The sequence below is a fragment of the Neomonachus schauinslandi genome, chromosome 2 (genome assembly GCF_002201575.2).
Source record: "Neomonachus schauinslandi chromosome 2, ASM220157v2, whole genome shotgun sequence".
Taxonomy (NCBI): Eukaryota; Metazoa; Chordata; class Mammalia; order Carnivora; family Phocidae; genus Neomonachus; species Neomonachus schauinslandi.
The window spans coordinates 124,863,913-125,008,091 of NC_058404.1; positions in this window are offsets into that span (position 1 = coordinate 124,863,913).

The window sequence follows — 144,179 nt, forward strand, 5'->3', positions numbered from 1 at the left end:
ATTTCCAAAAGCTAGTGAAACAAAAGCAAAAATGAGCTTTTGGGACTTCATCAAGATAAAAAGCTTCTGCACAGCAAAGGAAATAGTCAATGAAATAAAAAGGCAACCCACAGAATGGGAGAAGATATTTGCAAATGACACTACAGATAAAGGGCTGGTATCCAAGATCTATAAAGAACTTCTCAAACTCAACAACCAAAAAACAATCAAGTCAAAAAATGGGCAGAAGATATGAACAGACACTTCTCCAAAGAAGACATACAAATGGCTAACAGACACTTGAAAAAATGTTCATCATCATTAGCCATCAGGGAAATTCAAATCAAAACCACATTGAGATACCACCTTACACCAGTTAGAATGGCAAAAATTGACAAGGCAAGAAACAACAAATGTTGGATAGGTTGTGGAGAAAGGGGAACCCTCTTACACTGTTGGTGGGAATGCAAGTTGGTACAGCCACTTTGGAAAACAGTGTGGAGGTGCCTCAAAAAAATTAAAAATAGAACTACCCTATGACCCAGCAATTGCACTCCTGGGTATTTACCCCAAAGACACAGATGTAGTGAAAGAAGGGCCATATGCACCCCAATGTTCATAGCAGCAATGTCTGCAATAGCCAAACTGGAAAGAGCTGAGATGCCCTTCAACAGATGAATGGATAAAGAAGATGTGGTCCATATATACAATGGAATATTACTCAGCCATCAGAAAGGATGAATACCCAACTTTTGCATCAACATGGATGGGACTGGAGGAGATTATGCTAAGTGAAATAAGTCAAGCAAAGAAAGTCAATTATCATATGGTTTCACTTATTTGTGGAACATAAGGAATAACATGGAGGACATTAGGAGAAGGAAGGGAAAAATGAAGGGGGGGAATGAGAGGGAGAGAAGCAACATGAGACTATGGACTTTGAGAAACAAACTGAGGATTTTAGAGGGGGGGGATGGGTTAGCCCAGTGATGGGTATTAAGGAGGGCACGTACTGCGTGGAGCACTGCGTGTTATATGACAACAATGAATCATGGAACACTACATCAAAAACTAATTATGTATTGTATGGTGACTAACATAACATAATTTAAAAAAAAAAGATATAGAGTGAATTGCGTTGTACACCTGAAACAAATATAGTACATGTTAATTATATCGCAATAAAAATGAGTCATGTGATGTGTAAACCAAATATTTCTATCATTATGCTGTTTAATAAGATTTTTGTCTTAGAACAATTTTAGATTTACAGACTCACTGTGAAGTAGTCCAGACAGTTCCCATATACCCTACATCTAGTTTGCTCTTATTATTAACATCTTATTTAATATGGTGCATTTGTACAGTTAATGATCAATTATTGATCTTTTATTTTTAACTGAAGTTTTAATTATATTCAGACATTGTTAGTTTTCACCTAATGTCCTTTTTCTGTTCCAGTATCCCATCCAGGATACCATGTATCCCAGTCATGTCCTCCTTAGGCTCCTCTTGGTGTGACAGTTTCTCACATATTACTTGCTTTTGATGACCTTGAAAATTTTGAAGAGTTACTAGTGAGGTTTTTGTAGAACATACTTATTTTGGGATCTGTGTGATGTTTTTCTTTTGATTAGATTGAGGTTACAAAGGAAGACCTCATAGATCACATGCCATTTTCATGATATTACATCAAGGTTAATACTATCAACATAATTTGTCACTGTTGAGGCTGACTTTGATCACTTGACTGAGGGGGTATGTGTCAGGTTTATCCACTCTCCAGTTCTTTTTCTCCCATTCCCCATTATATTCTTTGGAAGGAAGTTAGTATGAAATCCACACTTGAGAAGTAGGGAGTTACACTTCACTTAATTGAGGGTAGAGTATCTATATAAATTATTTGGAATTCTTCCACATAAGAAGTTTGTCTAGTCTCTTGTATTTTATTTATTTATTTATTTATTTATTTATTTATTTATTTATATCAGCATGAACTCATGAATATTAATTTTATACATTGAGTTATAATCCAATATTCATTTATTTTGTTACATTTTTCCAGCTTTGACCATTGGGAACTCTTTCAGTTGGCACCTGTATGTCTTTTATACACCCCCATTATTCTGTCTTTTTCTTCTCAGCACTTCCTTCCTTTCTGGCACTGCAAGATGTTGTAGGTTCATCTTGTGTATTTTCTGTCCTAGTCCTGGAATCAGCCATTTTTCAAGGAGCTCTGATTTCTTTAGAGGAGAATGTCATTAGAAACTGATGTCCAGGGGTGCCCGAGTGGCTTAGTGGGTTAAGCATCTGCATTCGGCTCAGGTCATGATTCCAGGGTCTTGGAATTGAACCTCAAGTCCTGTGTCCAGTTCACTGCTCAGTGGGGAGTCTGCTTCTCCCTTTACTCCTCCCCTCCCCCAGCTCATGCTCTCTCTCAGGCTCTCTCTCTCTCTCAAATAAATAAATAAAATCTTTAATAAAAGAAATGGATGTCCAGCCGCTGCTGGGATGTCATTGTTCTTAGGGCCACTTAGCCACAGAGCAAGGAAATATATATACATATACTAATCAGTGTGTATACATATGTATATAAATATTTTTATATGTAATCATCTTTATATTAAACTAAACATGAGTTTATATTTGTATGCCTACCTCTAAGCCATTACCACATGGATAATTCTATCCTCCTACCCTTGAATATCTGTAACCTCCCACTCCAACAATGAGAAACCTGTTTTATTTATCCACAATTCATTTATTTAATTTTTCAATTCCAGTATATATGAGTAGCAGTATCAGCCCTTACTCTGTGGGAAACAACTTTACCAACTAGAATACAATGCTTACATACAGTTTCTTTTGCCTTTAGTCTTAGAGACACCAATCATTCCCAAAATTATATAGGTCAGCACTTTCCTCCCTCCATTCATTTCAGTGAGGTTGGATCAAACATTTATAATATAGTTAGATTGTTTTGTCACATTTTATATTGCATCCTAGGATCTAGTGACCTCCTAAAGCATTTTATTTTAAAATTGCGTATATAAATGTGTACTCATTGTACTGCAAATTTCTATGGGCTTTGACAAATGCATAGTGTCCTGTATCTACCATTACAATAGCATAAGGTTTCATGCCCTAAAATGTCCTTTGTGCTTCACCTATTCAACCTCTCCCCACTCTACCCCCAAGCCCCTGACAACTACTGCTCTGTTTACTATCTCTATAGTTATGGCTTTGACAGAATTTGATATAATTGTTATCAGATTATGTAGTCTTTTTATATTGGCTTTTTTTTTTTTCACTTAGAAGTTTGTATTTAAGACTCATCCATGCCTTTTTATGGCTTGGGATTCATTGCTTTTTATCACTGAATAATATTGCATTGTGGATACACAGATTATTTATCCATTCACCTTTTGAAGGACACTTTGGTGGCTTCCAGTTTTTGGAGATTATGAATGAAGCTTCTCTGAACATCCACACGTAGAACAGAGTATTTCCTTTCAGCTGGGTAAATATATACAAGTAAGACTGATGGTAAAGATAGAGGAACAAGTGAGAAGGAGCAAGATGGTGTGGTAAGGAAGTGTTTACCTTTGCAGGACACTGTCAAATTGTCTCCAAAGTGGCCGCCTATTTTTTACATTCTCAAAAGCAAAGATTAGAGAATTCCTGTTGCTCTGCATCCTTGCCAGCAATTCGCATTGTTAGATTTTTGGAGTTTAGCCATTCTAATAGCTGTGAAGTGTTATTTCATTTTTGTTTGGGTTTGTAATTCCCTAATGAGATATGACAGTAAGCATCTTTTTATATGGTCGCCATTTGCATATCTTTCTTGGTGAGTTGTCTATTTAGACTTTTTGCCCATTATTTAATTATGTTGTAACTTTTCTTATTGTTGATTTTAAGAATTCTTTGTATATTCTGGGTACAAATTCTTTATCATGTATGTGTTTTTTTTTTCAAATATTTGATCCAGTTTGTTACAGTACCTTTCTTAGAGAAGATTTTAAAATTTTTAATGAAGTCTGGATGCCTGGGTGGCTCAGTCGGTTGTGCATCTACTTTTGGCTCAGGTCATGATCCCAGGGTCTTGGGATGGAGTCCCACATTGGAATCCCTGCTCAGCAGGGAGTCTGCTTCTCCCTCTGCCCCTACCCTAAGCCCCTCTGCCAGCTCATGCTTGCTCTCTCTCTCCCTCTCTCTCACAAAAATAAATAAATAAAATCTTTAAAAAAATAAAAATAAAAATTTTAATGAAATCCAACTTAATTTTTTTTATGGATTGTGCTTTTGGTATTGTATCTAAAAACTCATTGCTAGACAAAAAAAAATCACATTAGTTTTCTTCTGTTTTCTCCTAGAAGTTTCATAGTTTTGCACATTACCTTTAAGTCTATGATCCATTTGGAGTTAATTTTTGCAAAAGACATAACATCTGTGTCTAGGTTCTTCTAATTCCGACGTCTGGGTCATATCTAAGTCTGATTCCAATGATTGCTTTGTCTCTTCAGACTGTTTTACCTTGTCTTTCAAAATGCCTTGTAACTTTTTTTTGTTGTTGAAAGCTGGATGTGTATTAGCTAATAGGTAATGAGACAAATAGGGCTTTATTGTGAGGATTTATGTTAATCTGGGTAGGAGTTGGGCTGTGATTAATGTTTACTGTAACTGCAGGTGCCAGAGACTTTGTATTCCTCTAGTGAGTTTGTTTGTTTGTTTGCTTGCTTGCTTGTTTGTGTGTTTGTTGTCTCCCCGCTTGACTTTGGGCTTCTCTAAGTACTACTTCTCCTGGAGAGTCTTTTTTTTCACAGTTCTTTCAGCTATAATCCACTGCTATTTTGCTGGAGCTCTGTTGTTATAGTAGTGATGTGTTGACGATAGAAAGCATTCTAATATCTTAAGGTTATGTCTCAGTCTTTAAGTAGTGAGCCTATGTCTCTGGTCTGTGATTTCCACCAGTTTTTCTCTAGTGGTATAGCTTTTTTTCCCCCCACCCTTGAGGTGATTTGGGAAAGAGTCTGGAGTGGGGAGAATGTCTTTAGTTCATCTAGCAGAAGGATCTGGCACAGCCTGTTCTCCTGGAGAATAGACGTTTATTATAGAGAACTCTGTGGGTATATTTCCACAATGAGTACTCTTCACTACCTGCCGCCAGAAACACAAGGGGATCTTTCCTGAGGATTCATCCTGAAGACCTGGCGGACTTTCTGGAGGTAAAACCTGTGGTAGTTTTGAGGTTCTATGAGATTGCAGCCCCCAGGAATACTACACTCTCTTACTAGTCTGCATTCCACAAATTCAAGGCAACAGCCTAATAGAATAAGTATATGTATTGATAATGTTCACTTTCTTCTACTTATCAAATTTTTTTTGTTTTCTTTTCTTGTTTTAGATTTATAAATAAAAATCAAAACTTGGATAAAGATACAAATATATTTAGACTCGATTCTCATATAGAATTAAAGCATATAGGATATTCTGCTTTGCTTTTTTAAACTGTGTATAATCACACATACTATCTCAATGAATTTTTTGATGGAAAGAAAATGAATGTTATTAATTAATCACTAATCCCTAATTGGTTAGTAATTTTAACTCTTTTTCAGGGAGACAAAGACATCAGAACTTACATATTTATATTTACACTTGTCTTTATTCATTTATCTTTATTCATATCACAGTGCTTAGGAATCATATTGATTCTCCTTTCTATGGGGAAAAGTGGATTTTCATAAGTCACAAGATTTACTCAAAGGGTGTTTTTTCACTAAATAATTTAAACAAAGACCTACTAAGTGCCAAGAGATACTGTATCTCTATAAAGTCTCTATTGTTAAAATGGTAAAAAGAGATAGCTCAGATTCTGTTTTTTTGCTCAATGCATTGAGGCTAAATAGTGGTGATACAAATATTTTAAATGTTATTTCCTGGCCTTTTGAAATAAAAACAATGACATTTAGAATGCAGCCAAATAGCATTAATCTGACTTCTCTGCCTGCAAGTTATATTAGCAATTTATCTCTAGCAAGGTTTCATAGTTAAGGTGACATCACACAAAATGCCACTCTGGAGAGAGAGCCAATGACCCTGTTCTGATAGGATAAAAACCCAAACAATGTAACTGGCTACATTTCAAATTACACCATGATATATCCTAAAAGACTCTGCAAATCCAAAGTGAAGGATTCAAGCATCAAGGATTCTAGGTTAATTTAAAGTTAGCATCATCACTGATTTCATATTTTTTCAACAAATAGCTATTGAGCATCTACTATATTCCATGCACTGGTTTAGATAATTAACAGTGAAATTCAGTGTTTTCATGGAGTTTGGGATCTATTAAGAATGGCAGGGAATAAGGTAAATGAGTCAATTATTAGTAGGTATAAAAGTATTAGTAGGTATAAAAGGCATATTAGTATATTTATATTAGTAGGTATAAAAGAGTAAACAAAAAAAGAGGGCGAATGACAGAGTTAAAGATGGTTTAAAATTTTTCAATAGAGGATCAGGGAAGGCCTCATTAAGAAGATGACATTTTTATTGTTTACAAAAAACACTTTTATAACACTACCTTACAAGCTAAGTATTTTTCAAATATTAACTCATTTAATCTCCATGATAATTCTATGAAGTAGGTACTATTATTAACCCCAACTCATAGAAAATGAAACCAAAGGAAAGGTTAATAACTTGCCCAAGATCCACAAAGCTGGAAAGTAGCAGAGCCATCTCCTAAGTGCAGGTGGCTTGCCTCTCAGCTCCATGCCCTTCACCATTATGGCTCTTAACCTCTCTTCTTTGAACAAAGACACAAGGAAGATAAGGAAAGGGAGGGAAGCCATGTAGGTACATGGAGGAGATGCATTCTAGACATAGAGAAGAGACAAGGGCCTAAAATCTAAAAAACAGTCTGGAGTTCAGGGTGGCTGGTGTAGCTTGTAGAAAAGGATGGGTCATGGGGCCAAGGTCTGAGAGGTAGTGGAGTCTTAGATCACATAAACATTTTACTTTAATTCTGAGGGACATAGGGTACTAGAAGAGAGATCTGAGCAGAAATGACATGCTATGTATGTCTTATTTTAAGAGGATCACTGTGGCTGCTAGGTCAAGAATAGACTGTAGAGGGTAGAAAAGCAAGACTAGTAGTAGGGAATACAGTCTCAAGTTTTTACAATAATAGTAGTGAAAGATAATTATTGTTCCTTGAATCAGGTGAAAATGTTACAGGTCATATATAATAACCAAATTCTGAAATATTTTGAGTCTGATCCATAGAATTTCTTGGAGATTAGATACAGGGGTTTAAAAAACAAAGCAAAACAAAACAAAAAACAAAGAGAAAACCAGGATGACATCAAGGATATTGACATGAATAACCAGAGGATGAATTTGCCATTAATTGAGAAGGCAAGCCTAGGAGAAGGGGAATATGGATGGAGATAGTTTAGGACATGGTAAGTTTGACATCTATTTGACATCTAAATGGAGATGTCAATTTGGTGATTGGATTTATGAGTTTGGAGTTCAGAAAAGAAATCCACACTACAGATATAAGTATGAGGTCATCACTGTACCATTAGTATCTAAAGGTATGAGAGTAGATGAAATGACCAAAGTAGTAACTGTGGAGAAAGGAAAGGAAGGATTCTAGTTGATAGCTGAGCATTTTTTCATTTGCTAGAGAATAAAGGTAATGTGTCACACGTGAAAAGTAGGAAAATCAATGAAGAAACAGAAGCTAAACTGTTCTCTTTTTATAATCCTTTGACATTTACAAATGTAGAAAATGCCGATATATATATACACATATGTTTTATGTATATGTATATATGCAGTTATGTACATATATGTGTATATATGTACACACATGTACATAAGATGTACTTGTATGTGTATATGTACATATATGTATGTGTGCAGTTATGTACATATATGTATATACATGTACATAAGATGTACTTGTATATGTACATATATTTATGTATGTATATATGCATATACACATCTATATGCATGATATATGTATATATACATATATAACATACATGTATATATATCTTACATAGCACAGAAGACTTCATGAGTTTAAAAAGAATTTCATCTGAGTACAGGTTTATATTCTCAGAATTCTAGATTCTCAAAATTAATAACATTGAAATCTTTTCCATGTAACATCAATAAATGGTCCTCTCTGAAGTTTCCTTGGATTGAGTTTGACAAAAGCTGCCTGATGTTGATACAACTAACTTATAAATGTGCTAATAAAGATGCTTGTATTATCCTTAAGAGAAAAGAAGGCAAGGGAGAAGAAAGGACAGCAAAATGGCTAGATGAAAGCAACCACAGTTGCCTGGTATGGATTCAGAACTCGAATGGCTAAATTGACAAGGAGCAGCTGAATTCCTTAATCACCCATCCCCCAAGCATATGAATAGTAATCACAGTGAAAACATACTTTCAGAGCTTCTGATACTGGGAAATAGCTAACAGTCTCTGTTATTTAATTGAATCATGGAATTAAAGCTTTGTAAGAGCTGATTTTACAAAGAAATTTGGATTCTGAAGCCCATGAAAGGCAGATGGATTCTGGGAAGGAATTAAGTGTCTGCTAGTAGGGGGGTGATGGGTTGTTTCATTAATAAAATGTGAACAGCAGGAGGATGTTAATGAATAGACACCCCAGAACTTGCATACCAAATTTACTCCATAAAAAGAAGAATTTGAATATGTTAACAAGCAGAGGTATGTTATAAGAGAAAATGCCAGAACAGGAAACAAATTCATTACTTGGAACTCCATGGTTTTCAAAAAATCAGTTTAAGCTACTTTCGATATAGCATTGCATTTTTTCCAACTTGTGGTCTAAAGATAAATGAAAAATGTAACTAATTAATATTAGTTAATATGACATATTCCATAGTGAGAATATTTATCCCAACTCTAGGGAAGTTATGACACTAGTTATTTCATTTACATAACGTGCTTTCTTTTCATTTTTTTTGGATGACAAAGAGTAAATCTTCAAAAATTTAAACTAATTTTGCTTATGTTACAAAAGTAACTCATACATATTTTTAAAAAGTTAAAACTATAGAGAAACCAAGAAAGAACTTTAAAAACTATCATAATCCCACCATCCAGAGATTATCACTATTAACTCACTCTCTTCCCAGAAACTTTCTTTTGAATAAAATCCTGATTCACATGCATCGCCTGAATTTAATTTCAGAAGAGTACTTCGAATATTAGGAGACACCAAAGTATGTCAAACAAAACAGGATTAACGATTAGTAGAGTGTCACCAGTGCAACATCTTTTTGCCTTTCAAAGTCCTATTTTTTTTTGCAGTCCATTGAGCCTAAGGCATGTCAAAGCAGCAAGGATACTGTAAAAATAGCTCTTCTGGCATGTCTCAACATTTAGCTTTATAATTTTGCATTTACAGTTAGTGAGGTAGAGTATCAGAAGTTTTTTAGCACGTTCTACAGTCCTCTGGGGTCTCCAGTTGGTCAGCTGCTCTGCTCCTCCCTGCAAGAGAATCAGCCCTGCAGAGCCACTCCTGTAATGTATAGTGAGTGCAGGGCCATATGTGGCCATCCAGCTCTTGATTGCCATGCATCCCCTGACGTCCTAATGCAGGAAGTAGGAGCTTCCCTGGATGAGTGACATTCAATTATCCAAGAAAGAAATTCTTAAAGGACCACATGATACAAAGATAAATCACCCTAGCTGACAGCTTCATTACAAAACTGACATATGGAGAAGAGATGTAGCCCACTGGGCTAAAGGTATCCTGTCAGCCGTTCCCGAAGCAACCCGTGCTATCTGGGAAGGGAAGAGCCTTAGCCAGATGATTTGGGCCAGGCCCAGGAGTCACATCATAAAAGGATTAGATCTTCCCCACAATATCAAGGACTGTGTTTTTGACATCAATTATTTGCTAAATAACCCCAAGAAGTTCCTAACAAGTAAAAGTAATAATAATTATTGTGCTACAGTCTCTGGCTAGGCTGGTCCACAGCTACTTCCTCCTGGTGCCCAACTCCCCATCATTTATGTAGAGGAAATCTCAGTCTCTCGTTTACTTTTTACACTTCAGCTGGCACAATCTACGTCTGTCTTATTCTTTGTTATCTCCATCAATTAGCACAATGCCCGGTGCTTGGAAGACATTGATTAAATATTGGTGAATGAATGAGTACACAAATGAGTAAAAGTGCAAACGACTGAAAGACTTACCGGCTGAACACAGACTGCCTGCCCCATGCACTTACCCACAAGATAAAATGGTATAACTTGCTTCTCCTCTACATTGATGCCATAGGAAAAAGTCAGTCCTTTGACTTGTACTATGCACCCCCGCCCCCAACCCGGACTATTTCTACACTGACATTACCAAGAAATAGGGAAAGTAAGGCTTTTGCTTTTGTCAGAAGAGATACTAAGAGCATTCAAATCATTTTGAGATTTAAGTTAGAGAATGCAAGTAAAACACTAAATGCTGTGTTTGGCACATAATAAGAGTTCTGTAAACAGTCACTATTTGGCTGTTGGCCACAATGGTAGAGGCTCATGGCCATGACAATGAGCCTCTCCTAACATCTGAGCGAGAAATATCATTTGGCCCGTGGTCGAAAAGGCAGAACATTTTAGGAGCTCCTTGCTTTACCCCCATTCTGTGAGTTGGGCATCCACTCCGTAAGGACAAGTGGAAGAGGAAAACTGAAAATGCTGCCTGCTACTTGTGTAGCCACTGGTCAATTATAAGATATTAAAATTAAAAAGGGCCTTAATGATACTAAGTCTAGCCTCCCATTTCATGTTTGAATCCTCTCAACAACATCCTCAGCAAAGGGTGCTCAGTTCCCACAGACACTGGTGAGAAGCTTATTCCCGAATATATTCAGGAGACAGGTCCACAGGGAAGAAGAATGCAAAGTTGCCTGTATTATATCCTGTTTTTTAAAAAAAGCACAGTATATTCGACAATATGAAATTCTACACTCATGTCACAATGCATAAACTGCCATGGAGGGCTTCTGTTAGACTTCTGAAATAATCTAATTCTCATTTTGATTCTAGTAATAGGAGATGTAATGAAAATGTCAAAAGAGGTTACTAAACGATTTAGGCACATTTTCAATTCCTGTGTTGCATTTTTAATAGTTACATTAAAAAGTGAATACTGTAGGGACTCTCTCTCTCGGGGAAAATGAGGTGTACTGGAGAGATAGCTTTGATATAAGTAAAGGCTTTAAAGAGACAGCTATTTAATTATGCATTAATATAAATGCTGAATAGGAGATGTTCCAGAATGAAGGGAGTCCCTATTACAGATTATATCCTACCTATCCTATTAATGTTTAGTTCCTATTACTGGTTGTAAGGCTCTCCAAGATTGGACAGACCAGGAAAATCTAATTAAATCAGCTGGCTTCTTGGGAGATGGAGGTAAGAAAGAAATTGATGCCTGCATAGGAAAAAACAGTCATTGAGGTAAAATGAACCAGAGGTTTGTAGCGAAGGATTGTGTTGTTTTATCATTTGATGTGTCAAAAACACTGGAGTTAGAACTAACACCCTTACCCACAAATACTACCACTAGGTACAAAAGAGGTTTGAAAATGCTAGTAACATGGTACTAGTTAGTCTAATTAAAAGAAAGATACAAATCCCTGAGACCTCAAAGGACTCTCGCCAGAAGTGCATGCTAACTTCTCTATAAATTGCAAAACCTAAAACAGATTCCACACAGGGCTGTTTTATGCATTGTAGTCTAGAAGGCCACAGTGCCCATTGTACTGTGTTCTTCTTTCCTACCACCATCATATTTATACAGATAAAATTTAGATTAAATATCTAAGTAGCCTTGAAAACACGAAGAAGCAGAGGAGTGGAATTTACATTGTTCATGATGGAGGCAAAAACTTTGGACATGGTCTCCACAGGTGTTTCCTTTTCTTCCTAGTTCAGGAAGGTGTGCCCTTGACTCAGAGATTATATGGTAAATGGAAATCAGAAGTTGTTAAAGACAATAGGTTTTTCCTTTCATTCTTAGATTCTAAAGTCTTTGAAGAAAGAGCCTAAGTATCTGTAAAGGGATACACCTTTAAAGTACACAGTCAAGAGGAGTTATAGACTTTCAGGAAAGCTAAAAGGTAGTGAAGAGACAATGTTCCCTGAGATTAAAAAGCAGTAGGTCAGGAACTGGGAGGAAGCCGTGATTTAGAAGCCATTTTGTTGAGAGATGAACAAAATGGCCTTGTGATTAGAGACACTTCATCTATTTTCTAAACACCGCTGGACTCCTGAATTTAGTGTGAAAACAGAAAAGAGAATAATTAAAATTTTTCAAGATTAAAATTTTTTACTAATTTGGTGAGATCATAGGAAGAGTCAATTTTACCTCTGATTTAGATAAAGAAAGGTAGGAAGAGTTGTACTCCTAAGTTGGCAGGCTAAGATTCACATCAGCTACAACCCTGAGATCAGGACCTCAGCTAAAACCAAGAGAGACTCTTGTCTCTCTCTGTCAATAAATAAATAATTTAAAAAAAGATTTTATTTATTTATTTGACAGAGGGAGACAGGGAGAGAGGGAACACAAGCAGGGGGAGTGTGAGAGGGAGAAACAGGCTCCCGGCCGAGCAGGGAGCCTGATGTGGGGTTCCATTCCAGGACCCTGGGATCACGAACTGGACCGAAGGCAGACACTTAACGACTGAGCCACCCAGGTGTCCCGAGCTCAGTAATTCTTATACCTTTCATTTCTGAACAGAAGCTGAAGTTCTTTGGAATATCCTTATATCTAAGTCTCTCCATAGTCTCTCATCATTGAGATGTACTTGAGATCCATTCCCTCCTAAATTCATTCTTTAAAGAGTATAGATAGATAATTTGATAAAATCTTTCTGAAGCATTATTTGTACTCAATATTTGGATTTCAACAAGATGCTTCAATGCCATAATTTAATGGAAGAATTCAGCAAGGTAATCTCAAACTCTATAAAAGGAATTCATGAGACATGGCAGGGGGCAGACAGGTAGGGATGTGTGTGATCACATGGATAAATCCCAGGACTGGGGGTTGAGGTGTCTGGGTTCTAGTGTTATTGTTTTTTCTGGGTCACAATTGCCTCATCTAAAGAAAAAAAAAGTGAAGGCAATACTTTCTACTTTTCTAATATCTATTATTCAGTAATTCTATTTTGCTGCCCATACCTAAGGTGTCTATTTGATGTCTATCTTCCTTTTACACACACACACACACACACACACACACACTTTCTCTTTCTCAATTTATCTGCCATCAGTATTTTTATTTCCAATTAAATAAGGACAAATATATCCATGTACTGAAATACATGAATATTCAAATAAAATAAAATAAATAAAGTTTCAGTACTCATTAAGGACTGTCTTTCTATGCTTAGATGTCAAGAGATCAAAATACTGGGGCGCCTGGGTGGCTCAGTTGGTTAAGCGACTGCCTTCAGCTCAGGTCATGATCCCAGGGTCCTGGGATCGAGTCCCGCATCGGGCTCCCTGCTCTGCGGGGAGCCTGCTTCTCCCTCTCCCACTCCCCCTGCTTGTGTTCCCTCTCTTGCTGTGTCTCTCTCTGTCAAATAAATAAATAAAATCTTTAAAAAAAAAAAAGAGATCAAAATACTGAACTAGTAACTATATAGTTGTCAAAATTATGATTTATTTCCGAAATTTTTGTATTAAGAACACTATTTTCACAATTTTTTCAAATCAATTAAATAAATCTACCACAGTCCTAAGGAATGGTTTTGCAAATAGACATAACCTTATAGGCAAAGTAGAGTAGAGTGCAAATGTGCTTAATAAGAAAAAACAACCCCTTGGCACAGACTGTGATTAACAGGTCATTAGCCAAAGTGGTGAGAACACTTATTTTATTTTGTATTTATTTATTTTATTTATCTTTTTATTTATTTTTATTTTGTATTTTTATTGATGAATCCATGAATCCAATGAATCCATGATTCATTGTTTGCGTATAACACCCAGTGCTCCATGCAGAACGTGCCCTCTTTAATACCCATCACCAGGCTAACCCGTCCTCCCACCCCCCTCCCCTCTAGAACCCTCAGTTTGTTTTTCAGAGTCCATCGTCTTTCATGGTTCGTCTCCCCCTCTGATTTCCCCCCCTTCATATTTATCTTTTTAAAAGTTTATCTATGTATTTGGTGGAGGAGGGGCAGAGGGAGAGAAAGAGAAAGTCTCAAGCAGACACTGTGCTGAGTATAGAGCCCGAAATGGGGCTTGAACCCATAACCCTGAGATCAGGACCTGAGCTGAAACCAAGAGTCCATTGTCAACTGACTGTGCCACCCATGTGCACCAAAAATACTTATTTTAAAATAACACAGTGAAAGGTGTCATTAGGCAAAAGTGTAAAGTTGGTAAAATCTGTCCTTGGTGTCCTCTTTCTTATTCACCTTTCAGCCCAGCTAATTTATCATCTTGGTCTAGATTGCCCTCACACTTACTGCACATGATACATCTTTTGGGCAACTCTTACTTGCCTGTCATCATGCCGCCTAGGAGATGGTTAGCATGGTGACACTTCTGACTTGGGAGAGGGAACTGAACATGGGCATCTCAGTCCCATTCCGTCCATCTTTAAGAGAAGCATCATTGCACAGGTAGGTGTCTACTGCTGTGTCTGTTTCTACTTGAGAAACACACTTTGGTCAGGCAGCCTAAGTTCTAATGGCTGGAGATATTTTTCACTAGGCCCCTCCTATCAGACTTCAAAGACAAGATAGAATGATGACGCTTATCACTCTTTAGGTAGTGTTTGCCTACTTTATGGACCCAAACATTCCCTCAGGTGAATCACACCAATGTCTAGACTAGAGGAGTGAGGTGCAGGTAATAACTGGGAACCAATTTGGCTCTAGATTTTAGTCATGTTCTCCATTCCAGCACTTCCAGAAATACAGTTGATATTTAGAAGTACACTATTCTGTTTATTTTTCAACTAGTTCTCAACTGTAGGGGATGGAGGCAGGGCAGGAGAGAGGGTATTTGATTAAATATCAACCTTAAACACTAACATGGTCAACAATCCATTATCAGCTCACAAATATTTTAGCTGATAACAATTTTAAGTGTGTTTTCTAAATGATAACCATTTCAAGTCCATAGTGGCGGTGATATATTTTTATTATGACTTAATATAAGAAATTTCATGTATTGACTTCTACATATAATAATTCTAATTTTTAAAACAACCTTATAAGATGGGAATTATTGTCTCTACAGAAAAGCAGAATCAGATAACTATAATTAGGTAATAATTAATTGAGGCAGAATTTTAAACAAAATACATATTTCAGAAGTTCACTCTTTCCTGAACATCACATTGCTATTAGGAGAGATAAACTATATATACAAACAATAATTTAATCTAGAAATTTAAATTCACATTTAAAAGAAAGGCAAATGCTATACTAACTTGACTTCTGATATAAATCAGGAATACCACAATTTATGATTAAATATTCCTATGGTTATTTAATATCCATTTCTTCAAATGAACTGTGTGTTCAGTATAGACAAGAATCATTTCTGTTTTCCTCACATTGTACCCTTAGCCCTCAATTCAGGGCCTGGCTCATATTATATAATCAATGTTTGTTGAAACTTAAAAAACAACAACAACAACAAAAAACAGATAGTTAGCCCCATTCCCCTTTTTAGCTACTGCATTCTTTTCCATTGAGAAAGATCCTGTGAATGGACCAATCAAAATTTATCTTTCCAGAATCTGTTTTGGATCTAGGGAGAAAGAGCAATTTACTTGGACTTGAGACTCTGAGCAGAAAGACAGAAATGGAGAAAAAAATTTAGAATTAACTTGAATGTGCTCCTCCCTTTTTGTTGTTATTAATTTTTTTCTCCACACCATTCCCTAATGCCTTTGCATGACCCATGTCCCAGTATTCCCAGACTGCTATGTATTTTCAGAATATGGCCACATGAGCAGACGTTGGTAGCTACTTAATTTGTCTTATGCTTGGAATGTTTACCTCATCATTCTCAACTGTCAAAATACGGTCTTTCCTCAAAGTGTAGCAATTATATGAAGAATTCAGCTGCTCTTCCCAGTCAGAGATAATTCTTCCTCTGACCACCCATCAAACATCTTTAAATCTATATTATGGTATTTGTCACAAACTATAGCATTAGAGTTCGCTTTATAAACCCCTCTGCCTAACAGAACTCAAGGCTGCTTTTTCCCAGGAGCTGTATTCCCTCAGTTCTTGGCACTGTGCCTTGGGCAAAGAACGTAGTCAATTAATGCTTATTAAACTGAGCTCTACATCTTTATTTATAGTGTGGAGATAATGACTAACTTATAAATAGTGGGATGCTTTCATAATGCCAGAATCACAAAGCACTGTCAATAGTTGAAATGACAACTTGCTCAATCATTAGCTTGTTTGTTTTGTCAGTTGTTTTTAAAAATATGTGTTCTAGCAGTTATTGTGGAAAAGAAATAACAATGTAGAATGCTTCAAGAATAGGTTGCCATCAAGGATGCAGATCAGATGACTACTTATAAAATTGTACCTAATCTTCTATGTTAAGTATTCGGAACAGAATTTTAAATTATCGGAATTTTGACTCAAGAGGTAACATACATCTTGTAAGCATCATAATACATTCACCCTCTACTATTTTAGCAAGCATCTTTCCAATAAATTTATTTAAGACTAAATAAAACAGGGTATGTTTCTGTTGTTTGCAAACCAAAGTGGCCTAACAAGCCATAATCACTGAGACTCCTCAGTGGCACAGTCAGTTAAGCATCTGCCATCCACTCAGGTCATGATCGCAGGGTCCTGGGATTGAGTCCAGCATTGGGCTCCCTGCTCAGCGGGGAGCCTGCTTCTCCCTCTGCCTGCCGCTCCCCCTGTTTGTGGGCTCTCTCGCTCTCTCTCAAATAAATAAATAAATCTTAAAAAAAGTACATAGTTCCTTTTCTTTGGGTCTTTATTTCCTTATGAAGGTTCCCATGTCGAGTAATCTATAAATCTGCAATTTTCTATTAATCTGTTTTTGTCTTTGGCAGTTTGATTTCAGACCCAGCCAGAAACCCTAAGAGGGTTGAGGAAAACTTTTTTCTTCCCTACAAACTCATCACATCTCCTTTGCCCCGACCCCTCCCAAACTCACTCCCTCTCCTGCATTTTTGATCTCAGCAGCACCACCACCCACCCAACTGCCAAAGCCAGAAGTGAGGGAATCATCCTTGACATGGCCCTCTCCCAAACCCTCACAGCCAATCACCCAAATCTTGACAAGTTTAACTTCTGAAGGTCTCTCAAAGCTGTTCACTTCTCCTGCTCAAAGCTATCATGTTCTGCCCAGATCACAGCAACAGCTTCTAACCTGTCTTCCCAAGAAGGTCTTATGACTGTTCTTAGTACATTCTCTACATCTCTGCTCATCAATTATCTTTCATGCTGTATGATGAAGGGGAAAGTACATATAAAGCACTTCTGCATACCAAAGTACATTGGTTTTCTCAAGGAAAAGCACACATGCAATTGCTGGAGTTGCAAACTAATGTAGCCACCTTTCAGGGATAACATTTTTATTTGAAAGAACTGATTAATTATGGCTACTCAAACCTGGATATTTAACAGACATATTTTTTTGAAAATGAACGCATCACTCTATGGAGAACAATTGATGGTACTTTTTTCGTCAGTGACATTTTTTCAAAATTTTGCCAAAATTTGAAATTTGGCATAAAAATTATAATTTTGGAGCACTTGTATCAAGGAATGTGAATTTGACAGCTTTCTGATACTAAAGCTATTTCTGATGAGATTGGTGTGATAGTAACAAATGTTTTTTTGTTGTTGTTGTTATCATATAATACAATGTGTCAACATTTGCAAGATATGCAATCTTCCTCAAATGACCAATGCATGATAGTCCAAGATCTGTTCAAAATTTAAATGAAACAATAGATTTAATAACACAAAGTATGACAAATTATTTCTTTCATATGTTTTCAGATTTCAAACTGCAACTTAAATTTAAGAAACTACCACATGTTGAGCTTAGTATAGCAATAGACTACCTACATTTGATCTATAAAAGCTAGAAACATATTTTTCCTTTTTAAACTATATATTATGAAAGGCTGGATTTCTTCACATTTTTCAACCAAAATTTCACAACAGACTGAATGCAGAAGCAGTTATGAGAATCCAGATGTTTTCTATTAAGTTAGGTGTTAAAGATTTTAGATAATTGTAAAGCAAAGATGCTCTTAATGTTAATTATTTTTTGTTTTGGAAAATAGAATTTTTACATTTAGAAAATGTTATATATATTAACATACATCGCAATTGTTAATTTTATTTTGAAACGAGTTAATATGTAAATAATTTAAAGCCTCTCAGTTTTCATTTTTAATATGATAAATATTGGTGGATATTGTCCACATTAAAAACAGTACTTTGGTGCTCTCAATTACTTTTGAGAACATAAAGAAAGCCTAAGAAAACCAGAAATTTCAAAACTATTTTCTTATGCATAACATACAATGCAGTGCTGAGCAAAAACTTTTTATTAATTCATTAATTGATTGTGATAATAACAGTTTAATTTTTTTCTGAGATTGAAGTCCAAATAATGATTTAGTTATATGGAAATGAGTTTTTCTAAATTTTATTTTCCAGTTTTAAAGATAAAATAGTGTTTATGGAAACTTTTTCTACATTTTATTTTCTGATATCAAAGATATGCACCTTTATTTTTTTAGATATTTACTTATTTATTTTACAGAGAGAGAGAGAGAGCAAATGGAGAGAGGGGCAGAGGGAGAAGGAGAGAGAGAATATCAAGCAGACTCCCTGCTGAGCATGGGGCTCCATTAACGGCTCCATCCCAAGACCCTGAGATCATGACCTGAGCCGAAACCAAGAGTCTGATACTCAAAGGACTGAGCCATCCACACACCCCCAAAGGTATACCCCTTTAATCCACAAATTCTACCTCTAGGAATTTGTCTTAAAGAATAATAGAACAAATGTATAAAAGATGTATAATAGAAAGTCTTCACTTCAGTGTTTTATAGTGACTAAATGTGGAAAGAAATAAATATCAATGAATAATGAATTATTTAAATAAAATATGGTACCTCCATATGAAGGTCGATTAGAGAGTCACCCAAAGAATAATATAATTGTAGGTGTATTGAAATGTGTGTATTTATGACATATAAACTGAAAACCAGTATCAAAATCATGTAAAATCAAGATAGTTTGTAAATATATGATTTTCCTGCTCTTTCACCTCCCACTCCAAGGCTTAGCAATAATAGAAAAATTGTAAAAATAGAAATTTAAAAAGATATCACTGAACTCAAAGAGAATAAAAATATTTTCATATACCAAAACATAAATCTCAAGTAGTGAGCAAGCCTGAAGCTCTGGGTTTACTGGGTCCTAGTTCATGTTGAGGTAAAGGAAATGAGAGTGTCCCATGCTAGATAAGAGGACCAAAGCAAGGCTTACTGCTTGAAACCAGGATCTGTGTGGGTTCTTCCACCAAAAAAAAAAAAAAAAAAGAGAGAGAAAGAGAGAGAGAAACATCTTCCTGAAGCTGCCTAGAGTTTCAAGTTAAATGAAGCTGCATGTCTGGAGGGGCAGAAGAACAGAAATGATAAAGTTGAGAAAATTGAACTAATCCTGATGCTAGGTGACTGGGCTCTCTGATGTCATCCCTGAGAAGATATATAAAAACTGGTTTTTGGATGACAATCCTGGAAGGTGTAAACTGTAGAACTGCCATGTAGGGCTGAATCCAGAGAGAAAGGGAGAGTAGAGAAAATGCAGAGCGGGGGGCAGAAGGAGGGTGGTGGGAAAGGAAGATGAGAGGGGAGGAGAAGGCAGAGACGGAGATAGAAGAGAGAGATAAAGAATATGTCCCAATCAGAATGAGTCACTAAATGAAAGTAAATAAATGCAAAATTAATAAAACTTATGTTGAGAAAGTCAATAATAACTGAAAGATAAAGTCATAGCAGATGAATAAAAATTATTTAAGAATCAGAAATAGAAGAAATAATTATGTTTAGAAGAATAGAAGGAATCAGAAATACAAAATGCATACATTTGAGATTCTACAAGAAATAAGTATTAAGAAAATAGTAGTTTTATAATCTTACTTTGGTTATGTAAATATATAGAATAACCTGGTTCTTAATTTTGTATTATCTAATAAATTGGCATAGTCTATCTTCCATAATTGTTCCTCTTGGTATATACCCAATGTATTCAAGAGAAAATTTCGCACATACATACCATATACAGAATGATCTATAGTATTATTTTTTAAACTCACATACTCCAAACAACAACAATAACAAGACAGATAAAAGAAACTATCCAAGGAGAACAGTTAAATGGTAGCATACTTATACAATGGAACACAGTTAAAGTTAAATTAAATGTAATAGATATTACATGCACTACAAGAAATAAAATTTCAAAACAAAATGGTAAAAGACAAAAAAGAAGTTGCATAATGATGCTTATAATATGAAAGTACTGGTGTAGAACATAAAAAATATCCAATTGTCACTACATACCATTTAGAGATATGTAGTAAACATAAACAAGACAGACACCGTCTTTAGAATAATGATTAATACTGGGAAGGAAAGGAGAGACGAAAAACAGGAATGGTAATAAACAGAAGCTTCAGTTATATCTGTTTGATTTCATTGTTCAAAAAAATTCGAAGGGCAAAATGCTATCATTTTTGCTTTGCATGTCTTTCTGTGTATGTCAAATATTTCACCATAAGATTTTAAAAATGATGTTTAATGTAATTCCATTTTAGGATAGTTCAGAGTTAAATATTGTTTATCTTTATTTGCCATTATTTCTATAAGGGACATATATTAATTGACTAATAAAAGCAATAAAAAAAGGAAATGTAATTGTTTAAAGATATTATAGTCAGAGGCATATTGAAGTTGCCAGCAACCTGACATGTATGGTGAAATAATAAAGATAAATAACCTTTACATTCATTGCAATGATTATTTCTTGGATGAAAGTATGTTAGTAGAATTGTACTAATTTTTCCCAACTAATCAATATTTGTCAGGAATGTTTTTAAGCTTGTAAAGGAAATTTTTTAAAATTAATACATAAACTCTGAACAAATATCTTGAATACTAGTAATTGAAAAATATATGTAATATCTTTAAAGTGTCAAAATTATATTCTTTAAAAAATTTTCCCTCAAAGTGAATGGTAGGAACAGCATAATTTCTGTTGTGACATGAATACATTATTCATTTTATACAAATTTTCTTTATGCCACATTTTGCTAAAACACGCAAAGTCCATTTAGGAGGAATAATTTTACTCATCAATTGTAAACATTAACTAATGGCTAAGTTGTCACTTTAAAGATTGCTTTAGGATTAGAAATATAAACAGAAGTGTAATTTCTTAAATTTATAATCAGTTTTCCTGCCTCAAAGATTAATATAATGCTATGACATATACATTTTATTAACAGAAGAATTTTATGTGTGTTCAGAAAATCATCTTCCCTTCGATTTTATAAAAAAAATTTATAGCAACCACTCTCCATCTTCCCGTATTCAGTAGCCAGTCATAGTCTGGCTTTAAAGGGCTAGCCAAAACAAAATGGTCAAAATGATTTCTAGTATCTGCTTACATCCTATATAAATCCTGAAAAATTGCTTTGAAAAGATTGATAGATTGATAGGAAGTATGGGTAACACCTTGGTTAAGCTCATTTATTAGGTCCACAGTACTATTTGGCTATGCAGTGAAACAACATGCTAAACTCAAAAAAAATAATACCATTCACCATCTGAGTTAACTCATCAGTATTGTATTTACACTTGTCATTGACTAGGAAAGGCTCTTCGCATCTTAAGAATATATAAATACATAACATAAAAAAACATAAGCAAAAGAAACTGATTGAGATGGTGACTTAGGTTGGGCTTCCTGGCAACAGACTTTGAGATGGGGTCTTGTGTTTCAGTTTATCTAGCAGTACTGGGGAGATTTCCCTATGTGAAGTTCACGGGACAGGATAGAGCAGATGGAAAGGCCGATTCGCAATGGGATTGCAAGTGAGAACTCATTTGACTGCACATGGAGCTCTGAAGCAAAAATGGTCCATCATTTGCTCCCAGTTGAAATACATTGTAGAGCCTTTTATATCCTTGCAGCAGCCTGGGAGGGACCATGAGCCCTCCTCTAGGAAGGACCAAGCTTGAAGTCAGGTAATGTCCTGATATTGAGGGCAAACATCAAGGAGGGCCAGCCCTGTGAACTGGCAGCAGTCACAGGATTATGACCCTAGCAGCCTAGACAAGAAAATAGAAATGGAGCACCATGTACCTGTTACAATGGTACCCATTACAGGTATCCACGAAGCAAAGTCTATCTGGAATTATTAATTTATAATACACATATGCCTTCTTCTATGTATGTTGGAGATATCTGAAATAAAACTCACATTTTTCACATAATACCTGGAAAAAAAGGTCATAATAAATAGAGACAAGGGGCACTTGGGTGGCTCAGTCGGTCAAGTGGCTGCCTTTGGCTCAGATCATGATCCCAGGGTCCTGGGATCAAGTCCCACATTGGGCTCCCTGCTCAGTGGGGAGCCTGCTTATCCCTCTCCCACTCCCCCTGCTTGTGTTCCCTCTCTCTCTCTCCCTCTGCCCCTCACCCTGCTCATGCTCTCTCTCTCAAATAAATAAAATCTTTATATATATATATATATATATATATATATATATATATATATATATATACACACACACACACACACATATATATGTATAATGTATATATAGATAAGTAGCCAGCAGGACAGGTGAGAGCTAAATCACAAAATATGAAGGAGATTTTCTCTGAAACTTAAAATTAAATTTAAGTTTGAAATTTGTGGCTGCCAGGGCAAGAGGCAAGCTGAAATAACATGTCTTCTTGTCATCTAAAAGGAAAAGAATTAGCTTTCACTGGAAAAAAAATACATTTTCTAGTTTTTAGCCTTAGAAATAATTTATCATACACAAAAAAACCTAAATAACAAGGTATTTAATACCTGCAGAAAATGTGGGAAGGGTCATCATTCAGCTATTACCTATATTGGTAAAATTAGAAATCTGTTGAGAAAATGAATGGCAACAAATCAATGCTAAGGAGAAGCAGAGCCAAGTGCATTGTTTCCTAGTGCTGTAACTTGAACCCACCTGAAGAAATGAATTGGTACTATGTCTTTTAGATCCATATTGATGAGAAGCATTTGCCTCAACCGTGTTCTGCCTGGAGCTAAGTAATAGCCAGTGCAAGATTGAGCTCTGGGGCTAATACCTGGCACATGCACATCTATGTTGATGATTGAAAAGATACCAGATGGTCTGGCAGCAAGTTTACATTCTGTTATGGAAATTAAGGGGTTGAATTTTATTCTTGCCCACTTGATCATCTTTTGTCCACATGGAGGTGAACAGTAGGGGACCTACAGATAGAATCAATTTTTCAAAAACACTTTTAGGGGCACCTGGGTGGCTCAGTCGTTAAGTGTCTGCCTTCGGCTCAGGTCATGATCCTACGGTCCTGGGATCGAGCCCCACATCGGGCTCCCTGCTCTGCAGGAAGCCTGCTTCTCCCTCTCCCACTCCCCCTGCTTGTGTTCTCTCTCTCTGTCAAATAGCTGCTGAGCCACCCAGGTGCCCCCCATCAGATTACTTTTAAAAAGACACTCAGGTAGGGGTGCCTGGGTGGCTCAGTCGGTTAAGCAACTGCCTTCAGCTCAGGTCATGATCCCAGAGTCCTGGGATCGAATCCCACATCGGGCTCCTTGATCCGCGGGAAGCCTGCTTTTCCCTCTCCCACTCCCCCTGCTTGTGTTCCCTCTCCCTCTCGCTGTGTCTCTCTCTGTCAAATAAATAAATAAAATCTTAAAAAAAAAAAAAGACATTCAGGTATATGTGCCTACGTACTAGGAGAATTATGTATATTCTCATTTCATCCCATTTATTGTTAAGCATTTCATTTTCTTGGTGAGAACTTTTCTAAATACCCCCTGCTGCATTTAAAATAGTAACTCCCCATTGCTACCACTCTGGCTTCCATATTCAGTTCCCTACTTAATTTTTCCAAATAGCGCCAATCACCATTTTTAATACACCATATAATTTACACATATATTTTGTGTGGTGGTTTTTCTCTCCCCGTGATAATGTATGCTCCATAATGGCAGGGATTTCAGCCTGTTATGTTCCGTGGTACATAATACAGTAGGGAGACAAATAAATGTTTGCTGACTAAATTATTGAGTATGCCCAACAGTGGATGGTGACTGCCCATTCTGAGTTTATAATTATATTGATCTATATTGACTTAAGAATCAAAAAGATTTGAATTCATGTGGGAATCACATGGTTTGACCAGTACATAGTTCCTATCAATGTGGAATGTGAGGAGGCTAGTATGGCACAGAAACTGTGTTTTATTTTTATTTTTTTTCTCCTTCTGGCCCTCCCTCCCCCATGCTTGCTCTCTCTCTCTCTCTCTCTCTCTCAAATAAATAAATAAAATCTTAAAAAAAAAAAATAAAACAGAACCTGTTTTAACCACTATAAACCACATGGTCTCACAAACTGGCAGTCTTTGTTAAAATAGAAGATTGAGGTCCTTGCAGTGATGTACATTGCCATTCCTATCATCATGTTTCTAGCTCTACAAATAAATTGATTGATTGATGTGATATTTGCTAAAGTGGCTCAGAGTCCACCTACCTCAGAATTGCCTGAGGATTAGGGGTTCCCAAGGTCCATCCTACATCTACCAAATCAAAACACATGTGGGTGGGGGCACCTGGGTGGCTCAGTTGGTTAAGTGTTGGCCTTCAGCTCAGATCATGATCCCAGCATCCTGAGATGGAGCCCCATATCAGGCTCCCTGCTTAGCAGGGAGTGCCTCTCCCTCTGCCTATCCCCCTGGGTTCATTCTCTCTCTCTCTCTTTCTCTCTTTCTCAAATAAATAAATAAAATCTTAAAAAAAAAACACATGTGGGTGCTTTGATATAAAGGTCAAACCCAAAAAATCTAAGTAATAATGGATATATGCACCTTTATTCCTTTATTCAGTAAATATTAATTGAGTGCCTACTATGTGCATTCATATTAGGTAAACATAAAGAAAAGCTGTGGGATGATGAATACAGAGCTCCAGATGTTACATCTGTTGGGAATGCCATATGGTGGACCACAAAGTGGCTTCAAAGTAATGAACTGTATCTCAAGCAGGGTATAGATAAATAGGTATTTGTTTGATTTTTGTAAAATCATTTATAGTTAAATGTAAAATATATATATACACATATAGATGAATAAATAAATTTCCAGGTAATTTTTATGCAGACTTCTGTTCTGGTCAATGCAGAGAATTTTCTCTTAGAGGAAAAACGTGTTTGGCTTGCCCTTAAATAGGAAGTTAAGAAAAAAATTCTTACATTTTATCTCTGTTTCAATAATTAGCATACTCACTTGGCAAATACACACATTTATGTAGGCAATTTCAATCTAAAAACATATTATCTTTCCCTTAAAATGGATAGCCCTGGATAATATCTATGAAAGTTTATTCATTCATTAAGCAATATTAATAAACTGCTACTATATTCCAGACACTGTTAAGGCAATAAAAGCAGTATTAATAAGACAGACAAGTCTTTGAGATAACTTTTAAGTCATATTTATAGACAATGCTTGGAGGCAAATGAATTATTTATTAAAAAAACGCACAGAGGATCATGTCTCAATGAATGTATAGGTTGCATATATTACTGTGCAGGCATTATTCTATAGAATAAAAGTAGCTTATTTCCTGAAATCATATTTCTTATGTAATTTTATTTGCACAGCCCTATTTCTCCCATGATATCTTATAAGTTGTATTTTTAGAAGCCACTTGAATACTCTTTTTTTTTTAAAGATTTTATTTATCTCTTTGACAGAGAGAGACAACGAGAGAGGGGACACAAGCAGGAGGAGTGGGAGAGGGGGAAGCAGGCTTCCCGCCTAGCAGGGAGTCCGATGTGAGGCTCAATCCCAGGACACTGGGATCACGACCTGAGCCAAAGGCAGACGCTTAACCAACCAAGCCACCCAGATGCCCCAAACTTCAATCCTCTTTAAAGTGAGACTGTACCTCAAGTGAAATACAGTTTCTTTTTCAGAGAATCATCATAGCATAAGACAAGAAACCAAGGAGATCTTTATTTCAAATAAACACATACTATATTCATTGAAATGGATGATGTGCTCCGCGGAACATCCTTTTATGGCAACATTTGTCTTGTTGCTGCTAAATGCAAACGACCAGGAGAAACAGCAATGATATACAAGGCCTATAGCAAGTAGATTTGGAACTTCTTATGTCAATGCATTTAAAGTCTTAACTAGACTTGGTATTAAAAATGTCTAAGCATTATCTTTAGAAAGAATCAATACCTCTGTAAAATATGTGGCAATGCATCTAAATAAATAAAGGGAAAAGAAAGGAGAGAAGGATAAAGTATGTAAAAATTCATTAAAATAATTTTACTTAAGTATAAACTTTTATGGAATTGGATAGGAAACATGTCCATCCTCAAACCTGTCACAATCAAGACCACATACTATGAATCATTTGTGAGGTGTTTGGGTTGTAGCGTTATTTATCATGGGATTTGTATGCTTTCTGTGTTCTCTGGCATTGAATTCTGCATGCTTTCATGTGTAGATAAACAATGAAGTTTGCATTTTCCACATTCGATGTAGAATTCTGACGAGGCGTTTACTTACGCCCTGATTGCAAACACAATTGCTCACAACATTCAATAGTTACTAAAATCAATACACAGCATCCTTAAAATCTTTTTGGGGGTGGAGTCATTCACAGCAAAAACCAGATGAAGATGTTTAAATAACTTTTAAAAAGCTTTTTTTGGGGGAAATAAATGCATGTCTATGTCAGGTATATGTTAATGTATCTTTATTCATTAATTCTTTCAAAAAGTTCTAAGGCAGTTAAAAAAAGGAAAAAAATGCTAACATTTTTACTGATGCTTGGAATTTTAACTAATTTTAAATGAGTAACTAGAGTTGATTTGTAAAAAAATTTAGGAATTTTACATCATTTTAAAAGAAATATGGGGTACCTGGGTTGCTCAGTCGGTTAAGCGTCTGTCTTCAGCTCAGGTCATGATCCCAGGGTCCTGGGATCGAGCCCCACATCGGGCTCCCTGCTCAGTGTGGAGCCTGCTTCTCCCTCTCCCACTCCCCTGCTTGTGCTCTCTCTCTCTCTGTCAAATAAATAAAATCTTAAAAAAAAAGGAAATACTACTGATTATATTACTGATTTAAAAGAAACATACTGATTATATATGTATATATATGATATCCTAATCACTTTCACATACAGCTTCTCATCTGTCATCACAATAATTCTGTGTCATATTCTTCCTATATTCATTTTATATATGAAGAAACTAAAGCCAGTAACAGAAAGGTTACACAATTAGCTAATAAACTTTCATATTTAAACACAAAACTCTGTTCCCTAAAAGTAGTTAGATCTAGAAGGAAGATATTAAGAAAAGTCTAATATACAAATTATTGAAGGAAATTAATTTTCCCATAAAATGATTTAATTACTATAACTGATATCAAATTTCCAAATTCACCATTTGACATTTCCTAGAAGAGCAATATTATACAGCTTGTGGTTTTATATAATATCTGGCAAAATATGCCAGAGAGATCTCCACTTTAACGTTTTGTTCCTAGTAGTTACCTAGCACTCTAGAATGAGACTACAATCTTGTCAGATCAAAGGCAGAATAAAAAGAGAAAGCAATACTCTCTTCGGAGATATACGACATAAGTCAAAATCCCTAAAACTAGAGTGGGATCATATTGAGGACAACAAACCAATGTTAAGATAAATCATTCAAAAAAGCACCTCATTTTAAAATCATCTTTCCAAAGAGAGTCATTGGTCAAATCAGTCCAGGAAAATCTCAAACCTATTTGCAAAACATAAACCTTTAAGAGTCATCTACCCAGGTATTACCATTATTCTCCTGATTAGATGATACGCCTTAATAATCCTCTCACAATAAAAAATTTCAGCTTTTTATATATTATAAACATATTCCGTAGTAGATGAAAATTATTATAGCTATTAAGCCCTTCAAAAGCATTATGCTGCGTTGGTGGTATAGTGGTGAGCATAGCTGCCTTCCAAAAGCATTATGCAAATTCTTCTTCAACTATAATAGTATTTCACACAGCCAGAAGCAATGAAAGATGGGATCGTTTTATTTTAAGGAAAGAACACAACATTATTGTTATTCCTTTTTTACAAATAGATAAAAGCAAGATGTGAATGCCATTCTGTTTTGTAGTCAAGGCTAACAGGGTGATAGTCAGTGAGCACTCCATAGGGCTGTTCACTTGGCCTTATCACAAACCAGAAGTATGCCTAAGTGTCCACTAATACTAATTCATTATCTAAGTTACTCTCACACTGTAAAAGCTCAGTCAGTGGAGCATATAATTCTTGATCTCGGGGTTTTGAGGTTGAGCCCAACACTGGGTGTAGAGATTACTTACAAATAAAATCTTTGAAAAAAATAAAATAAAAATAAAAAGGCAAGCATGTCCTTCTGTTCATTTAGGGCAATGCACTGAGGACAAGCATGTTCCAAAACAGAAGCCAATAAACCAGGGTTTGATTGGCAGTGTTTGTTTCATAGAGTAATGGAATGATATACATTTATATATGCTAGCACTGCTTAATTTCCTAAAACATTCTGGTGTTTTTATGGGAATAAATCTTTTATAATTTGAAAAGAAAAAAAAGCACACAAGTGAACTTTTTGTTCTCAACCACTACTTCCCTCTGACTTTTAATGTAATAATATACACTGCAAACACTTTTGATTTTTCATCTGAAATGACCAGATGTTCAGATGAATGTTTTACTATTTTTAGGACTATGAAATGTGTTTCTCTTCCATCTGAAATGTCATTACGATATTACTCTTTCTTAATATTTAGCTATAGGACCACTTATCTAAAAATGGATTTGTGATCTGTGAATAACAATTCAGAGTACACATTATTTCTATTAAAATATAAAATGGTTTCTGTACAGAAACACCCACTTACACATTTTTTCTTTTTTTATACTCTCCTGTCTTCCTTCTTTATTCCAGATAACTTTATATCCTAGAATATGCTTGCTTGTCCTGGAGTATGTCATTCTGTTTCTATTTTCTTTTAATCTAGTCCCAACAGAGTTGTCTATCTGTTCCTGGAGTCCCCATTTCACAGAAGATTCTCTGAACACAGTAGGTCTACTCTGATAATAAAGCCTAATCAAAATATTGACTACACTTTGCAATTAAAAAGTTTCTTCCAGGGGCGCCTGGGTGGCTCAGTCGTTAAGCGTCTGCCTTCGGCTTAGGACATGATCCCAGGGTCCTGGGATCAAGCCCCGCATTGGGCTCCCTGCTCAGCCAGGAGCCTGCTTCTCCCTCTCCCACTCCCTCTGCTTGTATTCCCTCTCTACCTGTCTCTCTCTCTCTGTGTCAAGTAAATAAATAAAATCTTAAAAAAAAAAGTTTCTTCCAGGAAATGGGAATCTTGAGGTCCTCCACTAAATCTTTCAAAAACTAGAAAAAAAAATACAAGTATTCTTTTGTTTTAAAAAGGAGTAAACTCAACATTATTCAGGAATATTTACATAATTATTAATAAACAGAAATATTAAATATTTTTCTATTATGTCTGTTGGGGCAGTGCAGAATGCTAACTGCGTTCTCTGTTGAATGTCTTTAGACTGAGACCCATCCTGTGTTTGGGGGTCTTGTTTTGACAAGAAGAGATCATTTTAGAGTCCTTCACAGATCCTATCAAAATGCATATCTATTATTCCCTGTGGTCTGAAATAGGTTCAAAGAAGGTGTTTCATTAGTTTACAATTAGCAGACAATTATGTCCCAACTGATGTAGGCAATAAGGAATGTTTTATTTCATAATATGCCAGAGACTTTCACTTTTCAATTTACTCCTCCGACTTAGTTGGCCTTGAGTTTTCAGTGTAGGGATGGGCACCATCAGAGGGCTCAGAGATGTTTTCAAGGACACAATTCCCTCTATATCTGTACCTTATGGCCCTCAGTTTTAGCCTCTTCCTGAGCCTTTTTCCTTTTTTGATGGCAAGATGGCTATAGCAGTTAGAGTTCTAGACTCTGTGAACAAAGAAAGGCTGCCTCTTTCTTGAGTCCCTTTATCAGTGAATAGAATCCTGCCAAGGCCTACTCTGGAAAGTAAATTAATCCCCGAGAAGAGGAATGAGACCACCATGACTTGTTCCAAGCCATTAAGTTACCTGATGCACAAAATCAGAACTCTGATTTTGACACTGAACAATTTTAGACGTTGAAAGAAAATCAGGGCTTTCCCAGGATGGAAAGTGGGGAACACTGTCAAGTAGGCAACCAACTGATGCTCCTGGCCAGTATGCCTATCCAAAAGATATTCACACTCTTCTAGACACACGCGCACACACACACACACACACACACATCTAAAAATTGGTCTAGATGAGGACAAAGCAAAGAGCACCAAGGAAAGGAAAGACCCATAAGGCCCAGCAAGATGGCAATCTAGAAAGAAGGCACAGACCTTCCCAAGACATTTTCAAAAACTGCAGCCTATAGTTCGGCATACCCTGGGAAAAGATTAATTGGCAATTTGATTCATTTTTGTACCATAGAAGAAATAATTTACCATTAACTCCCTGGTGCTCTGAAGGAGTTAATTTTCATCACATGGATGAGCATTTTATTCCCAGAGAGTATCTTACTCACTCTGCCTGATCATGGGAAGAGACTCAATTCAAGGAAATATTGAACAATTTGGAAAGAACATTAAACTGAATTCAACACTCTCTGTGCTCACCCATCTGATGCAAATTAGTTCATTGTATTCTTCCAGTCTGTTTCCAAGAAGTGCAAGAAATAGCAATACGTACTACCAATTTAATTACATAGTTAACCAGCAATATTTATTAAGCACCTACTATTTGCAGAGAACTAGCCTTGGAATGGTGATAGTCACAAAGGAAACAGATGATATTCATGCAGAGACAAGTCAATAAAAACCTATTAAACTCTGGCTTTCTTAGTCTGTAAAATTAAAACCAAAACCTTTGATAGGGTTCAGGGCAGACTTCCCCAAAATATGCCACTCTGCCATGTTATTTTTGAATTAAAGTTATTTTAGAAACAGCCAGCACAAGAAGGATACTCTGATGGTCCTTTGTCCCCCTGAAAGCCGGAAATAAATTCCCCATACAAAGGATACTTTCCCTGCACCTTGTGGCTAGAGATAGGGAATTTAGGGCCAAGAAGGTTGTATAAACAAAGTTTGTTACTTCTTCATTAATTTGCTATCCCAGGCCAAACCTCTTTGTCAGTTCTTCACAAATAATTGTTTCTTTGTTTAAGAGGTATAAAAGTTGACTGCTTTGGCCCCTTGGGGTGTCTCATATTTCTATAAGCTTCTGAATGTGTGAAATTAAAATTTGTTTTTCTTCTGTTCATGTGTCTTATGTCAATTTAATTATTAGGCTAGCCTAGAAAGGGAGAAGAGAAAAATATTTCCTTCCTATACCTTACATGTATTTATTTCACAGAAGAACTGGTAGATACGGCAGGCAGTAAACAAAGAAGCAAATAGCCACTTTGCCATCACTTGTAAACCTTACCCAGTAGATTTTTTAAAGTTCTTTTTTTTTTTTTTTTAACACTTTTAGCATCCTGCTTCACCCCAGCCTAGTTCACTCCTTTGAAAGCTGGATACTATGCATTTTTAAACTTACAATAAAGATGATAATTATCATTTGCATATATAATATAACATGCTTATTCTGTTTTTTTCATATAGTAACATCTTAAATGTTAAGATTTTTTAATAATATTTTGTTTTCAATTTTGTAAAAAAAGGAGTAAGTAAATGAAGTGTAAAAAATATTGATATGGCAAAACCTGTACACATTAAAGACATACTTTCTATATAGATAAATGCATCAGACGCAGTATTGTAGGAAAACATTCAATATTTTAGGTGGAATACTATCGATTTCACTCACAATTTTATAAAAAATAATCAAATATCAATTTATGACCTATACGGAAAAAATATAATTTCCTTTGGTCAAGTATCTTTGATTCAAATATTGCCACTGTTCGTCAACGAGAGGTGATAAATTCAGTGTGAAATGAAAATTTTGTTTACTTTTCAGGTTAGATCAACATAACAAAGCTAGTTTCCTTTGGCACCCTCCCATGCTGTAGGGTTGTTGACTGCTCTACAATAAGCCATTGCCTGATGCCATTAGACATTCCTGGGAATTGGCACAGACCCATTTGCATTCTACAGGGTAAAGCACTGAGGAAGAATTTATGGAGATTGAAATGTGAGCTAAATTGAGAGCATAATTCCAAGCAGATGATTTCAGTTAATTAAAACTAGTAGTACAGGTTCCATATAAATGGGTGCTGGTAATTTCCAGAATATATGAGGACATCTCCTGAACTATACATTTTATCACAGCCTAATAAGCTGTGATAAAAAGCTTTAACTACTATGAGGATTTATGGAACCAACTGTGTTTATCAGACTGATGTTCGTTCCGTCAACTTTGACAGGCTAAGAGAGCCCAGTTTGGTTTACCCACACTCTTACTTTATCTTCCTTTCTACCTACCCCAAAGCTCATTATATCTGCCATCAGAGGAATAACAAGGAGTCACTCAATTGCCTTCATTTTTTTTGGTAAAATTTGCCTTGGGTGAGTGGGAACCTAACAAACATTACATCTAAAACTAAGCTGAAGAGTATGTCCATGTTTCATTCTTGGACATACAACAAGAAACTAATCATTAATGTCCAAAACTCAATGGATAATGAGACAACAATCAACTACTTAGTTTTTGACTGGATTCTTGCTTTAATATCCATCTTATCTAGTTAGCCATATCAAGAGACATCACTAAGATTAGCCATTTTTTTTTTTAAAGATTTTATTTGACAGAGAGAGAGACACAGCGAGAGAGGGAACACAAGCAGGGGGAGTGGGAGAGGGAGAAGCAGGCTTCCCGTGGAGCAGGGAGCCCGATGCGGGGCTCGATCCCAGGACCCTGGGATCATGACCTGAGCTGAAGGCAGACGCTTAACGACTGAGCCACCCAGGAGCCCCAAAGATTAGCCATTTTGTATGTTGCAACATCTCCAAGAATAAGTTTTTCCAGATTGAAATAATTTCCTTTGTTTCCTAGTATGAAGCCTTTTAGAACATTAACTAGTAAATATGAATATAATGCCATTGGTGATAGTATCCTCTTCATCTATTCCTGTCATTAAATGGGATCATAAAGCATCCCCATTGATGTTTAATAAAACCCCTACTAGTTGGTGCCAAATTACACCCAGGACTAAAGAATTTGGATTACCCAGTTGATCTCTGAAACTTCCAATGCTCCACTAATAGACAATATGAGACCTCAAATTTTATTCGATTACTGATTTTTAAGGAAAAATTGGCTGTCCTGAAGGCCTCTCTTATGCCCCATCTCTATGCTGAAATCCAATAATGAACATTTGCTTTGCATATCAATCTTAATGAGGTGCCAAACTTTCCACAAATATACATAACACACATAGAGTCTTTATTTTCTAAGATCTTCCAAGGAAATGCCTCTTTGCATGGATTGTATATAATTTGCCCATAAAGCAAGCATTTAATAAAATTTTGCTATGATATGGTAATTATAATAATAATTAGTAACTAAACCATATTATTATAATAATAAATATAATTTATCAAGCTAAGACTATGTACATGAGGCATATAAAAGTTTATTTAATTATCATAATAGTACTACAAAGCTAATGTTAATAAACAGTATATATTAAACTCTTACTCTCTGCCAGGATGCCAGAATGCCAGGACCAGGACTTTTTAAAAAAAATATTAACTTATCTAATTTTTAATACGCTTACACTTAATATGAAGTAAATATTCTTCACACTTCCTCTTTGTAAATGAGGAAACTGAAGCTTATGAGGTTATGTGCATTGCACTGTTAGTTGATCTAGAGTCTGAAACATTTTCACTCAGTGTTGACAATCCGAGGTAGCACATATGATAGCCATACTCTTGAATGAGCTATCTATTTACTGCAAACCTCTTTCCCCTAACTTCAGTGATCAAAGTAGTAACATCAATAGCCCATATTCATTGGTACCTCGTTCTTAGTCTCAAAGCAGGATATTCCCAGTGTCCAGACTTTTTGGCAAAGATGAATGTGACTATAGCTGGACACAAGGTTAAGGAATACTGATGGAGCATCAGCTGACAACAGACAGTTCCCTTGCACTAGTAACTTAGTGGGGGAATCCAAGAGGGCTTATCAGTCTCCATCTGAATAAGCAGAATTTTCATAACAATGATACCAGTCTGTGTTCAGGCTGACTCTTCACTGTACCTCATTTCTTTTATCTTAAGTGTGGGTCTATTCTTAACTGAATCATCTTCCCTAAAATTGATATATTCAAATGTGTGAGGGATGGAGATAGCACTTCTCAGCATTAATGACAGGCTAGATTTCACTGATGATATAAAGCTCAATAGCATTAGAAATGGAAAAAATGGAATATTTGCTTAATGAATTCTAGTTTTAGAGCAAACCTAAATAGTTAACTATCCTCCAAGACTTCCTTCCACTTTTGCAAATTTTAAAAAATAAATTATTTACATAAGAAATTTGTTGTGGTAGGATGGTCATAAATGTGGATTCCTCACTCAAAAGAATTATTTAAGGATCCTGATTACATTGTTTATTAATTATATGATTTGGGGCAGTTCCTTAACTTATTCCTGTGCCAGTTTTTTCATCTATAACATAGAGGAAAGAATATTACTTCATGTCATAGGATTTCTGTGATGATTAAATAAGTTAAAACATAAAAAAAAATTAGAGCTGTTCTTGCACATATAAAAAGCTTCATAAATATTAGGTAAATAATAGTAATGTTATTATTAATACAGATTGGCTTTCTCATCAGATACTACTGATTAGACAACGTTACAAGGTGTGCTAGGAAGGAACTCAAGCCTTCAGTCCCACAGCTTCAAGGAACTGAATTCTGCCAAAAACCTGTGTAAGCTTCAAATGGATCTTCTCCACATTGAGCCTCAAATGAGACAGCAGGCCCTGGCTGACGCCTTCATAACCACATCATAAGACCCCCTAAAAGGGGCCCAGGTTTGCCATACCCAGACTCCTGACTCACAGAAAATGTGAAATAATAAATGTGCCAACTTTTAGATAACTAAGCTTGTTACATAACAATAAAAAGCTAAGTCCAGGCAGTGGAGAAGTGCAGATAATTACGAGATTTCTAGTTTGAGAGTCCACATTTTTAACTATGTTAAAGTTGAGATATTATCTGGGAACTAAACAAGGACCATTTGACTTAGCAGTAGTGGTGATCTTTCACAGAGCAGGCCTTGAACCAGATTCAAGTGGTCAAAGTGAACCAGAGTTTAAGAACTGGTGACAGAAAATATAGTTAGATGGTTATTCTAAAAAAAAAAAAATATATATATATATATATATATATATATATATACTGAAGGGGAAAAATAGGTAGGTAGCCTTCAGAAGAGGTAGAGTTGAAGGCACGTTGCTTCATGGTGAAGTAAGAAAGGGAAGTAGATAACTTTGGTAAAGTAAGAAAAGAGGAAAGGACTTGTCTATGTTTAATGGAGAGGAATAAATCTACATAGAGGCACAGATTCGGGACAAGGCAAAAGAAGAGGCAGATAATCCTTCACATCTGAAAAATGGGGTAAAAGCAATACTTAAACCATACAGGTATGGGAGAAAAGAAAATAAGATAATATATAGAAATCTTTAAGCACAATGTCTAACCTGTAATAAATAGTAAAGAACTATCAATTACTACTAATTTTGTGATTATCAGAAACACCAAGAGAGAATTGGCAGAACCAGGCTTGGAAGCTTCAAAAGAAGGGTATCAGTATATAGACTTTTTTTTTTTTTTTTCATGAAAGAAAGAAGTGATAGGTGAATGAAGAACGTACACTTGGGAGCCATTCTAAATAACTTGGACATAGCAGAATTTGGGGAAGCTCGTCTGCAGTTGGAAGTTCTGTGAGTGCTCAAGGCATGGATTGGATGACATACACCAAGGGCTAAGGCTATGTTCTTCTCTACTCCTCCAGGTGTTAAACAATCTTCCTGCGCCTCACCTTAACTCTATTCTTTATTTCATAAAGGGAGAGACATCAAAATACCAGACCCCTGGAGTAGCTTGATGAATCTGGTTCACATTCTATTTTGAAATCCATGAAAAAATTATCTTGAATTCAGATGCAAGATAGGTTATCCTTCTCATTTTCAGAAATTGTTTTTAACGATGTAACTGAGTAATCGAAATCTCCTTGTCTTAAATTTTGAATCTTCGGTTTGTGTTAGCAACCTCTCATACACATCTAGGCTGAAGTGTTAATCTTATATTGAACTCTGAGTTGGTTAATGTGCTTTTCTCATCATGTTACCTTCACACTCGGCTCCAATTTACAAATCTCACCAGTGGAGGCAATTTTGCTATCTCTTCACAAGATGACAGAATCCTTGGTTCAATGATGAAGTGTGAAAAACTTGCCACTAAAATACTATATGTGATACATGATATTAGAGGCTTTATTTCTCAAATTACTAATGTAGTTTTAAGATTTTGGAAAGGTTTTAAAGAAAATGAACAGTTTTGTGCATCTCCCAAATTTTCAAACTATATTAAAAAAATGAAGGAACACAGCAGGATTGGACATATGCTTAATTATCAACAGGCATTATATCACATTTACCTTTCCCACTGTATGGGGATAATTATACCTAAACTAGATAAGCACGGCAAACCATCTAATGAATGTAGAATGACAAGTACTTCAATACTTCAGAATAATTGAAATAATATGGTAATAATACTAAATATCTTTTCTTGGCAAATATGGACATTTTTCCTAAAACATGTATACAGCAATAAACAGTACTAGCATTATATAAGCTCAGTCAGCCTTAAAAATAAATACCCAAAGAACCTATGTCTTTAAAATTGTCTATTTTTTTATTCTATTAAAAGAGAAGAAAATGAGTTCATTCTGAAAGGGTATGTGTGAGATAAACAGAGGTGGATCTAGCGTAAAGCTAAAGAAGCTCAAGCTTCAGGGCCCCTCACTTCCCTGGGTCTCTGGGACTTGTGATTATTTGTGGAATATTCTAGGTGAGGGAAGAGAAACCAAGTCGTACTCAGGATACTTTCTTATGAAAATGTTTCTGACAAATTTCCTAAGAAACCTTGGAAAAAAAAAAAAAAACAAGACCTGCATCTACAAGCCTCCAATAGTATGTTGCAATTTGATTTTTATGTTAAATAGATATATATTTTGTACCTAATTATGTATTTGTATTCTTTTTCTTTCAGAGGGAGCATGGAACACCTGTAAACTTCAGACTCCACCATCACCTGGATAACCCTTATGTAAGCATAATAGAGTAAGGAATTATACTGACGGTACCTCTATGCTCTGGGCAGCATCAAGTTCATATCTAAGGTGCATATCTAGGTTGGTTGTTTGCATTTAGAAACATTTTCCATGGAAACATCCTACACGGTAGTTAGATTTTTAGTACAGGTAAGCTGAAGTCGATCAAACCCATAAATAAATAGAACTATAATTCTTTGGTTTTATTCTAAGTGAGAGGTCGTAGGCACAGAAAGAGGAGAGAGAGAAAAAGAAGGAGGGAGAAGGGGTGTAGTCTGTCTTCTCCCTGCTGTAGGAGAAATTTTACGCACCATTTTGAAATAGGAAAAAATTGATTTGAAAATTTCCTTGCTCTGCATTCCACAGAGCTATACAGATCTCTAATGTTGGCACCATTGCTGAGTGCTTGATTTTCTAAGAGCCTCTCTCACCTAATGGATGTGACCCATCTCTGATATTTGAAGTATGGGCACCTAAATGAACAAAATCACTTCAGTAAGTGCAAGACCAATGACTCCTTTTTCCTTCCAAAGCACATCTTCACTTTGGAAAGAGGATCTCTTGTCAAGGAAAAATCAGAGTGCACCTGTGTGAAGTAGAAATCCTCAGGCAGCGTGGTGGTAGTGATGGTAATTGGTGGAGATACTTGGGGCAAAAGGAGCACCCAGGCAGGCCAGCATTGCCAGGTCAACTTCTCTAAATTCCTTCTTTTCAGGGCTTCTTAGCTACTTCCTCCTCTAAATATATAAATTAGCTAATGCTGCAAGTTTGGAAGTGACAGCCATTTTTCTATGAAAATTTAAGTCAGGCACTTCCAACACATACCTTCGTGCATTCTAAAGCAATCTGTTCATACGTGGCTTCTTTCTGTTCCCTAACCCACATACAGGTGAGATCCCCACACGATATCCATGGCCATTTCCCTTAGTTTTGTCTATGAGAGCAGAATAATGAAACTCAAAATCTAAGTTTGGGTTCAATTCTTTTAGACAGAACCATATACTGAAGAGAGGGCCAAGTCACTGTTTTTTTCTGCCAGTGGTTAGCTGGCAGAAAATTTGCCCTTGGGGCACCTGGATGGCGGTGTCCGTTATGCGTCCGCCTTTGGCTCAGGTCATGATCTCAGGGTCCTGGGATCAAGTCCAGCATCGGGCTCTCTGCTCAGCAGGAAGCCTGCTTCTCCCTCTCCCTCCACTGCTCCCCCTGCTTGTGCTCTCTGTCTCTCTCTCTCTCTGTCAAATAAATAAATAAATAAAATCTTTAAAAAAATTTTTGCTCATAAAGAAAGGAAATGGTAGCAGAAACTGCATGAATTTTTGGTTCATATTTTCCTGGTCCATATGATAGTATCTTAACTTTCTTTCCCTAAACTTTTGGATTATTTTCTCTTTTATTATTAAGAATGAAGGGGTCACTTTTAACTATTGTCTCATTGCTTTGTCAATTAAAAAAAACAAAATTCTACCCGTGAACTGACATATAACATTAAACCATTCAAACTCAGGTAGCTTTCCTACCCAAATTGGGACCACCTAAGAGGCCAAAGGAAGTACATTCTGATAACCAGAAGCTACAGATGTGATTTTCCTTTGTTCATAAAGTTAAACTGCAGCAAACTGAATTTACCTTACTTTCCATTTCCTTATACAAGTTGTCATCAGATTAGAGACAAAGTGAAAATACTTAGTTCATGTAATCAAATTAAACCTAATAGGAGCTTTGTTTAATTATCTAAGAGCAGGGTCCGCCAGAGCTTGGTATTGAGAAAATGATGGATCCGGGGAAAGCACTTAAATCAGTGCTAACCTGCTAGCTGCAGTTTTCTGTGTGTGCATATTAATTGTAAAGGAGAAATTTTATGTATCATTTAGATGGATCCTTTATAATCCAGCCTCCTCTACGTGGAGTACAAAATGTATGCTTCGTTTTTCCAGTAACACTTGGGGAAATGCCTTGTAAATGGGTGTATAAATTTGCTTAATTAATCAAACAAAAGGAAAAGCTTTTAGAGACTAAAATCATGACGGGAACTTAAAAGAAGGAAATTAAAAAGATAAAGCTTATTACTGCCTAGTAATTTCAATTTGTGTTGTAAATAAAATAGGTTTAAAAGCGAAGGCAGTGCAAATATGCCTCTACAGCAGGTTCTCCGGTATAATTGGCTGTGGCCCAAGAATTGCCAATGGGCTCTGAGTCAATATTGTTTTTTGAGTGTCCTTGGACTATCGAATTTATTAAGTGGTTTATCTGTAGTGACGACATTATCTAGGTAACCTTGCCTATCCACCAACCCCATGTGATCTTTAAGCTAGGTGCAAGAGTTGAATTCTGACAAACAAGGGTTTTCACGTGAATCTTGGGGACTGTGCTACTCTACAGTTAAAACTGACTTTAAAAATCATGGTGATCTGAGAGTCTTTGTAAATTATATTCATAAACATATACCGGAATGTTTGTTCTCTGTTGCCAAGAAATTTGGGCAACCTGGCCCCGAAACAAACTTTAATTAAAATCCTCAGCCCATGGCTATTGGACCATGAGGACCTGCATTTCTGATGGTGGATAGTAATGCTTTACCTCTTTGTCTTCAAAGTGTGCTCTGTGGGCCAATGACTTGTATTTTACTTGGGCCCTTTTTAACAAACGCAGAAGTTCGGGTCTCACTTCGGGACTGAGGAATCAGAATCTACATTTAAACAGGATCCCAGGTTTGAGAACTACTGCTGTAGCTAAGGGACGTATGCCAAGACAGTGAGTGCTCTTTCTTATTCCAAAGGGGATTTGTATTTGTATTTCTACTTGGTGATATGTATTGTTCATAATTTTATAGCAGCATATGTGCCAATGTTTTGGGGTTTTTTTACATTGTACGATATATTTCTCCTTTCTTCTAATGGCTTATACTAAAAATTTTAAATAATTCAGAATAATCAAATAAGTTAAGAAGTTATTTGAACCATGGAAATAAAGAACTCGAAATTGGTCTTGATTTGAGTAAAACATGAGCTCAAATATTATAGAAGTTCTAAGAGTGTAGGATAAAGCAACCACTTGCCATTTTTGTGAATTGTTCCCTCCCATTAAAAAAAGAAAGATTTTCACCATCTACAAGTTTCTCTATAGGTTATAATTTACAACTATTTTGCAGTAGAAAATGATTTTGTGACCATTTATGTACAATGATTTGATTCAGTGATTTAATTATTTTCCATTACAATTCTAATCTAGGTGTTTGCCATAACAGTTGTAAAAACTAAAAAAATAGGATATGATATAAATAATTAATGTTAATTGAAGCCCTTCCTATGTGCCAGGAATTCTTCTAAGTATTTTTTATACATTAATTCATTTAATACACATAATAACCCTATAAAATATATACTATTGGGGCGTCTGGGTGGCTCAGTCGTTAAGCGTCTGCCTTTGGCTCAGGTCATGATCTCAGAGTCCTGGGATCGAGCCCTGCGTTGGGCTTCCTGCTCCGTGGGAAGCCTGCTTCTCCCTCTCCGACTCCCCCTGCTTGTGTTCCCCTCTCGCTGTGTATCTTTCTGTCAAATAAATAAATAAAATCTTTTAAAAAAAATATGTACTATTGTTAGACCCATTTTACATTTGTGGAAACTGAAGCACAGAAATATTAAGTAACTTTCCCAATTACACAGCAAGATTGTAATGGTGTTGAAATATAAATTTAAGCAGTCTTCCTTCAGAGACTACACCTAATTAAAAACTTATACACCCTAAACAACCTAAATGCCCAATAACAGGCAAATGGATTATACAAATTGTCAGTCAAAATGTTAGGCAACCATTTTAAATTAAATCTGGCCAGCAAAGGCGGATTTTCTACTTAGAGTCGTGGTGTTAGCCATGCTGCATTCTTATCCAGGCTATCTGGGGAAGGGGATTCTTATAGGTTGTTGGTAGAATCCAATTTCTTGCATTTGTAAGATTGAAGCTTTTGTTTTCTTACTGCCTACTCCTAGACATTGTTTTCAGCTTCTGGAAGCTGTTCTCAATCCTTTCCACATGGCCCACATCTTCAAAGCCAGCCACAGTATGGAATCTTTCTCATGCTTCTAACCTCTCTGCCTTGCCCTTTTGCTTATACTGGACAAAACTACTCTGCTTTGAAAGGCTCATGTGATAATCATAGGAATTATATCACATCATATTCAAAGGTTCCACCCACACTCAAAGGGGAGAGAATTTCACAAGACCCAGGGTCAGTGGGAGGTCAACTTAAAATTTTACCCACATTTTTTGTTTTTCCAAATTTCTATAATGAGGAATATTTGCTTTCTTTTTCTTTAATGAGGAATGTTTTCTAATCAAAAAATTATTTATAAAAATGTTTTGAATTCTTTTTACAGTAAATTTATGTAATCCAAGTAGAAGTAAAATTTATACTGAACTAAAACCAATAATGTTTTTTTTCTTATTTAAAAAAGAACTTAGGGGGCGCCTGGGTGGCTCAGTTGGTTAAGCGACTGCCTTCGGCTCAGGTCATGATCCTGGAGTCCCGGGATCGAGTCCCACATCGGGCTCCCTGCTCGGCAGGGAGTCTGCTTCTCCCTCTGACCCTCCTCCCTCTCATGCTCTCTGTCTCTCATTCTCTCTGTCTCAAATAAATAAATAAAATCTTAAAAAATAGGGGCGCCTGGGTGGCTCAGTTGGTTAAGCGACTGCCTTCGGCTCAGGTCATGATCCTGGAGTCCCTGGATCGAGTCCCGCATCGGGCTCCCTGCTCGGCGGGGAACCTGCTTCTCCCTCTGACCCTCCCCCCTCTCATGTGCTCTCTGTCTCTCTCATTCTCTCTGTCTCAAATAAATAAATAAAATCTTTAAAAAAAAAAAAGAACTTAAATAAGATTGCCTCTACCTCAACCATCCATTAATTCAAAGGCCTCTCAGTGAACTGCTGTTAGGTTGACATACCAAAGCCTAAGAAAACAGGCTTTCTACTCTCACATGTAGGGAGTTTAAATGCTGTTTCTGGGGAGGGGGGTGCAGAACAGAAAAAGCTGCTATTTCTGTCAAGTTAAGGAATGTTTCATCTGATTGCTAGAGTCACAGGCAAAATAGCTGGAGGGTAGACAGGTATATTGCTCTTTTAAAACAGATGGTAGAACTCACAAGAGATTGAGAGGGAGGGAAAACACTAACCTTAACAGAGTAGCAGATTTCTATAAAATGAACCATCTTATATAGAATAGTAGGTATAAAATCACCAATGAAATCTTTGATCTTCTACTACCTTTCTAAAAGTTATATGGTATTTATTAATAAAATGTTTACCCTATGGTCTTTTTGGTTAATTTTTATATCAAATTTTGAAAATAAAATTTTTATAAAACACTTATACTGTATATTCAAACATAAAAACAATGGCATATAACTATTTTCTAGAGATACTTGATTTATTGCCTGAACAAATATATCATAATTGAGGCTATTGATTGCCTGATAAATGCAAATATGTTTATTAAATTAAACCATTGCCTTTATGTTGATGTAACATTTAGTTTTGTAATAAAATACATCATTGGAAAAGCAAAGTTGGAGACTGCAGTCCTAATTCTATCAAGGAGGGTTGCTTATTGCTATGTTGGAAGGAGATAATAAATTTTCTTCCGAATTTACCTGCAGTAGGTATTATAAAATGATGAGATCAGAGATTAATATTAACGTGGCATATACCCTAACCATAAGAAATGAAATGTCTCATGGCAATACATTTCAAAGAAAACATTTATTTATTGATGAGGTCTTGCCCTCTGTAGATAAAGATAATGCTACTGGTCAACTTGAAAAACATTTTCCAGTAATGGGGAAACATTCACAATATCTGCCATAATCCTCCTTGCAAGAATTGCCTAGTTTTAAGTGTTTAGTCTACAATCATGGAAAAGAATGAAATAAATTAATCATGATGATCAAACACATGGTCATGGCCTCATAGGCACAGATTTTTATCTGTGACCTAAGCTCATCATTATTCATGTGTGGTAGTTTTTTTTTTTTTTTAAAGATTTTATTTATTTATTTGACAGAGAGAGACACAGCAAGAGAGGGAACACAAGCAGGGGGAGTGGGAGAGGGAGAAGCAGGCTCCCCACAGAGCAGGGAGCCCGATGTGGGACTCGATTCCAGGACCCCGGGATCATGACCCGAGCCGAAGGCAGTCGCCTAACCAACTGAGCCACCCAGGCGCCCTCATGTGTGGTAGTTTTATTTTCACTTAATTTTACCATCAGTTGATTAGACAAAACCAATTTATAATCAACTTAGAAGCCAGTCAAATGCATAGAGATAGAAGGTTTTACCAGCATTTTGGAAAGAGCACCATTCTCTGCTATGGACTCTCAGATTTATGAAGGCAGAGAGCATGTCAGACTTACTCATATCTATGAACTGCTGGGACATAGCACAGAGCTTAGCACATAGTACCAACCACTCTTCATTCATTTAATTAATTTTAGGTAAACTCAGAAAATTGTGTGAGTAAAGTAATTAGTAGATAGCATCATTGTGGAACATCTAAATTACAAAACATTTGAGAAGGAAATTGCCTTATTTTCCTGTCTTTAGAGAGTGCCATGTTTAAAAATCTGATGAGAAGGAAAATGATGTATAAAAATAACAACTAGATTTATTTAATGTGGCTGAACAAAATACAGTTAATAGTTGATTCAGTTGATTGAGTTAAACTTGATCCCGCATTGTGACTGTGCAAATAAGACTATGATTTGAAGCAACTAGTATTTCTGTAAAATTAATTCATTTATTACAATCTCCATCTTGCTTTCCTTCAAGTATCAAAGTTTAGCAATATATCTTAACACAGGTTGTTTCTTTATTATTAGTATTAGCATTATTCCTAGAAAAGGAAAGGGGAGAGTCATTCTAATTATAATATAAATAAAACATACGAACTTTAAAGTTTTAAAATAAAGTTAGGCAAAAGACCTAGACTAAAGAAATGATTTAATCTCATCAGAGGTCATAAAATATTATCTGAATACTTGGGAAGACCATGTATCTCTCATATAAAGAGATTTTTTGCCTTATATATGTCAACTCTCCACAAGATTATATTTCTGTAGACCTAACTAGAATCTCGAAAGTGATATTAGGAGGGAATTGACATTTAGCACTGTTCTTCTAAATTTTTATGTATTTCTTATTTTAAATAAATACTACTTGAGACTAACTAATTTTGAGAGAAGAATCAAGGGAAAGAGACCTTGTTTACATGATGGCAGAAAATAGTATAAAGTCACTCTAATCAAATACAGAGGACTTGGGCCTACATGAAACAGATGGTGCTGACACAAAGTGGCTGTCCATCTAAAAGAATATAAAATTGAATGCCTACCTTATGCCAAACATATTGGTTTCTTAAGGGCAGGCAAAACATAATATTAATTTTTAATTTAATTATTTCATTGTATTTACTTTAGTGCTATGCACACATATAGCATCTGCTTAACAAAAACATGTTGTATAAATTGTAAAAATTGAAAATAATATTATGTCTTTTAATAATTTAGTTTGTATAAAATCTGAACAGTAATAAAATTACAATAATGGTAATGTTAGCAACTAACACCTACAGAAGGCCTTATACCAGGTATAATCCTAAAGGTATTACCTTATTTATTCCTCATAGTAACCCCATGAGGTAGATTCTGAAACTCTCTACATTTTGTTGAGGAAGAAATTGCAAGGCAGGAGTGGTCAAGTAGTGTGCCCAAGGTGACTCATATGGGAAAAAGTGGAGCCAGGATTTGAATACAGACAGTCTGACTCCACGAGCTTCATCTCAAACTATGAAATGTGTGTATGTGAATATTCCTATTCACTCTCTTACTTTTTATGACAATGTTACTGTCAGAAATTATTTTAAATGTACATGAGGGAAAGACCTATAGAAAAGATAATGGAAAAATGTCTTCACTCTAGTGATGACGAACAAGGACACCAGTTAGAACTTCGGCAAGAAGGATTTCTTGAATGAGAATTATTTCACTTATGTATTATTTTGCTTATTATTCAATTTATTTTATTATTTTCCTATTATTTTAATTCTCCTGAAATAACTTCATTTGATGTCAATAAGAAGACATTATTTTCAGTGAGAGATGTAAATATTATTATTAAATATCACCCTTTCATATAGAGACACATTTCAAGCAACTCACCATAATGCATTCTCTACTCAAATTTTAAGAGAAAAGACTTGAAGTATCTATACTGGCATACAACTAGAGCTGACTTTGAAAAGATGTTTAGCAACCAACAAAATAATGTTGAGTAAGTGTATTTTCATATGATATATATGTCATATATATATGTAATATGTGCTATCTTTTGTCTATTTACGTATTTATTTTAGGTAGTACAGAGGAAAAAAGATTTTTATTCTTTTATAAAAAGAAGCTCTTGGGGTTCCTGGGGAGCTCAGTCAGTTAAGCAACCCACTCTTGGTTTCAGCTCAAGTTGTGATCTCAGTGTCCTCTGCTTGAGGCTCTCTCTCCCTCTCCCTCTGCCCCGCCCCCCTGCATGCACCAACGCTCTCCTCTCAAATAAATAAATCTTAAAATAAAATAAAATAAAATAAAATAAAATAAAATAAAATAAAAAATAAAGAGAAGCCCAAAATATTCACCACATTGGGATAAAATTTACAATTTTAATTGGGATCGAGTTTAAAAATTCTTATACTCCTAGGAGAAACTGTTGTTTCATACTCATAGCAACAACTTGCTATCAGAACCAGATTAAAATCCATTCATTTGATTGACAACAATTTACAAGTTGAGTAATTGCTTTCTGCAATTCAACTCTTCAGACACAAAGCAAGCAATACATTAAACACCACTCTGAAGCAAGTTAATAACAACCTCACCCAGTTTTCAACACACTTCTGCCCCTAAACTCCAACAATCCTTGAGATCCGTAATTCCCTGAAAACATTATTTATCTGATCCACAGTCACCTCTGGTCAAAGAGACTCTGCCTGACCAGCATAGCCCACCCATCTTGGTGAGGCCAATACCAGCCCTTTCTTTTCAGTTGAGATCATTGGTCTCTCTCTCTCTCTTTATTTTTTTTCTGAGAATCACATGGATGTTATAATTTTGCTTCAACTGATAATTTTGCTTCAAATATCAAACAATCTAGAAAACACAAGAGGTAAAGAAAGTCCATTAGACCTAAGGATAGTTTTATTCTTTCGTTTTTTCTTCCTGATGATTCAAGATTCCTTCTGTTATCATTTAACTTTTGTTTAGATAATTCCCATTAGCCATTCTTTCAGAGTGGGACTGGTGGTGACATATTTTCTTGGTTTTCCTTTATCACAGAATGTCTTGTTTCCCCTGCATTCCTGAGTGATGTTTTTCCTGGATAGTCAAAGGTTTTTGATTGGAATAATGCAGTTAATGTCTAAAAATGTTCTGTTTTCCTAGCATGCCTTTTCCCCCTAATTTTGACTGGAGAGAAAAAACATTTTGGGGACTTTTGTCTGTCCCCATCTGTGTCTGTGGATTGCTAACCTCTCTGGCACCAGTCAAAGATATGTGAGGTAAAGAGAAATTCCAGGGTGTTTACCACCGTGTCATTCCTCGGGTCTGGAGTGCCTGGTTCTGTCAGTTTTCTCACCACCTGTCTGAATCTTCTTATGTTGTTTTGTGTATAATGTCTAGGGGTTTCAGCTGTACTTGTTGGGAAGAATAGAGAAAAATATGTCCTATCTTTCCAGAACAGGAAGTCTGATTTGTAGTGGTTTTAATTTGAATGTTCCTAAGACTAATAATGTTGAGCATCTTTTCCTCTACTCATTTGCCATCCATGTATGTTTTTGATGAAATTAACTGTTGAACTTTCATTTTGCTTATATTTTTAATTTTTTATTGTATTTTGAGAATTCTTTATGTATCCTGGCAGCAAGTCTTTTATTAGATGCATGATTTATAAATATTTCCTCTGAAGTCTGTGATTTATCTTTCTTTCCTCATCAAAGAGTAGAAATTATCCTGATGCACTACACTTCAACAGTTTGTTCTTTCATGGATCATGTTTTTGGTGTTCTTTTTTTTCCCCATTGTTTAAATTTAAATTCACTTAATTAACATATAGTATATTATTAGTCTCAGAGGTGGAGCTCAGGGATTCATCCTCTTATATAATACCCAGCGCCTTTATATTACATTACATGCCCTCCTTAATGTCCATCACCCAGTTACCCCATCCCCCCACTCCCTGCCCTCCAGGAACATTCAGTTTGTTTCCTATGATCAAGAATCTGTTATGGATTGTTTCTCTCTCTGATTTCATCTTGTTTATTTTTCCCACCCTTCCCCTATGCTCCTTTGCTTTGTTTCTTAAATTCCACATATGAGTGAAATCATAAAATAATTGCCATTCTCTGATTGACTTACTTCGCTTAGCATAATCCCCTCTAGTTCCATCCCTGTCATTGCAAATGGCAAGATTTCATTTTTTTGATGGCTGAGTAATATTCCATTGTGTGTGTGTGTGTGTGTGTGTGTATATATATACCACATCTTCTTTACCCATTCATCTGTTGATGGACATCTAGGCTCTTTCCATAGTTTGGCTATTGTCAATATTGCTGCTATGAACATCGGGGGCAGGTGCCCCTTTGCATCACTACATTTGTATCTTTGGGATAAATACCCAGTAGTGCAATTGCTGTGTCATAGGGTAGCTCTATTTTTAACTTCTTGAGGAAACTCCATACTATTTTCCAGAGTGGCTGTACCAGCTTGTAGTCCCACCAACAGTGTAGGAGGATTCCCCTTTCTAGGCATCCTTGCCAACATCTGTTTTTTCCTGACTTGGTAATTTTAGCCATTCTGACTGGTGTGAGGTGGTGTAAGGTGGTATCTCATTGAGGTTTTGATTTGTATTTCCCTGATGCCGAGTGATGTTGAGCATTTTTTCATGTGTCTGTTGGCCATTTGGATGTATTCTTTGGAGAAATGTCTGTTCATGTCTTCTGCCCATTTCTTGATTGGATTGTTTTTTCAGTGTTGAGTTTGATAAGTTCTTTATAGATTTTGGATACTAGTCCTTTATCGGGTAAGACATTTGCAAATATCTTCTCCCATTCTGTAGGTTGTCTTTTGGTTTTATCAACTGACATGATTGGTCTCATGAGCCTTTGAAATAATCCCGCCAACAAAAGTTCTTATAATATTATTTTTAAATAGTTGACAATCAATATGGATATGGAGATCCTAGTGATTATAACTGACACTTGCCATCCCTTTTAGATTGGGTTTGTAAAATAAACATAACAGAATGGATACACAGTGATTAGGAAAGAGAGAAGACGCTAAAGTCAAATACATGTAGGTTGTTTTCTGGATCTATAATTTACCAGCTGTGTGACATCAGTGGCTCTCTAAAGTATCAGTTTTCTCATATGTAGAATGGTGTTAATAATAAAATATCTTCATAGGGATTTTGAAAAGAACAAATGAAACAGTTTGTCTAAAATACAAAGATTAGTCCCTAGCACACTGCACATATTGAATAAAGCCAAATTTTTTGTTATTGTATTTCTGATCATTATGTTTTCAGATTTAACCCAGGTTTACCAATGATTATTTTTATAATCATAGCACAACAAGATTTTAAAAGAGATGGAGAGTTTAAATATTTTTTAGTGCAGAAGTTTGATAACATTCTGCCTTTTCTTTTTTTTCAATTTAAGAAAATAATATGTTGCTAGAGAGTAACTGTTAACAGTCAGATATAGCAAACATACTGCAAAATAATCTCAAGATATTTAGAGGCAATTATTTTTTTCTAATAATTGATCATCAACAACCAAAAATAACAAAAAATATTCAAAGATGGGCTTACATGTTCAGTATATTCTTTATATCTCCAACAGTCCTTTGTGTCTTGGAGTCTGTGTAATCCTTTCTCATTTTCCTACCAATGATGTTGCTTTCTCCCCAAGGGACTTCAAGTATATAGTCTTTTGCTTTATTTTGCTTTAATTTCAAATATATCTCCTAAAACTAATTAAAAAAAAAAACCCAAACATGTAGAACCTGAGTGAAATAAATGCAATGAGGTTGTCAGAATAAATTTGTCCTAGGTGAAAATTGCATAAGACAATGGACTTCTGGGGCTCAGGAGGAGGTTGTGTGTAGGTGAGTGGAGGGCACAAGGGCATGGTACCTATCACAAAACAGGCATTCAGTAAGTAGCTGCGGAATGAATGAATACATGAATTTATATGAACTACCAAATCAGGAAAGCCTTGACACAATGAGCCCTTGTAGATTTCTTGTTGATTCACTGCCAAGACTCCTTGACACAGACCTTTATTTTGTAGAGGTATTTTTTGAATCGTTACTTTCCCTTACCTCTTTTCCTTTCTATTCTTATTAGTACAAAACCCAGTGACACAGCATATCCACTTATATTGAATCATCAGATTTTACTAGCTGACTATCAAGGACACATAGAAACTCCAAAGGCTTTATGACTTGAGGTTGTTTCCTACAAATAAGAAACTAGCTCACATTTTCCTGGTACTTAGTGGATATTCAGTAAGTGAGAGTGATGTTTTTTGGGTTAATAATCAGAGATACGTGAAATTACTTATATCATTAGAAAGGCAATCCCATCCATTCAAGGAATTGTTGGGCGTAGAGTCAGACAATGTTTTTCCAACTAGCTTTTGCGATGAATTAGTTAAGAAAATAACTCATTCATATTGCTAAATTCAGTATCTGTAATAGTATTTTCCACTGAGAATATACAAGATGGTGCAATTAAGGGCAGAAAGAAAATAAGTAAGCTTTTCTTTTATATTTGTTCTATTAAAACTAAAGAAGAAAATTTAGGGTAAGGAAGCAATAACATTCTACAGATCAGAGAGCCCAAGGACTTGTTCTAAATGATGTCTAGGATGATCCCTTATAGCTCATCCATTTTTAATTTTGTTATTTTATTCCTGTTAGCAACACAAATATTATTTTAGTATAATACTATTTTATAAAAACCCTCAAACTCAGAGAAAATCTGGGCAAAAAAATTAAAATTTGGCCTCAGAGTGAAAACCTTAAATGACCAAAGTCTGGTCATAGTGATTTGATATAATCGTAAATTCTTTAAAAGACTAAGAGTGTTCTTTAAATATAAAGACTGGATACCATTAACCTTTTTGTTGGCGCATCTGATAATATGAGAAAATTTACATTATATCCTTAGTATTAGTCTTTACAGAATTATGTTGGAGAAATTATTCTGAGAAATGTGAAGACTTTACCATTTTGAGAAATGTTAACTCTTTAAGTACCTTAATATTTCCACTGACCTTACACATATTAAAAGTCACAAATATCTGACAATCCTTTTAAACAGGACAAATGCAAAATTTGACTCTAAAAATTTTGTAGATGAAATGAACACTATTATAATGCCTAGACCTTAGGAAAACAACTGGGTTCTTTTTTTTTTTTAAAGATTTTATTTATTCATTTGGGAGACAATGAGATAGAGAGCATGAGAGGGGGGAAGGTCAGAGGGAGAAGCAGACTCCCTGCCAAGCAGGGAGCCCGATGCGGGACTCGATCCCGGGACTCCAGGATCATGACCTGAGCCGAAGGCAGTCGCTTAACCAACTGAGCCACCCAGGCGCCCAAAAACTGGGTTCTAAATATGAGGTCAGTATACAGCGGCTCAGTATATCAGTAAACTGTTACGTATCTGTTAACGAGCAAATTTACCAGAGTTCTTCACTTGATAATCACATTGTGTATAAACTCAAGAAATATCTTATTTCAGAGATTAGAAAATAAAAATTATCAAGAGAAAGGGGAGTGGATGGAAGAAGAATGGGGAAAGTATAAGGGAAAAAGAAAGTCAGAATGTTGCATTAATTGCTTTTAATTGTTAATTTTAAAAGACATTTACCAGTCCAGAATTGACAAGAGCTGAGTGGTAGGTACCTCTCATTCCTTGCAGATTTTTTTTTGGACAATCGAATATTCTAAGACTTCTTTTCTTTCACTTATATATAGTTTGATAACAACTTCAGATTTTTTGTGTGTGTGGAGAGAGGGCTTGTTCTTCTCCCAATATATCTCACTTGTAGTTATACATTAATTAAATTAGCTGTGGATTTTTTCTTACATCAGAAATTACAATGAAATAAATGGAGTGCTAAAAGGATAGTACCACATTCTTTGTCATTTACATTCAGCTCCTAAAAAGATTAACTATGCTCCTTTAATTGCTCAGAATTAGAAGGCAGGTTCCAGTTAATACCTAATGGAGGAAAGAGGGACAAGAATTGAGGGCAAGTGAATAAAAGTGATGACTCACTGAGATTAATAGAACACGATGTGGAATAGTGATTTACACATCTAACAGAAAGAAGGGACATCAAAAAAAAAAATTTCTTCTACAAAATCCCATGTCTGGAGACTGGCTTAACACACATAGACACACACACACACACACACACAAACCAGGAAGTTCATAAGCCCTACCCCTCTCAGATAAGGCTAGAAATTTAAAGAGAAGTAATGTCTTCATATAAGACATCCTTGCTCTTACACTTTCATAATTATGTATTATTTTATAGCTCAGGACATTGCATGGTATGTGATTTGCTACAAAGGCAAAGGGTGGTGGACAATAAAATAGTGCCCTGTCTTCTGTGTGTGTGTGTGTTTAAATGTGATGTCAAAATTTACATGGTAATCCAAAATTAAAAACTTGTCATGTGACGCACATGATGTTAACCTCAGGGTAGGATGGGAGAGAGGCAGTATTTGCATTTTGTGTGCCCCGTATGTCTCAGATAATAACTATAAGAACAATAATTGTTATCTGGATAGTATTTGGAAATGTAAGTAGTGGTTCCTCTGATAATAATGGGTAGTATAACCGGCAAGCTTGTCTACCTTTACCAGAGGCTGAAGCAAGACAGAAAAATTAAGTTAGTCTAAGAAACATTATACCTTTGAATTCATAGATGTGAACTTACAGGGATTTTAATTTCACATTTTAAAAATCTGAATAAAAAGTACCATAGATGTTCCACAGTCTCACCAGCAGTATTGAGGGGAACCATTTCCTTACTCTCCTGCCGTCACTAAAAGTTACCATTTCATTTTTTGGGTAATCTGATGAGAATAACATGGTATGTGATTGTTTTAAATCCCTTATCCTGCCTACTAGTAAGCAACCAACTACGTTACTTGTGGGGCCCAGTACAAAATGAAAATGTAGGGCCCCAGCCTAGATCCGGAAAGCAGTCTCCCCTTCTCACATTCCAGCCCTGCAACCCATGGCAGATGGAGGACTTCCAAGGGATTAAAGCCTTGCTCCTGGACACCCTTGGTACCTGGCTACTGGCGGGTAAGAAAGTCCTGCTGGGTAACTCACTGAACAAGCAGTAACGCAATCCAGGATCACCTGGGGTGTGTGCCTGAGCCATCTCTTTCAGTGCCCCACCTAGGCCCAACACCTTCACAAGGCCACAGCAAAACGGAGGCCTTCCCAAGCTATACAAGCTGATTTCTGTCCCCTACAGGGAAGAGAAGGACTCAGGAGGGTGAGAAGAGGCTAGACCTTGCTCACATGAGCCAAACACATGCTCCAAATGTCCCCTCAGAGTTCATTTACAAAACCCAAATTTAAAAAAAAAGTTATTAAGAATTCTAAGGTTTGGCCACAGAGAACTAGACCCTAAGCAAAAGGGCCTGTTCAGTGTGGGAGCCTGTGTTAAGGGTCGTCTGTCTATGAAATAGAACTTGCCAGTAAGAGTGAACAGCTCTTCACAAATTTGTTGGGCTTTTATATTTCTTTTTGTCTAAATTTCCTGAGTATATCATTTGCTCACTATGATGTTTATTTATATTTTTCTTAGACATTTTGGAATCATTTTAAGAGAGATATGAACATATATTCTACCCAATATGTTATCAGTAACTGCTAGCCTATTTTTGTCTTTTTAAAGACTTCAAAATTTTTGTGCAACAAAGTAGTTTATTTTCCTTTCCATCATGCACTCTGGCAATAAGATCTTATCCACTTCCAAATTATGATGTTTCCCATTTATCCTTTTATGTAATTTACTTATTTATTTATTTAATTTATTTTCATTTTGAGCTCTAGTTCAGTGGAAATACATTTATATGTATGATAGATGTTTGGGTGTAATTTTATATTCTTTCACATGGTTCCAGTAGCCAAATACCATTATTAAACAGTTCAGCTCTTTCTTTTTTTTTAAGCATATAATCCCATCTATATCACATACAAAATTTCCATTTATATTTGGGTAAGTTTTGGTTCTCTTTATTCTACTATACTGAACCACCATGTCATTGTGACAACTATCTGATTACAATAGCTTCATTGTGAATGTTAGCTATGTGGTATTGCTGATTTTTTAAAGATTAGAAATAAATAGTCAACTCTATTCATAACATGTAGCTTAGCTGTTATTCCGTATGTGGAAGTGCTTATGTTCACATAGGTAATGAAGCTTGGTGTAAAAGTTTACATAAAGACTTAAGTCAAATCTTATATGGAAATCCTATTCATATGAGTACTAGTCAACATGTAAATTGCCTATACTTTCAATGCCTTATTTTTTCCATCTCTAAAACAAGGGTAATGAAGCCTTTTTCACAAAACAAATTTCTTGCAACATTACAAATGCTCAGTAAGTATCGATCCTCCCTCATCATAACATCAGAGCATTAAACTCTTTTTTTTTAAATTTTTTTTTATTAACGTATAATGTAGTATTTGTTTCAGGGGTACAGGTCTGTGATTCATCAGTCTTACACAATTTTTTTTTTAAGATTTATTTATTTATTTATTTGAGAGAGAGAGAGAGAGAGAGAGCACATGTGCAGGGGCGAGCCAGGAGAGGAGCACAAGGAGAGGGAGGGGGAGTGAATCTCAAGCCAACACCCTGGCTAGTCCAGAGCCTGATGCAGGGCTCAATCTCAGGACCCTAAGATCATGACCTGAGCCAAAAGCCAAAGTAGACGCTTAACTAACTAAGCCACCCAGGTGCCCTCTTGAACTTTAATCCTAGTCTATCTCTGGCCATATCTTTCCCTTCTACCTTTGTAAATTTCAAATAGGTGTCATTTCTCTGGCAAGCAGGCTAGAACTGGAAAATTTTAATCCAATCGAAAGTACTGTTTTGCCGTAAAGAATTGTAGCTTCTTTGCAGTTATTCAAATAATAAATACATTTAAGTTTGTTCTTCCTCTCCTATTCGACTTTTATTATTCTATATCATTTCATTTGCCTTTTTTTTCGCTTTTATTTACTGGGTTGAGTGTTTGTTTTCCTTGAGTTAGTAATCTTATGTTCTATGTATATACATATGTATTTTCCTCAGTGTTTGTCTTCATTTTAATGGCTGCAATTAACCATGGGTTTATTTATTAATATACCCAAGCCAAATAATTTATAAGCCCTTCCTCCCACTTACACAAAATCTTCAGGACACATTTATCTCCTCACCTCTTTTTCCAACTTATGAAATCAATTTTTTTTAAATAAACTTTTGAATTTTAAGTCCAACTTTGTTTGCTTTTTCCCCAGAATGGTTCTTATACCAACAATATTATTCCCAATAATATTATCATCATCAATTTTGGATGAACTATGAATTCTACTGGATTTATTTCTTGATTAACTTGCCTTCAATTTTGAGATATGATTATATGATTTTCACTCAACTATATCTTCTTGAGTAATTTTCTCAGACTGTATATATCCTTTATAATTGTCTCAGAGAGTGTATAATCTGTGTGTGAGTGTGTGTGTGTGTGTGTGTGTGTGTGTGTGTGTAACTACTGACTGGCTTACTTTCTTCCCTTCTTGTCTGTCTTTGTTTTAAATTTTCTTTTCTTCCCTTTTTCTTTTTCTTGGTATAGTAAAGAGGTTCTTGGCTCAGAGAACTGTGCTGTCTGCTAGACTTCATTGGTGCAGGTGAGATGCATGATACAAAACTGACTCTTTCCTTCACTCCCATGAAGTTCATACACTTTTTTTCAGTTTATCTTTGATGTTCAGCAAATTTCACCAGGCTAGGTACGGGTGTGCTATCTTCTTTTCATTACTCACACTTGGTATTCATTGGGCATGACCTTAAAAACTCAGCTTTTTTTCAGCCAATGTGAGTACTCTATTCATAGTTTATGTTTTTTCTAATGGCTTTTCTTGTTGCCTTCCAGAATACCATTGTTCAAATAGATTCCCTGGATTTGTTCTCCATTTGTTTTGTTGCTCTCACTTTTTTTTTTTTTTAAGATTTTATTTATTTACTTGACATAGAGAGAGAGAGCACAAGTAGGCAGAGCAGCAGGCAGAGGGAGAGGAGAAGCAGGCTCTCCGCTGAGCAGGGAGCCCGATGTGGGGCTCGATCCCAGGACCCTGGGATTATGACCTGAGCCGAAGGCAGCCGCTTAACCGACTGAGCCACCCAGGCGCTCCTGTTGATTTCCAGTTCTTCATAGGGTTCTTTTGTGTTGTGGGGAATTTTGCCATTTGATTTCCCAAACCATTAATTCTGCTTTTAGCATTTCATTTTCCACTTTTTCTACAGAATATTTTAAATGTAAAAATACAATTCAAATGAGTTGTTAAAATCCCTATTCTAAGATTGTTATTCTGTAATATCTCCATCTCCTTAACAATTCCTTTCTATAAAATATATACTCTGAAAACACCTTCACTGAGTAAGATGAAGAATTTAGCTTTTGAGAGAAGTTTCTGAAATCAAATCTTAGTTTTAACAATTACCAACTTTTTATTCTTAGACCAATTGCTTTCTTTACCTCTCAAATCTCTTCAGGAGATTTTTTCGAGAATTAAATGAAGACACTGAGAAGCAAAGCCTAGCTTGTAGTAGGCACTTAATCAATGGGATTAATTGCACTAAAGAAACTGAAAACTCCCTGAGAAAATGTGTTTTACATAAACATCCTTTAGCTAAGAACAGTCTTGTGTATTAGGTATCAGTCATTATTATCAATCACCTGTCTCAACTTAAAAAAAAATTGAATGCATCTAATTCAGATACTTTTTAGTAATTTACAATTTTAAAGAACCATGTATGAGCTCATGAAAACTTTTATTATCACTATCCTTTTTTAATTAGGCATTTCAGCTTATCCCATAAGCCACGCAATAGGTAGTAAAGAAGAAATACAAGGTGGTTAAAACCTTAGTTTGAAATATTTTTCAAAAGTTTTCATTCTTCATCATATTTTTTAAATGAAAAGAGTAGGATTTTGATTCATTTTGCTATTCATTTGTAATATTGGTTATATCTCTGGCTATTTTTAGAAGTAAAGGAAGCCAGACACAGTGAGAATCCTTGCGATCTAGTGAGAGTTGTAGCACCAGCCACCACACAGCAACTCCTTGATGATCTGCTGCCCTTTTAAACATTTCTGGAATTGGAATCCACTTACAGTAGATGTGTGCAACTAATGTAAAATGTTCTCCTCTAATTCCCAATCCTCTGAAAAGATGTTCTTAATCAAAGAGGGAGCTTTACAACTGATGTATAAGAGAGACTTTTATGGGGCGCCTGGGTGGCTTAGTCAGTTAAGCATCTGCCTTTGGCTCAGGTCATGATCCCAGGGTCCTGGGATCGAGCCCCACATGGGGCTCCCTGCTTGGCGGGGAGCCTGCTTCTCCCTCTCCCTCTGCCTGCCGCTCCCCCTGCTTGTGCTCTCTCTCTGCCAAATAAATAAATAAAATCTTTTAAAAAAAAGAGACTTTTATGACCTTGTAAGTCAGAAGCAAATGACCTATTGAGGAGTACCCTGAATAATTTCTGTGTTTGCTTCTTTACCTAGAAAATGGAGATATAAAAATCCTGCCCTTTCTACCTAACAGATTTGTTTCAAGGCAGACGATACATTTCGAAAGTCTCCTGTATTTATAAGATGTACTTCTTTTTTAAAATCCTTATACACCATTACCTCCGACACCATGACCGAAGATGTTGCAATTGCTATTGCTCTGGTGCCCGCCTCTCTCAACGGGAGCAACATACAGAGCAGAGGCCACTAGCGTCTCATTACGCCGGACATTTTTGTAGTGTGACTGCTGCCAGGGAGCTGTCCATGGCACAAAACATGGCAAGGCTAGACTTCATGGATTTATAGAAAGCAGATGTCCCCCACCAATATGCCAGAAGAAATGTATGATAGATTGTAATGACAAGACAGGAGTTTTGAGATGCCGGCAGAAGGTAAAATGTTCCGTTATGTTGTATCACAGTGGAATAAAATACGTGTCCCATGTTCGAGACTTGAAGAGAACATTCACTATTATAAAATAATCGTATTTCCTAATTTTTTTCTTCACTTTGCCTGGAGATTAATGACTCAGCTGTCAGGTCAACTTGTGATCTTAAAGTTGAAACGAGGCTAAAATCTGTGCTTGGCATTCTTAAAATGCTTTCTCAGTGAAGCACTGGCCAGGAGAGAACCAGTCATGGATTCTCCACATATTCCTTGATAGTTTGGGCTCACCACTGACAAACTGTGCAATCCGCAAGGAACTTGAGATTTATTTTTCATTACTACCAAATAATCTCAAATTTCTAAACACTGAAATTAACAACTAGAATCATAACTAAGAACACTGACTTTGAAAAAAAAGAACCTACAGTTTTATGTTTCTCAGTATGTCAAGGAATAGGAGTACTGCTGTCACCCCGCAGTAAACCTTTTTAAAAGCAACACGTTTTAAACAATGATTAGATTAGCACAGTGTGTTCCAGCCACAATACACTCCTAAGCAGGGACCGTGATAACAGACAACCCAACAGCATAAATACATGCTTCCCAGTTTGATGTCGTGAAAGCTTCTATTTCCATTTGACCAACAGTCAAGGTGTATAGTGAGAATGAGAAAATGTCCCAAAATAAAATGGATCAAAAGGCCTGATGGACAGTTGGGAAGATACACAAAGAGTTTAAAGGACACTAAAATTAACGTGAGTCTCAGGCTGACAACAAGATTTCATGCAAAAAGAGGGAAAAAATTTATAATAAAGAAAATGGAGTGCCAAGAGGCTGGGCTGAACCCTGCTCTGGGGGAGGAACTAGGGGAAAAGGAACTTCAGAGTTGTCACATTGGGGGACAATGGAGAGAGCAGAAATGATTAATAAATTTTCTTCTAGCTGCCTAGCAGGGCATAGAGGTCATTAGTTTACATTGGCACTGAGATGACAATTTTAGAGGTAGAACCATTGGTACCTTTTATATATATACCATTCCATTATGGTGAATGTGACTTCAAAGGAAATATAAGTTTTTTTCAAGATACAAATCTATCCAGAAATTTTGAAAAAAGAAAAAAAGCATTGCCCATTACTAGTCCTTAAGTCACTTCACTTTTTTTCCACCTGGGCAAATGTCTGCACATCTCCAACTTAACTTCTCTCCCTTTAGATTAGGAATGTCACTTTTTATGCTATATGAAATCTGACAAAATTCTTTGCCATGACGTTGCTCTGCAGAATAGGTTATAAAAATGTTTTATGTATAACCCATGATATAAAGTTATTTTTCTTCAACTATATTATCATAGATATTTCTATGCATATACATATATGAATACATATACATAGGTGTGTGTCTATATATATATATATGTATATATATATAGACACACACCTTAGTATTGATTCTTATTTTCTTATTTCTTCTTTTATTCTTCTTATTCTTCTTATTTATTCTTTATTATTCTTCTTAATACATATTTCTCCTCCCCTTGGGTGTTTTGTTGGATATTGCCTAAATTAAAATTTCCATGGACCATAAATCTTCCAGATAATGTCCTTAAGATTGGGAAGACTTGCTGAGTAATAATAAAGAGATCTGATCTTAAGTGCATCTTGCATGAGATGCTACATCATTGTTTTTTTTTCCTCTCTCTATCTTCTGAAGAAAGCACCATCAAAAAGCACTTAAGCTTTCCAGGGCTTCCTTCACATTTACTTAAGCTTTGATTAAAAAAAAAAAAAAAAGATGTATTTAATGCTTCTTACAAATCAGCCCTCCCCGCCACCACCACCACCACCACGCATCCCTGCTCCTGTTCCAGGTCTTTTTACTAAACCCCGATGTTTCCATCAGTGCTGGCTGTGGAAACCCAGGGCCGACCATTTGTTGAGAGCCCCTAAAAGAAAACGTTTGATGGTTTTCTGTGAATAAAAGAAGGAAGAGAAGGAAGGAGAAATGAGAGTATGAGAATGGAGAGGAATAAGAATAGAATTAGGACAATAAATGGGGCCCAAAAATTTTGCAAAAAAGAGCAGAAAGTCACTCATTGGTGAGTTTTCCAATGCCAGGAACAATGTCTTATTCTTACAGCAAATTGCGTTGATACATGTTTCCAAATAAATAAAATAAATTTGACATGAAGAAATTCAGTAAGACAAAGAGGCAAAATTGTGACACTCATTGGGATCCTTCAGTGTTTGGAGTTAGGGTATGAAAGATGATGATTGAAATGTTTCCTGCGAGGAAACTATAGAGCAGTATAAGCTGTTTAAAAAGTATGAGAAAAGTTGTGGATGAGGGTGGGTTGTTAACTGAACGGAATGGTGAGGAGAGAGTAGGAGGGAGGAGAACAGAGGGGAGGCAGGAAGATGGTCTGAGTCTGGGGACTGGATGAGATGAAGTAAGATTGAGGACTTCTGAGGAATGGAATGCTTGTGTCCTCACCCAGCCCTCTGATAAGTTGAGTATTCTGTCAAGTCTACTAAAACAACATGTTTTATGTCCATGTGTGCTTTTTATTTGCCAACTGAGGAAGAGGTTGGGTTTTATATCTAGGTCATTGCAGAGATCCAAGAGCATGCTCCTAAGCAAGAGGAGGGAGAATGGAAGGGAAATTTTGTCAACCCAAGGACTCCTGATCTGGTTTTAGATTTCTAAGGACAGGGAGACAATCGTGGTATCTGAGATAGGTATAATGAAGGTAGAATTACAACTTTCTCTCTCTCTTTTCTCTCTCTCTTATTGTATTGAAGACATTCTTAGCCACATAGTAGAAGTAGTGTCTTCAACCTTATTACAGTTAAAGAGTAGAACACCTTGATTCTTTCATCCTTTGTCATATGCCGCCTTGTTTATGATAGTTGAGTATTTGTATATTCACATTATATATATATATATTTACTTCATTATAAGGTGGTATTACTGAAGAACCATATTTTTACTTCTTTGGATCTGTTTAAGTTTCCAAAGTATTAAGAAACACCTTATTAATACTTCGTTCGATTTGTTGATAATAAAGCATACTCAAAAGAACTCCAGTAAAAAGTTAGAGAATGAAGAAAGGAGGGATGACCTTACTTCTCCAAAGGAATCTCTTCCCAGCACCCAGAGAGATTAAGCTCTGGACTTCTAATGTCATCTAATTGACAGCACTGGTGATGGCTGCATTATTTCCATATGCTGCTTTTCAACTATATATAAGGATTGTTGGTTAATTAATTCAAAAGAACCTATGAATTTATGTATTTTTTCTTCTATTATACTGCTATTATACTATTACACTTCTATTATATTAAAGAATTAGTTTCCCAATTTTCTGGAAAGAGGAATAAAACAATTTGAAAATTTTTATTTGTTTCAATTCAATAATATTTTAATGAGAACGAGACCTAGGTCAGGTTAGATGTTCTGGAAAATGCACTAACAAATAATTGCATTTTCCACAGTTTTTTCACTTGAAAACCTATTCAATTACACAAAGCAATAATCTTTCTTCTTTTCTATGAATGTAAAATATCTGGGGATTTTATCCTGCCTTTTCACCTATCTGCTGCATACCTTGGGTCAGTTTCTTCTTTCTGCTTCTGTTTCTTTATCTGTAAATTGATGATACGGCTACGACGATGATGATGATGAGAGTTGTTACCTCATAGAGTTTCTGAGGGGCATAAAATTAATAATAATGAAAGGCGCATAAAGTAGTGACTGCCACTTACTAAATACTGTATAAATGTTTGCTCTTACTATTATCATTATTATATTAGGTTTAAATTTTAAGCAAAATGAGGCTCACATGTCAGAAAAGACCTCATGGTTATTAGAGTGTATTAATAATGACTATCTCAAGGGCTAACGGTAAAAACAGATTTAAAAAAAAAAAATAGGATTGTTGGAAGGACATTGCAATTTACAAAAATGAAGCAATAATATTTTTATCACGAAGTGTAGTTATTTGGGCTATTTTTTTAAATGCCTAAAAGATCTCATCCCAGTGATTTTTGTTTCCCCTCCTTTATTTAAAATATGATGTATTACTATTTTCTGATGGAAGAGGGAACATTGTATCAGAGATCTTCCTGGAGCAATACATGGCAATATTATGTTTAGAATCTGTGTTGTGAATTTAATTATAAAATTATATTAAAAACCATTCTGACTGGAAAGTAATGTCCATAAAATATCCCTGACCCTTTTTATAATATTTTATTATCAGTACACATAAAATCCTTCACAAGCTGGTGTCAGATAATTAGCAACCCCAATTTCTGTTTACTTCTTCTGCACAATCTCTTTCCAGACAATTTTCTCTTTTCTTCATTCCTCAAAAACACCAATTCTTGCAGTTTCCAGAATGGAATAGCTTTTTCCATCTTCACTTGGGTAACTCCTACTAATTCCTTGAAACACAACTTAAAAATCACATTCTTTGTGATACCTCTGTGAACTTCTTTGGGTAAAGTTAACTGCTCTGCTCAATCTTTTTTGCAAAACTCAAGCAAGTTCTTATCTTCAAGGGAGATTGGAGAGAACCCCTCCCTTTACCACACGCATGCCTTCCTACCTCACTTGCAATAATTCAAAATACTCTGCCCCACCTTTGGCTCCTTGCTCTGAGCAATGTCACTAACTGGAAGGCCTTCTTTCTGCACAAATCCTGTGGCTGACTTCTGCTTCTCATTCAGGTAACTGCTCAAATATCACCTCAAAAAAAAAAAAAAAGACTTTTCTGACAAGGCAAATAATTTTACTCCTCATGCTCCTCACCACAAACATGCTCTAATCCTTCTCTATTGCTCTGCATTTTTATTTTTTTCATATCATCTCATTATTTTGTTTTCTCCTTGGCAGAGTGAAGGTATTAAGAAATACAGAAAGGGAATACATTTCTAGGAGTGGAATTGATAGATCAGAGTATATATATTAAGACCTTTGTTGCATTTTGCCAAGTTTCTATCCAGAGATACTTTATTGCTATTGCTATCATTATATAGCATGTATAATTTTAATACAGATCTATAATTGCACCATTCATTATAACTATCACTTGTGTTCTTACAATATCCCAATCACCTTGCTAAATGCCGTAATACATTAAGTGTGTCTTTACATGTATTTAAGTCAAATTACTTGCACTTCCATGGGGAGTATAAAAGAGTGCCAATTTTCACATCTCTCATCATTATTTTTAAAAATTTTGATTATTAAAAATCATATTTTACTTTCTAAATTTGAATTTCTTCATTAGCAAGTATGGTAGAACATGTTTTCATATTTAGTAGTTATTTGTATTGCTTTCTTTTTGTAAACTCAGTGTATTAATTTGCTAGGCCTGACATAGCAAAGTACTACAAACTGTATAGCTTAAACAACAGAAATTTATCATCTCACAGTTTTGGAGGCCAGATGTTCAAGGTCAATATGTCAACAGGGTCATACTCCCTCTGAAGGCAACAGGGAAGGATCAATTCCAAGTCTCTCCATTAGCATGTGCTAGTTCTTTGGTTTGTGGCATCATAGGTCCAATCTGTACTTGGCGTTCACCCTGTGTCTTTACATTTTCTTCCTTTTGCACATGGGCCTCTGTGTCCAATCTTTCCTTTTTATAAGGACATTAATTAATTGGATGAAGGAGAACCCTACTAATCTCAACTTGACTATCTGCAAAGACCTTATTTTCAAATAACGTCACAGTCTGGGGCATTGGGTTTGTAAGGGCTTCAAAGCATGAATTTTGAAGGGGCGCAATGCAACCTATGACATCCAGTTCATGATCTTTGCTAATTTTTCCTTTGATAGAATCAAATATTTTCATGAATTTTAAGAAAAGTAGAAATATTAGCTTGGACCATATGTCTGACAATTATATTTTTGGTTTGTGTTTATCTTTCAGTTTTGTTTATGCACTATTGACATACTAAATTTCAGATTTGTATATAAAAAAATGATGATCTCTTTAGCAATTACCTTCAGACAAGACCTTGCCATATAAAAATTATGTAAAGGACCCTTAATTATTTAAACTTTCAACTTTTCATTTAATTATTCAGTATAAGCCATATATTTTAGCTCTCCAGAATCACCCCTCTGCAAATTATTCTTCACACTGTGAGAAGAACTTTTCTAACATATGCCTTTGATTTCTTAACCTGTTACTTAAATCCTTGAAACTCTTCTCATACCCTGTATAGAAAAACCTTATTAGAGAGTTTGGCTTCCAGCTTCTTCAAGATCTGCCCCCCCCCCATTTTCCCAGCCACAACTTCTGCCCACTTGTATACACACACGTATACCTCCTGCACATCAAAATACCTGAAATCTGGAAAATGCACCACATCCTCCCAGGCCTCAATGTCTTTGCAAACACAGTCCCTAGTGCACATGCCTAGTGCCCATGTCAGAACAAACTCCAAAAATTGCATCGTATCTACTGGCTTTTCTCTCTGAATTTCGAATATTATACACAATATGTACTCTACAAAAGATCAGCAAAAATGAGTAAAGAAACTCTTTGCAATTTTAAAAAAACATCTCTAACACAGAGAAGCGATGATTCTGAGAGGAGTCATCATAAAACTTGGGGAATGGGATGCAGAAACAACTGAGCAGATTGTGCAAAACTGATGGGGCAGTAAAATCAGAGGCCCAGAACCAAATCTGGGAGAAACACTTCCCTAGCCATTCTCTAATGGCAGACTAGCAATTGTGATTGTTCAGACAATAATTCCATAGATATTTTTTAAACTTTTCATTTTGTAGTAACTTTAGATTTGTAAAAAAGCTATAAAGACAGTACAGAAAATTCTCCTGTACTCTTTCATCTAAATTCCCCTGATGATAACATCTTATACAATCATGGTGTATTTATCAAAACTAAGAAATTAACACTGGTACAGAAATACCAGTTAAGGTGGCGCCTGGGTGGCTCAGTCGTTAAGCGTCTGCCTTCGGCTCAGGTCATGATCCCAGGGTCCTGGGATCGAGCCCCGCATCGGGCTCCCTGGTCGGCGGGAAGCCTGCTTCTCCCCCTCCCACTCCCCCTGCTTGTGTTCTCTTTCTCGCTGTGTATCTCTCTCTGTCAAATAAATAAAATCTTTAAAAAAAAAAAAAAAAAAAAAAGAAATACCAGTTAAACTATAGACTTTATTCAGATTCCAAGTATTTTTCCACTTATGTTTGTTTCTTGTTCAGGAATCCAATCCAGGATATTACACTGTACTTAGTCTTCTGTTACCTTAGTCTCCTTCATTCTGGGACAGTCTCTCAGTCATTCCTTGTTTTTCATAACCTTGGCATTTCCAAAGAATACTCACCAGGTACTTTGTAGAAGATCCCTCATGTGTATTTGTGGGATGCTTCCCATGATTACATGGGTAGTATAGACTTGAGGGAAGACTACAACAGAGGTGAAATGCCCTTCTCATCAGCCCGTTATTGGGGTATATGACATCAATATTATTTATCACTGATGATGATTTAACCTTGGTCACTTGAGAGTGGTGTCTGCCAGATTTCTTCCCCATAAAATTACTATGTTTCCCTTTCTGTTCTTTATTTGTAGGAAATGCATCACTAAGTCCAGCACACACTTAAGGGGGCGGGAGGTGGAATTAAGCTCCATTTCCTAGAAGGATTATCAAAGACTTTGTGGACATATGTTCAAACCACCACAGTAATTTTTCTGTGGGAGATACTTTGTGGATATGTAAGTATCCAGTCTCTCCTTTTTTATCCTCTAATTCTAGCATTCACCTGTGATTTTCTATTTCCCTCAGTCCTCCTACATTTATTATTTGCAATTTTTTCTGAAGGGAATATTTGTCCCTCCTCCCTCATTTATTTATTTATTCAATCATTCACTTAGATCAGTATGGACTCATGGATATTTATGTTATCCTTGGGTTAGACTCTGTTACTATCATTATTTGTTCATCTTTTAAAAAATTTTTTTGAACTTCCTTACTTACAGGAACTGCAAGTTGCCTTGTGGCTCATATTTTGTAATGAGCCATTTTTCCAATGACCCCTGCTTTCCGTTATTAGAGACTGATACTTAGAAACTAACCTCTGAGTGCTAGGTGTACTCTTTGCTACTGAGGTTTCACTGATGCTAGGCCCTTTCAATAGGTAGAATACATATCTGTATTTCTTATTTCACCTATCAGCATTTACATTACAATAAGCATGTGTTCATACTTAAATCTCCAGCTCTAGTTCAGCACCACAAAATTTATCTTAGCCTTCCTCTTTTTCTTCTTTGTCATTCTGCCTCTTACGGTAAAAAAACTGGATCCCATTATTTACAATTTATGTGTTTGTTCAAACCCACTGAAAATGTAAAGTTGGTTCAGAAATTCTAGCTCATAGATCCATGAAAATAAATTTATCAACTGGAGTACAGTATTTCCTGTATACTGATGGCCCCCAACTTACGATGGTTCAACTTACGATTTTTCAACTTTATGATGGTGCAAAAATGATATGCATGCAGTAGAACCCATACTTTGAATTTCGAATTTGGATCTTTTCATGGGTTGGTGATATGCTGTAGGATACTCTCCTGATGCCGGGTGGTGGGAGCAGCCACAGTGCCCAGTCAGCCACATGATCAGGAGAGTAAACAACTGATACCCTTGCAACCATTCTGTATTCAGACAACCATTCGGTTTTTCATTTTCAGTACAGTAGTCACTAAGTTACAGGAGATAGTCAACACTTTATTACAAAATAGGCTTTGTGTTAGACGATTTTGTCCAACTTTCGACTAATGTAAGTGTTCTGAGTACGTGTAAGGTAGGCTAGGCTAAGCTAGGCTGTTCGTTAGGTTAGGTGTATTAAGTGCATTTCAGCTTACAGTATCTTCAACTTATGACAGGTTTATCATGATGTAACCCTATTGTAAGTTGAGGAAGATCTGTACAGTTTGTTTTTTTGTGGGTAGCCTTATAGTATCCAATCAAAACACTGTTTTCCAATGTTACTTATTTCAGTTTCTTTTTCCCCACTTCTTTCAGTGAAATCATGCCATGCATTTGAAATTAAGTTTGTTGTCAAAGTCTGCATTATGTCCTAGGATTCTCCAACATCCTGCTTGATTTTCTTTAAATTTAAATACATGAAAGTTCTCATTTTTCAGTGTACAGTTCCATGGGTTTTGACACATGCATATAGTCACGTGTCCACCACCAAAGTTTCCTACGGCGCAGTTCCATCACCTCAAAAATTCATTTGTGCTGATCATATGTAGCCAACTTCTCCTCCCACACCAAGTCTTGATAAATAATAAGCTATTTTTCATTCCTATAGGTTTAGCTTTTCAAATAAATTAAACCATACAATATGTAATCTTGAAGATCTGGCATCTTTCACTTAGCAATTCCTCCCTCTTGCATGAATCACTTCCTCAATAGTGTTATTACAAAATATTATTATCCACTGTATGGATGTACCATTTGTCTGTCCATCCAGGGGTTGAAGATACCCTGGTTGCCTCCAATTTTTGGCAAATGTGAATAAAGCTGCTATAAACATTCCCAGATTTTGCTATGAACATATTTTTATTTTTTTATTTTTTTTTAAAGATTTTATTTATTTATTTGACAGAGAGAGAGAGACAGTGAGAGAGGGAACACAAGCAGGGGGAGTGGAGAGGGAGAAGCAGGCTTCCCGCAGAGCAGGGAGCCCGATGCGGGACTCGATCCCAGGACCCTGGGATCACGACCTGAGCCGAAGGCAGCCGCTTAACCGACTGAGCCACCCAGGCGCCCTGAACATATTTTTAATTCATTGAATAAATAGGAACAGGATTGCCGGTTGGTACGGTAAATGTAGGTTTTTCATAAGAAACTGCCAAACTGGTTTCCAAAGTGACTGTACTGTTTTGCATTTCCACTAAAATGACTGTAAAGTACAAAATACTGATGAAATCAAAGAAGGTCAAAATAAATTGAAAGATACATAATATTCATGGATTGGAAGACTCAGTATTGATAAGATGACAATTATGTGTAGATACAATACAATCCCATTTAAAATCTAAGCAATCATTTTTATATGGAACATCAAAGTAACTAGAAGAGCCAAAACAATTCTGAAAAAAAAAAAAAGAAAACTCCCATTACATGATTTTAGGACTTACTGTAAGGAAAGATAGTTCAATGGAACTTAATAGTCCAGAAATTGACCTACACAAATATGATCAACTGGCTTTTGTCAAAGTTCCAAAATCAACTCAGTGAAGAAAGGATAGTATTTTGAACAAATGGTGCTGGGACATTTTTTTTTCTTTTTTTAATTTAAATTCAATTAGCCAACTTAGCATACATCATTAGTTTCAGAGGTAGTGTTCAATAATTAATTTATCAGCTTCGTATAACACCCAGTGCTCAGCACATCACGTGCCCTTCTCAATGTGCTGCGACATTTAGATATTCATATACAAAAAAATGAGCCTTGACTCATACTTCACACCTTATACAAAAATGGACTTGAAATGTATCATAGACATAAATGTAAACATGAAACTATAAAATATCTAAAAGAAAACACTGGAGAAAAATCTATGTGACCTTAGCTTTGATGATGAATTTTTATATGCAACACTAAAGGTATGATCCACATGATAAAAAATAGAATAAATTGAACTTTACTAAATTAAAATATTTTCCTATGGAAATGTTACCCTCAAGAGAGCAAACTCACAAGCCACAGCTTGGGAGAAAAATTTTGCAAATTACATATCCAGAATATACAAAGAATACTTGAAACTCCACATTAAGAAAACCAACAACCCAGTTAAAAAATGAGCAAAAGATCTGATCAGACATCACAAAAGAAGACACAAGGATGGCAAACAAGGGTATAAAAAGACACTCAACATCACTAGTTCTTAGGAAATGCCCATTAAAACCCTAGTGAGATATCATTACACACCTATTAAAAAGGCTAAACTTTTTTTTTTTTTTAATCAGACAGTACCAAATTCTGGCAAGAATGCTGAGCAACAAGAATTCTCATTCCACAGATTTTTAAATTGTACATTATCCATTTCATAGTATGCATTTGTTGTTTTCAAATAAGACCTTTTGTTTTTATTGTAAAGTTTGCAACAAATAACTTAGTTAGGTATGAATAGATTAAAAGGAAGCATAGGGATCAGCTTTACTAAATGAATAATTATATTTGTTAACCTTGGATCAAAGCCAGCCAAGGTATACTTTATAAGCATGATGCCTGAGGTAAACCCATCGTTTCTGATTTGGATCAGTCATAGTTATATCCATGTGGGGGCTGGAAGATATTCACTCTTGATTGGAAGAATCAAAATATTTATAATTGTTAATAAAGACATGAGGCATCTATATTATAAAATGATTTTAATAACTCCTATAATATATTTTGTATTTATTATAGGTCAAATACTATAATGCATGCTTTGCAAGCCTATTTATGCATGAGAACAAATTATTAATATTAGGATGAAATATCCTAAAATAGAAAATCATCGTATTTTCTTTTTAAAACTTCTAATTAAATTAAAATATTTAAATTACTAGTTTAAGAATATGAATAAAATAATATTGATAACTATTAGCCAAAAAGAAATTCTTTTGATTCAATTAATTATTAAAAGTGGCACAGGATGATTTCCTTCAGTATTCATTCCTAATGGATATTTTCCAAGATGAAGACAGTAAGATCATTATAATGTGCGTAAAATTTTCCCATTGTAAAGAAGTTTAGACATATTTTCAGTGGAAGAAAAAAGAGAGAAAGGGAGAATACTCAACTTCACACCACCAAGACAACTTGCTCAATTTTAAATTTACAAATCCCATTAAAATAAGAATAAATAGTTGAGTATGAGGGGGAGAAAGAAAGCATTGCCAAACATAACTAGAACATATTAACAGTAATCATAATTTGGTGTACTAGAGTCTACCAGCTGCAAAAAACAAGGAAAGTGTTTATTTTGGTGTTAATACTATTTTTCTTTAATATTTTAGTTTACAATGTTGCCAAGAAAAATTAAGAATAAAATTTCCTTTGGCCTGGAGGAGCGGGGGCGATAAAGCAAAAGAACCATTCTATAGTACTGACACCAGCAAGGATGGCAGGAATTTGTTGCGGGCTACAGTTCAGTTAGTGGTAGGAAGAAAAAAGGATGAGACTCAAAGAAAAAAAAAAAAAAATCTAGTCATTGATCACTCAGCTCCCAGTGGTATAAAGACAGCTCCTGAGTTCTGACTGTGAGAGAAAACACCTCCACAAATAAAACTGTTTCTTAAAAGTTACTACAGAGAAGCCAATGCTGGTTGTACAGTAATTAGATTCCGAGGGAGAAAAGAACAGAGAACCTTGCTTTAGATGTTATTAGGGGCAATCATACTTAATGATACATTTCAATTCTAATTTCACTGAAATTATAAAGTTGCAAGCCCCACTGTTTCCTCACGCAGCCCAGGCCCCCTCCGCCTTCACTCCATCAGCGTTTTGTGAAGCGTTCTCCTTAATTAACTAAATTGTTGTCTAGCCAGACATCTTGACTTTGAGAAAATGGATGCCGGGGGATTTGCTTGACCGAGGACCTAACAGAGTCTTCACACAGAACAGAAACGTGACATTGGTTCTGAAATAAATTTATAGTCCTGCTGAACAGAGGTTCCACTACCAGCAGAAGAAACTGCTCTAGAGGCGAGATGACTAATATGTCACCACATCAGCAATTCCTTTATGGAAGCAGAGGAAGAACACCCAAATAAATCAGATTTGTCACAGGCCTAAATACCCGTAGGCTTGTCAGCCTGGATCTGAATCTAGCGTCCCAGGGCAATGGGTGGGAAAGTTTCAACTGCACTTTTCCAGAAGCCTCACTCACAGCAACCCGGCAGCCATTTCAGTGGCTCAGGCCTTGGAGGTTAACCCTAGAAGTGGCTTCCACATCATCACAGTCATTTTATTTAGTTTAAAAGGAAAACTAAGGGAGTGCCTGGGAAGCTCAGTCAGTTAAGATCTGCCTTTGACTCAGGACTCAGGTCATGATCTCAGGTGGGCTGCTTTTCTCTCTCCTTCTGCTCCTCCACTATTGCATGCTCTCGCACACAGGGCTCCATCTCATGACCCTGAGATCATGCCCTGAGCCAAAATCAAGAGTTGGACGCTTAATTGACTGAGCCACCCATGAGCCCCACAAAGACTTCCAATTTAATTCACCCAATTCATTATAGCAGTTTATTAAGATAAATCGAAGTTTACTGAAATAAAAAGATATTGGAGGAGAGAAAAGTTACTTAATTTGAACTCCACTGATCTCTGGGGGAAATATTAGACTGCTAAGACCCTGAGATGTCTTTTCTTGAGATGTCATTGCTTACTATTGTGAACCATAAGTACTTTATATTCCATTAAAGAATTTGTCTAAATGCATTAAAATTATCTGTGCGTGTATATATCTCCTTCATTAAATGGGATCTTCTTTGTTCATTAGAGTTCATTGCGAGTGTAGGGAAGAGAGCATCCATAGTTGCAAGAATATGCTTAAACATATTTTATAAAAAGAACTGTAGAACACCAACAAAGAAATAAGAGGCATGATATGAAATATTGAAAACAACCATATTTCAATTTATGATTTTTTTAGTATTTAATGATTACTCTTTACTGGACTGCTAGTTTAAATACTAGATACTTGGCAATCCCAGGAGCATTTGAATCCATATTTAAAGCATCATGGAAACCTTCACAGGGCAGACAGAATCTGAGCAGAGACCTAGAAACTGAATAGGAAGGTGTTTGTTAAGCGGGTGAAGGCTGGGAATGGTAACACATTTAAATGGGCAGCCAAGAGTAGAAAGAGATCTTCCAAGCAGAGGAACAACTTGTCAGGGAGATAGCTCCATATTGATGAGTCAGACTGTAAGAATAGGGAAGAATTATATTAACACTAGAAAGGAAAAGACAGTAAAGAAAAAGTGTAGGACTTTTATTTTTGATCCTAAGTCTCTTGAAGATTTCCTATATGTTGTAGTCATTCAAGAAAAGTTGAATGCATGAATGATTGAATGAATCAATAATATGGAAGTGTTGAATCACCTTGAGAAAAGATTATACCAATATTCTGATCCTACCATATTTTCACTCCACTTTTATTTTGCAGTCTTTCTGTGACAAGTATCATCAACTTTACTTGAAAGGGGCATCAGTTTGGGTCTGCCAAGAAACAAATACCAAGAGGGGATTAAGTGTACAAAATATTTACTGGGAACTAAATAAGGGAAAACTCGGGAGACTTCATGCTGCAGTGCAGGTCTGATGCCCGTGAAATGAGAGAGGGAAGGAAGGAGGATTGGGTAGGAAGAGTCTCAGACTCCAGCATAGTTGCGAGTAAGCTTTGGTCAAGCCTATAGGGAGGCTTCCAGCCAAAGTCATTCGCTGGAGTCCTGCATCTCACTTGATAAGCCTGCATTAGTATCAGTGCATATTTAGCCACTGGTTGGAACCAGGCCATGGGAAGCAGAACTTGGCAAGAAATGAAATGGTGGATCCAGACAGGCAGCAGCTGGGACCAACAGTCAGTCCATTATACTCTCCACAGCAGGAGATCTGAGTGGCACATTTTCATGGCTGCCACAAAAATAAATAAAAATGGAATGTTCTCTGAAGACTGATTAAAAAACAGAATTAAAAATCGTGTCGAGACCATGTTCCCAAAATATCAGAAAGAATCATCTGTCTCTTAATTGATCTTCTTTGTGCATCTGTAGTTCCCTGTGGTCTCATAACAGAACGCAAAAAAACAAAGCACTGCATTTCCTTGAAATCATGACTGGGGCAGTAAGAGAACAGACTCTGAGGCCCTATGACTAACTATAGCTATATTTTTTTGGGGAAAAAAAAAGTTGTGATGCATGCATGTAAAAGCCTTAAATATATAATGCAATTAAGTGAAACTTACACCAGAAGCATTTTTATGGTATTAATGGACTTAAGTGTACAAGGAAAATTAAGGTATTTAATTATGAACACTATTCAATTATTACACTTCCCCTATGCTCTTCACTGATTTGAAAGAAAAATGTTTTTGTTGCAAAATGTATTTCAGTTTTTACAATTTTCAAAAGCTTAGCTTTGGAGAAAGCGTGACCTTTTATAGATATAGAAATAGTATCAAAGGAACACTGGAGATGAAAGAGTTTATATAGCATTTATAAGAAGAGGGAATTTATCCAATATGACATGAATGAAAGTGGTCTCATTTGAACAAAATGTTCTTCATATATTCAATTTTTATAAACTTATTATGTGTCAACATTGAAGGATGTGTAAAAAATGGACACATGGAAGTGAGGGGGCCAAGAGAAGGCCACATGACACAAGGGTCATTTGAGCAGAGACGTAAGTGGGTAGGGAGTGACCTGTGGGGATAAGGAAGAGAAGACACAGGACACAGCATGTTCTAAGGCTTTAAGGTGGGAGGAAGTCCAATGCATTCAAGGCACAGCGAGCAGGCTGGGGTGACTGCAGCAAAGTAATAGAAGAGTAGTGGCAAATGTGGTCAGATACCTTTGCTGGAGGCTGAATTATGGGGATTATAATTTTCATTTTAAATATGATGAAAATCTGTCCTGTAAAAGTACCGTCTTCTCTGAACCCTTTCTTTACATCTCAGAACCTTAGTGTACGTTTTAACGTTTGCATGACCTGAATTGTGTTAATGTTCTGTTTTTCTTTTTTCATATTTAATCAGATCAGACTACATTTATTTGAATTAACATCTGAGGTTAAAATTAGCCATTTGGGCAAACCCAGTGCTTTGTCTTCATGATTCAGCATAATTTGGAATTTCTTTTTATCATTGCAACGCAGATTTTTATTTATAATTATTGTTGCATAAATACATTTTGATTAACACTTGTTTTTATAGCAAAAGCACATTGAAGAGATTAATATAATGAGTAAAGCACTTCTATATGATTAAATTTCCAACACTGACAAAATCAGAAAGTTGTTAGTTAACAAGGTAATACTACAAAAGTGTGAATTAGATATAAGAATGTCAGTGGTAAGGGTACCAATATATTACAAATATAAATGTGACAGCTCCCTATTAAACATATATAGAGAGTGTTAGTAGGTGTTTCATAACTAAAGTTTCCACAAGCAAATACTTGTGGAAAATTGTTTAAGCAGAGTTAGTTGGATTTTTTTAGTATGGGGCAAAGCAGATCTTTGTGAAAACAAATCTCCAAAACTGCGTAATGGTATGTAGTGCTTCTCAAGTTTATGTGTTCACAGTGCTTCCTTTGACAGTGTCTCTTGCTGGGACATTTGGGAATCACTTTTGATTACCACTGAATATGTGAGTCTGTCTAGAATTATGGGCAGAGATGCCAAGAGCTACAGTTTTGGATGTCATTATATTAGGCATCAGGACAGTGGGCAATAATTACTGTTACTACTGCTAATCATTAATGTTACATGACTTTCACGATGTGCCAGATACTATCCTAAGTGTTCCACACATATGGACTCTACTCATCCTAGTGACATCTCTATGAGGTTCATGCTTTATTATTATCTTCATGTTAGAGAAGAGGACACTAAAACACAGAGAGGTGAAGTGACTGGTTGAGATCACAGAGCTCATAAGCAGCTGGGCCAGGTAGACTGGTTCCAGAAATTATGGCTCTGTATGTACGGCCTCTCAAAAAATGAATAGTATCTCCTCTATCGGAGATTAGCTATAGCCATCTCTGTTACAGTTCTAGGACATATGCTCTTCTTTTTCATCAGAAGTGTGATGTTCTATCTGCTTCTTTCTGTTTTTATCTCATTCTGTACTCCACACATTTCCACTTCTGTGTCCCACTTAGATCTTATGGCTAAGATGCAAATTCTTGATCTCTATAATTGCCTGAAATATATTCTTTGAAAATTTAACCTTTTCTCTGAATCACACAGTCTTTATCGACTGTATTAAAATTAGTATAGCTATTTTTGTTTCTAGAACTGCAACCACACAAATGCTGAAGTTGCGATATTTCTCCTGTATGAGAATCTTCTGCAATATTCCCTTTGTTTTCTTTGCTCATGTAGGAAAACTTTTATAAATATACTGATGTTCCACCTCACATCTTTCTGTCCATTTTTGTTCATTTAACAGATATTGATGGATGTCTACTATGGGCAAGGTACTGTTCCAGTCCCTGGACATCCGTGAAAAAAAAAATACTTGTTTTTGGTTGGCTTACATTCTAGTGGTGGGTGACAGATGTTAAACCATAAACATCATTAGGAGGTAGATTATACTGTGTTTAAGGAGATAAAGTGCTAGGAAACATAATCAGAACAAATGGATTGATGGGGCCGTTGTAATACTGAATAAAATATAAAATCAACTTTTGAGGGAAGGCAAACCTTAGTGGAAGTGTGAAGGAGATTAAAGTTTTAGCCCACGGGTGCCTGGGTGGCTCAGTCGGTTGAGTGAGCAACTCTTGATTTTGGCTCAGGTCATGATCTCAGAGTTGTGGGATCAAGCCCTGCGTTGGGCTCTGCACTCAGTGGGGAGTCTGCTTAAGATTCTCTCTTTTCCTCTCCCTCTATCCCCCCCCTCAACCACTCTCTCTCTCTAAATAAAATAAAATAAAATAAAATAAAATAATAAAATAAAATAAAATCTTTAAAAAAAAAAAAAAGAAAAGAAAGATTTAGCCCAAACTCAAGATATCTAACAGAAGAAAATTCCAGGCTGAGGGCTAGAGGAGAGACCTGGTAGCAAAAGCTTACCTGACATACTCCTAGAGCTTTATGTAGGCTATCCTTCTAGAATGAAGTGAGAGAGGGGAGGGACTAGGATCCACAGTCAGAAAAAGCAATGATGACCTGGACCTTGTAGGCCATCATGAGGAATTTAGCTTCTGCAGGGAGTGAAATGGGGAACCACCGTAGGGTTTTGAATGGAGAAGAGGCATCATCTGACTAATGCATTTAAAAGATCACTCTGGCTTCTTGGGTTGAATATAGAGTCAAGTCCTGGGGGTAGGTTATGGGAGTCAAATCAAGGATAGCTGTTAGAAAGCTACTACATATCCAGAAGAACGATGTTATGCTTTGAATTAGGATAGGAGTAATAGAAGCAGGAAACTTGGTGGGTACATGAGTCTATATGAGTTTATAGTTGAGGGGAGAGAGTTGAGAGGCAACAAATAAAAAGACAAATTGAGTGTCATCAACATATACACATGATTGAAAGATATGGAATTAGATGAAGTCATGGGTGATGAGCTGAATGTAAATGGGGAAAGGGGAGGGGCCAAGACTGAGACTTGGAACATTGTAGCATGGAGGGAGGGTCTGAAAGGAGAGGAATAACAGTGGTAGCTGAGCAGGCCTGTCTGGTGAGTTAGAGGAAAGCCAGGAGATTGTGGCATCCTGGCAGCCGAGGGAAAATCACGTATAAAAAGAAAGAGGTGTCCTTTATAAGCAAAATCCTATGGTGCCCCTGCTCCTGCTCCCCATCCCATGGTGAGTAAGGAAAGCCTGGCTCCATCCATTATACAGACCTCTTCCTCACCTACATGATGGAATTAGAAGAATAGTGGAGACACAATATTCCACTTGGTTTATTACCTGCTGAATGCTTCTGCCATTTCTCAAAATTCCTTTCCTCTGTGCTTATTTCAAGCATCATCTTTACAACACACCTTGTTCCTTTTGCCAAGGTTTTGCTGCTCCATTGTCTTAAGCTCCTTGACGATGATTTACATCAGGGTGTGGGAAATGATCAATAAGATTTTCAGATTGGCTGAAACTAAAGAAGAAAAAATAAAACCTTTAGATATCAACTTTGGATTTTTTTTTAAGCTTTCTAATTTTGTAGTAAATTATCTGAACCCGGTAGTTCAAGGTCCTTCCCTCTCCCTCAAAATTTAATTTAAAATTTTGTTAGAATCAATAAAAAGAATTATTTGCTCCACATTACCATACTATAGCATTATAATCTTATGCCACCTCCATCTTTTTTACAAAAAGAACTTTGTGCAAAAGTATAGGTAAGAGATTTAGTGATGTTATTGAAATACCATTGCCTTACATTTTTCAGGATCTCCTCAGTGTAATTCTGTATGATTGCAATACATAAGAACAAATATAGGACAACTAATTATTATATCTTTTTTACCATTACACTCTCAGATCCAAAAATAACACTTTTTGTGCTTTCTTTGGGTGTGATGGCTCTGTATATTTCTGGCTGGAAAAACATATTCTAAAGTACTGATTTTTCTTTTCTTTTTTCTTTTATTTTCTTCTCTTCTCTTCTCTTCTCTTCTCTTCTCTTCTCTTCTCTTCTCTTCTCTTCTTTCTCTTCTCTTCTCTTCTCTTCTTTTCCTTTCCCTTCCCTTCCCTCCCCTTCTCTTCCCTTCAAGATTTTGTGTATTTATTTGAGAAAGAGAGACAGAGCACAAGCCAGGGTTGGGGGGGGGGGCAGAGGGAGAGAGAGAGAAGCAGGCTCCCCACTGAGCAAGGAGCCCAATGCTGGGATCATGACCTGTGACACCCAGGCTCCCCTAAAGTACTGACTTTTCAATTCAAGGATGAGTCTCCGCATCAAGGTTTTATTTAAGTTATCCAGAGGGCATCTTCACCTTGTCTTTCCCCAGTGTAATTACTGTTATTATTGTTAGGTGAGAAATAAACCATATTTGATTGAAGTGCAATTAGTATCAATGCTTAGCATATAGATATAAAGTGTAAAGAAACATTTTTATGATTGCACTCATGTGCTAACAACTGAAGAAAATGGAATATACCATTATAATTTCATTTTTAAAAGCACCTTATGGATTTGTTTAAGGAGTAAGCATTTTCAAAAGTCAAGAACATTTTAAGAAAACAATGATATTTTGTAAAGGCAATAATTTTTCTTCAGTATTCTTTCATAAATGGTCAGTTGAAGAGTATTTCCTGGATTCATCGAGCTTATCATTAAGTTAACTTGTATAAAGTAATGAGCTCTCATTAGAAGAGGTCAAGGTTTGAGCTTTGTCAGAACTTTGGGCAGAACATCACATTTGATGAAATCTGCAACAAGTCTAACATTCAATTATTCTTGTTTTGGTGAAGTTGTACATTTTAAAATGGTATCCCCAGAGGGAAATAACAATTACTTTGTGAGTAGCTGTACTTTTTAACATTAAAAATTAAAAGAATAAACTTAAACTGTGACTTCTTAGTTGAAGTAATCCTACTTTCTTTTCACTTCAAATTGTCCTTAAATTTTTTAAATGTATGATTTGTTAAAATAGTCAATGCATTGCATTTCATATTCTTTCTGGAAAATTTGTCCTTTAAAGGAGGTAGTCACAGACATACATTACTTATTTATAAAAAAAAGTCATAAAATGTAAGTAAGCAAAGATGATCAACTCAAATTCAGGATGCTGGCTATTTCTTGGGGAAAGTTAAGATAATTCAGTTGGGAAGAGGCACACAGTGCCTGGGGGCCAGGCTCTACTTCTATCACAATGTGTCATTTCTCTTACAGACCATTCATTCTCATTATAAGTGATGTTTGTTCTTTTTCTAGCCTTGGTGACTTGACCACCATCTGCTCTCCAGGAGAGGCCATGGTAAATATTTGCAGTGATTAGATAGATTTGACAAATATTATGGTGGGAATAGGTAGGATTGCTAATCATATTTTGAAGAGGAAAGAAACTAACACTTGGTGCACTAATAAATTTCACCATCATGTAAAAAATATGACTTGATATCTTCTGAAGCTTCAGGGACTCAGCCTATGCTAAGTGAAATGGAGTGGATCATCATCTGTTATTATACCCTCTTCCCAGTTACACTAACATCCTTGTCTCCCATGGGTCCAAATTAGCCATATCAGGCTATACTTGCTCTTTGGGTGATTTGTAGTGCCCCTTGATCATCAACTTTCTCACGCAGTTAAATGCACCAAAAGTCCAAGCCACCATAGTTCACCACTGGGAAATGATGCATTATTCAAAGCAAACATTTCAATGTGCTTTGTCAACCTCAAACAATGAACTGGAGTCAGAAAGCATGGCTTGAAATCCCAGTTTTGCCCCTTATTAGTCAGGTTTCAGTAAATCATTTTCCTTGTTACTCTAAATCCTTTGTGGAATAAACATGGCGTCAATAATAAAAAAATAAATTTATTTTCTGAAAAACAGCTTGCTCTTACACAAATCAGATTTAACATATAGCTGTTTTGTGAAGACTAAATGAGATAATATATGTGAAAGTGTTTGGTAAATACCAAAGTACTCTACCGATAAGGGCTACTATCCCTGTCTTCCCTTTTTATCTTAATTTCCCACTAACAGGAGTTTGTCATTCACCTTCAAAAATCTTATTTTCATTTTATCCCTTCATTATTAAATGTTATCCTTTTCAGAGGTGATAAATATCTTTTGGACAGTATGACATTTAAGTTGTAAAATAATTTTAACCACAGAATTAACCAATTCTCAGTGAAATAAATGAACAAAATGGCATACTGTGGGTTAAATACTTAATACTTACAAAGAAAGTTATTCATAATAGGTCCCTATAGGAGTTAGAAATATTTATAAGTTTTGGGATCATTTATTATAGAAGAGTGGAGAGCTTGGAGAAAAGTGAGAGCTCTCTAAGTGCTTTTCTCCTTCTGAACTTGATTATTTTTGCATATTTAGGTTTTGACTTAGATATAAACCTTGTTTGTTCAGTTTACTATTAATATGCATAGTATTTTTCAATTTCTCTTCAAAATCAGAAAATGAAAATGTGTAAAACCAATTCCTCCAATGATGGAAACTCGAGGTACTATCAGATTATTGTAGAAATGAGGAAGGACTCGGGACTACAGGGGTCACATGACTAAAATAAGAATGATTTTCAAGCTACAAACTGTAGCAACCTTGACAGTATGTTATTAGCCCATTTGATAACAAACTTGGTCTTTTTTTGGTAGAGGTATATTTTAATAAGAATGTCTCAGTGACCCGGTAAAGATGTTATTCTAACAGACCAAATTAAATTAGAATATGTCATCCTTCTGGTATTTGATTGAATAAAGAACACATGTATGTAGACAAAGGAATACAAAATAATAATAGTGCATATAATAAAGGGGTCACAATTAAGTTGTTAGATACCTGAAGGCAGCAAGCACACCTCATATTTTTGCCTACTCCTATTGTCTTTGCACATTGCAATGTAAAACATAGATACTCAATAAATACTTCTTTGCTGATGGCACTTTGCTTAAAAAAACAAGAATAAGCCATATGCCATTTGTGAAACTGGGCATAATTTAATATGAAATATGAAAATATTTTAAAGGAATTTTAACTTCTTGAGAACTAAGTCATAAAGCAGTGAAAGTATTTTTTTTTAATTTCTGAAGTCATTCTAACCTTATATTAAGAGTGTTTTGTACTTGAGGAGATATCTTATTTGCTAGCAACTTTAGCAAGATCTAATTGACATGAAATAACTTGCACATACTAAAAGCATAAATTGTGATACATTTTAACAAATGCATATACCCATGAAATTTTATCTACAGCCATGAAACAATAGAGATAATAAATGTACCATTATTTCCAAAAGTGTCATCATAACTTTTTGTAGTCTGCTCCTCTCTATTCTGTTCAATTTATCTATTTGTCTACCCATATGACAATGATACATTGTCTTATTACTGTTGTTTTACAAGTCTTGTTGAGCTTCTTGGATCTCTGCATTTATAGTTGTCATCAAATTTGGAAAATGTTCAGCCAATGCTTCTTCAAATGCCATGTCTGACTCTCCACCTCCATCGCCCATCAGGGACTCCAGCTACGCATCTTCGGCCACATAAAGTCACCCACAACTCACCGATGCTCTGTTCCTTTTTTCATTGTCATTTGTCGTGTTTGGATTTTGAAAGGTCCTACTGATATGTCTTCAAGCTCACTAATCATTGATTCTTCAGTATATATTCTACTTTTAGTCCCAACCCATGTATTTTTCATAATACAAGACATGATAGTTTGCACATCTAGAAGTTTGACTTGGGTCATGTTATTACTTCTGTGTCCCCACTTAACTTCCTAAAAATATGGAATACCCTTAAAATAGCTGTTAATGATGTTTTTGTCAGCTGATTGTCACTGACAAAATTCAGCTAATTCGAACATCTTTGTCAGTTCTGGGTGTGTTTTGATTTGTTCTCATTCTGAAAATTATATCCCCCCTCCTTTACATGCCAGGTTATTCAATGTTAAACACTGAAAACCTTATCTTTTTGACTGGATATTTTTGTATTTCTATGAATATACTTGAACTCCCCTGCCTCGCCCCCCCCCCACCCACGGGGATGCAGTTAATTTACTTGTTAAGAATTTGATACTTTGGGTCTTGCTTTTGGTTTTTGATGTGGGGCAGAACAACATTTGGTCTATATTGATTATTCTGAAGACTCTTACCCAACTCCCTATGAATTGTGAAGTTTTTAATCTGGCTGGTGGGGATGGGCACTATTGCTGGCCCCGTGGACCTGCTGGGCATGGTCACGTCTCATCCTTTTAGCTAGTTCTTGCCTGCATAAAGTCAATTTCTCATACCCATTCCTTCAGCAATATTCAGCCGAATAATCAAAAAAGACTCTCTGTAGGTCTCCAGTGCTCTCTTTCTGTGCCTCTCTTGGTTCTCCGGTATTCTGTGTGGAGAACTTCAGTTGCCTTGGTCCTTCCCAAACACTCAGCTCTGCCTTCAAGTCACAGCTCTTCCAGCCTCTGCCAGGGCTTCTTTTTCCTGAACACCAACCCAAAAACTCTTTCAAGACAGTAAATTGGAGCAACATATGGCTCACCTGGTTTGTTTCTTAGCTCTCTTGGATCTCTGTACTTCATTGCCCAATGGAATAGAATTGCAAGCCTTTGTTTCACTTATTCGGTCTTTCGGTTGTTTTGGGTAGGAGGATGTGTCTGGTCCCTGTTATTCTATCTGGGCCAGAAATGGAAGTTGGATATGTTTTTAAACAAAATTTGCAATAAGGAAAAACAGAAAAATAATGAATAAGAATAACAATCTCATTGAAAGAGATGTTTTCTTGAAATTATCAATATAAATGAATACACTTAAATATGAACAATTCCTGCAGAGTTTCCTGAACTTATGCTACTTCTCAAAATCACTTAAGATCTATTTGACTAATACAAAAGGTATATATCTAGTACTATCTGCTGTTTCTCTTAAAACGGATGGCTCATCCCTTTTGGGGAATATAGCTGTGTTCATGTAACCAATGAAGTAGCTATGTTCATACCTGAATTGACTCAAATTTGAGAAGAATGAAATTTTTCAGAGAAAGAAGAAATTTTACTTAAGCAGTCAATCAACTCAATATAAAACTAAGATGAGGTGGGTTTTTTGGGTGGGGGGAGGTTATTGAGGAGCTAAAAATGATACTGAATTTACTTAAGAATAAAAAACTTGTGGGATACTGCTAAATGTTTCTATAAAGAAGTTAAATGAACTTTGTGGAGTTTGGTTGATCCAAAAATTTTAGGCACCAAAAAAGAAAAGGAAAAAAAAAATAAGAAAGAAAAGAAAAAACATTGCATATATGCAGCTCAACTCAAATCTAAATATATATGTAGAAAATGTTTATTTAAATTTTTAAAAAATATGTATTCAGAATTTATTTTTAAAAATAATTGTAAACTGCTTTATTAGTAATTTATTAGAAAAATGTTTTTTACATTTTTAGTGGATCTTTTTGGGTCCATTTAAATCTCCTAATATATGTTCCCAGGTGGAAATTATAATTTCTTTACTTTTGTGTTAAAAATAATTATTAAAATTAAAAAAATAATAATTATTAAAATTAAATTCACTTTTTCCTGTTAAAAAAATAAGTAAATAAATAAATAACTCTCTTAATATATTTCACCGAAAATAAACTTTATTTATGAATTTGATAACATATTTATCTCATTTTTAAAAGTGACCTCATAGTAATTTTTGTAATGTTTTCTAATATTTTAATTGAAAATTCAAAGAGAATCTCAGACAAAATGACAAAAGCAAGCTTTCAGAAAAATTTCCATTTGTAGAGAGTACTAAGCAGTAACCAGTCTAATTCTGTGAATATATTCTGTGCCAGACAACACCTGTAAAGAAGGCATACAAGAAACATTAAGTATTAGAAATAGGAAAATTATTTCCACTGATGGGCAGTTGAAATGCACCGGGAAGACAGAGAGAGTGATGGTATGGTATTTCTGTATTTATTTTGACAAACCTCTGACAGCACCATTCTATTCCTTGATAGACAAACATAATCTTTGAAATGTGTTTGGAGACTCCTTGCACTTCAGCTTGTTTCTTTCAAGGCTGCCTTTGATCACAAGCCAAACCCAGCTGAATGAAAAACAATGTCTATTGTTCCTTGTTTATCATAGATAACCTAGCTACTTTATCTTTTATTGCTGGATTTTGATTTGTATTTGAATGAACATTAACAGAAGCTTTAAACAGTCCTTATATAGCTTACTCATTCTGTTTTGAATCTTATTATCCATTTATTAGCACTACAATAATTATTGTTTTATTAAGAATAACAATGCAAATGTCCTTATCCTATTAAATTTCAATTTTTCTGTAACAATAAAAAATGCCCCAAGTACAATCATGTTATATCCAGAGCCTTAATATTACCATGTTAAATAGGTCAAACTCCTGTGCTCTTATAATTCCTCCATAGGTTTTCAGTTACATTGGCAAAAGCACAGTGCATTGTTTTCTAGAAATTGTTTGCAGCGTAAAAGGAATTCTGAATGAACATCTAATGAAATCCATATATTAGAATTCTTGCCATTTCTATAGAGCAAGAGTACCAAATTTACTCTAAATTTTTTATTCTGCAGAAAGAACATTACAAAATACAGTTTCAGGGACATGATTCATGTATGCTAGCAGTATTAATTCAGGATGGGAAAGTAATTGCATCTCCTATCTCAATATTAATATTTTGTGATTTGTGTTCATAACTAACCTAGAGAAATCAAAATGTACTACCACCATATCTATAGAAATCTACTATCTCTAAAAATAAAACCCAAGCCAAAGACTTCATGCAAAGCCATATGTGAATATATATATATATGTATTCCAATCATGGTTTTTATTTTCTCTGTTGAAGTCAAATTTAAATCATCTACCAGCAGAATAATATGAATGAATGGATATTTTTAGGCATGTTGGACATTATCAGATACTTTGTATTATTAGATACTTTGACTTTATTATGACTTTAGTTATCATCAACCCCATATAAATATACCACCACACAAAGTAAAGATACTTTAAAAATTATAATCTTAAACTATATATATTATATATATATATAATACATAGCCAAATATATTTATTTTTTCAGCTACCAAGCAAATTCATGAATTATAGATTTCCACAGTTTTAAAAATTGTTATAAATAAGAACCATGACTACCCCTGGAAAAAAACAAAATAAACCAAAAAAGCCACCTGAGGACTTCACTCTACAGCAATGTATTTTACAGCAAATCTGAGTTTTAGCTCTGAAATAAAATGTAAATTTAACCTAAGCGGCTGTCTAAACGTGGTGAGATGGAGTTTTAACTAAATTTCTATGAAGTGCAATGTAGTCAAAGTTCTAGAAGTTAAGGGGTGCTGTGGACTGAATTGTGTGCCCCCCCCCCCCAAATACCTATGTTAAAGACATAACTCGCAATGCCCTGTATCAGGTATAGGGTCTTTAGGAGATGGTTAAGGTTAAGGGAGGTCATAAGGATGAGGCCCTAATCCAAATGTACTATTACTATTGTAGCCTTCCAAGTAGAGGAAGAGAGGAAGAGTTCCTCCTATCTGTGTTAAGACATAGCCAGAAAACACTCTTGAAGCCAGGAGGAGAGCTCTCACTAGAACACAGCCATGCTGGCCTCCTGATCTCAGACTTCCAAACTTCAGAATTCTGAGAAAATACATTTCTGTTGTTTAAGCAACAGAATTTTTTGTTAAGGCAGCTTGAGCTGACCAAGACAATGCATAACACCAGATACTTAACAGCTCCTCTGTCATTAGCTAAGAGACCTAGTAATGTGCATGCTCATCTAAGGATACTTGGTCTAATGAATATTTGAAAAGTACTCTGTCACTGACTGGAAGTGTGACCAGGGATATATCATTTAAATACTTTATGTCTGTATTTCCCGTATGTAAATGAGGAATTGTCAGAACAGGTCATGGACCTCATATCAAAGCAATCATAATATGCCTATTCAGTCCACAAACAATGTTGGTTATAATACGGCTTCTCAGCCTCATGGCCACAGCTTAAGACCACTGTGGCATCGAAAGCCCATAGGAAAGGAACTCCTGGTAAAGATTATTTCAGAGATCTATTTCTAAGAGTAAAATTTAATTAACATCATATTTTGTTACTAATATAATACAAAATATGGAACTGAGTCATCTCAGTGGATTGTATAAAACCTGTGCTCCTTCTCAACTTGGCTACTAATCTAGCAATTTATATGAATAAAAGCCACGTCAAATTATTTAACAAAGATCACTGTGCATGATTATAATTCCCTGGTACAGCACTTCAAATTCCTTCAAACTATTCACTTTTATAAAAGTATTTGTTACTCCATATTTCTCTACATGTAAATGAAGACTATTGAGTCTATAAATATAGTTTCTTGTAATAGACTCCCTTGTCTCCCTTTTCCTCTTTAGATTATGGGTTTTGTTTTCTCTATTGAAGTTAAATTTAAATCATGTATCAGCAGAACAATATGAACTCTTGGATAGTATTAGGCATGTTGGACATTATTAGATACTTTTACTTTATAATGACTTCAGTTATCATCAACCCCACTCAAATATATCACTACACAAATTAAAGATATATTAAAAATTAATCTTAACTGTTCCTTCCAACCCAGCTATAAGTATGAATTTGCACTATTCTTTTCTTTTCTTTTTTTTAAAGATTGTATTTATTTTAGAGAGAGAGAGCGTGCGCGAGCGCACAAGTCAAGGGACGGGCAGAAGGAGAGGGAGAAGCAGACTCCCCTGCTGAACAGAGCCCAGGATGATGACTTGAGCCAAAGGCAGATGCTTAACTGACTGAGCTACCCAGGCATCCCTGCACTATTATTTTCTGTATTATGCACAGGTACACTTTTATCCATTTGCCTTATTGTCGCTTTTTAAGTTTGCAGAACCACACCACTCTGCAGCCTTCACAGGACCATGCACAACTGAGGACTTAAGTAGCTATTTCTGCTGATGATGATGCTAGTAATAATGAAGATTTTTATTTAAAGATAGTTCAGACCACATATCTAACTGCAGAATTGGAGCATGAAAATCTTCTGAAATTTTACACCGAAGCAAAGGATGAAATACCAATGATATAAGGTTTGGCTTTGTCTAGAATTTTCCTGTGGCAATCATCTGCTCTATGAAAAATCTTTAAGGTCTTTTCATGATAGAATACCTTTATGACAGCCCATTAATCCATCATTTCTACCTACGAACTGTCTTCCTGTTTTCCAAATTGTTTCTGAATCATGATGAAAACAACATTTCAAGTTATTCTGACAGGTTTCCCGAGGAGATCACACACATGTTTTCTGTGCATAGACACTCAAACACACAGAGCACAATTGATGGAGGCAGGGCAGCTCTGCGAGTTTGGTGGCTCTGAAGGAATGTTAGATTCACTTATCAATTCACAGTCCATCATCTTCTACCAGCCATTGAAGTTCAGGGCTGAACACTGCATGAGCTCCTTGTCATTTGGACCAAGAAAGAAATAAGAAATGATGTAAACCGATTTCCCTTGACAGGAGAGACACAGATGGAGACGACGTTTGGACCATATTGTCTGCTTTCAGGTCATCCTTGAAGCCATTAGCTATCATAATGATGAAACCAGAGTTATTTATTTCCCCACAATTTTCTGATGTGGCAAAAACAGTATTACTTCGGGGGCCTGAGTTTTCCTCTGAGAGGTTGTGTCGTCCTTGAGAAGAAACAACACATATGACAGAATATTTTTAACTTGTAGAAGTAAAAATTACAAATTAGGAAGAAGAGACATTATGCAAGATAAACAAATAATAAGATGATTCAAATGTAAAATTAGGCTTTTCATACTACTGCTGATATATTTATAAAAGATATAAGCTTTTCTTGGAGTTCTTGACTCCTAGCACTTTTAGTTAAATCATTTATTTTAGACCATTATTTGACATCTTCTATTCATTTTTTCTGTTGGTCAGACAGTGAAGACACATTTATGGAAAACCCAACATGTACCAGGGCTGGTGATATGTCAGAAAACAAAAGAGACCAAAAAGAAGAAAAAAATTATTGTGCTAAGAGAGCCTTGTCCTAGAAAGGGAAACAGAGAGCAAAAGGCAGGCATGAATCCATCATACGATTGTTAAAAAAATGAAAAGTGTCGCTGAGGAATCGAAGTACCGGCCAGGAGAGGTGGTGGGCCGTGGAGGGTGGGGGGGAGGTGAGGGATGGAATTGCAAGTCCTGAGGTGGTCAAGAGAAGCCTCCTTGAAAATGTGACATCTGAGCAGTTTTCAAGTAACGAGTTAACCATAGCAATGCCTGGGGTAATGGCTTTGGGGGAAGAAGAACAATCCATACAAAGTCCACGAGGTGAGAGTATGCTGCACTTATTCAGGAAATAGGTGGAAGAGGGTATGGCTGAGACAAAGTGAGTGAGGGACAGAGTAGAGGAGGTGACAGCACAGCAACACCAGGGTGACATTAAAAAGGGGTTTTAAAGACATGATAAGGAATATGGCTTTTAGTCTTAGGGAGGAGCCATTACAAGGAGTTTGAGAAGAGAGTAAGATGATCCAATTTTCTTTTCAACCAATTGAAAAGGGGACAGGGTGGGAGCCAGGAACTTGATTAGGAGGGTTTGCAATACCCCAGGCTGAAGAAAATAGGCGCTATGTAATGCCGTGAACAAACACAGTCTGTGCTCTTAAGGTATTCTTCGTAGAAAACTCAGGCCCATGAACATGTAATTGTTAATAAACTGTTACATGAAATAACTAATGAAGATACTTAAACCAGATATTGGCAAGAGGAAGGAATGATCAATTGTGATTGTGTGGTGGATCAGTGTGATTGAGTTCCTCACGAAAGGAGAAGTGAGATTCCTCCTCTTTAGAAAATTATATTTCTATTATACAAACAAATTTGACTTTTGTCAAATGGTACATCAACTTTCTCAAATATTAAATAAAAATATGCTACTATATTCACTGAAGGGGTGAGCATCAGAAACTTATATGACATTACAGATTGTATAATTTGGAAATTGTTAAAGGTAGTGGTTTTATTTTTTTTCCTCTCTAAAAGTTCATTTGGTTCTAAAAGGTTTGTTAAAATAAACAAAAGTGAAAACAAAAACAAAACCCTTAGCTATCTATATTCAAGAGTTATCTTTTCAAATACAAAGCATTAAATATACCGTAAAGGCAGAATAACCTATTTTCCTATTAATTTTTACATATTTTCTCCTTATCATTTGAGGTCTTTTTCTTCTTCTTGAGTAGCATCAAAATCCATACCAACAATTCAGACTTGCAAATATTTACAGAAGATTAAGCAGGCTGTAGGAGATGTCAACCAACCCACATTTCACAGGAGGGAAACAGATTGTGAAGAATATAAATTTCATGAATTATTGCTTATTGTAAGTCACCATTGAAAAGGCTCCATAATTCATTGTCTCTTATTGAGAATGTGCTCATTCAACCACAATAGATGCTAATGTGTTGAACTGCAAAAATCAAGAAGTGTTTCGTGGTTTTCAAAATGCAAAACTGAAAGAATTAAATTGAAATCAATTGTGTTTTATTGTCAATTAATGGCATTCATATTCAAAGTGTTTAATTCTATTGACATGGATAAGGTTATGTTATAAATTATATAACATCCATAAAATATATTCACTATAAATTGTAAAGTATTATACAACCAACATGTTAGATGTTACCTATGACTCTAATTTCCATGCACTCAAAGTAACATCCATTACAACACTGGTTCTAAAAGATGACTAAATACAACTCATAGAAAACATCTAGCCTAGATATAAAATAAAAAATTCTCAGGATCACAAAAGCTTCCCATGTAGATATTATTAATATATTTGTTTATATAAATGTGCATTACTAATTACATATTTATACAGGCACATATATTATGTAAATATACACATATATAATGATATTTGCATCAATAACTATAAATATACACATATATTATGATATTTGCATCAATGAATAATTAAATCTAATATTCAGGTTCACATGGAAATATTTTTCCATCTAATACCCCTTTATCATTTATTTACCTTAAATATAATTTGTGATACCTGATAGAAAGAAATTAGAATGTCGGGACACCTGGGTGGCATAGTCGGTTAAGCGTCTGCCTTCGGCTCACATCATGATCTCAGGGTCCTGGGATCTAGCCCCACATCAGGCTCCCTGCTCAGCCAGGAGTCTGCTTCTCTCTTTCCCCTGCCCCTCCCCGTTTGTGCTCTCTCTCTCTCTCAAATGAATGAAAAAAATCTTAAAAAAAAAAAAAAGAAATTAGAATTTTGTTTTTCCACTCAGAGAAAAATAATGAAATGAAGATAGAATATTAAACATCTTTATGCATATGAATCATTTTCAGTGGTAAAATGGTCTCACTTGTCATTAGCTGCCTTGAAATAGTCAATCACATGGTCTACTAAAATAAAACCATTCTCAGTTAATAAAGTTCAGAGAAGCTTCAGTGGTCTTTTTTTTTTTAAGATTTTATTTATTTATTTGTCAGAGAGAGAGAGAGCACAAGCACGGGGAGGGACAGGGAGAGGGAGAAGCAGGCTCCCCGCTCAGCAGGGAGCCCAATGCTGGACTCAATCCCAGGACCCTGGGATCATGACCTGAGTCAAAGGCAGATGCTTAACCGACTGGGCCACCCAGGCATCCCTAGCTACAGAGGCCTTATAGATATTAAGTCCAGATAGGACTCAGGAAAAATAAACCCTTTCCATGGAAAGAAATTTTGGTTCTGAAAATCCTTATCACGTGTATCTGGCTTCGGGTAAAGACATAGCTAACTTATTCTGCTTGGGGAAATGACTGTTCACAGATTATTTAAAAATGCAATGTCCTTGTGCAATAGTGGATATGAGTCAAGCATCACCGTACATGTCACTCAGCATTGCTTAACAGAGTAAACATCTTTCTAAATCACATCTTGACTGGAGAAAAACTTGTCTTTCCCATTAGAAAATAAGGTACACGTCTTTGCAACTCCACATCTGTGTCCCCTTGAATGATACTATCCACTTGCTCCATTCTATCTTTTAAAGGCTACCTTGAAAGGTCGGTTGAGAAAAATAAATCTCCTGGATGGGCATAAGAACAATTGATGAAGGCTTCCTAGGACTTCTGTTACCATTGAAATGGTAATTGTTATCAAGAATTCAAAACTGAGAGCTAAATAGTACAGCCAACTTATTTCCATTAAGAAAAGTTCTTAATAAGATAGATATAAGATATGTAAACCAGAATAGAGTTTAACCGTATTAACAGAATATATCTGTTCAATTCTGAAATTTGCCAAAGGGGAAAAAAATTCTCTTTGATTAAATTATTTTTATGACTTTCTTTTCGTGAAGATATCATTCAAAATTCTCCAAACTCCACATATTTATATTAGGATTTCTGATAGTTTGGCAGAACAAAAATCAAGTTATTGTTTAATTGATGCAGACTTTCTGTTTGAGATGATGAGGACATTCTGGAAATTAACAGAGGTGATGGCTGCACAACATTGTGAATGTACTTAATTACAGCTAATTTTATATTTAAAAAGTGGTTAAAATGGTAAAAAAATGAAAGAAAGGAAATGTTTACTTAATAAAAGTCAGGTTTATGCAGGGGTGAATTTGCGAAAAACATCCATTTTTCAAAAAGCAACTTTCTAATCTCCTCTAATAATGCCTGTTTAAAGAAACATAAATTAGATATGAAAATGGTTTCTTTCACTGCTTTTGCATTCATTTATCACAGAAGTGTTATTTGTAATACATATTAGCTTTCTTGGTATGTATTTAGAAGTGCTGACATTTATATTAGCCCTGAATGCTGAAACATAGCCAAAGAAAGAAAGAAAAAGAGAGAGGGAGAAAGAGAGGAAGGAAAAGAGAAAAATCTCTCCTGTCCTTCCTGATCCTTCATTGGTGTTCATTGGCGATGGGAATGTTCTGCTTGCAGATCTGCTAAAATTATTATTAAATAATTCTGCTGTGTAGACAATGTTTGAAGCATTTCTTAAGTATGGAGAGTATAGTTTTGTGTTTCTTAAACTAAGCACATTAATTAGTGTAAGAGGACTATGCACTTCAGAAATCTCTCTTGATTATTATGGAAAGGTTTTCCCACACTTATCATCATCTGACAATAATTGGGAAAAAGGCTTACAGGAAGAAGAGACATGAAAACCTGGGAGATATTAAGTGGCTCAAAAATAAAAAAGAAAGAAAAAAATTGCTGGGCTTAATTGCTTACAGGAGAAAAAGAGCAGTTTGAAATAGCTACGTCAATGATAGACTAAAAAGTAGAGGTGCACACATTTCAACACAAAGTAGAAAAATGTCAGAGTTCTTCCCTTAGTCCTAGAACTGCTTTGCAGAAAAAAGAAGATCAGAGTAAGATGTAATAGTCAGAGAGGTCAATGATCTAAGAAATAGTGATGATTTCTCTACTTAGCAAACAGTAACATTGCCCTTGACTGAAGGAACCTACCAACTAGTTGGATACCTAAGAAGTAATTGTCTTCAACAACTACAGAATTGAATAATCAATTTTGGGAAACATGAAAACTGAAAAAATGCTAGCCATGAAAAGCTCCAGAAGAACAAAGTATTTTCGTTTCATGTCTCCTCTTCCTTTCCCTCTGGATTCCCCTCTCTCTCTCTCCCCCATTTCCTCTTCCAGTCTACATTTTTATGAAACAACTTCACTTTCTCTGTGATGGCATGGTACAAATATGAAAGTGGTATAAAAAAGTACAAATACATATGGCAGTGGAATCTTTATTATGTACTTCAATTGTTTCATGAATATATATATATGTATATATATATATATACACACACACACCTAGTGCCTAGAAATCAAAGTGTTAATAGGTTAATAGAAAAAGTTAAGCACTCTCTCCCTTTTGTTCATTGTCTACCTCCCAGCCTTGCTCATTAGAGGTAGTCGTTTTATTTTACCTTTCTAAATTTTCTTTATTTTTAAAATAATCTCCGCACCCAACTCACAACACCAAGATCAAGAGTCCCATGCTCTACTGACTAAACCATCCAGGTGCCCCTGGAAATAGTCATTTTGAATTCTTCTTCTTCTTCTTCTTTTTTTCTAGTAGCTCTCTCTGACTTTAAATAACAATCAAAGAAACATTCTTGGCTGATCAATTCAGGCAGCATCTATTGACTGTCACTATGGTCATGGAAATTTGGCTGTCTTACAGGAGCTCTTATATGAGATCTCCAGGATTTCCCCATCCTTCCCCTGCAGTTATAACTCAGCTTTTCATTAGATCGATATTAATTTTTTATTGTGGTAACTAGATATTAATTACTTCTGGGACAAGTAGCATGCTAAATTATGCTTATTTTCTTTTTTTCTTTTGTTTTTACCAGATTTATAACTGTCTTTTTTCATTTGCTGACGTATTTTATAGTATATAATGAGAAACTCATAGTATATTAAGCAAAGAAGGAGATTATAAAATATTCTGTGCCTGCAATTCTAATGTGTGAAGCAGGGTGAAGCTAGATTAAAAGGGAAATAACTTATATAACTTTTCACTGATGATTGATAAACAGTTTCCACGACTTACAGATTAATATGAAATGGTGTCTTAATATGAAATGGTGTCTTCTCCAGAAGCAGAACCTGAGTGCAAGAAGCTTGCCTGAGTAGTGATCCCAGGCAGTACCACAGGGGGAGTGGGTAAACAAGCCAGAAAAGGAGAGGAAGCTGGGACAGATGCATTAATGAGCAGCAGCTTGTCATTCTGCGCAACTCCGGCTCAGTCCCCCCGGAGTTTCTGGGAGACTGCACAGAAAAGTCTTCAGAGTTGCCTCACACAGGGACAAAAGTTGGGGTATTTATTCACCAACTCCTGTCAGTGGTTGAGAGATGCTCCCAGGAACTTGAACATCCTAGTACTACTGATGTACTCCTACAGGGCCAAGTGCTTTCCAGTGCTCAGAGAAACCCTACAAGCAGAGAGTCGGGCATTTGCAATAGAAATCTGTTGGGTCGGCACACACAGCAAGAGTGAGTGCAAGAGAGAAATAAGGGAAGCACCTACAACATCTGTCTTTTTCTTCTGCCTTCACATTGGCAGGAGCAGAAATAAGCTGAGAAACCGAGACTCCTTGCTCCTCAAAAAACCCGGCTCTGGGCTTGTGGGTGGCTCAGCCAGTTAAGCGTCTGCCTTTGGCTCAGGTCATGATCTCAGGGTCCTGGGATCGAGCCCCGCATGAGGCATCTTGTTCATCAGAGAGTCTGTTTCTCCCTCTGCTTCTCCCCCCCCCCCCCCCCCCGCTCATGCTCTCTCCCTCTCTCTCTCTCATAAATAAATAAAATCTTAAAAAAAGCCCCACCTCTCTCTTGCCCACAGTACTCGTAGCTTCACAAAGCAGTCTGCACTTCTATGTAGACTCTAAAAACAAAACAAATGAACAAACAAATGAATAGCAAAACTGAAAAGAGAAACATACTCATAAATACAGAGAACAAACTAATGGTTGTCAGAGGGGAGGGGAGTGGGGGGGATAAGAGAAAAAGGTGAAGGGGATTAAGAGAAACAAACTTCAAAGTTTAAAATAAATAAATAAGCCATGAGGATGAGAAGTACAGTGTGGGGAATATATTCAATAACATTATAAAAACTTCATGTGGTGACAGATAGTAACTACACTTATTAGGATAAACATTTTGTAATGTATACAATTGTCAAATCACTATGTTGTACACCTGAAGGAAATATTATATTTCAACTGTACTTCAATAAAAAATAAAAATAAAGTGAATCTCTTATAGGGGTGCCTGGTTGGCTCAGTTAGTTGAACATCTGACTTCAGCTCAGGTCATGATCTTGGGGTCCTGGGATGAAGCCTAGAGTAGCTGGGCTCTGCGCTCGGTGGGGAGTCTGCTTCTCTCTCTGTCCCTCCCCCTGCTCTTACACACTCTCTCTCTCTCTCCCTCAAATAAATAAATAAAATCTTTTTTTTTTAAGTGAATTTCTTATAGACAAAACAAAACAAAGCAAAACAAAGACAGTCTGCGTGGAGATGGTCTATCTGAAACTCATTCCATTCTTCATCCCTGTTTACTTCAGAGATCATGCATCAGTCTGCTCAGGCTGCTGCAACTAAATACGGTAGTGTGGGGGGGCTTAAACAACAGAAATTTATTTCTCACAGTTCTGAAGGCTTGAAGTCCAAGATCAAGGTGCCAGCCAATTCAGTTCAATAGGAGTTCTCTCTTCCTGGGTTGCAGGTGGCTGTCTTCATCGTGTATCATCACTTGGGGGCTGAGAATAAGAGAGCAAACACTCTGGTGTCTCTTGTTATAAGGATACTAATTCTGATGGATCAGAGCTCCAGCCTTATGACCTCATTTAACCTTAATTACTTCTGTAATGGTCTCATGTCCAAATATAGTCACATTATGGGCTGATGCTTCAGCATATGAATTTTGGGGGACACACAATTTTTAGTTCATAACATATCATTAGGAACCTCACATTTCTAGATCATTTCTTATCACGAGGATTCTCATTCCATAAGGATCTCTACATTTTCTATCCAAACTCTTAAAATCAGTCCAGAGTAGTCTTTGAAATTTATAGCCAATCATTACGGAATCCTCTACCTCTGATGTTTCTTTGCATGTCCTTGTTCTAAAAGAATTTGCTCCTCTGAGGGATAAGGCCCAGTAATTTATCTACATTCTCCAGGCTGTGCACACTCACACTCCTCTAGTTCACTATTTTATTGCTTCTTCTTTCTTTTCAAATTTTAAAATTTCTCCCTTTCTCACTCCAGGTATTACCATGCTTTCAATTTCTCTGAGAAAATAGAGCAATCGGAAGACAACTTCCACATCTGCCACCACATCTGCCAGCCTCCCTGCCATTTATACATCTGTCCTTCTTTTTTTTTTTTTTTTTAAGATTTTAGTTATTTATCTAACAGAGAGAGAGTGCCAGTGGGTGGAGGGGCAGAGGGAGAGGGAGGAGCAGACTCGCTGAGCAGGGAGCCAGCTGTGGGGCTCCATCCCGGGACCCTGGGATCATGATCCAAGCCAAAGGCAGACACTTAACCAACTGAGCCACCAGGTGCCCCTACGTCTCCTTCTTTCCTTCCCTATGACCTGGAAGAACTGTCTTTATTCCTATGTAAAGCCCAACCCTCCACTTATGCAGAATAACCTATCCCATCCTCTGTCAACTATTCAAGACTCTCATTCCAGCAATTCTACCCTCTCTCTCACATCAATTCCCCCACCCTATTGTGCTATTTCCACCCAAAAGCTTTAATCTTATATATATATATATATATATATATATACACATATGTGCACATATAAATGTGTGTCTTAAACTCGTTAGGCTGCCATAACAAAAATATCATAGACTGGGTGGTTTAAATGACAATTTCTTGTTTCTCACAGTTCTGGAGGCTGGGAACTCAAAGTTCAAGGTGCTGGCAGATTTGGAGTCTAATGCGATCTGACTTCCTCGTTCATAGATAGCAATCTTGCTGTGCCCTCACGTGGTAGAAGGGACCAGAGAGCTCTCTAGAGTCTCTTTTATAAGGGCACTAATCCATTCATGAGGGCTCTGCTCTCATGACTTAATTGCCTCCAAAGGCTCCATCTTTAAGTACCATGACTTTGGAAATTAGGTTTCAACATATGAATTTGAGGGGGGGTGGGGCACAAACATCCAGTCTACTGCAATATGTATATAATATACTTATATGCAGATACGTACATACATTTATATGTAGTTTATAAATGCATATTAATATACATATATGTTTATATAACATATACTTACATATGTTTGTGTAAAATATATTATATGTGTGTATATGTATATATATATACATGTATACATACACATATACACTTATATTAAAAAATAATGTGATATCAGTCCTGTTAGCATACATAAATTTTAATTTCAAAAAGTTTTTGATCTCATATCTTTTATGAGCTACTGCCCTATTTTTCTTCCTCTCTTTAGCAAACTCCTTAAGAGATATCTGTATATGTTGTCAGGATTTCTTCCCATTTTCCCTTAGCCTCATTTTCATCTGACTTTTTGATACTATCTGCTCATGTTTCTTACTTATTTCTTTCAAGCTCAAACAGTAGGATTAACAATGTGAGAGAGAGGGAATAGGTTATGTCTTAGATGTGCTAAATTGCATGCACCTGACAAAAGCAACTTCCTGCTCTTGAAATTTTTCCTCAATTTTTGCGTTTTTGCAGTATCAAGGCCACCTTTGTGCAGCCTCATCAAATTCCCACTTTTCTACAACTTAACTTCCATATTCATCTCCTACATACTAAAGACAATGGCTATTTTTTGACATGTATGCTACCTAAATTGTCGGTGTCGTATCCTGTTTTAAGCATCATTTTTCTTGGATTCAAGAAAGTCGTTCTTTTTTTCTCTTTTTCCTCTCTAATATCTCTTCCAGTGGCTCATTTCTAGTATGAGCCCCCGATCTCCCATGCCCCACGTTCATATTCTCTGCCTTCACCCCTTAGTATTCACTAGGTAATTTCATTCATTGTCATTCTTTCCCTGTCTTTTCCGTCCACTGACTCCAAAATATCCACCTTTCAGACTTGACCTTTTGGCTGAGCTATGGATTTAAACTTTTAGTTTTGTATTGACTATTTTTTTTTAATTTCCCTCATTCAACATTTTGAAACATGATCTCAATCTCCCACTTACACATAAATACCTCATTCTACCTTCTGTTTGGAATCAAGGACCATCCATCCAAACCAGGGTCAATAACCTATCGTCCACATCATACCCTGAGTAATTCAAAATCATTATTTTATATCTCTGTAGAATCACTTCTTTCCTCTTCATTCCAACTACTTCCCCTTTATTTAGATGCCTCTTCATTTCTCACACAGATTATTACATTAGCTTCCCAGATGGTTTTAAACATTGAAATGACATCTTCACATAGCAACCCAAACAGTCTTTTTAGACTAATGATCTGATCAAGTGCTTCCCTGTTTTATTTTTTTTTTAAGATTTTATTTATTTATTTGAGAGAGAGAATGAGATAGAGAGAGCATGAGAAGGGGGAGGGTCAGAGGGAGAAGCAGACTCCTTGCTGAGCAGGGAGCCCAATGCGGGACTAGATCCCGGGACTCCAGGATCATGACCCGAGCCGAAGGCAGTCGCTTAACCAACTGAGCCACCCAGGTGCCCTAGTGCTTCCCTGTTTTAAACATCCCCAGCTCCCTATTAAATCCTAGAATAAGATGAAAATTCCTTGGCTTGAGAAATAAGGTATTTCTCAACTCTTTCCCTGGCTCCTTTCTCTTATGAAGCTTTGCCTATGCTCCCCTGCCCCCCCGCATTGTTCCCTAGGTTCCCAGGAGCCCAAACTGCAGTCCTTCCCTTCCTGTCCCCAGGTCCTTTGCATCTCTATGACTTTGTCATATATTTCCCTCTGATCTGAGTGCTCTTTGGAATCCTTCTCCTCCCAAATCCTATTACCTTGTATGCAAATGCGTGAAGAAATCTTTATTCATTCTGGCAAAGAGGTTAGAATAAAGAATCATTCTACCATCTGTGTTCCTGAAGCACTGTGCATATATACCTCTGTAATGGCATTTCTTATATTGTTTAATGATCAGTTATAAACTTATCTTAAATTTAGAATCCTCAGATTCAGCAAGCTCATTCTAATTACCTTGTGACAGAGAATCCGGAATTCTAAAACGTAGGCTTGTACCTTAGTTCTACAGTTTACCACTTATATAATCCAAAGCAAATCTCTTAACCTTGCTCCCCCTCAGTTTCTCTTCGACCGAATGAAGATAACTATTATACTTTCTTTGTGGGTTAGTCTGAAAATTATTAGGAATGATATATGTAAGTTTCCACAGTCACAGTTCCTAGATCATAATGTGCAAACTGCAAACGTTGGTTTCCTTTATTCTTTGCTTCCTCCTTCATCCCTAGCACCATGCACAGTGTCAGCATATAGGGAATGTTAACTAAATGTAGAATGGATCTACTTGTTTGTTATACTCACTGTATCCAAATCACCTCAAAACTTAATGGCTTAGAACAGTGACAACTTTTATTTTGTTCACAAATCTGTGATCTGGGCTGGGCTTGGTGGGTACAGCTTAACTGTGCTACACTCAGCATCAACTAGAGTGACTCAGAGGTTCAGAGGCTGAAATCATTTGACGATCCCCTTATGATGCTGGCTGTTGGCTTGGACCTCTGCTAGGGCTGTGGCCAGAAATCCTCCACTGGTATATTTCATGTGGCTGTTTGGCTTCTTCACAGCATGGTCAGTGGGTTCCAAGAACAATGGTCCTCAGGGAAAGAGACAAGAGGAAGCTGTATGACCTTTTATGATCTAGCCTGGAAGTCATGCAGCATGACTTCTGCCACATTCTACCAGTCAGAAGTGATTACCCAGGCTCATCCATATTTAAGTAGAGGGGAATCAGACTTCACAATTTGATAGGAATAGTGGCAATGAATTTGCACACATGTTCTGAAACCATTGTGCATTTCTCTACCAATCAGTATTAGCATCTATACCAGGCTGGTGTGTTGAATATAGGGATATGCTCATTGAGAGCATGAAGAACCCAATATAGATTAGGGATCTGGTAAGATAAAGGGAAAAATGAAACAAAGCAAAATAAAAACAAACAAAAAACCAAACCTGGACCAGAATTCTAAAGAGCTGGATACTAATTCTGGATGTGCCCAGCTAAAAGCTAACTGCACCTTAACTATGACCAAGTCACTTAATTTTGAGCCTCAATTTTCCTATCTCTGTAATGGGGATAGTGGTTATTATACAACCAATCACACAAAGCTTTTAGAATCCAAAGAGGTAAATCACATAAAGGTATTATGAATTCTGTGATGCAGATAAAAATTTGTTCTTAGAGGTGAGCTAGATGAGGAAAACCATCCTCATTTTGCCTAACAATAGTAACTATACTCTTATCTTTGTCAGATTTGTTTTTACCAGCTAACAATACAGACTCTTTGTTTTTTGATTTTTCCCTGTATAAGAAATGAATTTTAACAAATATAAAATAATAAATATTTATATTTATATTTAATTTTTAATTTAATTTAATTTAATATTTAATTTAATTTATATTTAATAAATATAAAAAAATTTAAAAACCAGTTTTATCTAGGTACCAAGAAATTTAATTATCTTTTTGTGAAAGATGTTTTGCAAGTGCCCATTGCAATATTACATATACCATCACAGTGATAGACTCTATATTCAGTCATGTATTTCAAAAAAGTAATAGCAAGTGACATTTCACAATCTTAGCTTGTTCTGTTAAAAAAAAATGGATTCTAGGTTTATAGAAAATGTCAAAGAACATCAAAGAAAATATCTGACATTTAAACAACCAAGAACCCCGGTACTCAATATATAAAACGAAAAGGGTAACTAATGTGTGCACTCTGAACTATGCATTGCATTTTTTATCCTTCTGTTTAACAATACCTTGCACTTACATGGCTTGTTTCTTTAAAACTATTTAAATCATCCCATGATGTCTCCATTAAAATGTATCATCCCCTTTTAGTCATCTTTATATGAAATTCTTCATCCCTCAATCTGCAATGCACATGGTACTTTTTTCACTCTGTCTACCCATATGTATCCATATGATAAGATTCTAGTAATTGGCCAGTTAATTGAAATGTTGATGGATCTACAAAGGAAAACATTCTGCATCTTTGGCTGCATTGAAGTGGAAACACCTCTTCAACACAAGACATGGTGAACAAAGTTAAAAAAGAAAGCCCAGCCTGTGATGAGATATTTCAAACACATAACTGGCATAGAATCGAAATCCAAAATATGTGACATATTACTACAAATAAGTGATGAAAGAAAAAAATAACTAAACAAAAAATGATTGTAGAATATTCACAGAAATGAAAATCCAAATTGCCAACAAACACAGAAAAATATGCCCAGTATTACCGGAAGCAGGGACTAAGGTATTAAAGCAATACAGAAATACCATTTCACACTCATTAAATGATCCAAGTTATAAAGTCTGACAAAAATTTAACAAAACCAAAGTTTCCCAGAGCTGCAAAACATTCGAATCCCGCACACTGCTTCCTGCTAGCTCATGATGTTACAGAACGACGAGTCAGTAAAAAATATGCAATTAAACATACATTAATACTTGAGAAAATAACTCTTAGTAGAAACTTTATCTGTGAGAATCATTTGTTCAGTCATAAAAGATTCTTTGAGTACACTCTATACGACAGAGTCCATAGTAGACGTCACCTAAATCTACAATGACTTTGGAGTTAATAGAGAATGTGTATAGAGAAATCCTTAAAATGCGGAGCACACAATAGGTACTGAATAAAAGGTAGATTTAATAATATTTCCTGGGGGCACCTGGCTGGCTCAGTCGTTAAGCGTCTGTCTTCAGCTCAGGTCATGATTCCAGTGTCCTGGGATCGAGCCCCGCATAGGGCTCCCTGCTCAGCAGGAAGCCTGCTTCTCCCTCTCTCACTCCCCCTGCTTGTGTTCCCTCTCTCACTGTCTCTCTGTCAAATAAATAAATAAAATCTTAAAATAAATAAATAAATAAATAAAAAATAATATTTCCTGAAGTTTTGATATATCATTTACAAGGTTCTATGTCATTGTAACCAAGTCAGTTTATGATCATTCATAAAAACAATACAATAAATAAGTGTGTAATTCTAGATATACACTGAGCTGTATTTTCAATCTTAGCTTATAAGATGTTTTCTTTTAAGAAATTGGGTTCTTGTAGCTGGAAAATAATTTCCAATGACACCTTAAAATATGGATTCACAATGTGTTTTATCTCAAACAACTTTTATAGAAGGAATGTGCTGTGGAAAATATGTTAGCCAATTCAAAAAGCATCTCAAGTGATCTGGTTGCTATTAATGTCATAGATACTGAAGAAAGAGTTGAGAAATGATAGAGTGTAATAAAGCAATGATTCTAAATTAATTTATCAAACATAAAATTATAGTGTATAAACTTGTATCTAAATTAATAAAAATATACCTACTTAACCAAGAGTGGGAAAAACATAATTTAAAATACTTTTTTGCATTTATATATTTATATTTTCCAACCGTGAAAGTAGGGGATAATCTTAAGTGTTGACATAAATACAACACTTAAAAAAGTGTATGTCTCCCTGCTTTAAAATTCTTTAATGTTTCCTCACTGCTAACAGGACAAAGTTTAAGCCTCTTATGGAAACATGCAAGGCTTCTAGAATCTGGCTTTTGCCTAACTCCCCAGTTTTTTATTTTACTTTCCTTAAAGTTCGGTAGTATAGAACTATTTGTGGTTTTCTTAAAAAGTTAGACTCTCTTCCCTGTTCTTTGCCCTGTTTTATCTTCTGACCCCCAAGGCACTTCAAAGCTTCAATTCCTGTCATGTCTCCTGATTGGAAAATTCCCTGAACGGAACCCTTACCACTTCCTTCTCTTCTTGCAAAGCATCTTTTTCATATCTTTTACATAGCACTGTATTATATTTTTTTCTAAAAGTCTAATATCGTGAATAAGAGTATGAGCTTCAGAGTTAGGCAAGAATTAACACCCAAACCTTGTCAGTTAAAAGCTGTGTGACCTTGGGCAATTTTCTCAGCTTCTGTGATTCATTTGTAAAATGGGGATAATGATACTTCATATTATATGATATTAAAAATAGTATATGGTGTTAGGGTTAAATGTTAGGGTTAAATGAGTTATAAAAAGAATGAAAACAGATCATGACACCAAGTAGGTACCAATAAATAAAGAGTAGATATTATGATGATTATGGTTGTTATTTTTTTAATAGAAGACTGATTTTGCAACAGCTGTATTTTTTTTTAAGATTTTATTTATTTATTTGAGAGAGAGCACAAGAGCAGGGGTGAGGGGCAGAGGGAGAAGCAGACTCCCCGTTGAGCAGGGAGCCCGATGCAGGACTCCATCCTGGGACTCCGAGATCATGACCTGAACCGAAGGCTTAACCTTACACTGAGCCACCCAGGCGCCCTATGGTTGTTATTTTAATATCATTTTTGTCTTTCCCCCTCATACCTTGTAAGATCTTTGGTGTAAACTATTTTTTTTTTAATTTTTGTTTCACCCAAAGCTAATGCTTTTGACTGGAATGCACAATATGCTTAATGCTTGGATGAACAAATGAATGAATAGGTGGAACTGCTAGAAATGGGCAAAATACTCAAATAATAGTTTATCCCATACAGAGTAGAGGGGAATGATCAATTCTTTTCTTCCCCACAGGAATTCTGTATCTACAGCATTACTGCCTGATGTTGCTGAGTAAAATCTCCCTTTCTTCAGATACGAGGAGTTGTTTACACATGAAAGACCTTAAATTTCATCCTCTGAATTGAGTCCAGCTCTTTAAAGATAACTTGAAATAGACTGAGATGTTGCTAGTGCTGTGTACCTCAGAATCCACCGGGCCATTGCTCTGTCTCTGCCCTAACACTTAGATACAGCCCCGAGGAATCTTGTGAGGGGAGTTAAGTATTGCAGTGCCAAAGGGTACAGGCCAGAGGATGGGTTAAGGAAGGGGCATTTTGAACTAGGCATTACCCAGTGGTACAGGAACAAATGGATCAAATAAAAAATGAGAAAGACTGATGGTGGTAAGACAGATGGGAGAGCCTCCCCACCCAAATGCCTCTGTTTCCCAGCATTTTATTTAAGAGGTTTCAACTATGACACTTGTGGCGTTGGACATTGACTTATTTGAATGGGTTAAAAGTACACGGATACTGTAATTCCTCCCCTTAGGTGGCCAAATTATTGAACAGTCTAGTTTAATTCTGGTACATATTTTCCTGGTGAGGATTGCTAATATTCCCACTGGACAAACTGGAGAAGCCACAGAAGGCCAGATAGGTATTCCACTGTAAATAAATTGACATTGCCGTTTATCACCGGTCCCTTGAGAGTTTAGTCAGCATTGAATCCACAAAGCCTATAAGCCCTAGTAGAGCTCAGAAAAATTGAATTTCGGAATCTATGAGGCTGAGTCGTCCCTGAAGTAGAAACATGTAGAACAAAACCAGCAGTCCGCCTCCTTCCCAGCCAACTTCCCTCGTCCAACTTAAGGAAATCACACACATCAGCATCATTATCCTCATCATCCTGCTTTATTTAAACACCACTACCTCTAATATGTGTACCACAAATATGACTTTCAATGCCAAGCTCCTGTGACAAAATGCCTGGTTGACACAGGAGCAAGTGCAGATGTGTCTGAGGCCAACTGCTCAAGGACATACATTACAACAGAAATTCTCCAAAGAAAATGATGGTGGCCTATAGCGGAATAGTCACAATCTTCACCATTCTATTAGTATGGCATGAAATCAAATGCAGTCACTCTCTCACATTCCTAACAGTGAAAGGGGAAAACTTTGGGTGATTTTTTGTTTCTATCATTTTGGGTCAATTTTTCTCAAAATCTCCCCAGGGATTAAAATAATGAAGTCCGTTTTGTTTTCCTTGGAGCCAATCACTTCTCTTTGGAGCTCGCCATGAGTCCTTGTTCTTGAAATTTCATTCTGCTTCCAGCTGTTTTAATGACGTTTTTGGGCATTAGAGGAGGAAAAGGATTCATTTGACTTCTTCCCTGATTTGCTTTTCTGTGTTTCCTTTAATATCATCCATTATTATCCCAACCAAGGTAGATGCATCACGGATAATTTCTCAAAACACTTCTGAAATTCATTCTTGTTTATTTTTAATTTAAAAAAATCTTATTTTCAAAAAAAATAATAAATTTAAAAAAATCTTATTTTCCATCCATTGCAAAAAAGCACAACTCCACAATGACATTTCAAGCTTGCCTGATAAGCAGACCTTTGGCTAAAGTGATTACCAAATTGTATCCATCTATAAAAAGCTATAAAATGGCTTATCCACTCTTATCAGGGGAGCCTTTCCTTTGAAATCAGAATTCTAACAAAGAATTTTTATGAAAGTGAGTATTGCATCTATCACTAGACCATATTGATTGCTTTCAGGGATTAGACCAGAGACAAGACTCTGATTGACCAGCCCAAATCATCTCACCCTTTATTTCAACAGTATAAATAGCCAGTGGGTCCCACTTCATGGGTATGAAATTGATCCTGTGTCGAGTGGCCTTATTGTCTTGTCCAGTTCTGGAGGGAAGTCCTGGAGAAACAAACTTGCCTGCAATGCAGCTTCATGTCAAATTAGCATATGGCACAGCATATGGAGTGACAACTAGATGGCTGGTTTCTCATTCCTGAGAAGATGCAAGAAAACGGTTTGCAGAAGAGACACATCTCTCACTGAAAAGGCAGCTGCCCAACACACAATTGTCTCCCAGCAGACTGGTACTGGCAAAGACAACGGTCTTGACTGAAAAGAACACTGCCAAGAAACTGACCTTAGGGGGACTGGGAGAGCACAGAGCATGGTATTTACATCTCTTTGAAGTTTCTTTCAAGTTTTGAAAATCACTCCTGAAAATGTACTCAGCTGTGACTAGAAATGTATTTTCCGTTTCTCTTAGAATAGTTTCGAGGCAGGAGATGCACTAAAAAAAATACCATTTGCCCATCCCTATATTCTCTCATTTTTTTACACAGCCTGCCTGAAATAAAACACTCCAACAGATTAGTAATATTAAAAAGACGCATTTAAATTTCCTTTCTTATCTCTTCCTCAATTTTGTAACCTTGAGTGTTTTGAAAACTGTGCTAAATCCACAGTGTATTTTGGTCTTCCACACATTCTGAAGAGAGAGCACCAATCCCCTCTGATTTTAATTTGTAACTCTTGCTAATTATTTCAGCATTACACCCCTTTACCACACAGCTGTCAGGAAAGAACACTTTGAAGATGACAAGTTGTTTCACAGCTTTTTATTTGAATCAACTTGTAAAATGCCACCAATCAGAAATCTCAAAGAAATAACTTTTGAAGTATTAAATATTATTCACTTAATGACTGCATTGCCGGAAGAGTGTATATATATATATATATATATATATACATATATATATATATATATATATATAGTGTCAAAATATGTAAACATTTATGTAGTGAAGTGTTCAACAAACATTTCAGAATTTCTAGTCCCCATGAGCTCTGGCTATAATTTCTGTAGTAGGGGGCTGTGATGTTCCTCATAAGCCTTTCACTAAAACTCTAGCTCTCATAAACTTGCTTTAGAGTGTTTCTGTCCTTTGCCACCAAATGAAGACTCAGTTCCATAACCTCAAATATGTACAACTCTAATTGTCCTCATGGATGAATCCAGCTTTTCAAGTACCACTATAACTACCCTGAACTTCATTCATTCAACTCCTTCTGACTAAAACTGACCTTCACTTACACGCATTCTCTAGTTCAACTTCTTATGTTTGTCTTCGTCAACTTCCCATGGAAACACAGTGTGAGTTCAATTTATACATACTGAACTCTACTGAACCTTAGTTTCTGGACCTTTCCAGTTGTCCTAATATGTGTTCACTTTCGTCTTCCCTTTTTTCCCCAACTAGTCAGGATTCTAAGATAAGCTCTTTCATCAGTATATTGAACACTCCAAAACCAATGTCATTTTAAGTTCTCTTCATCATTCACTAGTCAAAGTCATCTCTATTTTCTCTTCCTTTACTCAAAAGCTGCAGAATATTAGCCAGGGATATTTAAAAGTCAAAACAAAACAACATAAAAAACACACTTTAGATTCAGAGAAACTTGGGCTCAAATCCCAGCTCTGTTACTTGTTAATAATTTGGCCTTCTTCAAGCTACTGACATTATCTGAGCCTGAATTTCCTCATCTGTAAAATCAGAATGATATCATCAGTTTCAGAGTCTTTGTGTGAATCATGGAGTCACATTACCTGGGAATTTAACCCAATCAAAATGAAATACTTTTGCTTGAGAAAGGAAGAATAATGTAAATGGAATGGATGATCCCATTTAGCCATTCTACCAAGTAAGTCTACCAAGCTGCCCTGGAGGAAACATGAAATGAGGGACCTTAGTCAAAGGTTGTTTTCATGCAACGTATTTCCAAAATGTGAGATTCCCATTTTAAGCACAAATAGCAATCTGTTTCAGTGCTGAAGGAAAATGTGGCTACATTAGATTTTAGGAGACATAGTTGATCTGTCCTTACTCAGAAATTCTCACTCAATATATTTGAATATATGAAATACCTTATCAGCTGACTTTAGAAACTAACACTTGTGAATGATACAATTTTGTTTTATTCTACATAATGTTTGTAAATTAACCTACCCATCACCTCTCACACATTAATGACAATAGGTGATTCAATCACAATAGGTGACTATTATTTATTGCTTTATTACTAGTATAAAATAACTACAACCGCTAATTTTTTTAGCTTTTTGGTGGCTTACCGCATACCTTAGAGTGGTTCTTCCAAACTTTTCTCCTTCTCTCAAGTCCCATATTCATTTTTCCCTCTTCATTTGCAGCAGATACCCAAATTCCACTGTTATTTTCCAATTAAGGTTATCTGGTATGAATATACCTTTGTCACATTTTATCCATGCAAGAGCATCTCTTTATATTTAAACACCCACTCTCCCTTTGGTCAGTCTCTGAAGAAAAAGAAACCATGAGAGACTATGGACCCCGGTAAACAAACTGCGGGTTACAGAAGGGTGGGGGTGGGGGAATGGGGTAACCGGGTGATGGGTATAAAGGAGGGCACATATGGGGATGAGCACTGGGTGTTATACGCAACTAATGAATCTTGAACACTACATCAAAAACTAATGATGTACTACTATATGCTGGCTAATTGAACATAATAATAATAAAAATGTAAAAAAAGAAAAAGAAACCTTCTCCAACTCAAGGCTAAGACCTCACCCACTCATACATTCTCAAAGGTCTTGTTTTACTCACTTTCGTAATTTCTCATTTGACCTCCATTATATTTCTATCCTTTGAATCCACCCTCAGGTCTTTTCAGCACTAATAACCAACTGTCTTCAATCTTGCTAGAAAGCAAGGGAATAGCAGCTAGTCTGTAATTCATTCTTCCCACCTCGGGCACACGTAGGGAGAGAATCTGGACAAAGAAAAAAATGTCCCAAACACATCTTGCAAACACACTAACCAGACCTCTTGGTGATATTTATTAAAATGCTTTTAGCAGAATATATGTATTCTATCTAGGTTGTAATTTTTCCCCTTCGTCTGTTGAAATTCTTTTGTCAACTATATAATTATCAGAGTATAAAATTTTTAGAGTATAAAATGGAGAGGATTTTTTTTAATAAAGAAAGTAGTCCCCTTTGTGTGAGTGATGCCATGCATAGATAACTCAGATATCCCATATGTTAAATCTGGGTTGAAGTATATTTTATTGAAGGAAATACAGACCTGAAGAGTTGTATTAAAAGTTTTCAGAGTTCGTTTTCTATGACGTGTGATTACCTGTTTCCTTTAAATCAGGGATCAGCAAACAATATCCCATATGCTAAAGAGTTGCTTGAAAAAAAATGAAGAAAAATATGTGACAGAGACCATGTGTGGCCTGCAAAGTCTAAAATATTTGCTCTCTGGCCATTTATATAAAAAAAATTGCAAACCTCTTATTTAAATTATTAGTCAGGTTTGGTCCCTTTGTAAGATCCCTGAATTTTGTGAATCTTACTTGTAAGATCCCTGAATTTTGTGAATCCCTTTGTAAGATCCCTGAATTTTGTGAATCCTCATTAGACTAAAAACTTTTTGAAAGAAGCAAGAGTCAGCACCTTGAATTCAATGTATCCACAAATAAAATATTATTTCTTTCACCCAGAAACAGATCCATCAGCAAAGATGTCAAAACATTTAATGGGAAAAGTCTTTTCAACAACGGGGCTGGAATAAATGGGGTGATGGTTAATTTTGTGTCAACTTCATGGGCTATAAAATGCCCAGAAGAGTGGTCAACTGCTATTCTGGATGTGTCTGTGAGGGTGTTTCTGGGTAATATTAACATTTGAATTGGGAAACTGAGTAAAATTGATCGTTTTGCCTAATATGGGTGGACCTTATCCAATCAGTTGAAAGTTTGAGTAGAAATATATCTGTATCTCATTTTCCATCTATAATTGGGAATCATATTAATAGTAAAAATATATATTGTATTTTTTAAGTATCTTGCACCTACTTAAGGGCTTTAGGTACATTTTTTATTATTATCTTGCTTTTCTACTTAGTTTAACATTTTCATATGGGTCTCTATAAAATATATTCTTTAAATTCAACTGGTTTTAACATTTATAGATATGGGATCATACTATGTATGTTAATGTGTATATTGCTTTTATCTTTCAACAAAAATTTTTTAGATTCTCCCAAATTAGTATGTAATAGTATAGTTTTTCTTTTGTCACTGTCATATAATATATCATATGATCATTTAACCCATTCTCCTGTTGATAAATGTTTGGGCTATTTCTAAATTTTTGTATTACAAAAAGTGATATCAGTTCATTTAAGGTCAACATCTAGACAGAGAGTGTCTATGCAGTGGTCAGCATGATCTATCAATGCCCTCTCAATTAATGTGGAACACTAGTAAGTTACTGAATCACAGTTCTCTTTCATATTTAAATCCTTCTGTATTGACCACCTATTTAAAAACCTTTCTCCATTTAAATCCATGTTTACGAAAAATGTTTCCACCACATTGCAAAGCGTTATAGATTTTCAATTTTGCTTTTTATTAAATCCAGTTTTTTTTCCATGAAAATGACTAAAGAAGTCACAATTAAATTGTTATTATTGAGTTAGCCAGACACAAAATATATTTTGAATGTATTGAACAACTTTAACCTTCATGCAGGATCATATATTAATCAACACCAGAGATATTCAAATGCTCTTAATGTTTGTCTCTGCATGGCTAAAGCTTAGTTGAAGGGTCACTGTGTCTAATGAATAAATCCATTAAGAGCTTGTCAATAACATAGAGAAATGTTTTATTTGCTTTTCTAACAACCTGTAGAAGAAAAAGCTTTCGATATCTTTAACTAAGCTAATGGGCAAGTATCTGATATATAGAGAGCAAATGGTTTAATCATTACAACAGATGATTCTGAGTTTAGAGTCATAGATTTAAACCCATTTGGGACTTTACTTTTAGCCTTACCACTAGTATACATTGATTACTCTGATTGACTAGTCATTTAATTAGGAAATAGATAACATTTGTTAATAAACTTATTCAAGACAGTTCTCGAAATTTGAGTAGACCTATTTTGTGCAAATAAGTCCTTGAAATCTGAAAATGAGATTTAGTGTTGCTTTTACATGAAAGTTATTAAATAATTAATTCCAATAGAAACATATAAAGGAAATATATGCACACACAATTGTGTTATTAGTGAAAATAAAATTAGAAATTTTATTAGGAATTGGATTAGAAAACTTTGAAAACAAAGAAATACTTTGGTTTATTGTGTTTACTTTGTGTTTGAGTACTTCATCAAAATCCATGAGCATAACAAAAGTCTGTTTTCTAGAATTATTTAACATGATAATTAATCCTATTGCTCAAATGTAGAAATGTCTTTCTGAGGTACAAGGAGTAAGGCCTTAAGTTATACTGGTTCACAGAACAATTAAACTATCAGATGTATTCCATAAAGAGCTTCCTCCCTTACAAATAGCGCTGACACAAGAGGAGAGGTTGAACATTCTGGTTATATGATAATGGATGGCACAAAGTGTAACACTATAAAGGTATGAATAAGACATAAGGAAATTGTTTCAAAGGCCAGTCCAATCCCTCTTTGATAGAAACCCGGGGGCCCTCCCCTTTCCAATGAGCTCAATTAGCCCCTTTGCTTTATGACATCACAAAGTAACTGGTTTAAACTGTGCTTCAAGAGCCTTTTACACACAAGAATTAAATGAGCCTGTCTCATTTAATTTCAGTTAATGTAAGTGAGCTTCTGAAACAGAATTGCTCAGTTATAACACTGAGCTTGAAGCCAGACCAGCTGATTAATTCCTAGCTGTTTGAAGTGCTTTCTTCTCTTATCTTGAACTGTGCAGGCCTCTCTATAGCCTGAGGAGACCTGAGCCTAAGGGGAAGATTTTGTCTCCTCTCTACAAACACTGTGCCATAAACCCAAGAATAAACCAGAAACTTGTTGCCAATTTTGAGAAAAGCATGGGGTGTGGGGCTGATTAGCAAAACCAAAAACTCCATAATATGGAGTCCTTGTATCTGACTTTCAATTCACTGGTACACTGTGCAATTTTAATTGAAAATTACTATTGCCTAGAAACTAACATTACCCTAAAGATGTCCTAGTTAGTTCCAGTAGAGATTTTTACATAAAATGAACATTAACAGCAATGAGAAAGGAAGGGAGAGGCCGAATATGGAGAGTCGTCAGGACAACGATTAGGACACTTTCCCAGATTTTACTGTATAACCTTTTGAAATCCTCATACAATCTGCTTTGCAATTCTCAGGAGAGTTCTTTTATGATCTTCGGAGCAAAACTATGCCTCAGCATGAACTTCCTAATAAACATATCATGGTGTAGCTTCCGGTTTAAGGTTAAAAAGTGGATCATTTTTTTTGGAGGTAACCTAGTGACTACACCCCTTATGTTTCCCATACACCCATACACACACACCCTGCCCCCACCCCCTTCCACATGCACTTGAATATCTTGGTATGTTTGTGTTTTAAATCCATGTTGAGGGGCGCCTGGGTGGCTCAGTTGGTTAAGTGACTGCCTTCGGTTCAGGTCATGATCCTGGAGTCCCAGGGTCGAGTCCCGCATCGGGCTCCCTGCTCAGCAGGGGGTCTGCTTCTCTCTCTGACCCTCCTCTCTCTCATGCTCTCTCTCTCTCTCAATAAATAAATTTAAAAAATCTTTAAAATAAATAAATAAATAAATAAATAAATAAATAAATAAATAAATCCATGTTGAGAGAAATGCAGACTAAGCGGGCCACTTTGGGCCATATAAACGTCTTTTCTTCTCCTCACATGGCAATGTTGCCAGACCAGAGTAACCAAAATCAGCCAAGCAGCCCCTTAGTGAGAAGCGTTAGTGCTGAAGACTCAAAGAGCCAGTCAGAATAACTTAAGCACTTGAAAGAGCAAAACTACTAAAACTAAGCTACTTCAAGGACTGTACTTCTCCAGGTACTGTGGTGGTTGCTCAAATAAATGTCCAAAGCACAGTAAGAAAATAAGAAAACAAAACACCCACAGCTGTTAAACAAAGCGTAGAACCACTGTTGAAATGACTCGTCCCTCTTGGAGAGCCTGAAACTGCAATGAATCCAGAGATTCACAGAGCAACATCCTAAAGATATAGGATTACTAGAGGCATTTTTCTCATTGCCTGATCAGTACTGTACTTGCTGGTTCTGAGAAATTTTCATAATTCGGATGAGAGGCTGGGTGGTCTCATATTGCACTTCCTGTGGAGGTACTTCTGAAGTGGTGCTCACCATAGCAACTGAGCACTCCAGCTGTGTTATCTGAAAGCAGACTATGCGGGGAAGAGAACATCTCCCTCATCTATATTTCAGGATTATATAAGGTTAAAATAGTAATTGTTAAGCAACTATATGGATTATGAGATTTGGCATCAACTTATGAAAAAAGGACATATTTTATGTAATTTCCTACTAGTACGCTAAAGGCTTAAGACTTACGTTCCTGGCAATTCCTTACTTAAGGAATTCTGTCCAAGGAACATGTATAAATTCTCAAATTGCAATAGAGAGTAATTATCTAAATAATCAGATGTCAAATAATTTTGGATTGCCGCTAATATAACCATGACATGAAATTGTATCTATAATTAAAAGTTCAAAGCCATGAAGTTTCTTTACTCTGTGTCATAAACACATAATTCATAGTCATGAATTGTTATTATAAATTAACAGGACTTATTTTTCTTATGGTTCATTAGTTAACTCAAAGGTATTGTTGGGCACCTGGATGGCTAAGTCAGTTAAGTGGCTAACACTTGATTTCAGCTCAGGTCATGATCTCAGGGTCATGAGATCAAGCCCTGCGCGGGGCTTCTTGCGAGTGCAGAGATGGCTTGGGATTTTCTCTCTCCCTCTCCCTTTGCCCCTCCCCTCGATCACGCTCTCTCTTTGTTTTTCCAAAATGAATAAACAAATAAAATCTTAAAAGAAAAAGATAGTGTTTAAAAATGCAAAAGTGTTTTTGAATACTGGAATATGCATATAGTAATCGGTTACTATTTGATGGGTACCTACCGTGTATAGGTACTTTACACAAATGGTCTAATTTAAGAAAGAACTCCTGGGAGGCAGCTGTTTGAACCCTGTTTTGGGAAACAAAGATATTTTTTGCAGATAAAATCAATCATGCCTCCAAAGTCACATAGCTTGTTAGTGCCAAAGTCAGAAGTTTCCTATACCAGCTCCTTTCCCTATATCCTACTTTATACTCACCCATTTCTTTTCTCTTGCTTTTTTGCAGCCTCATCTCCTCCTAATTTTCTTTCTTCTGCTCTACTAATCTCTCTTTAGCATAGTGTTGAAATTAAACCAAGAAATATTTTCTCCAAAATCCCAAGACTGCAGAGGATGCCATCTGCAGTAAAAGGAAACCCATACGTCCCCAGGGCCTTCAGAGATGTTATGCTTCTAGTATCTTCAGGGTAAATCCCATTGGCAATCTCTCCCTGAAGCCTAATTCAAGTGCAGGTTCTCTTTGGTTGACCTTCATCTGAGGCAATTTTCCCTTCCAAACTCTCTTCCCTTCTTCTTAAATAAATAATTCTTGGGTTTTGAAACCACTATAAACAATAGTAACGTTTCATCTTTAAGGCGTTAAAGACAATGCAACCGTCATTTTTAGTATTAATTACAAAATAAGGGACTGTTCTGTATTTGTAAGGTTCCTTGTAAAACAGCAAGGTGGTTATATGCTTTATATGGCAAGTTAAGAATAATATTTACATACTGAAAAATTTTACTTGTTGGGGCACCTGGGTGGCTCAGTCGTTAAGCATCTGCCTTTGGCTCAGGTCATGATCCCGGGGTCCTGGGATCGAGCCCCACATCGGGCTCCCTGCTCCACGGGAAGCCTGCTTCTCCCTCTCTCACTCCCCCTGCTTGTGTTCCCTCTCTCGCTGTGTCTCTCTCTGTCAAATAAATAAACAAAATCTTTAAAAAAAAAAATTTTACTTGTCATTGAATAGGGTCACACTACTGTGCCTTTCATTTACTTTACTGAAAAACTTACCACACTGAGGATTTGTGTTTTTGCAAGCAAATTTATATCTACTTAACTACATAAGTAAAACATGTTTAACATTCACTATAAAGTTCAAGCCAATATTTTCTCTTCTCCAACCATAATAATCTCTTCCTAGTATGAAATTACCTCAAGATGAATAGAATCAAGAATAATTTCTCTAGACACCTCTAGAGATTCTCAGAGAACCAAGTACCATCTTGAGTAAACCATGGGCTTCATTTTTACTTCCTGGTCAGAAACAATTCTCATGTTATTAAACTAAGCCAAGTGACTGGCTAATGGCTTCATTTTTTTTTTTTAATCATTTGCTGACCCATCCACAGTCTTCAGCAATATATGTTCCATTAATGAGTAGAGCACAAGGAATAATGCTGTTGGAATAGCATAATGGTTTTATTAACTTATTTAAATCAATCAGTTAACAGATGTTGTTGTATTAGCCTTCCTCCTAACATTTAGAATCCTCTTTATCTTTTATCTGCCTTATGAAATGTTAGAAATAACAGAAATCTTTCGTGCAAGTTGAATTGGGATTTGAAATTGGGTCCTTTCTTGTTCCTGGACTTAAAATATACCTGAATAATCCCATTAAGTATTCCTCAAAAACCTTGTAAGAGTAAGGAATATCTAACATTTAAGTTCAAATTAGAATAGAAAAGTTCACAAATTTCATAAAGAAGAAGCTATTTTAAGCTACGTCAAAAGCATAATTATGTTATTATTTATTACTATTTATTTAAAGTAATTTAAAAGGCTTTTTTTTAAAACACTGAAGTTTTTCTAATGTCAGATCTTTATCTGACAGTATTGAGTACATAATAATGTGTGTATGTAGTGTTTTTTTATATATATAGTGTGTATATATAGTATTATAAATATAAATATATATATATACACATATATATAAATTTGCATCTAACTTGTCCTATGTACTAGAAGAAAGCACCAAATGTAGTCATTAGAGTTGTAGTATCCTGATAAATGTGTCATAAAGCATATGGGGACAGGTGGCCCTATGTGGGAAGTGGTATAGATAATAATATTGGCCAAGTGTTAATAATTTTTTAACTTAGATACTTAGATGCTGGATATTTAAAAGCTCATTAAACTATTTGCTCACTTCCATATATGCACTAATTTTTAAAACTATGTTGCCAAATGACCCTATATCCCTCTCCCCTGTATTTTTAATTATTTGAGCCTCCTAGATGATGTTCGGTTAATTCTTATAGTCCTTTACTTTAGCTAAGCTTTTATGCCTACATACATATATGGAAAAATACTTTCCTGTCAGCTTTGAAAACCGTATCTAATATGAAATTGGCCATTCCATTCTTATATCTATACCAAGTTATTTCTATTTTTGTAACAATAGTGTGTTTGTCTCTGAATATTTTCAAGACTTTAGGCTCAGAATTGAGATAATTTTCTTCTGTGTTCTCCAGCAGTTCTTCAAAAAATTCCGTTGGCTCTTATCTGTGCTTATCAAGTCATAAACTCTACTGGACACATTTACAATAGGTAAGGCAATGTCACTGAAATGTTTTCCCCTTGATATATCATCTTGTTCTAATTGCAGGGCAATGACATGTTTAAGAAAAAGGAATTCCTTGTTCAAGCCAGTTGTCCATTATGGTTCATTATAAAAGACTAAACTTTGTCACCTCAATCAAAATACTCAACTATAATTTTCCTGATGGAACATTACTGGCCTTCTAAAACTTTAAAAAGTGTCATATTTCATGCTATTCGTGTAATGTGGTCTTTCATACCATTACCATATGCCAGTTATTACCTCTGTTTCACTTCTGCTCAGGTCGGGGCAAGGCAAGTGAACATTGTCATCTTGCTCAGGATTTCAGAAAGTATCTTAGTGTGAAAAGCTGATCAAAATTTTGCCCCCAGTGGAGAGCAACTGAAGTGAGTGGATTTCTCACCACATCAGGTATCTTTGCCCTGAGTGGCATGAGTAACAGCTGATGCAGCATCAAAACCAGACTTGGGCTCTGCAGGAATCAGGCCCTGAAAACGACAGTGGCTTACAGGAGCCTCTGGTGGGAATTTTTAGACAAAAGACCCAAACAGCTTGTGATGTCCTCATTATCTTCAAAACAAAGCATGTTATTAAGTATGCCAGAGGACTCCTTGCATTCCAGAGACTTTGTGGTACAGAATGTCCCTCTTTCAATCATGCAGTTAGCATGAATCACCATCTTTGAAGAGAAAAAACCATGAAAGGGCGTTACTCAAGCATTTCTGGTAACGTAGTCATTTCTTGAAATTTCTAATTCTCTAGATGATTCCATTATTCTGATTTAAAGAATCTTGTGGAATGTCAGATGACATAATTACAAAGAACCTCCCCAAGAAATAAGTCTTAGAATACTTTTCTACATTGTTTATTTATGTTACATTTACCATCATGTATTTTGTTTATAAAATAAATTTGCATCTATATCAACTTTTTAATTTAGAGTAAAACTGCAGATTTTAATGATGTAATTTGGGTTTATGAAGACTTTCCTGAACATGTAAATGTTTAATGTTTCAAACCATTCATTCTTCCTAAAGTAAGTACTGTTGTTTCTAATACTGTCAACTGAATAAAAGGTCAACCTCAAAAATTGGTTAGTAAATACTTTATTCATTGTCTTATCAAGGACTATGGCAAAGAGACAGAAGAAAGTTCCAAAACTTGTTAGTTCACAGCAGATTATACACCCATATTATATTACATGCTTCCAAACAGTTCTCCAAATGTGGGTCACAAGGTATAATTCCATCAGTTATAAAAATTAAGGTTTACTGATTTTCATATAGACACATGAAGAAGTCTTAGGTCTTCTCAATGCATTATGTTCGTATCATATCTGATTGTTCAAAAATATTGCTTGTATGCCTCCACTTAACTGGTTTTCTGGGCCTTCCTGTTTTTGCTATCTCCTTGAGGTCACTTGAAACGATCACAGAAGGCTGACATCAGTCATGTGCAGTTTTAGTGCACAATACTAAGGCTTTCCGGGGTTTGCATTAGAGGCAGATATTTAGAAAAAAACAATATATATATTTTCTGACTATTTTATGAATAATTTTCTATTTGCCAAACACATAGCCCACTAATTCTACAGTATGGGGGTTTATCATCTTTATTTATAGTATACTTACTCAGTACAGACTATAGCCTAGGTAAAGAATGTATTTGCCAATATGGCTTTCTATTTAAAGTTTATGAAATATTTTACTGTGAATTAAACATTGAATGTGTATTTCAGGGCTTCCTGACACAAAATCTGTCTTATTTTTAATAACTTTAAAAGCCATATTATAGGGGTGCCTGGGTGGCTCAGTTGGTTAAGCGACTGCCTTCGGCTCAGGTCATGATCCTGGAGTCCCGGGATCGAGTCCCACATCGGGCTCCCTGCTCAGCGGGGGGTCTGCTTCTCCCTCTGACCCTCTTCCCTCTCGTGCTCTCTGTCTCTCATTCTCTCTCTCTCAAATAAATAAATAAAATCTTTAAAAAAAAATAAAAAAATAAAAGCCATATTATAGAATGACTAGAAGTTAATATGACACTGTCAGGGAACAAGAATTTCCTTTGCCCCTCAAGGTCCTTCTAGCTGGCCTAAGAATCAAATTGATATGAGATGATTAACAGGAGAAAATCAAATTTAATTTCATACATATAGGGAATCCACAGAGACATGGAAATTCCAAAGACAGTCAGGCAAAATGAGGTACATATGTCATTCTTGAACTGAGGAGAAAGGGAGAAGGGTCTGGGATTTCAAAGCAAGGGATTCAATTCACAAGAAGATGAAAAAGAGCAATGTTTGGTACACAAATGTTTTCTGGGCCACTCAGAAACAATGGGAGAGAGAGGAATTGGTAGGTTCCTCCTGTCTACTGTACCTAGTTTGTAGTAATGTAGTTATCTATGGTGATAGCTCTCTTCCTGGAGTCCTCTACCTAAATTCTGGCAGGCAGTTGAGGGGTAGGGAAGGAGCTGGGTTTTGATTGCTTTTAACACGAAAGTGATCTCATGCCAGTGGCTCACCTTGAAAAAATAAATAAATAAATAAATAAATAAATAAATAATAAATACAATACAATAAAAATAAATACATAAAAAACAAAACAAAAACAAAGTGGCCACCTTGGGCCGGCCTGCCCATGGCCCCTACAACACCTAAAACCATTGTCTAAAGTATACCCATTATGTGCAATTAATTTTATTAAACATCAGTCCCTAAGAGCCTTGAAATTATTGATATAATCATCTGCTACTTTCTAGGCATGTACATTAAAGAAAAATTTTAAATGTTATATGCTCATTTTAATTTCTCTAATGACATTTATCAACTACTTACATTTTCCTTGAACCTGACTTTATTTGTTCAGATATTAGAAATATTTCTTTAACTTGCATGATAACCATTTAATGCATAGAGAGTGAACACACCAAATTCATTTTAATAGAAAATTATTTTCAGAACATTATTTCACTCATTTGCCTATAGGTTTATTTAAAGTCAAACAAGAGAAGAAATTATTTACTTCAATAACTTAGAAGTAAACCATGTTCAGCTGCAAACAGACTGCTGTGTAAGAGTTCATTAAAGAGAATACTTTCTTTCCAGAAACAAATCTTACAAATTTGCATTGCTTTAATGAAAAAAACACCTTTTTTTTTTAACTATCAGTTTCCTCAAAAAGATACTGACCCCTCCATCTACACCTTAGGATCATCCTAATAACAACACAATTAATATTTTGTCCTACAAAAGGTACTTTTTAATCATTTATATCCTAAATGGTTTTATAGATTTGTAGTTGTACTTTTCAGGAAAGCTAAGGAAAAGAAAAATGCAATACTCTTTACTCGATAATTTTTTTCAACCAATAACCCTAGAAGACTACTCTCTGCTGACCCTGTGCTCAGTCCTGAGTATAGAGTGCCAATAAAAATAGGAAGTCAAATGGAGAGCAGAGTATTGTGTTCTATAAGGAGTAAGTAAAAAAAAAAAAAAAGAAAGAAAAAAATCAAACAGGTGCAGTAAAGGAAAATAAGAGATACAGAGGTAAGCTAATGCTTAGGAGGTGAGCTAAAGCTTCAGTGAGTAGTTTGGGCATCAAAGGAAAGAATCAGAGAAAGAACCATTCTGGGCAAAGTGAACAGCTTATGCAAAGTTCTACATTGAAAAAGCGTTTTGAATGGTTGAAGAAACTGAAAGACGGCCAGGATAAAAAAGAGTAAGTGAGGGGGAATGGAGCACAAAATCAGGTTGGAGAAGGAAATGTGTTGGAAACCTTAAATTCAACAGTTGTTTATTGCTGTTTTATTTTTAATATCTGTGTACCTACCTCTGTCATCATTTTATAAATTAAAAAAAAAAAAAAGGAGAAAGAGAAAAAGAGAATTAGTGGTAACATCCTTTCTCCTTCCAGGCCCTTAGAGTACAAAATCAAGCTTCAGGAGGACTTTGGGAGAAATTTGCTCTTTTTCTGAATGAAAACATGCGTTACTTTGTTGGCTGGGCTCAGGAATCTATCATCAGCGTCATCAAGCTGATTGCCTAAAACCTGAGCAAATCAGTACCTAGCCCATGACCTACAAAGCTTGGCTCACTTTTAAGACTTTCCGTATAAGTTCTGAGACGGATGTTTATTTGGTGATTGCTTTCTCCATTTCTGGTGTCCAATGTTTGAATTGCTTCTATTATTCCTCTTTCTATATTGAAAGATTACTAGTGTGTGTTTGCTTGATTGTATGTACTTATGTTGTACCTGAACAACCTATCAAGGATTTATCTGGTACTGTTTTCCTTCTGAGAATTAACTGTAATTACCTTCTGCAAAGTCAATTATTACTTCTCATACAACTGGTTTCTTCTAGAAGTCAGTTTGGGGGTCGACCCTTATAATATCATGGGAAAGAGAGCCATCAAAAGTGGCCCTGAGTACTGTCTCTTTATTGGCTACCTGTAACTAACTTTGCTCCCTTCCCATTTCACGGTATCTGTGCTCAGTTAATAGAACACTCAGGGTATATCACTTATCAACTTACTCGTTTCTGCCCACTCTTTGCGCCTCTTAAAAGAATACAGAGCACTTTGCAGTTTGATCCACAGCTACTTCTCATGGCTTCAAGTATTGCCAGTCCTTACCTACGTTAAACCCTCATCACATTCAAATGTCTGACAGCCTCCATTGCATTTCGTGGGATGAACTGCAAAAGCCCATTCACTCAGATCCAGGGGAGGCAGCAGAGAGTCACGTTGTGTGGTGCCCAAGACTGGAGTCTTGTGAAACTTTTAAATTCTCTGAGGTCCTGTTCTGAAGTGTTTGGATTCCAAGGGTCTTATATCCAGTCCTGAAAAATGTTTTTGTTTTTTTTGTGTTTTTTTTAGACATCAAAGACAGGATCTAATACAGAGCTCCAGACCACACAGATCTCCAGGGCTTTAGAAATAGGCAGGATGCATTATTCTATTTCTTTTTTTCTTCACCAGATGTGCTCCATAGAGACAGAGAGTATCTGGTTCACAACACCAGGTTAGGTGGGCTTCACCAAGTGAGAGAAAACCCAGAAAACTTAAAAATGATAGTGTATTTTTCTTCTATGTTATAGAATACTTTCATTCTGTATTAGTCTGTGACGGGTACCGTGGCTTCACAACGGTTGTGGGAACCAAGGCTCTTTTGATCTTGCTGCTTGGCCATTCTCAGTACTTGTAATACACTTTATGGTCCAATATGGCTACTTGAGCTCCAGCTATCATCAACATTCCAGTTAGCAGAAAGAGCAAGAGACAAAGAAAGATGATCTTTCTTTCTGGAGGCTATAAACCTAGCTGAAACCCAGGAATTATTTTACTACAAAGCAAGGGGACACAGATATTCAACACTGTGTCCCATCATCTTGCACAGTATCTAGCACGTAAATATACCCACTGAGCTAATATTCTGTGAATTTATGTTCCAGCTGCATCAAGTGTGTTATCTCATTAAAACCTCACAGCAATCCTCTGAATCATGCTTTCTCTTAACCGTTTCAGAGAGGAGGAAACAGAAGCCCAGAAAATGTAAGAGACTTGCCTATAATCATGCACTGAAGTAGGATTACAATGCTAACCTTGAACTTTAAAGACATTCCATGTATCTCAAGGGTAATGACAGCTTTTCATAGCTTTATATGGAATCTGCCATGGAAACTGCCTGCATCTGTGTCTGTTCTCATTGTTCCAGGGTGGAAACTGCTTTTAAGAAACCCAGGTATTATACTTTCTTGTTCTTGCCCTTCTTGGCCTACTAATTTGCCAACCTGGGGCTACCAACTGCTGCTGCATCTATGCAGCTCTCATAATTTAAAAAAAAAAAAATCAGGGCGCCTGGGTGGCTCAGATGGTTAAGCGTCTGCCTTCAGCTCAGGTCATGATCTCAGGGTCCTGGGATCGAGTCCCACATCGGGTTCCCTGCTCAGTGCAGAGCCTGCTTCTCCCTCTCCCTCTGCCACTCCCTCTGCTTGTGCTCTTCTGTCTATCTCTCTGTCAAATAAATAAATAAAATCTTAAAAAAAAAAAATCACATAGATAGAGATGTTTAAATGATGTTGGTGCTGGTGCTGGGCCATCTACGTATGGACCTATGATTCCTGCTTATTCTCTGCATCAAAATATAGATTGGACATAATTTTTATCTATGATATTTACTAAATAACTCCAATGATGTCACAGAGAAATCCTGAACTTAGAACAGTTACCTAACAGGAACCTATAAAACTGAGATTACTGTCCTATATCTGAGGTTATGTGGCAGAGAAAAAAAGCAGGGAAATTGTATCTCTGAGTCTCCATTCTTTCATTTAGTTCATTGAGCCATCTGGCTGCCTTAATTTCCACCCATTACTTGAAATATGTGTTTATAGAAATAAATATGAAACTGCAACTAAAGTAATATGAAAACTGCAAATGCAAAAACATGATACTGACAAATACAAAAGTCTGTGTTCTAGAAGGCATTAATTACTCCGTTAACACTAGCTTCAATTGTTAGAGTTTATAACCTCACTGAAAATATATACATGTTCACGGGTAGACCACTATCGTAATTAAGTTCATTAATTTTTAAATCTCTTGCCAGTAAATATAATACTTTTCTTTCCTAGATTAACATTTTATATCATTCTTTGAGTGAAAATTTCATTAAATGAAAAAAATGGAAGTCAATAAAATAACTTCCTGTTTGTACATCTAAGTGTTTTAAAAGAGATTTTCTCTTTTGGAGTAAAGGCTTTCGGAGTGGTCATATTCTTTTTTTAAAGTTGAAATTCCAAATGACTCCGGTAAAGTTGAAATCTTGTTTGTGCTCTTTAGTTTTGAGAGATTAGACCTACACATTTAACATACTAGGTAGCTTCAATTTCTACTAGGATTTTTTTTTTTTTTTTTTTTAGATTTTATTTATTTATTTACAGAGAGAGACACAGCGAGAGAGGGAATACAAGCAAGGGGAGTGGGAGAGGGAGAAGCAGGCTTCCCCCGGAGCAGGGAGCCCAAGGTGGGGCTCGATCCCAGGACCCTGAGATCTTGACCTGAGCCAAAGGCAGAGGCTTAACGACTGAGCCACCCAGGCGCCCCTCTACTAGGATGTTTTAAAAGTAGAAGAGAGTTCTATGCTTCTGTATAGAGTCACTGGTAAACATAGTAAGAACATTGATAAATATAATAATGAAAATAATTTCAGCCAAGATTGACTGAGCAATGTGTTAGGTAATAGCACCAGGAAAACACAAAGTATACACACAAACATGCAGGCATGCACACACACACACATACACACACACACATAATTCTGTGCTGTCTTCAAAACCATTTACTAGGGGCGCCTGGGTGGCTCAGTTGGTTAAGCAACTGCCTTCGGCTCAGGTCATGATTCTGGAGTCCCGGGATCAAGTCCCACATCGGGCTCCCTGCTCAGCGGGGGGTCTGCTTCTCCCTCTGACCCTTCCCCTCTCATGCTCTCTGTCTCCCATTCTCTCAGATAAATAAATAAAATCTTAAAAAAAAAAACAAAACCATTTACTAATGTAGTACTTTTGAATGTTGTTAGTCTTCTACTTGTATAGAAGACTTTTTGCTTCAATCTACCAATCTTCCAATCTACTGAAAAAATGAAAGGACCTTGAAAACGTTCTTTCATTGGTGAGTTAGAGGTGCTTTTTGGATACCACCTGAAAGCTGCAGACATATTTATGTCTGAATAATACTCTACCACATGCATTTTTGTGGTAGGGTGGTATAAAAAAAGGGTGAATAAGTGATGACTCCTTCTCTTAAAAATTTCACTGTCTACTTAGGAAATATAAACAAATACATTAAAATACAAAATGGCAAGCGCATTTGTTAATTACTTTCAGTTATCATGAAGAACTGTTAGTAACACTGATTGAGCACCATAAAGGGCACCCCTTTCTATGTAAAGCGATATAAAGAGAAATAACATGAAACTAGGGACCAAGTATGTATATATACTTGGTGTGTGTGTGTGTATATATATATATATATATATATATATATATACACATACACATACTTGTGCAACAAAATCCTAGGGGTGTATTTAAAGAATTCAACACAGTGATTTGAACAAACCTAAACATATTCCTTTACTATAAAACTCCTCAGAACTGCTAATATACTAATTTACACCATGTAACTCCAGACTTAGTGTGAGGTATTTCCACTCCCTCCCTCTTAAAAAAATATTTATTTGTTTGTTTGTTTATTTATAGAATGTTGAGGCTATTGTTCCACAGACAGAGAAACGCAGAGACTATAAAAGATGCTTAAGTCCTTTGTCTCCTTAGAAAATTCCTAAATTCAATATTTTAAATGGACCAATATTCATTTTAACACACTTTATAAAATTTAGTCCATTTATTAAAAAATTATAATAGTCTTATGCCTTAATTTTGAAAGCTTAAAAATGTTGAGTGTTTACTGAAGCTTTTATTTTCGTTTGAAATTTATTTCCAGGCTGCATAACTAAGTTGTAGATATTTCAGATCCTTGACAGCCTAAATAGTATGAATTTAGGAAACATTAATATTATTTGGGAAGAAACAATAATTTTTCCCTCATAATAACTAATAGAAAACAAAATAGAAGTTATGGACAAAGTAAAATTTAAAAAAATCTTGGATTAAATAGTGTCTATAATGTGGCATTATTATTCTTCCTTTGCCTTAAGGGCTGTAAAAAAGGTAAATATTCAAATCACATTAAGAACATACTTCTGTGTAATGTAACTTAAAAGTATGTCATAGAAATGTCCCAAACATGTGCATTATGGTGAAATTTTTAAATTTTTAGTTTAAGTTGGCAAATACATTTTTTTCTCTTCCCTGATCTGGAATGATTTCATAAAGTAATTACCTTATTATTATAATTTATGGGTCATTCAATTTCATCCAATTTATCTTTTTAAAAATGTATTTTCTTGTGAACGTGTATCCACTGGGAAAAATACTGAATGGTCCAAATTTTGAATTACTGATCTCAATTATTTCAAGGTCAACTTTGGAAAGTATTAGTAAAAGTTATACATATCATTAATAAATACTAAGCAATCCTCACTGCTAAGACCAAATCATAAATTGCCAACATCCCCCAACTTAGATCAGTGGTTCTCGGTGACAAGTGAGGCCAAGGTTGCTGTTAACAATCCCGCAATGTACATGACAGACCCCATCAGCAAAGAATAATCCAGCTTCAATGTCAGTAATGCCAAGGTTGAGAAACCTTGCCATAGACAATGCTAGCTGGATGTACTGCAAGCATTTCAATCACACAACTAAAAGCAAACTTACTTTCTTCCCGAAACTCTGTTTTTGATAGTACTCTCATCATTCATTAAGATTTAAAACCTCAGAGTCAAATGTAAGAACTACCTCTCTGTTTTTCTCAATAAAAACCCCATCAGATCTGATTCAACCACCACAACAGCTCCCATATGCATCTTCCATTCTCCCTTGTAGAGAATCACTGCACACTCATGGGCTATGCCATAACTTTTCTAATTGCTGGTACTTCTTATTTTTGCCCCCTCCCTGGTCACAATTCTTACTTCTTTCCTCCATTCCTGCTCACACTTCTTTCTTCCCTCATATTTATCCCTAGGTAATCTAAATTGTCTAAATTTCAAAAGACAAAACCTTGATTTTTAATATCCTCTTCCCTCTTTAGTCCTAATTTTGACCACTACTTCATCTGTGATACTCACCTCAGACTAAATAATCTATGCAAGTCACTATACTCCCAATGCAATTTTTCTCAGGCTATTCTCTATCTGTATTTCTAATCCATCTCTAACTTCCAAATAGCAAAATACCCCTGACATTCAAAAATCATCACCCAGTTGACATAGATGGAAGAGATTTCTTTCTACACAACATTTTGTAACACATTCTCCTTTATTTATGTATATAATAGCATTATTCATTTCTTGTATTCCTTTCTAGACCATAAGCTTCTCGCATGTATTTTAATTATATTTTATTTTGAGGGAAATTATAGATTCACATGAAGTTTTGAGAAATAATACAGAAAGGTCTCATTTATCTTTTATAGAGTTTTGCAAATTATAACACTTTGTGAAACTTTAGTACAATATAATCAGGGTATTGACATTGATACAATATACTGATCTTACGCAGATGGCCCCATTTTTGTTGTATTTACCTGTATGTTTGTGCCTGTGTGTATCTAATTCTGTAAATTTTATTAAATGTGCAGTTGTTTATTCATTACTATAATCAAGATACAGACTCCTTGCATTGCCACAAGAATTCCTCATGTGGCCCATTAATACCCAACTTCTCTTACCTTCCGCCCTCCTCTCTACCCATCCTCCCTGTAGGAGTGCTGCCAATACTGACTCCATCATTGGCCCTCCATCTTGTTCATGTTTGCTCAGTGAACTCTCTTGGGGCTATGTGTCCAGGCCTTGGGTATTAACATGCGTACCCTAGAAATGCCTTCCAAGGTTGGGATGTGGGGAAGCTTGTTTTCACCTTCCATGAATCTGTTAGAGATAATGAAGTCTTGCCCCTTCCTAATGCGCAGTGGTGCCACAAGATCTAATTAAAGATTAGCTTCCAATTAAGTGCAGGCAAACATTTTGAGGTGCATGTGAACGCTTTGATCTCACTACAATGCCTCCTGCTCTATAAAATCTGCGGACTAAAGTCTGGGCTCTGTGGGGAATAACAATGCAGCTGCCGTGGATCATCCTCCACCGGATCACCCTATGTCAGTAAGTTATCCTGAATAAAACTTTTTATAAACTGTATGGAGTGTCCTGATTCTTTTTCTCATCTCAAAGTGCCTTCTCAGTTTGGGAGATACTTTACTCTCCCTCCTCTACCTTCTTACTCTCCCACACGCACATACACTCTTGCCTCTAATCCCTGGCAATCACTAACATATTTTTGATTTCTGTAATTTTGCCTTTTCGGTGTTAATGTTGAATTGTAGAGTAGTACAGCCTTTTGTGATGGGCTTTTCCATTTAGCATAGTTCCCTGGAGATTTGTCCAAATTATTAAGTATGTAAGTACTGGAGTCCTTTTTATTGCCGGTTGGTATTTCCTGGTATGGGTGTACCACAGTTTAACTATTCACCCATTAAGGGACAACTGGATTGTTCAGTTTTGGGCAATCATGAATAAAGCTGCTATGAACATTCATGTACAGATATTTGTATGATTACAAATACCCATTTCTCAGGAATAAATGCCCAAGGAAACAGTTGCTGGATCATATGGAAATTGCATGTGTACTTATTTAAGAAACTGCAAAACTGCTTGCCAGAGTGGCTGTCCCATTTTATATTCCCATCACAAATGTACGATTCAAAACATTTATTTTGATAAGGTTCATTTTATCAAATTTTTCTTTTATTAGTCATAACTTTGGTTTCAAGTCTAAGAACTCTTGGCCCATACTTATATTCTGAAGATATTCTCCTTTGTGAATTTTTAAGTTTTATATTTTATGCTTTACATTTAAATTTATGATCCATTTGACTTAATTTTTGGCATAATATATGAAGTTTAGGCTCAGGTTTATTTTTTAATTTATGGATGCCTTATTGCCTAATTGCTTCATCAAGGTCCATTTAAAAGTCTATCTTTCCTCCAAGTAATTGCTTTTGCACCTTTGCCAAAGTCAATTGGGCATGTTGCTATGGGTTTGTTTCTGGGTTCTCTGTTGTATTTCATTGATGTATGTGTCTACCATTCCAACAATACTGTAAACAATTTTGATTGCTATACCTAATAGTAAGCCTTATTATTAAGTAGAGTGATTCTTCTTTATCAACATTGATTGAACTACGCCAGTAGTATGCTTTTCCATATAAACTTGGAATAAGTTTACCTATGTTTACAAAAAATTTTGTGTGGATTTTTATAGCAATTGCGTTAAATCTGTGGATCAATTGGGGGAGAATTGACATCTTTGAACCATGGACTTAGCACATCTCTCCATTTATTTATGTTTCTTGAATATTTTCATCATTTTTTATGATTTATATTTTAAAATATATATTTATATTTTTGTGTTGAAGTATACAGGCACTGGATGTGCTTTATTAAGTTTATACATAAATATTTCATTTTAAGGAACAATTATAAATAGTGTTGTGTTTTCAGTTTTGGTTTTTACAGTATTACTGTTATTATATAGAAGTGAACTTGATAATTATATATTGATTTGTATCCTGGAACCTGTTTAACTCATGTATTAATTCTAGGAGTTTCTGTAAATTCCTTGGATTTTCAATGTAGACAATCATGCCATCTGCAGATAGGAACAGTTTTATTTTTTCCTTTCTAATCTATTTGTCTTTCATGTTTAATTTTTCTTGACTTGCTGCAGTGGGTAGAACTTTTAGGACAATATCAAATAAGAATAAGAATAGGCATTTTGCTTTGTTCTTTTTTTTGTTTTATTTAAATTCAAGTTAGTTAACATTTAGTGTATTATTAATTTTAGGGTAGAATTTAGTGATTCATCAGTTGCATATAACACCTAGTGCTCATTACATCAAGTACCCTCCTTAATGCCCATCACCCAACTACCCCATCCCCCCAACCGCCTCCCCTCCAGCAACCCTCAATTTGTTATGTATAGTTAAGAGTTTCTTATGATTTGTCTCCCTCTCTGTTTTTAACCTATTTTATTTTTTCCTTCCCTTCCCCTATGTTCATCAGTTGTTGCTTAAGTTCTGCATATGAGTGAAATCATATGGTATTTGTCTTCCTCTGATGCCTTGTTCCTGATCTTAGGGAAAAAACATTTGGTCTTTTACCATTAAGTATGATGATTTCTTTGGTAAATAAATATTCTTTATCAAGTTGAGGTAGTTCTTTTTATCCCTAACTTGCAGTATTTTTTATCATGAAAGGGTTTTGGACTTGGCAAATGTTTTTCCTTTATCAATTTATATGATCACGTAATTTTTCTAATTTAGCTTGCTACATGGTGAATTACATTGATTTTTTTTTTACTACATTATGTTAATCACCATACATCATTAGTTTTTGATGTAGTGTTCCATGATTCATTGTTTGCGTATAACACCCAGTGCTCCCTTCAGTACGTGCCCTCTTTAATACCCATCACCAGGCTAACCCATCCCCCCACCCCCCTCCCCTCTAGAACCCTCAGTTTGTTTCTCAGAGTCCATAGTCTCTCATGGTTCATCTCCCCCTCCGATTTCCCCCTCTTCATTTTTCCCTTCCTACTATCTTTTTTTTTTTTTTAACATATAATGTATTATTTGTTTCAGAGGTACAGGTCTGCGATTCAACAGTCTCACACAATTCACAGCGCTCACCATAGCATATACATTGACTTTTAAATGTTGAACCAGTCTTGCTTGCACACCTGGAATAAATTCTACTTGATCAAGGTGGATATGTCTTTCTATCCATTGTTAGATTTGTTTTTAACGTTTTAAATATTTTTGTGGCTAAGTTTATGAGGGGTATTAGACTGTAGTTTCCTCTCTCTCTTTCCTTCCCTCTTCCCCCCACCCCCACTTCCTTTCTTTCTTCCTTCCAACCTTTCCTTCTTTTTATCCTCTCTCTCTCAATCTTTCTTTCCTTTTCTTTATTTTGTATTGCCTTTGTCTGACTTTTCTATCAGGATAATGATGAGCTCATGAAATGAATCCAGATATATCCTCTCCTCTTCTATTTTATAGAAAGAATTATATAGAGTCAGTGTTAACTCTGTTATAAATGTTTGGTAGAATTATCCAATGAATAATCTGGGCTTGGAGGCTGATTTTTTTCCCAGTATTTCCATTACAAATTCAATTTCTTTAATGATTATAAAAAAACAATTTAGATTATCTATTTCATCTTGCTTACATATTAGTAGTTTATGAATTTTGAAATATTGGTCCATTTTTATAAGTTTTTGAATCTATTAGCATAAAATTATCCCTACTATTGACTTAATATTCTTCTATAGACTTCATTATCTCTAGTGAAATCTTCAGTTTTAATTCCTGATATTGGTGATTTGTGTCTTCTCTCTTTTTACTTTTGTCTGTGAAGTGTAATGAATCAGTATTTTGTTTCCTTTGGGTAAATACCTAGTAGTGCTATTGCTGGGTCCTAGGATAGTTCTGTTTTTAACTTTTTGAGGAACTCAAAACTTTCCAGAGTGGCTGCACTAGTTTGTATTCCCACCAATAGTGTAAAGGGTTACCCTTTCTCCACATCCTCGCCAACATTTTTTTTTCCCTGACTTGTTAATTATAGCCATTCTGACAGGTGTGAGGTGGTATCTTATTGTGGTTTTGATTTGTATTTCATTGATGCTGCGTGATATTGAGCATTTTTTCATGTGTCTGTTCAACATCTTAACTCTTAAACTATAGAACTATTGAACAGAAAATCAGCAATGATACAGAAGATCTAAACAAGGCAATCCACCAAAAGGACCTAATTGACATATGTAGAAACGCCATTCAGCAAGAATGAAATTACATATTTTTCTCAAATGTACATGGAAATTTCACTAAGAAAGACCGTATCTTGAGCAATAAAAAACCTGAATTGATTTCATACAAGCTGTGTAAAGTAAATCAATCTAGAAATCAGTGACAGAAAGACAGCAATAGCACTACTAGGTATTTACCTAAAGGAAACAAAATACTGATTTGTTCCACTTTTCTTACCTTGTTATAGGTTACTTAAACTTTTTTTGGAATTCCATCTTGATTTATTTATGGTGTTTTTGAGTATACTTCTTTGTATATGTTTCTTTTTTATCGTATTTATGAAACATTTTATTTACATATATTAAAATTCAAATTATCATGTTTATAGGTCACCAAAGTCCTTCTAAATGATGGTATCAGAATAAAATATGTCATGTTTGATTCAGAAGACCTAAAATCTAACAACATATCTTTTTTTAATTTAAATTCAATTAGCTAACATATAATACATCATTAGTTTCAGATGTAGAGTACAATAATTCATCAGTTGCACATAACACCCAGTGCTCATCATGTCACGTGCCCTCCTTAATGCCCATCACCCAGTTAACCCATCCCCCCACCCACCTCCCCTCCAGCAACCCTCAGTTTGTTTCCTATAGTTAAGAGTCTCTCATGGTTTATCTCCATTTCTGATTTCTTCCCATTCAGTTTTCCCTCCCTTCCCCTGTGATCCTCTGCACTGTTTCTTATATTCCACTTATGAGAGAAACCATATGATAATTGTCTTTCTCTGTTTGACTTATTTTTCTCAGCATAATATCCTTCGGTTCCATCCATGTTATCGTAAATGGTAAGATCTCATCCTTTCTAAAATTGCTGAGTAATATTCCATTATCTATATATACCACATCTTCTTTATCCATTTCTTTGTTGATAGACATCTGAGCTCTTTCCATAGTTTGGCTATTGTGGACCTTGCTGCTATAAACATTGTGGTGCAGGTGTCCCTTTGGATCACGACATTGATATCTCTGCAGTAAATACCTACTGGTGCAATTGCTGGGTCATAGAGTAGCTTTATTTTTAACTTCTTAAGGAAACTCTACATTCTTTTCCAAAGTGGTTGCACCAGCTTGCATTCCCACTGACAGTGTAAGAGGGTTCTCCTTTCTCTGCATCTTCACCAACAATTTTTTCCCTGACTTGTTAATTTTAGCCATTCTGACTGGTGTGAGGTGGTATCTCATTGTGGTTTTGATTTTTATTTCCTTGTTGTCAAGTGATGTTGAGCATTTTTCACGTGTCTGTTGGCCATTTGGATATCTTCTTTGCAGAAATGTCTGCTCATGTCTTCTGCCTATTTCTTGACTGGATTATTTGTTTTTGGGTGTTGAGTTTGAAAAGTTCTGTATAGATCTTGGATACTAACCCTTTATCTGATATGTCACTTACAAATACCTTCTCCCATTCTGTTGGTTGTCTTTTAGTTTTGTTGACTATTTCCTTTGCTATGCGAAAGCTTTCTATCTTGGTGAAGTCCCAATAGTTCATTTTTGCCCTTGCTTCCCTTGCCTTTGGCGATGTTTCTAGGAAGAAGTTCCTGTGGCCAAGGTCACAGAGGTTGCTGCCTGTGTTCTCTTCTAGGATTTTGATGGATTCCTGTCTCACATTTAGGTCTTTCAACCATTTTGAGTTTATCTTTGTATAGATATAAGAAAATGGTCCAGTTTCATTCTTCTACATGTGAATGTCCAATTTTCCCAACACCATTTGTTGAAGAGACTGTCTTTTTTCCGCTGGATATTTTCTCCTGCTTTGTTGAAGATTAGTTGACCATAGAGTTGAGGGTCCATTTCTGGGCTCTCTATTCTGTTCCATTGATCTATGTGTCTGTTTTTGTGCCAGTACCATACTGTCTTGATGATTACAGCTTTGTAATAGAACTTGAAGTCTGGAATTGTGATGCCACCAGCTTTGGTTTTCTTTTTGAATGTTCCTCTGGCTATTCGGGGTCTTTTCTGGTTCCATACAAATTTTAGGATTATTTGTTCCATTTCTTTGAAAAAAGTGGATGGTATTTCAAGAGGGATTGCATTGAATGTGTAGATTGCTCTGGGTAGCATAGACATTTTCACAATATTTGTTCTTCCAATCCATGAGTGTGGAACGTTTTTCCATTTCTTTGTGTCTTCCTCAATTTCTTTCATGAGTGTTCTATAGTTTTTAGAGTACAGATCCTTTACCTTTTTCGCTAGGTTTATTCCTAGGTATCTAACGGGTTTTGGTGCAATTGTAAATGGGATCGATTCTTTAATTTCTCTTTCTTCTGTCTCATTGTTAGCGTATTTAGAAATGTAACTGCTTTCTTTGCATTGATTTTATATATGTTTCCTACTGGTTTCTATGTGTATTACAATATACATATGCGGCTTGTCATAGTATACTGGTATAATATTTTACCACTTCAAATAAATTGTTGACATCTTACTTGCAGTTTGATCCCTTTACCTTCCCCAATTTTAAATAACATTGTCTAAATATCAGGAATTGCTATATTTTTGTTGGAATTATCAAATATGATTTATAACACCCATGAGAAAAAGGATAGTCTATTGGATGTATTTATATTTCTGCTACATGATCAGCAGCACTCCCAGGTGATGCCTCTTGCTGGTATTGTTAAGTTTACCTGTTGTTTTTGACAATACTTCTAAGAGATCCAGGGCAGAAACAAGCCTATCTGGATTGCCTTCTCTTGATAAATTGGAAGTCAGGAAAGTCATGCCTACATTATCTTATTCTGGTTGGAAGGCACCCTGCTGCTCTGTTCTTCCTCAGTCTGTGGTGCCTAGTCATCCTTATCTTCCTCTTTATGCAATTCAAAAATCTCACTTAGCTGTCTCTTACCTTGTTTCCAGGGCTTATATTTCACCTTTATGGGGAAGAGCAGGGGAAATCATATCTAGGCCATATTGTCTAGGTCAGAAGTATGACATGCTGTTTGGAAACCACCATTACACCTTCTTCGTAATATACACCCAAAATGTATTTATGAAGTAAATGCATGAAGAAAGCCTAACTACAATTTGTTGATGTCAAACGACAAATACTTCTTGAAAGTTACTATAAATGATAAGTTTTTGTTTTGTTAAAATTGATATTGTGGCTAAGAACAAAATAGAACTCTAGTCTACTGGTTTGTTTGCTTGTTTTCACACCTCTTAATGGATTCTAACTATTGGCTATTCATCATTGATATGCCTCGGTTAACTTATTTGATCCACTTATTGCTCAGTTGCCAATCACAAGTGCTAGATACATCTCACAAGGGCTTGATCAAGACAAAACATCCTGGCAACAACTAAGTTGAATGTGGTCTTTGCTCATGGGATTGTAAAATCAGAAATATGGTCATAGATCCAAAGTCTGTAACACAAGAGAGTGATGATAAGAAGACTGATCCTGGGTAGATTCAGATCATGTGTGCAAACATTACTCAGAAGGTCAGAAGCTGAAAAGGTCAGAACATGTTGGAAAATTGAATATTCCAACTTATGAGAAAGGATTCATACAGAGACCATATGTGCATTTCATTTCAACTGAGCACCAGGGACAGCAACAATTTCCACACAGGTCACCTTATACCTGGAACATGTATCAAATCTAATAGCTCATGTTCTGATTAACAAAAATATCACTAAAATAGTATTAATAAATACAATTGAAGGGATATGTTTCCAAACAGTTTCCTCCTTTAACTCCATTATTCCATGTTAATTAGCATAAAACTTCAACTCTTTGAATTTATCACCAAGGGAAACATATTGCTAAGTAGTTTTGAATGTTTACAGTTTCACATTGCAAAATTGTAAACCTGCAGTGTCTTGTTTGTGTGTATTTTATATATATTTTTCATTTACCCCAGTGATTAAATGATTTTCACAATTTATAACATAAAATATAATCAAACAAAAATTACAAATAACTTCAGTCTCCCTATGAAGGTCTTAAATGATTTTAATAAACATTTCATCCTAGCATTTGTAATGTTTTTGCTATAAAACCAGAGGTAACCTATGGTAGATAATATTACTTCCTACTCTAGGAATTATAGTTTCCATCCTAAATTATAGAAGTATAAGTAAAAAGATTATGTAGGGCATACGCAATCAGTCTTGAAACTATCATATTATTTGGTGGTTTGCATGACAATCCTTAAATGTTACCCCATATTAGTATATTCATTTGACTACTAAAATTGAGTATTCAATTAGATACCTTTTACAGTATGCAGAATTAAATGTTATTCATCATTAAATGTTTTAGCAAATCCATTAGATTCTAATTATACTTTAATTGTACTCAGTATCAGGTAAATTGTGTGGTTTTCATTCTTCCAAGGCAAGAACTACATTAAAATCTTGCTGAAAAGGCACTCTCTTTGCATTTAACTCGTGTTTCAATAAAAATGTTGACTAGATATAACAAATAAATTGTCTAATGGGAGGGATATTTTCAACTAACAAGATTAAAAGAGGCTGAATTTAGCAAGTAGTACATATGTAATATAATGAGGCATTATATATGGTCTTTCTTATCTAGCTTAATTGGTTCAAGCACTCACTACAGACTGATTTCTCAATTTGGGAAAAATAATTCTGTTCTCATTACTAGCATAATACCCACCCAATAAAATTGGCCTGAGTCTCTTTTAATGCTTCACTAATTTGGGGGAAGGAAAGGAAAGTATCTTTCTAGAATTCTAGCTCTTCAAAAATTAGTAAGTCCTTTGAAAATTGCTCCACACAATAAAAAAACCTCCGCTATCTCCAGAGAGTGCATTTTCATCTACAAAAGTTTTCAAGATGCAAATCTAACAAATAACATTTTGTTTGTTAAACTGGGCGGTTTATTTTGTCTTTGTAGCCAGTAGCAGGTCCACATGGACTGAAGAATCCTTAACTGAAAACCTTTCCACAAAAGTTATTCCAGACACCACTCTGATTACAGTTATTAGTTAAAACTGTGCAAGTACTTTTTAATAATATACGAATGGTTTCTCTTCATTCTGGGATTTCAAATTAGACCCACGAAATACCATTTAAAACTGACATGATCCTGGAGCCCCAGGATCGAGTCCCATATTGAGTTCCCTGCCCAGTGGGGAGTCTGCTTCTCCCCCCGACCCTCCCCCCTCATGCTCTCTCTCTCTCTCATTCTCTCTCTCTCTCAAATAAATAAAATCTTTTAAAAAATTAAAAAAAAATAAAACTGAAAACAAAAAATCTATGAGATAAACTGCATGTAGTGTACTAATTAACTTAAGCATATGCATACCAAATGATATATAATATCAATATATAACTATAATGTTGTCTTGATATTAACAACCAAATACAACTCACTAAGATAAAAAGGAGTCTTATCTGTATATGACAATTCTTAATAAAGCTTCTCATTTTTTTTTAATTTTGCCTTATGTTAATTGCCTTAAATGTCCTCTGGTCACATCATTGCTCTAAAAGCTGGGAAACTTCAGTTTTGTTTTTGCCTCAATAGTTCAAACTTCAGGATTCAGGTGTGCAATCTTCTTTCTTTGTTGCCAATTGTAGTGATAAGTGTATAATGCTTTGCAGTAATGTAATCAACCCAATGACAAAACTTAAGGAAATTAACTTCCCTATCTCTGCACTTTATGTAATATTTTCTGTGATTCTGTTACCTGGAAAAGGCTTTTCTGAAGTGTTAGCTTCATGTGGCATGGTGGTGACTGGAGTAGGAGATAAAGGTGGTTAAAGTCTATCTTTAGATTTAGAGAAAGATGCTGATCTCCTTGAGGTAGTATAACTTAGAAATTCCTTCACACTATGCAGAAGTCTAAAACTGTCTATACTACTCTGCAGTTTTCTCCATTAACTCTTCGATCTCATCAGTCATTGTTTCTTTCCCTTCTTCTGTCTGCTCCACTGTAACTACTGTGGCCTCCATGCTGATCCCCTGCCTCAGGGCCTTTGCACCAGTTGGACTCTTTGACCTTTCCTGACAGTTTTCTCTTTTACTCCCCAGATCTTCATATGACTTGCTCTATCATCTCTTTTAAGTATTTGTTCAAATACCTCCATAAGGAATTCCCTGAGAATCCATTTTAAATTATAAACTCCTCTTCCACAAACCAGCACTTCTTATCCACTTTCCTGGCTTTATTTTTATCCACAGTAAATGAAAGCTTTCAATATGCTGTATACTTAATTCATTAGCTATTTGTGCATGGTCAGTCTACCCCATGGTAACTTGAGCTCCACAATGTTTTTTCTCTATTTTGTTTACTGCAATATCTCCAGTGTCTGGAAAAATATCTGGTACATGAAAGTTGCTCAATAAACAATTCTGGAATAAATGAATGAAATGCCAGATAAAATTTGAATTGAGTATAGACTGCAGTGAAAGAAAAAATATATTACTTTTTTTTAAGATCTTATTTATTTATTTGAGAGAGAGAGAATGAGAGAGAGCACATGAGAGGGGGGAGGGTCAGAGGGGGAAGCAGACTCCCTGCCGAACAGGGAGCCTGATGTGGTATTCTATCCAGGGACTCCAGGATCATGACCTGAGCCGAAGGCAGTCGCTTAACCAACTGAGCCACCCAGGCGCCCCAAAATATATTACTTTTAATGTGTTATATATAAACATCCAAGGAAAGTCATTGAAACTTTCAGAGTCATCAGAATTTCATTAAAAACAGAATTTTCAACAAAGTTAAAAAAACTCTGAAACATGTAGGTTTAAACATTTTTTATAGTAAAGTATAAACATAGATACAGAAACATGCTAGTAAATCTAATCATCTAAGAGAGAAGACCATTAAAACAGATGCTTTAATTTTTCATCTCAAACGGGTAATTATAAGAATCATATTTCCAGCTGAGAGATGAATAATCAGAAGAATATTCAGCCTCATTGGTATTTCTCCATCAGTTAGAAAAAGTTTGCTTATTTGATGTTTAGCGAAATTCCCAACATCCATGGAAAAGTTTCAACCTTTTATCTTTCTTTACTATTATTACATGTCCTCTAGTTGTAGTAAGATATACTGATTTCCTGTGGGTTTTGATTTTGCTATATTTTTAGTCATTTATTCACATAATATATGTTGTCTGTTTTTAATAGATTCTGATTCTTCAATGCATTGCATTAACAAGAATTTTTCTTATAATTTCTATCAACATTTATGTATTAGATAGTATACCACTTTTCTAACCACAAAACAAAAAGCTTGTTAATAAAAAAGGAATTACAAAATGTGACAAGAAAGCCAAGATAGAAAAATATTGTAAAGGTGGTACTGTGTGTTGAATTGTGTCCCTTCAAAATTACTCTGTTACAGTCCTAACCCTTGGTTCTCGGAATGTGAAACTTTTTGAAGATTTGGTCTTTGCAGAAGGAATCAACTTAAAATTAGGTCACTATAAAATGAGGAAATTTGCAGACAGATTGGCATACAGGTGGAACACATGTGAACATGAAGATGACTATCCAGGAGCTAGGAGACAGGCCTGGAGCAGTTCCTACCTTACAGCTCTCAGAATAAATCAAGCCTACCTACAGCTTGATTTCAGACTTTGAGATTCCAGAACTGTGAGACAATAGTGTCTGTGATTTCAACTACCCACTCTGGCACTTTGTTACAGCAGCCTGTAAACTATTTTTTAAATTTCCATTTATATGTAAGAATAAATATGTCATTTAAATAATATTTCAAATGTAGTTCAAGGTCAGGCTGTGTTTGAAAGATAGAGGTATTTCTAAACTGCTAAAAAGAAAGGTCAATAGAGAGATGCTTTTCTCCACTTGCTCAGGAAATCATTAAGAGAATTCTAAGTCAGAGTTATATGTTAATACCCACATTAATAAAACAGGTAACTTGAAAATTCCCATTCTAGAGAATTGGTAATGCCATCAACAATAATGTTTTTTCAGGAGAGTCTGTAATATGAGTTAATTCCAAAGAGAAGCACTTAAACATTTGATTCCCCATAGTTTTCAGATATGAATTGCAATAACTGGCTTAGCTAGCAGATCAAAAGTGAAAGGGGCTCACCCTCACTAATACATGGAATAGTGGACTATATGAACCTAATACATGGAATTGTGCACTATATGAACCTCACATGAAAATCTGAAAGAAACTGAAACAAGAGATAGGCAGACACCAGTCCAAGCGCCCCTTGGGCCAAATGTAATCACTGTTCCTTGGGAACTATTCTTGTCCTTTACCCTCATAATGTAGAACCATCCCCAGTGTTCTCTTTTTTCTTTCTCATAGCCAAGGCTAAATCTGAACAGAGGCATAAAAAAGAAGTTGAAGTATGGTAAAAAGAATTGTGATTTCTCCTTCACTTCTTTTCTGAAATTGCTGGATTTCTAAAAAGTTGAGTAGTCACAGCTCCTAAAGCGGTCAAACAGTAAACTGAGCAACAGAAGGATTCTGGTGTCCAAACACTGTGGATCAGCTTCTTAAACTCTTTGAAAGAGTCTAATGCATTTATTTATAAATTGGTAAACAGAAAGATTTCTTTCTATCACATATTTGTGGTGACAATCATATGAGATCCTACAAAAGTAATTTATAAGCTATGAGGAACTATATAAATATTGGCTATTAATATATAGATTTAATTAAAATTCTATTTAATTACATTAAATGAAATCTTAATTATTAGAGTGACATATTTAAATATAATTGAATTAATTTTCTTAGGGCTCTTTATTGAATTTGTTTCAGTTACGATATTGAGAATAATCAGCACTGCCCTGATGGTCCAAAATGTAAGCCTGCATAAATACAATGGTTCTTACATTCATATTGAAGTACTTGAGAGAAAGCTCTAGAGCCAGATTATCTGGATTCAAATACCACCTCTTCTACTAAATACCTGGGGGAGTTTTTAAGTTTGCTCAGCAATGGAATGGAGAGGTCATATGTAGGAAGGAAGATTAAATGAGGTAAAAAATACAATATATTTCATATAACTTTACAAGTAATAAAAACTAACTAAACAAACAAAAAACCTAAACATTGGTTTTTCGTTTATTATGGTGTCATCATTATTAATATGTCTTATACTGAATTTTATTCTAAAATAAAATATTCTTAACTAATGTTAGAATCACCTTTCAATCAAACCCTTAAAATAATAAGAGTTACTACCTTTTCTTTTTTTTAAAGGAACAAATCTAGTCAAGTTTTTATAAGTATTTGGAAGATGGACTTTTATGATGCATTCAAATAAGTATATGGTTTGAAGGGAAATTGGGGAGGCATAAAGGGGACACAAAAGAGGTGTGCTGAGGATCACTTGTGGAAAAGCATTCTGAGCAGAAGAAAGAACTTAACGGACAAGAATAAAGAGCCCCCAAGATTTTGCTTTCCCTATAGTAGTAAGCAAGAAAAACACAATGAAAAGGGCCACACCACAAATCCAAGGGGCTTTAGATGTAATAGGAATACACTGAAACTTTATTCTGATGCTAAAGAAGTAAGTCTTAACAGAAGAGTGTAATGATTATACTTGAATGGAGCACTGGGTGTTATACGCAAACAATGAATCATGGAACACTACATCAAAAACTAATGATGTATTGTATGGTGACTAACATAACATAATAAAAAAAAAGAACCCCCCCCAAAAAACCCAAAACCCTCTCAGAGCGATGAAGATATTGCATTTGAATTCAATTTTCAAAGCAGCGTGGTGCGGTGGCAAAGACAGAAAATGGAAGAGGTTGAAAACATGAAGAGCAGTTAAGATATTATATTAAAAGTATAGATCAGAGATGGTTTACTGGGATAAATGGTGCCCTATAAGAGTACCCATATCTCTCCTCTTTTGGAAGTACTCCACCCTTTTTTCTTTCATGATGACCCTTACAAAGTTGATGTTTGTTTTTAACTGTGTTTATGTATCTATGTATTTATGAGATAGAGTTCTAAGAAACTAATAGGTACCAATGCTGACAGATATTTAGTGGCAATGCTCTTTAATCAATTCAATTTCCAAATAGTGAGTGCTCAGTCTAACCCTATTTCGCCAATGGCCCCTAATATGTAGAGGTTTTTTTTTTTTTTTTTTTTCCCCAGTATGTAAGCATTATCATTTAAGATCAGTACCTAATGTGTGATCTAAACCAAATCAAGTATCTCTTCCTCAGGAATCTTCGAATAATAATCCTTCTTTTATAGATCCTGGATTTTCCTCATATTCATCTCTATGGGATTTTTCCAATCCACATTTAACCATGCTGGTATTTTTTGAATTTAAAGGCAAAAATATCCCTCATCCTGACTTATCATCTAATTAAAATCACGCCCTACTTCAGCAAAGAGATTTACTGTCATTATCACCACATCCTCCCCTACACACATTGCTTAGTGAATTGCAATGTTGCTGTTGTTTTTTCCTGCAGCCTTTTCCACTGCCACTGCACAAAATGGCCCTAACAGAGGTAATAATGACTTTGAGTCACTCAATCTGATGGATATTTTTCATACCACATCTACTTACATAGATATATACATACCACACCCTACTTGACTCTTAATTTCATTCCAAGAGTATTCATAATACTCTCTTAACACACTCTTGGCACCCTTGAAACCACAATCCCACAACCTTTATTTTTACACTTCATGTCTTACTCCTCCTTCATAGTCTTTTCTACTGACCCGCCAGCACTGACCCAAAATATGTATGTTAAAACTTTGGCAAGTTTGCTTGTTAGCCGTATTTAATCCTAATTCCATATTTTCTCATCCTTACCCACAATCTCAGTTACAATCTATCCACAAATTCCAAATATATTTCTTCTGTCAAGAGATCTTCTCTGAGTTCAAATAGCTGAGATTCTCATAGGCCCCTCAATTTTTTTAAAGAGCTTTATTGAGATACAATTCACATACCATGCAATTTACCCATCTATAGTTCACAGTTCAATAGATTTTAGTATAATCACAGATATGAACAACCAGCACTACAATCTAATTTTAGAACATCTTTATCTCAGAAACAAATTCTGTATACTCTCTAGCCATCACCCACCTATTTCCCCATCCACTCTTTAAGTCCTATAAAACCACTAATCTACTCTATGTCTCTGTAGATGTTGCCATTCTGGATATGTCAGATGAAGGAATCATATAATATTTAGCCTTGTGTGATTGGATTCTTTTACTTAGCATACTATTTTTACAGTTCATCCATGTAATAACATGTATCAAAGCTTCATCATTTTTATGGCTGAATAATATTCCACTGTATGTATATACCATGTTTGTTTAGCATTTGTTACTTGGACAATTGGTTTGTTTTCATCTTTTGGCTATTATGAATCATGCTGCTATAAATCTTAATGTACCAGTTTTTGTACGGATGTGGGTTTTCATTTCTCTTAGCTATATACCTCGCAGTAGAATTACTGTGTCATATATACCCTATGTGCAATTATTTGAAGAACTGCCAGATTATTTTTCAAATTGGCTGCACCATTTTACATTCCCACTAGTAGTGTATGAGAGTTGTTATTTCTCCACATCCTCACCACTACTTTTACTATCTGATTTTTTTATTCTGGTCATCTTAGCAGATGTGAAAAGGCCCCTCAAATTTGACATGCTTAAATCTAAACTTATCACCTTCCCCAGCCACTAAATCTGGTTCTCCTTCAGGGCTCCATATCTCAGTAAATGGTATTAGGTATTTTTTTTAATGCAAAATAAAAAAACATTGATTATTTTTATTGAGGTATAATTGACATATAACGTATTAGTTTCAGGTGTATAATATAATGATGCAATATTTGTATATATTGCAAAATGATAACCACAAAGTCTAGTTAACATCCATCACATGGTATTAGTTTTTTAAGCTAGAAAACTAGGAATGATCATTGGTTGTCCCCTCTCCTTCATCATCCATATGTTATTTATCCCAGAGCCTTGCTATTCCGTTTAACTGTCTATTGAACCCACTTTTCTCTTTCACGATGATGTCTACTTTAGTTCAAACTATCATCATGGCTCACCTGGACCAGTGCAGACCCTTCTAATCAGTCCTCTCAGATCTATTCTTGTTCTTTTTGGATCCATTTTCCACAGGGAAGTGACATTTTTCAAAGAAAAGTGTGAATGTGTCACTCTCCTGCTTAAAAATCATCATTAGTTCTCCACATTATTAGATAATGAGTAGACCCTTAAATTAACCTGCAAGCTTCAGCATGACCTGGACCAGCTAATCTCACCGCCTCATATGTACCTCTTATCTCCTTACTAGCCTCATGATCCTTGATTGATCTTCATCATGCTGTGTTCCTAACCACCTCAGGACTCCTTTATAGTCAGTTTCCTATAACTTCCAGGTTTTCAACCCCTCCTGTCTCTCTGGACTCAATTTTTATTCTTCCTCAAACGTTCAGTTAAATTGTCATTTCCTCAAGAACAATTCCCCATTATACACTTTCTTGGCAATATTTTCATATATATAACATTTACCAGAACAGAAATCAAATTCTTAATTGCATAATGAAAGTTAATTTGTTCATCACTAAAGTGAGTTTTGTGAAGGAAAGTGGGAGAATGTCTGTCTTATTGTCTGCTCTAAATCCAGTGACTAATTCAGAATATGTGTGTGTGTTGAATGATTAAATAAATGAATAATGTTCTTACATAAAAACAGACAGATATAATTTGAGGAGTTTGCAAGTTTCACATGATTTTTTACGTTTCAAACATTTGCCTTCAAAAAATTATCAGGTAGCTTATTGTGATGCTGAATTATAATCCAGGGTGACTATTGCAAATAGCTTCAATCCTGCCTTGTCTAATTCTTTAAATCTCTTGACCTAGATGTGCTTTATAGGAACAAGAAGCAAAGTTGGACTCTGAACAGCATACTTAGCAATATCCCAAGAAGGAAATAAAAGCTACCTATGTAATTCAACACAATCACGTGTGCTAAATATCACCATGCATGCTGATGATACTTCTGTATCTGATTTATTTCAATTCATATAAAACTAAAAGCTTATATGCACTCATCTCATCACTGTACTAAGAATTGTAATTACACATTCGTATTTTTTTCTACCAGTCATTTTAAGCCCAATTCACTCCAGAAGCAATTGGCTCTATTTCTGAATCACTAGAACAGCTGAAGGGGTTACTTCATTTATTTAACCTGAACACGCTTTAGTTTTAGTAATTTTATTAACAGTTATTCATTTAAATTACATAGATACAATTTTAATTTAAAAAGTCCAATATACTCTGAGAAACAAACTGAGGGTTCTAGAGGGGAGGGGGGTGGGAGGATGGGTTAGCCTGGTGATGGGTATTAAGGAGGGCACGTATTGAATGGAGCACTGGGTGTTATACGCAAACAATGAATCTTGGAACACTATATCAAAAACTAATGATGTAATGTATGGTGACTAACATAACATAATAAAATAAAATAAAATAATAAAATGTACAAAAAAATAGTCCAATATATTATCCCTTCCCTCAAGTGCCAATATAATCAAATTTCCCAATTAATTTAGGCTTGCATCTTGACTGAGCCATTCAGACCACTCTGACTTTGAATGTCAAAGCTTTCTGGGTCAAACCAGAATATAGCTCATGATTCTGAGCTTTGTATTAGAAATCATGCTGTGAGGGGCAAAGAGGCTTCCTTAGCTGTGAAAATGTAGGGCAACATTGTACAAAGATTCTCACAGGGGATCATAGAAAGAAATAATAAACATCCAGAGTAAAAAAGAAAAAGATTTTATATCACACACACACACATATATATATATAAAGGTTTTTCCCATCTCCTTAAACTTCATTAATGCAGTGATGATCAGTATATATATATATATATATATATATATATATACTGAGTATATATATAAAGTATATATATATATATTTCTTTCTTTCTTTTTCTCCCTCCACCCTTGCATGTATTAGATGTTACAGAAATATTATAAAATAATAAACAACACAAAAAGTCCCATTTACTTTCAAAACAGGTTCATAATTCTTATTTTTTCATAGAACATCAGATATTTGTGCACTAAGGATTTTCAAAATATTTATAGTGTTTTTGGTCACTAATTTCTATTGAAACGAGTGATTACTTAGTCGGATAAAAGTCCAGGAATTCAGATACTTTGACATGAGGCAAATAAAAATTTTGGCACTCAAATTTAAACCTAAAGAAGTTATTTTCATTTCTAAATAAATAATTTTTTATTTGTATGATGTTGTAGTTTCAGAGGATAAAATAATTATTCGCTG